We start from the raw sequence: 111,308 nt of genomic DNA, 5'->3' as shown, positions 1-111,308 counted from the left end.
TAAAAAAAAAAAGGTGTACCATGGACTCTTGCTTCTTTACTCTTCTTGAACTTTATGCCATGTGTCCTTCACATTTTATAGTTGTGACAAATAAACTAAAAGTACAAATATAAAAAAAAAACAACAACAGGAACTGGGTACTAGACACATTATAACTGATGATGCAAATCAATAGAATATATTTTTAAATGAAAAGTATGAACAAATATCAATCACTACATACTGTGTGTGCAAATAAAGGCAAAGGAACAACAAAAGATTTACATCTAAAATAACTGGTCTCAGGTGATCTATCTATCTATCTATCTATCCGTCACTACCTTTTCTCTATAACAAAGTAAGGTCTTGACCTTATCCTGTAAAGATAATGTATATTATGATTTGGCGCTATACAAATAAGATTGAATTGAATTGCACTGAATCTAAAATTAGAAGATCCAGAAAACAAAGGCATGTAAAAAGTAACGGAAAAACCTTTGTCCTTGTCACACAGACAATATATAGACAAAGGTTTATTCATGTGCAGGGACAGACACAAATTTAAACATCAAACTCTAAAAGACAACAATTGATAAAACAGCTTCACTTACTTTTATGGTGAATTGTCAGTCCACAGCCTTTGCCAACAGGTTGTAGGTGCTGTACTGCAGAACTCAGATGTGTCATCAAAAACATTTTCAATTAAAATTCACATGCTCCATTACCTTAACTACAGTGGCTCTGACGCACATTGTGTGTGCCTGTAATCCAGCTTCAACTGCTACTAACTGCTACTACCTTCCCTGTAGGTGATGACTGAGCAACAGTGAGAAAAAAGAGCTACTATTAGGAATCAAATTTATATAGTATGTTAAACAATGTGTTCTTAATCTGTAGCAGCGGCACAGAGTCATTTCTCATTTAAATCAGCTGTGCAGTTTGAACAGAGTGATGCCAGATTTATAAACACTGATGCCACTGCTGCAGTCAAACTTTGACTGGGCAGGTTCACAGTGATGACCTGGTAAAATGTCTCTTAATTAATAAAACCTCAGATAATAGTTCAGCTACAACTCTATCTCCTTTTCTGACGGGGTGAAAGAGGAGGGAAAGACAAACAGATAGATTATTAGATAAGTAATTCACCAGTTCCACTGAGAGAACTTGGATTTTGGTTTTTGATGCTTTGCCAAAGGATGTGCTGTAGTTTCTTGGAAGGCCTTTTACTCATTTAACATCATAATGAAGAATAAATCCTGAAATAAATATGTCATAAATATCAAGAAAGGTGCCCAGATAAAACAAATATTGGAGAGGTTTAGACTTGGTCGTGAATCTTCTTGTGATTTCTGTGAAAAAAGTGAAAGCAATAACTATCTAGTTACAAGATAGAGACATTTTTATTTTATGTTTAGAGTACGACAAGTTTTTAATTTTTCATTGTAATGTTATTTTTTAAAACACTATTAATAATAATAATAATAATAATAATAATAATAATAATAATAATAATAATAATAATAATAAAATTGTATTATTATTATTATTATTATTGTTATTGTTGTTGTTGTTGTTGTTGTTATTATTACTTATTAGTAAAATTGATTTTACAGAGTGCAGAATTCTACATTCTTTAGAAGAAATGAGATGACTCCTGAGCTGACATCTTTTTCAGCCTTTGTGAAATTAAGATTGCTGTGAAAACACATAGGCTAGTAGTATTGTTAAATAAGGATAGACATATAGTGTATTGTTTTAATATTTATTTATAGTTCTGTTTTTCTTGACTGACAATCATATGTGTTTGTTTTAACGTTCAGGCTGTAGCCCTGGTATTAGTATTTTTTTGGACATGTACGCATCTTTCTGGTAATAGAAGAACAGCATTACACAAAAATAAACAAAAAACAAAACGGACAAAAAAAATATGGCACGTAAGGTCGAACCATGGATGTATTATAAGAACATCCATGTATCATCATGTAACATCCATTATATACAGTCTACGGTCGAACGCATGGATGTAACGTCCAGCGACGTAACATGTTGTGTAACTTCCTGTGCACGCAAGGTCCCTTCCGCAAATCGTCCGCTGTTCTGGTTCAGAAGGCCAAATAGCGACAACTCGGTGAGTTTAAAACCATTTTAACTCATAAAATCGTATTTCCTAAAAAGTTCCTTTACTTCACATCAGATAGTAAATGTGTTATTATCCATATCATTCATCTTAATATCCTGCAGGTATTAGAATTACCTTTAATTCACCTCAAGCGACCTTTGTGCAAAAAGTCCTTGACAGTACGGTGCTAGCTTAGCTCAGCAATAAACCACGACTTTCTACACAGTAAACCAAAGTCAACGACAAGTTATTGTGCACAGTACACGTGTGGTGTGCAGTGAAGTCGAGTGGTCACAGGGGTGTTTTGTGTGTGTGTGTGTGTGTCTCTTCTAAACTACCGTTGTGCAGTTGAACAATGTCAAGCTACCGAAGTAGCGTTAAGCGGTAGCACTAACTCAGTTCAGGGTTAGCCGAGGTGCAGAAACACCAGCATCTCACAGTGAATGACTGGGAAATGTCCTGTTTACTGATGAATCCCAATGTTAGATGTCTGGCAGCAACAGAGGGCTGTGTGTGTGAGGAGGCAACCAGGAGAGAGAATGATATCACAGTGAACCAAACCCACACTGACACATGGAGGGTTAATATGTAAGTGTGGAGTTGTTTTTACTTTGGAGTTGAACACCTGCACTGAACTGACTCCACTCTGGTCAATGAGAAGTACCACTTCATTCTCCAGACACATACTACACCCTTTGGTTCGCATCATTGTGGAGAAGGATTCGTTTTTCAGCGGGATCATGACCCAAACACACCACAAAGCTTTGCAACAACGACCTACAGACTAGAGAGTCCTCACTGTGGTGGACTCTCCTCCACAGTCACCTGACCTCAGCCCCACTGAACATTTATGGGGGCGCTTGAAGACTGAGGAAGCTGAGCCCTCTGTGCCACCACAAGAACCTCTGTGGACCATTGTCAGATCATTGTGGGAGAATATAGGTCATCAGGTTTTGTCTCTGCAGCTCGAGTTCATGTTGTTATTAAAGCAAGAGGGAACAAACCAGATACTACCAAGATATTATGAAAATCGTGTATATTTTTCCCTCAAATTGTTAAAGCTGATATAGTAATTTTTAAGGAAAAAAGCAGCAGCTGAACTCACTGTTGTTCTTTCAAACATTGTTCAGAAAGTTGATCCAACATTGTTGAAGAAGCTCCCATTAATGTGTGTCTCTGTCAGGTGGCTTTGCTTTCACCTTCAGTCCAGTTCATCACAAACCAGCTCCATGGGGTTCAGGTCTGGAGACCGTGCTGGTCTCATCTGGTTCTGGTCTTCTAATGCTGCGGCTCATTCAGTTGCTGTATGATTAAGCTCTGACCAACCAGTCTGTTACTGGTCTGTCTCATTTTTCCTTTTTTGGGTCTCAGTTTTAAATGTTTACTATTGACAGATTTGAGCTGCACTCTCTCTAAACATGCTAGTAGAAAGGCCTGCCCTCTTATTTCCACCATGGAATTACTTTCTTTTATTCGGCTACCTTTTTGAAGACAGTCATTTAGTGTCACTACCATTGTGCAGCAACTCTGCTGAAGCCGGTTGACAACAGGACATCAACTTAGAAATCAGGAGGAAGACACACAGAGGATGCAGTGGAGGAATGAAGCAATGATGGAAGAGAGCTGAGTCCAGACCACAGAGTCTGATGGAGAAGAAATGAAAGCTGGATCTCCCTGTCTATCATCATGGGTAACATGACATCGCTGGATTATGATGGTGATGGGTTGACGACCCCAGTGAGGAACTGGAGGGAAGATAAGCTGGATCCCATTGCTACCGTTGATGCATTTCCCCAGAAATTGAACTTTCACTGTGGGGCTAAATCCAGACTAAGGCTGTCACTTCTTCCAAATATCAAGTCAACTACCTGGCAGCTGTGGGTGAAGTCATCTGCTCTGTTACAGACTGAGGCCTGAGTGATTTGAGTTGGACAGCTCAAAGTTCAGGTGTAAACGCACCCAGGAGGCATTTGAGAACCAATCTTTCAGACCACATTCAGAGGTGGTCTGGGCCACATGTGGCCACATTCTTTTAGCAGTGTGAACGCAAATGTGTCCTGGCCACATTGAAGGACTGCCTCCTCTACTGACGTCCTCTGCCACAGTCTAATTAGTCCCAACACAGTTTCATAATAAACTGAAAATATTTTACTATTTTTAATGGATAAAACCTTATTTCACGCATTGATTCGTTGAATTAATTATTACTGTTCGCTCTCTCTTTCTCACACACATACACTCACACACATGCAAAGGCTCATTGACAATGGACCCGTGTGTCGGATTGGCTAAAAACAACACTGCATACCTATTTATTTGCATATGAAGCGGGGAAACGAGATCCGATCACAAGTGGTCACTGGAGACACATTTTAAAGCAGGTGTGAACAGACAAATTTAGAGCGGAAGACTTGTGACTGGATTTCTCAGGACGCATGTTAATACCAGGTCTCCACAGACCCTCAGAGTCTGTGGGGACTGAACTGAACAAGACTTTCTCCTCTTCACACAGTCTGTCGACCCAGGACCCTCGACCTGCTGTGTGCTGTATGTTGAAGAGGCCTGGGGGTCTACCTCATACTTCACTTTATGTACATTTGCATCTGTACATTTTCTCTAATTTATATCCTGTGTGTTTATTATTATTATTATTATTATTATTAATAATAATATTAATATTTGATAGTGGTTTTAACTTTTTCACTTATTTACTTCCAAGTTCCTAAGTGTGTGTGGTGCAGCTGTAACAATAAATCAATAAAGTTTTTCTGATTCTACATGTTTTAAAGTTTCTTAATATCTTCCATGACGGGCACAACTGATGAGACAATGGCCTAACTGGGCAAAAGGTTGACTAATCTGGCGCCACTCTAAAACGTGGCAGTGTCAGTGTTTTTGTAGTAGTATTTTTATCAGAATTCGCCCTTCACTGCCAGACATCAGGGGCTAGTGAGGAATTTTTGAATTTAATATGCAGAAACCAGTTTGTAAAAAATACACAATGATCAATTGATGCAGTCGTTATTTTTGAACTGTTCCTCACTGTTATTGTTTTTGTTGTTTCAGCCCCAACATCATGGCTGCAACACTGCGTCTACTGTACTCTGTGTCAAGGCCAGGTAAGATTAAAAAAATAATACACACACATCAAGACAATAATCCAGTGTAGCTTTTGTGGTTAAACATTTTAAACTAGATGTAATTGAGTCGTGGTTAAACTTTGACCACGTAAACAAAGTTTGATTTCTTCTAGTTGCTGTGGCATCAATACAGACTCATCTCCTTAACAGGTTGTGGCAGAAGCACTTGTTAGTATTTGGGTAACGACAGAGTCATGCTGATACAAAGCTCCTCAAAACTCATCAGGTCTTGTCTCAGTGTCTGCTGTGAGACCAGATTGATGAACTGTTTTCTCTCAGTGCGACTTACAGTCCTCGTTAAACAATGAGTGACATATAAATCTAATCAGAGGCTGTAAATGACACATAGAAATAAAATATGTGGCTCTCAGCCACATGTTCTGAAGCTCACATCAGGTACCTGTGTAGTATCTTACAGATTTATAGGGAAGTGTAGCGATGTGATGTGTTACAGTGCTGTCTAATGGACGTTTCCACTACACTGATTCTATAATGATTCTTTACCTTCAGGCACGTTTGTGACCGGCCAGAATCTAGTGAGGTCCTTCAGTGTCTCTGCACAAAGGGAAGGATTCAGTAAGTACCACTGCAAAACACAAACAACTGTTGAACTGTGGTCATTGATGCATCTCCACAAAGTGGGGATCAGTGTGTTACCAGTTCTCTTTTTTGTATCACAAGACTTTTCAATTTAAAAACGTTAAATTTTAAAACTTTTTGAAACAACATTGAATGCAACTTAATCAAAAATTTAAGATTGATATGACCCAGAATTATTTATGATTATATCACGGTTTATTCAGTACTTGCTGATGAATAAATCCTACTGGTATAATAAATCAAATTAAACTAGGCCTGTACTTTCTCTGTCTAGGTATATCAATATATTTTCAAACTTTTATAATCTTTCGTTAAGTGGCAACAAGTGTTTGCATCTCTCCTTTCTCACGCCGGCTTATGCAACCCTGCCACAATGTAAGGGAAACCCTGAAACTGTGTTGATTGAGAGTCCCACCCCAGCTGCACTGTAGTCAAAGCCATCTCCACTGTCCTGCCTGGGCAGAAAGGACGATGATGTCATAATACAGGTCATAGACTTCAGATAGGCCTGACCTATGTGTGCCCTGCCCACTGCTGTTCACAGTGACTCCACCATCAAGTTTGCAATTTCCTGGACAGTGGGAGGACTCCTAATCTCCGTTACCATCAAAAGGTCCAGCTGTATCTATAGCTGTATCCTGCAGAGGCTGCAGACGCCCTCCTCCTCCCAAATACTGCATCTACTGACCAATTATGGCAAAGATCGTAATCATGATTATTTTGATCAAAATTGAGATTGAGATTATTTAACATGATAACTCAGTCACGAACAGACTGTTTCCAAAGACATTTATTGAACTTAAAAAACAAAACAAAACTGTGGACAGTGGACTTTCCTGAACAATTGCAATTTAATGGAAAAACAAAAAAGTAAACAAAAATATTAGATAAATAAATAAAATAGTAAATAATATATATAATCTGAATATATAGCAGTACACCAAATCAAGCCTGGCAGCAGCTTGTTGCTAGTAAAGCTAATATCAAGTTCCACCAAAAAAGAAAAAAACATAAAACAGATTTCAAAACAAAAAGGGCTGTGTCTGTGTGGTTTTTCTGGTTATACATGATATAAGTTAAAGTTATCTTAGTGTTGTATAGCAGCCAAACAGGGAAAACCCAGATCCAAACCCAGAAGAGGATGGGGCAATGGCTCTTGTTGGGAGAATGAAATTTGTTCTAAAACAGAATGCAACACAATAATAGTTTTATCTCGATTGTCTTGTTTTCATGATAGTTGGAAGCCAAAATCGTAATCGAAAATAAAATTAGATAAATTGCTCAGTCCTATGCTGCGATGCTACCATCATTGTTGCAGATTGTTGCAGAGGGTGGCCTCCTGCCATCTGTCAGCAGGTACCAGAGTGTCTGGGCTGCCACCACCACACTCAAGCTCCTTAACACATACCCTGAAAGTTTTAAAAACCACTGAACTAAACATCTCATATGGAGGCTCCCACACTTTAACAGGCTTTTTTTTTTTTTTAAAGCTTATCTTAAGTCTTGAATAAAAGATGTATGAGTGGAAAAGAGGGAAGACTTGGACATTTTCATGAATGGGATTTAATGTTCTGCCATAAATGGTCACATGGTCACAATTAACCTACAGCTCACTAACACCACCACCTTTACCTGATTGTGTCTGTGTGTGCAGAGTATGTGAATGCCCAAGAGATTCCAACAGACATGAAGTCCATCACAGACCGAGCTGCTCAGACGCTGCTGTGGACAGAGCTTTTCAGAGGTCAGCTGCACTTCTCTCACACACATGAAGATACTGACAGATGTTGATGACATGATACGGAATAGAAGTTGAGTGGAGTTGAGTATTGTTACATTTAAAGTAAAATCATAAAATTACTACAGTTGTCATAAAATACTGTAATGAACAGATCAGTCCACAGTGACGTCAGTGTGACGTCTCATCCGGGGCACAAACAGCCCTGCCATTCTGTGTGTGTGTGTGTGTGTGTCTGTGTGTCTGTGTGAGTCATTTTCAACATGAATGACGGTGTTGTGATGTCAGGTCTGGGCATGACGATGAGTTACCTGTTCAGAGAGCCCGCCACCATCAACTACCCGTTCGAGAAGGGGCCGCTGTCGCCTCGCTTCAGAGGAGAGCACGCCCTGCGCAGGTGAGACTGAGCCCTCAGATAACACACAGTGAAGGACTTTTGTGTGTATGCATGTGTTGAATGGGGTGCATTGTGTTGTCAGTCAGATGGATTAGAAATTAACAACCACTCAGACATTAAAAGTCCTGTATTGTAGGAGGTGGGACTTCCATGTTTTTTTTATGTCTCCACACTGGAGACAGACAGAGACATTATCTGGTTTGTTCTTGGTGACAGTGATTTCTCAGTAACACCTTGAGGCAAATTTGGTACAAACATTCACTTTAACTCAAGAATGAACTGATTAGATTCTAGTTGTCAAAGGTCACGGTGACGTCCCAACACATTTTTTGGCTATAACTAATGTACACTAATTATTACACAATTGAACTTGCATCCCTATACATGTTTTCTGAAAATTTAGTGTAGATTGTTCATACAACTATCTCTGTCACTTTTCGTGTGAAAAACTGAAGCCAACTTTGTGAATGTCTCCAGGAGAGGCAGAGAGTTATCTCCATTTTTACCCATGTCACATCTCCCCCCTCCTGGCTTTTCACTCAGCCTTCGAGTGTGACTCTCCAGAACAACTGTAAAAACTTTTGACTCCTGATGTGGTTTCTGATAACATGTCAGATTAACAGTTTTTTTTCTCCTATTCCACTAGAAACAGAGAGACGTCACTGTCATGAGCTTAAACCTCTTCTCATGATGTTTAAGCAAGTGTTCCAACATTGGAAGTAAAAATACTCTCAGAATTTTAAAGGTGCTTTCAGATAGTAAATGGTCTGTTACCATGGCAACCACTGAAACCGCAATAAGCGAGATTATATGGGATCGGATTTTACTTCACCAAAGAGCAAACCAATTTAAGATAGCAGCTGTTTACAGCTCCAGATTACATAGGATGATGGCAACAAGTAATGGGTTCAGAGTGAAGACCTGCTGCTGCCCATTCAAAATACACAACAGTCACATCATCACTAACTTCTTGTCTGAAGCACATCAAATTACATTTGGAGTATATTGTATTGAACTGAATATGAGTTGGTTCATAGAGAGCAGTTTTTGAGTTTGTAACAAAGTTTTTGTGATGATGTTCCACCAGGTATCCTTCAGGAGAGGAGCGCTGCATCGCCTGCAAGCTGTGTGAAGCTATCTGTCCCGCCCAGGTACACACACACACACACACACACACACAGCCAGACTTAAAAAGACTGTCCACTACTTTTTTGGTTCATGTCAGTCTCAGTATGAACAACACAAAACTACTTTGGTCATTCAAGTCAGTTCAGTTTCATTTGTGTTGCACCAAATCATAACAGACGTTTCAGAGTCAGGTCACGACTTTACAACATTACAGAGAGAAACCCAAGAAGAAGAAACAGAAGAACAGGAGAGAGATGGGGGAGAGAGAGAGAGACAAAGACAAAGTTAATGCAGCTTTGTGAGATAAATGCAATAGGTATATGACTCACCTGAACCTGAACTAACTGTACACTTCATCAAATATAGAAATGCAGCTGTATCTATCAAATAGTCAAATACAAATTAGATGTCAGTTGTAAATGAACATGGGCATTGTAATGAACACCAGCTAGTGAGCAGAGAAAAGCTTGTGGTTCAGCACTGTCATCACCATCACTGTGTGTGTCCAGGCCATCACCATCGAAGCTGAAACCCGCGCCGATGGCAGCAGGAGGACGACTCGCTACGACATCGACATGACCAAATGCATCTACTGCGGCTTCTGTCAGGAGGCGTGTCCTGTGGACGCCATCGTAGAGGTGTGTATGATCCTGTGTCACAGACTTCCTCTGGCAAGATGTACAACACACAGACGGCTGACAAACCAACATACAGTTTCTCAGTCAGGTGTTCACCTGGGTTGAGTCTGGTTACTGTGAAGGTCACAGCATATAAAGTACATCATCTTCATCCTCATCACACCATCAGTGACCCCTGTGACCTGTGGATGGAGACGCTATCGTCCTGTGTCTCACTCATGTTTCAGGTTTTTCCTCTAGTTTCTCACCATCTGTACAGAACTGGAAAAGTCAAGGCAGGAAGAGAAAATGTATGGAAAAAATTAATATTATGAAAGTAAAGGTATGGTTTAGTTTGTCAAAGATAGTACAGCTATTACTAAGTATGCCACATGGTCAGTGTTCATTAGAGCATGAAAATCAGTAGAACTGACACTTCTGCTTTTTTTCAGCTCCAGTTAAACCAGTAACATGTCAACACTGCACAGTCCACAGTTTACAAATACATTACCAGGCAGGACAAGGTGTTCAGATCCAGAGTATGGTCTGATTATTGAAACAAAACCTCTGTGCAGTGCTTACGCTATTAACGTCAGCATTTGTTGTGCTGCAGATCAGCTGTTGTTTTCCCGCCCAGTACCTGAAACTTGTGCAGTGCTGACATTTAGCTCTGGGAACAGAAGAGTGGAAAGAAAAGCAGAACCCAAGCTAAAGCTAGGTTAAGTTACAGCTGGTTATGTTCCTGTGGTGGAGAAGGCCTCATGGTAAACCAGCATCCTGAGACCTGAAAACCTGAGTTGAAGACAGACACCTCTGTCCTGTTGGGTCAACCTTTCTCTCTGCTGATTCAGTGTTTCCATTAGAAAGATGACATCTAACTGTGATGGTCCTCATCTTTTCCTCTGTTCTATCCATTGGTTCTTTTGTCCTGCTCAACTCTGATCCCACTCTTTTTTCTTCATCCCTCTTTTCTTTCTTCCTGCAGGGCCCTAACTTTGAGTTTTCCACTGAGACCCACGAAGAGCTGCTCTACAACAAAGAGAAGCTCCTCAACAACGGAGACAAGTGGGAGGCAGAGATAGCTGCCAACATACAAGCTGATTACCTTTACCGATAGTCACCACATACATAAACACACACACAGACAGTGTACAAGTTAGCACATACCAACATAACCTCTGTGACACACACATACGTCCATACTGTACATACTGTAAGAAGACAGACGCAGCTGTGATGGATATTCTTCAGGGTTGGATTTATATTTGACGATGCCTCTTGTTTCAAACCAAACTTCAGCTCCTCCTCTCCTGATATGATGATTATACTTTGACATGTTTCTAATTTTTACCGTGGCATCGTCTAGATGACATATTTATTGAAGAATGGTTAATACTACACTGGCTGTCTGTGTGACAGCATGGACCAGTGTGTGGTCGTCCAATGAGGACTATGTGGTTGTGTCTGCACAGTCCCACTGGACTAACACACAGTGTGAGTCGTGCTGACAGTATCTGTGCTGTACACTGATGACAGGCTTCATCCTGGTTTGATTCTGATGGTCTACATATGTGTACATGGATTATTGTTATTATCTTGGATGTTTTATGGTCTTCATGCTGTTTCCACCCTCACTGAAATAATAAAATTCTGGGAGAAACATTGAATGTGAAGTATTCTTCAGTTCTGCCTGATTTAAAGGTAAAATCAGATCAATCACATATTAGCATAAAAGCTTTAAAGAAGTTTTACATCTCCTCTCTCAGGCTTCTCTTTGGAGCTTTCGTGAGAACAGGTCAGTCAGCCAATCAGAAGCGAGGCTCTGAGCCCCTCTTCTGATTGACTGACAGTTTTCTGAGTGATCAAATAAATAAAGCAGATTTCAGGTTAACACTCAGAGAAACCAAATCCTGCAAGGTTGGATGATGGGTCCAGGTGGGCGGGGCTTGGGGTTGGCTGAGGGCGACGACTGCTTTGTTGTGACATCACAAAGTTACAGAAGTCCCGACAGCTCATTTAAAGGCTCAATTTCTGAATACAGGCTGTGTGCATTTCTCTGTGGACTGAGCACTTTGATACTTTCACAGTATTAATATAGAACCTAGACCTGCTTTATAATCAAAGAATACATGGACATCTACCTTCATACTATATGGGACCTTTAAGTGAAACATTGTGGATATGAGCTTTCTGTTGCTTGGAACAAGTGAATTTTTCTGCCAGTGGTTTTTATTTGAAATTTCTTACACCATTCCGCATGTGCAAATAATAATAATAATAATTATAAACTTTATTTATCAGGCACCTTTTATACAGGAAATGCAGTACAGCACTTTACAACAAATAACAAATGAAATGCTTCACATGAAACATAGAGAATTCATATAAAAACATGTTAATATGAAATTAGATTGAATAAAAATAAAATAAATAAATAGAAATATATAATTTAAGTTTTCCTCCAGCTCCTGCTGGAATCTTTAATAAACCAGCTGCAGATTATCTCAGTGTTGCTGGAGGTCTGTAGTTAATCAGGGAGTGAGTGTTGGAGTTTGGTCCTCACCTATGAGGGGCTTTGTTTATGAGGAGGAGGAGCTGAAAATCAGTTGGAAATCTAACAGGTCTCTCCTCTTGTTTCTTGGTAATAGCTGAGCTGTAGAGTTTTAAATGAGCTGAGGACTCTGTGTTTTTTGTTTGTTTTTTTTATTTCTAGGTCAGTAAAAAGGATGTTTACACGTGGATGTTTATACACTTTAAAAAGTTCAACATTTTCGACTCAAATGTAGCATGAAAATATAATACTTATGTTTTCTAACCACTAATTTGTGTTATTTAGAGTCCTGTGCTGCTTTATCTGTGTCTCTGCAGTAGAAGTCCAAATGCTTGGCATTAGGATCTTTTATGAAGGAATAAACAGGGTTGGATATATCTTTAAACAGAGCTGAGGATGATGACGAGGAAAGTTGAATTTTGTTTTGGCAACAGGCTCGTTTCCTTGTATGAAGGACAAAACATGACAGGTTAACAAAAAATAATTTCATTTTTGTCCTACATATTTATTCATCGAACATTTTCATGTGGAAAAGTGTTGAGGGCCATGAGGAAGGAAAGCGACAGGCGGCGCTAAAACCACGGAGAGATGAAAAATCACTTTGAAAAGCCAAAGAAGAAGAAGAGGCCCGCCCCTGTCTGCAATCACGTCCTCAGACAGGGTTTATGTTGCAGGGGATGCCAGGCAAGTGATCACTGGTTTCGAGAAAAAGTCAATTGAACCTTGAAAATGAGCGGAAGAGGCAAAGGAGGAAAGGGACTCGGAAAAGGAGGCGCCAAGCGTCACCGTAAAGTTCTCCGTGATAACATCCAGGGCATCACCAAGCCCGCCATCCGCCGCCTGGCCCGCCGTGGTGGAGTGAAGCGTATCTCCGGACTGATCTACGAGGAGACCCGCGGTGTGTTGAAGGTTTTCCTGGAGAACGTGATCCGTGATGCCGTCACCTACACCGAGCACGCCAAGAGGAAGACGGTGACCGCCATGGATGTGGTGTACGCTCTGAAGAGGCAGGGCCGCACTCTGTACGGCTTCGGCGGTTAAACTGTGATCATCAACACAACAACACAAAGGCTCTTTTAAGAGCCACACACTGAGTCAGTGAGAGCTCTCTTCCTCAACTACACAAATCTCAACACGTAATGAGTCAATATCAGGCTTAATGAGGATTATGGTTTAACAGTTTTTGATGACTTGTAAATACAACACAGTTCTGAAGTTCTGTCATATCTGATTTCACCTTATTGGTTTCAGTCAATTTGGTGGTTCCAGTCTTTTCTTTAGACAACTTTAACACAAGCATGTCACCATGGAAATGGCGCACGTGTGCTTTGTTGATCAACCTAACAGCAGCACAAGTGAAATGTCCGGATAATGAATCCAGTGATTAAAAGGTGAAGTCACGTGTGGCCCCCTCTAACAGACCATCAGACCACTAACCCTGTTTGCTGGTATAACTGGTACCAGAGCAATTCTACATTTGACCACTTTGTTAATCTGGGAGGAAACTGATCCAGATCACAAAACGCAAACATCTGAGATTGAAAGTAATCATGTTCATTTCTAAGTTCTAACATCATGTGATCACAAGAGAAAGTGGAGGCTACAGGTGAACTAAGTTTTGACAAATAATGAATATCAGCATATCTCAGCTGCACCTGCTGGATGCTTTTGCAGAACTCTTAAATGTGTACTTTCAACTGGGTGCTTGTCCAAAGAGGAGCCCAGAGCAGATCCAGATGATCTGCACAGAGCAGGAGTTTGATGTGAGTGTCATGTTGAGTGAGACCAGGTGCTGCTGATCTCTCTGGGACTGGGGCCAGTTCATTGATCTGGATGTTAGAGTTGGACTCAAACAGCAGCTCTGTCCTACTCCATGTCTCTGACGGAAGAATCTGCTCCTTCTGCTGCCAATGTTTATCCCACAGTTGTGGTTTGTGTTCGTTGATTTAATTATGTCATTTGTATTACCTCCTACACCAGATTCAGTAACTTTATAAAATAGAATCAAATGCCTTTGTGAAATCTACAAAACAGGCAAATATTTAATGATTGTTTATGTGGACATGTTTGTCCACGAATTTATCTCTGTCTGTGAAAATGTTATTATGTGTGATCCAGGTGTCAGGGAAATAACCTTCTCTCATCAATAGGAGTTTGGGGACCATCAGGCCTGCTGCCTGTTTTGGGTTTTGTTTTTTTCTGTATTGCTGGATTTTTGATTATTCTAGTTTTCCTAAAAAATGTTTGTGTTCAATTAATGTCAGTTGTTTGTGTGTGTGTGTGTGTGTTTTTTTTTTTATTCTGAGTGTAAGTTTGAATTGTTTAAGTGTGCCACAGTAAAGAAAGCTCCTCTGACGGGATAATCTCTGAAGCTTTTGTCTAATTTCCTGACATTCTCTATAAAACCACTCGTCATCTTTGGATCTTTTAGTTTTATGTTTGGATTGTTTCTGTTGTGATTTCTGTGCAGTCTGCATGATGATGTGACTGACATGTCTAACTGTGTGTGTCATTTGTGGATTGTAAATAACTTTCTTCTTCTTCTTTGGGTAAAAAAAAGACAATGTCAGAATTAAGTGTGCGTCTTTAAAGCAGGTCCTCTGAAGAACTGGCTCATCTGTTGTTTCATGTAGTATCAGCTGGTCTGACTTCTCCAGTAGGCCTGTGACGTCATGGGCTGGAGACTGGGCGTTGGGCTGAAATCAAACTGAAGGAACTCACGCGGCTCAACCAATCACAGACGGGGGACCACACAGTCAAGTTTGCATGGAGCCTGAATAAGAAGAGTTGCTCCCTTCTTTAACGATCATTCGTTGTTGTGAATACCCAGGAACGATGCCTGAACCCGCCAAGTCCGCGCCCAAGAAGGGCTCCAAGAAAGCCGTGACTAAAACCGCCGGCAAGGGCGGCAAGAAGAGGAGAAAGACCAGGAAGGAGAGCTACGCCATCTACGTGTACAAGGTGCTGAAGCAGGTCCACCCCGACACCGGTATCTCCTCCAAGGCCATGAGCATCATGAACTCGTTTGTGAGCGACATCTTTGAGCGCATCGCCGCCGAGGCGTCTCGTCTGGCTCACTACAACAAGCGCTCCACCATCACCTCCAGGGAGATCCAGACCGCCGTGCGTCTCCTGCTGCCCGGTGAGCTGGCCAAGCACGCCGTGTCCGAGGGCACCAAGGCCGTGACCAAGTACACCAGCTCCAAGTGAACAGCTCTGCTGCTCCCACTCAAACCAACCAACGGCTCTTTTCAGAGCCACACATCTGATCTGAAGCAGCAAATAATTTTCCTGTATGACTCTATTGTAGAAATTTGAGTCTGGTGTTATACATGTTGATATTTTAATTAAAAGGAACAAGTCTCTTCCATGCAAGTCCTGAAACCAGCTCTCTCTGAAGTCACAAGGTGTTAGCGAAAGAATATTCTCACTTACATCACTTACAATATTTCAATGTTTCACTCAGTGTGTTTACTTAAATACCTTTCATAAAATATTAACCAGACAATACATTAAAAATACATTCTAATTTATTTTCACCTGAAACCTACTATATTTTTATTGGATCAATCAGAAAACTGACCACTTGTTGTAGAAATCCAGAGGTGATATAAAACTAGTGAGTGGGTGGTTCCACAAATACATCTTCTTATGGATATCAACACTTACAATAAAGCACAGAAGAAGAGTAAAATATGGACCTTTTAAGAAACATACACAGACACTATTCTATAAAAATGTATATATTTAAAAATTATACTACTTTCACAACTCTCCGATCTTTGTTGTGTTTAGTTTGAGGTTTTCCCAATAAAGAGTAAATTACAACTACCATGTCTCTCTTTCACTAGCCTCATACATGACTTAGTAGCTGAAGTCAACTTCTGAGTCAATTCCTCTTGATCTATATTCAACCATAGACTTGATAAACCAAGCCTTAAAGAATTTCAATAACAGGCCTAACATAAACCAACCCTGGGTAGCCTACTCAGAGTTAAGACTTTCTTAAAACTTTTTAATCTGGCTTCCGAACAAACCATAGCACAGACAGCTGTTTTCTTTGTACTGTTCCTTCATTCTGTCATTTCTGTTGTTCCTTTCATTGACTTTTTATTGCCTTGCCACTCTCATCAGTCACACGTGTCAAATAGTTTTATGAACTACTTGAAAACTTTAGAACGAGAATGAATTTTTGTGCATGTGAATAAAATTCAATCCTCATATGTATTTTTTGTATATTTGTTATATTTTCCAGGTGTGTGAGAGACTGGGAGCTGCTCTTTATGAGAAGTGAGTGTGTGGCTCTTAAAAGAGCCTTTGTGTCGGTGTTTCCCCGCAGCTTTACTTGGACTTGGCGGGCTTCTCGGTCTTCTTGGGCAGCAGCACCGCCTGGATGTTGGGCAGCACGCCGCCCTGAGCGATGGTGACTCCGCCCAGCAGCTTGTTGAGCTCCTCGTCGTTGCGGACGGCCAGCTGCAGGTGGCGGGGGATGATACGGGTCTTCTTGTTGTCGCGGGCGGCGTTCCCAGCCAGCTCCAGGATCTCAGCGGTCAGGTACTCCAGCACGGCCGCCAGGTACACCGGGGCGCCGGCACCCACACGCTGAGCGTAGTTGCCTTTGCGCAGCAGCCTGTGAACACGACCGACCGGGAACTGGAGCCCGGCCCGGGAGGAACGGGTCTTGGCCTTAGCTCTGGCTTTTCCACCGGTTTTGCCTCGTCCGCTCATTTTGATGAAATTTGCTCTCTACAGTCTGAAGTCAGAGAAACTGTGGAGCAAAGTGACGAAATCCTCCTTTATATGTCCGCGGAGAGCGCGGGACGGCCCCCGTCAGACCAACCAGAGAAGAGGCTCCCAGCAGAGCAGCAGAGGGCGGCCTGCCTGGAGCGGAGCGGACAAATTCAAAAGACTTTCCTCCAATAAGCAGCGGAGCTTCAGGCGGCGGGTCGCTCCTCTAGGCGGTGCTGAGCTCAACGAGGAGCCCTCCACCAATCAGGACCCGGGGTGTGGAGCAGCGTCACAGTTTCACAGCCGGTCCCACAGTTTAAGAGCCGAGGGTCGCTTGTTTTGTCGACACTTTTCTCTCCCGCTCAGAGACAGAAGAAGCAGGATGGCTAGAACCAAGCAGACCGCCCGTAAATCCACCGGAGGCAAAGCCCCCAGGAAGCAGCTGGCCACCAAGGCTGCGCGTAAGAGCGCCCCGGCCACCGGCGGCGTGAAGAAGCCTCACCGTTACAGACCCGGTACCGTGGCTCTGAGAGAGATCCGTCGCTACCAGAAATCCACGGAGCTGCTGATCCGGAAGCTGCCCTTCCAGCGCCTGGTCAGAGAAATCGCTCAGGACTTCAAGACCGACCTGCGCTTCCAGAGCTCCGCCGTCATGGCTCTGCAGGAGGCCAGCGAGGCTTACCTGGTCGGTCTGTTCGAGGACACCAACCTGTGCGCCATCCACGCCAAGAGGGTCACCATCATGCCCAAAGACATCCAGCTGGCCCGCCGCATCCGCGGAGAGAGAGCTTAAGCTCTCTGCTACTGCAGCTTCACACAGCAACAAAGGCTCTTTTAAGAGCCACCTCACTCTCCACCAAGAGCCAAGTCCTCTACTGCAGTTAGCATTTCATGATATCTTGGTTAATCAATTGTATTTAATGAAGCTTGTGTTTAAGGTTATATTCAGGTCCGACTGGTTACCACAATGTTTCCCACACAGTTACTGACACATGATGAATCATTTTCTCCATCAGTGAGAAATCTGTGAGTTGTATACAGTGGTCAACAAAGTAGCAGAACAACACTGTAAGTCCCACAGAGCCACTACAGTAAAAGTGTTCATTATTCAGTGCTTCAGATCAAATGACTACTCTGTAGTGATGTGCGCAAAAGATGCGGCTCTGAGAGCCGATGCTCAGCCTGAGATCTGCGCAAGGCAGAACTTTGTTTTGATTGGTCAGCATCACGGCCAATCAGATGTGAGGATATAGGATCATACCGCGCTCCACTGTGTCTAACTTGCAGTGGAGCGCCCCCCTCTCTGTCTGTCTGTCTGAGGCATCTGACTTTTTGAATGCCAACCTTCACTGAGGACATTAATACTGTTTGCTTGAGTTTGGTTCTGTTCTGTGGATTTGTTTGCAGTTTTTCGTTCATTTGTGCAATAAAAATGTTTGATTAAAATATTAAACAAAAGAATGGTTTTGTAACAGAATAAATGCACAAAATTTGGCAATTATAAGGCTTCTCATAAAAACACGCAACATGAAAGGGTTTTCAACACACAAACCATTAATTTTTGCAAAGTTATGGTAAAATAAAGGCCTACAAAAAAATCCTAAATTAAGAGCCGTTCAGGAGTCTTCTTTGGGAGCTGAGCCAAAAGAGCCGGCTCTCTGAAAGAAGCCGAACTTTCCATCACTACTACTCTGTGATAATGGACTGACCCCTGGTCCCAGAACACTGGACCCGTCTCCTGCCTCGCAGAACAGTTTTATTTATTTTACACAATTTAAAATGCACAGAAAATGACAAATGACAATGACAAGAAAACATACAGAGAGGCACAAAGCCCAATGGGCTTATTTAAAGCCTCCACTTAATAATATTGAAAAATCACAAATTTATAAAGATAGGAAATTAATGTACAAGAAAATAACGTGACTGCATCAAAATGATGAGAAACTGATAAATGCAAAATTTATCGTAAAATTAACAACTAATATATAATATAAAAATAAGACACTGATGTGTATGAGTTCAACTCAATGAGAAATAGTATTAATACATGTCAGTATGAACAAAACAAATAAACCAGTAATACATGGGAAAAAACAATTATAAAACAGCAGTAAGATGCTCTCTGAAGCATCTTTTGTAACATTTTACAGAGGAACAGTTCTTTCTCAAATGGAGAAAGCCTTTACATTATTTGGTACCCCTGAATCTTAATGAAAATTGATCTCAAGTGAGAAATTTAGGAGGATGCAGATCAGAAGATTGATGAGTTGAGTAAAAATGAACCCGTGAGTTTAGTAAAGGTAAGTCTTGAAATGCTTGAGAATATTCCTTTTGATTTAATACATCCTATAAATAAAAACACATATTTTAAAAATATTTATCATCAATAGTAAGGATCTGTAGTTTCTGAAATTGAGGAGCAGAACGTTTTTGGAGGATTAAAATTCTGTGAAGAGTAGTAGAAAAAGCATTTGCACAAATTATATTCCAGTATGGAAGATAGGGATAAAGTAGACCATAATAAAGAGTAAGGAGACAGTTTGTGCTCACAAGATGTATTGTAATAGTAGTAATAGTAATGGTCCACGAATAGACCGCTGAGAAACCCCACAGAATAGTCTAGCTTTGTTAGTATAGCAGTCCGTAACGCAAACAAACTGTTTTCTGTTGGAGACATAATTCTTCTGTTGTAACATGAAAACCATATTCACACAGCTTTCCCAATAAAATATGAAGATTAATTGTATCAAAAGCCTTTGAAAAGAGTGTGAAAATACTCCAAGTAAATTCTTCATTTTCAAGTGCAGCGGTAACTTTGTCAATCAGGTGAATCAGAGCCATAGATTGAATTATTTTTTCCGGAAACCATACTGATGTAACTATGTAGGTGATGTAACATAACTCATTTGAAAGCTTTATTCTTAGCCTTTCACAACCAAGCTGGAAAAAACAAAGACCTGTACTTCTAGTTACTGTATATCATCCCCCTGCCCCTTACTCTGAGTTCTTATCTCAGTTCTCAGACTTTTTATCGGAGTTAGTTCTCAGCACAAATCAAGTCATTATAGTGTGTTTTGATATTTATGTAGATGCTGAGTCAAGTGAGTCATGCATTTAATTCACTATTGGACTTCACTGGCTTTTCTCAACATGTAAATGAACCCACTCACAGTTTTTTTTTTTTTATCACACCCTCGATCTTGTTCTGACATATGGCACAGAAATGTAATATTTAACAATATTTCCCCAAAACCCTCTTTTATCTGACCATTTTCTATTAACATTTGAATTCTCAGTTATGGATTATACAGCATTTGGGGAAAAAGAAAAAATTGAATAAGAGGCGAAAAAGTAATTAGAATTAAGAATATTAAGAAAATCACCAGTAAGAGTTTTTTTTAATTTGTTTTTAAAGAGGTTTATATTAAAATCTCCTCAAATAAAACAGAGTTTATTCTCATTGTTTATCAGGTCAAGAGAACTGGACAAACTTACATTAAAATATTGGATGTAGAATCAGGTGGGTGATAGATAACACCAACAATAACATTCTTTCTACCAGAGACCTCAGAAAGCTCTAGAAAAACAGATTCCATCTCAGCCCCGTCTGAAATCAGATGGGGCTGAGATGGAATCTGCTATTGCTATTGGTCCAGCTCCAAACGTCCAGAAGTAGCAGCTAAAAAGTCACACATGCATAACTGAAATAGAAAACTGGTCAAACATGTAGAGAATCAATCTGAACCCTGCCAAGACACAATATGTCCTTTTCACTAGAAACTCACAGCTGTAGACCAACAACATTAAATTAATACTATAAAACCAGAAAATCAATATGAGCAACAAAGTAACATTTCTTGAGGGATGTAACACTTAAGAATAAAATGACCTGGACTAAACACATCGCTAACCTGCAACAAAAGGCAAACAATAGACTTAACCATCTGAAAGCTCTTTGTGGAAAACATGGAGCATCATCCTCTACAGTCATCAAAGTCTACCTGTCACATGTCCGACCTCTCTTTAAAAACTCTGTCCCCGCCTGGATCACCATCTCTCACAACCAGCTAAAACCCCTGCAAACAATCCAGAACAAAGCTCTGAAACTGGCACACAGACTCCCATCCTACATCAGCAACCACTACATACACACCATAACAGGCATCCAAACTGTGAGATGAAGACATCAAGCAATAGAACTGAAATACCTGAGGACAGCATCAAACAACCCGGCCCTGCAGAAAATCATACAGCTGACACCCCCTGTCGTTCATGCCACAGCTGGCCAAAGCCCCCCAAAACCCCCGACCCTCCACAGCTGAATAACTGAACAGCAACATACGATGGTTAAACTCAGCGGCCATCAACACAACAACACAACGGCTCTTTTAAGAGCCGCACGCCGAGTCAGTGAGAGCTCATTTCCTCTTTACAGAACACCACAGGCTCCTGAGCTGGTTGTTTAATGTTCAGTAGTGTCACACAGTCACTCACTGGAAGGAGCGGACTCCCTTAATTGTGAGAGCACTGCAGCCTCCTTGATGTGTTCAGGTCACTGCTGGTCTTAGATCAGCGTCAGTATATAATGTCACAGGGAGGGAGATGACTTGTCCTGCAGAGGTCAGAATGTGCTTCATGACCCTGTCACTGTCTATCAGTCAGATAACCACGGTGCGTCTAGTTTTCCACAATGTAACACAACACAGATCAGCCACCAAATATATCTAATGCCATTATTTGGCTTTTTAATATTTAATTCCTGATATTTAAAAAACTGCTAGTTAATCCCTGTTGTGTGATAAAATCAAGAAGGACTGTGTTTCACCAAACCAAAGAGCATTTCAACACATGGTGACAAACGTTTTGAACAAAGGCTACTTTGAACCTGCTGCTGGGTGATGAGGACTTTGATGCATTATTATTGTTGCTGGGTGTTCAGAGAATATTCGATGGGAAGAGAAGTTGAGATAGAGTCAAGTTTTACTGCTTGTTTTATTATTAGTATCTTTCTTTTCCCCATCTTGTTTTTACCTTTTCTTAAATGACATTCTGACAGTTTCTCTCTGCAGCCTTTGATGCAAATGCAATATTTGGTTTGTAGCTCTTCCCTCTAATCCAACCTCGTTTTATTGTGATTTCAGTTTGCTCCTGAATCCTTTGAGCGATCACTCAAAGTCTCAGTTCATGACGTGGATTTTAATAATCACGGTTTCATTGTTGTGCCAGTGATGTGCCGGTAACGCAACTGTCTGTGGTGATGATGATTTTTCTGATTTCTCTGCACAAATTGACTCCAGGCAACTACAACAAAGACAGGTTACCCTGGAAACACCCCCCCCCCCCCCCCCGAGACCAGTGAGCAGCTCAACCAATCACAGACGGGGGACCACACAGTCTAGTTTGCATGGATCCTGAATAAGAAGAGTTGCTCCCTTCTTTAACGATCAGTCGTTGTTGTGAATACCCAGGAACGATGCCTGAACCCGCCAAGTCCGCGCCCAAGAAGGGCTCCAAGAAAGCCGTGACTAAAACCGCCGGCAAGGGCGGTAAGAAGAGGAGAAAGACCAGGAAGGAGAGCTACGCCATCTACGTGTACAAGGTGCTGAAGCAGGTCCACCCCGACACCGGTATCTCCTCCAAGGCCATGAGCATCATGAACTCGTTTGTGAGCGACATCTTTGAGCGCATCGCCGCCGAGGCGTCTCGTCTGGCTCACTACAACAAGCGCTCCACCATCACCTCCAGGGAGATCCAGACCGCCGTGCGTCTCCTGCTGCCCGGTGAGCTGGCCAAGCACGCCGTGTCCGAGGGCACCAAGGCCGTGACCAAGTACACCAGCTCCAAGTGAACAGCTCTGCTGCTCCCACTCAAACCAACCAACGGCTCTTTTCAGAGCCACACACTTGATCTGAAAGGGCAAACCTCTTTATCACTCTCATCTCAGTGGTCTGAAGCTTTAAAGAAGTGTATAAGTGTGTGATTTAACTTTCTGTACAAAACAAACTGCAATAGTGAACACATTTCTCTACAACAGCATATCAAATGTCTGGTGTATCATTTGGTTAATTCTCATATTACAGCATTCTTATGTTACAGTCAAACCCGTCCCCAGTGTGTGACATACAGCTACCCCCACCCCTCACAGAGCAGGGAGATTGAGAATCTAACACAAAGTTTAAAGTATGGACCATTTTGTGAAATACCGTGGTGAGACACTCCTAATGAAGTTATTCACTCTCCATGAAACAAGATGAGTTGTTCCATGTTTTTAACTTTACTTTGTTCCAGAGTCACTTTTCAGCTCTGACTGAAGGTTGGATGTTTTTTCCTCAAAGACCAAAGAGTTTTTCACTTGTGAAATAAAAATGACAGTTTACACACACAATGCACAATACAAAACACATACATATATGTTGTCTGTATGTGCATCCTTGAGTGCAAATCCAAAGACCAGTACTTTATCTCTTTACACAGCTGTATCAGTGCAACATCTGGATACAATGTCTGTTGAACTGCGTTTCCCCCAATTATTCTCAGTGCTCACAGTGAAGACAGTAGTGATCTTCAACACACATGATCAAATACTATAAGTCAAAGTGTAAAATACTTGTTCTTTGTATTTGTTTTCATTCAACTATTGTCAGCGTTCATTTGAAGTCATAGAAAATCTGGACTCTCACTCCTTTGTTCTGGCACATCAGACTAACGTGTATTTCTTAATGTGTTCAGTAATATCCATCATCATCATCATCATCATCATCATCATCATCCTCAGCATGAGGTGTTCACAGCCCTGACAGGGAGCCTGGCTAAACTTCACCATGAGCCTCAGCTATCAGCAGTGTGTTTGCTGCTGGGAAAATAATCCACTTTGTTACAAACTGCTCATCACCAGGTGGTTGTTTTTACATGGGATCTCTGAATGAACATGTGGAGCAGCTGGAAAAGTAGTTTTGGTGCAGCTTTGGTGCATTTGAAATCATTATAGGAGAGAAATAAGTGGGGAAAGCCGCTGAGCAGCGCTGGGCCCCACGGTGAACGGGTGATGTTCAGAGGTTTCACGAACAAAACGCAGAGAGCATCAGAGCTCCTCATGACTTCAATGTGAAAAGACCAACGTCCGCTCTCAGCTCCCTTCACTTTCAGTCACCAGCTCCTCTCCCACAAGGATTTTTGAGGCTTTCATCAGGGACGAGGAAACACAAATGTCCCCGTGCTCAGACTGCACCGAGGAGCCAGGGCTGGACTGAGTCTCCACGGTTCTCATGGTGTGTTTAAGTACCGCCTCCTGCTGCAGGCTCCTCATCAGTCCACTCAGTCAGTGCGATCATCCTGGTCGATACTCAGCGAAGAGGAAACAATGGCAGAAGTCGCCCCAGCTCCAGCCGCCGCCGCGCCGGCCAAAGCCGCCAAAAAGAAGGCCCCCAAGCCGAAGAAGGTTGGCCCCAGTCTCGGGGAGCTCATCGTTAAAGCTGTGGCTGCGTCCAAGGAGCGGAGCGGCGTGTCGACGGCCGCCCTCAAGAAGGCTCTGGCTGCCGGAGGCTACGATGTAGAGAAGAACAATACCCGCGTTAAGACCGCCATCAAGAGCCTGGTGACCAAGGGGACTCTGGTCCAGACCAAGGGGACCGGGGCCTCCGGATCCTTCAAGATGAACAAGAAGGTTGAACCCAAAGCCAAGAAGCCCGCTAAGAAAGCCGCTCCTAAAGCCAAGAAAGCCCCCGCCAAGAAACCCGCAGCGGCTAAAAAGCCCAAGACGGCGGCAGCTAAGAAGCCAGCAGCTGCTAAGAAGTCTCCGAAGAAGGCTAAGAAACCCGCAGCGGTCAAGAAAGCAGCCAAGAGCCCCAAGAAGGCCACCAAGAGCCCCAAGAAGGTGGTCAAGAAGGCGGTCAAGAAGGCCCCCGCAGCCAAGAAAGCCCCCGCGAAGAAGACCGCCAAGCCCAAAGTGAAGAAGGCAGCAGCGAAGAAGAAGTAAGCTGTTTTCAGTCCGAACCACCTGAACCGAAACAAAGGCTCTTTTCAGAGCCACACAACTGTTCTCAAAGAGCCGTTTCCTTTGACTGAGAACCGGCCCGTCGGAATTATCGATACTACTCATTTGGGACAAAACAGTCAAAAGAAAAAATTGTCAGACTAATAATATACACATTGCAATGACTGTCCTTTTGTGACAAAACGATTCACAGAAACAAATGGTGGTGCAGATATATTTATGTAAAATGAACTGAAATGAATTTTCACATTTTTAAGGGCGATATTAACGTTCTATTGTTTCAGTCACAGAAAGCGACAGTTGCCAAATGTTAACAAGGTGACATTAGCCACATTATAGTCCTTCAGTATGATTGTGCGGTTAATGTATTTTCCAGGAGTGTGAGACACCTGGAGCTGCTCTTTGTGAGAGGCGAGTATGTGGCTTTTAAAAGAGCCTTTGTGTCGGTGTTTCCCAGCAGCTTTACTTGGCCTTATAAGAAACATCCTGGTATTAACATGCGTTTCGGGTGGTGCGATCACAAGTGCACAACTCTTAAGTTCATGTTAAATCGCACCAAAGACACTGAGAATGCAGTTGAGATCCGATCACTCAGATGTGGCCACATTCATTTAGCAGTGTGAAGCAAGCCTGGTCATATTAAAGGACCGCCTCGTCCAGCGATGTCCTCTGCCACAGTCCGATCAGTCCTCTCACAGACATTTTACTATTTCAATTAGAGCAGTTGGAGCCTCCTGCAAGTCTGGTGAGGCGACTGCTGTCCATGGTGCTGAGCTGATACCAACAGACTTGTTACCTTTTGTCTCTGTCCGAGGTGCAAAACTGATGCCAGAAGACCTGTTAACCAGAGGAGACCATGATCCTCTCACTGCATCAGCTGCTTTCAAACTTCTAGATGTCAGAAGTCTGGCAGAGATGTGTTTCAATTCTGAGATTTTAGTTTTCAACACGTACTGACTTACTGCATCTCAGTGTGGTTTGCCAGCTGTACTGCAGAAGAAAAGACAGCACTCCAGAGGGTCATTAACTCGGCCCAGAAAATCATCACTTATGCTTTCCTCTCCTTAGAGGAGCTCCACAGGTCCCGCTGCCACAGAAAAGCCTGCAGCATCCTGAAGGACACATCACACCCAGCACACCAACTGTTTGAACTGCTGCCCTCAAGCAGGCGGTGCAGGATAATAAAAGCTCACACAAACAGACTGAAAACCAGTACATATCCCAGGGCCATCAATGTCATAAATAATGAACCGAAATGATCGACCGATCTCTCAATGTGAAATTCTGTTGTTCTGTGCAATATTTCAACTCCATGTGCAATGTGGACCACGGTGCAATTTTTCTTGCAAATTGCATAGCTGCAGTATAATATACACATCTTTATATTTCATATTCTCACACATATATTTTTTTTTACTTATCTATTTTATTTTAGCTTAGCTTAGTTAGCTTTTATTCTATTTTTTTACTTCCACTTTTACTTTAATGATCATTTGAACTTAAAGGGACTGCAACCAATTTTGTTGTACTTGTACAATGACAATAAAGATTCTGAAATCTGAAATAAGACTTTTAATTATCTTCTACTCATAATCCTCATAATTGTCACATGTTATTGTCATCGTTTCAGGTTCGGAAGATCTGATATGTGACAGGGTGATGTGCTGGTTAGTGAATTCCTGACTATAACATCTTGACCCACGGATTGTGTGTACATGTGTCGTAATGCTCATCTTTGTTTGTGCATCTGTATGGAGGTAAAAAGAGCACCTGTTGCTGTTTCCTCTTTAATGTCTGCAAAGGTTGAGAAACATGTGATTTGTAGAGAGGCATCTGTGTCAAACCAAACAGATCAGCCAGATCTGAGGCGTCTGCATTTGTTAACGCTGGAGAAACGTCACTCAGCTTTAATTAAGTGTAACGCTGTCTCTGTCTGCAGTGCTTCTCATCACTGTTTTGTCTTTGCTCCCTTCATCCTCTCATTCATCTTTCTGCCTCCTCTTTGTTTTTCAGTCTTGTAAAATGGAACAGTAGCTCTGAATTGCATAACTGAAACTGGTGCAAGTTGCCAAAGCACAGAGTAGTTAGGTCAAATTGGATTGCATTACAATCACGGGCCCATATTTCACATATGATTTGAAACACTTTAGAACTGGTCTTTATTTAATATTCTAATATTTACAGTTTCAATAGGCTATATATGCATAACTTTTTTCTATTTTATTTAAATCTGTTCTCCCATGCAGTAAAAAAAAAACCAAAACAAAACAAAACAAACAAACAAACAAAAAAACACTTTTGTCAGGGCAGGATTAAAGTAGGCCTAGTAGGCTGTGGCCCAATAAATCCAGTGCAGTCAAATTTAACTATATGTCCTTGTTATTACTGGTGAAGAAAGCACTGTTATTCATTCTGAAAATTTTAGTCATGATGACACATATTTTCGACCTTGGACCAGATAAGTTTCACAAGGGCTGTTTTTGTATTTCTTCTAGTGGGATTTTATGCAGCAGTGCCCAGCTTATAACAGCCATGGTGACAGGAAAATCACCTTTTCAAACACCAATTTCTTTTCCTTCAATTAAATTCAACTCAGTTTTATTGGTATAGCACCAAATCATAATATACATTATCACAGCTGAATAGGTAATGGTGTTATCAATAATAATGACAGATAACAGTGGTTAATAGCAATGATGAGTTGTGGTGGATCTGGATCCTGCTGCTCCAGAGGCAGAGATACCTGCAGAATGAGGACAGAGAGAGGGAGAGAGAGGAGAAGCACAAACTACTGGGGGGAGAAAAAAAATACAAAGTTAATGGCATAAAGTAATTGAGAGAGAGAGAGAGAGAGAGAGAGAGAGAGAGAGAGCGCCCAGTGAATCATGGGAATCACCCAGCAGTCCAGCTCTATAGCAGCATAACTAAGGGATGGGTCAGGACATACCCGAGCCAGCCCTAACTATAAGCTTTACTAAACAAGACAGTTTTAAGCCTGATCTTAAAGGTAGAGAGGGTGTCTGCCTCCCAAACCCACAGTGGGAACTGGTTCCACAGGAGAGGAGCCTGATAGCTGAAGGCTCTGCCCCCCATTCTACTCTTACAAACTCTGGGAACCACAAGTAGACCTGCATTTAGAGAGCGAAGTGTCCTATTGGGAAAATAGGGAACTATAAGCTCTCCAAGGTACGATGGTGCCTGACCATTAATGGCTTTGTAGGTGAGGAGGAGGATTTTAAATTCTATCCTGGAGTTTACAGGGAGCCAATGCAGAGAAGCTAACACAGGAGAGATGAGATCTCGTTTCCTAGTTCCTGTCAGTACTCGTGCTACCGCATTCTGGATCAATTGGAGGCTTTTTACTGAATTTTTGGGACATCCTGACAATAAAGAATTACAGTAGTCCAGTCTTGAGGTAACATTTAACATTTAACTCATATGCAAAAATTTTCATTTCATAACAAGAAACCTCATCATTCTGAAAGGGCTTGATACTTTAACTTGGAATCAGGATAACAAAGTATCAATAATCTGTATGATTATTTCAACGAATCAATTAACTTTTTTTTTCTAAATATGTTAAAAAAAAAAGTTGAAAATGTCCATTTCAGAGCTCAAGGTGTCGTCTTCAGACTTCAGATTTTGAGAGTCCAAAACCTAAAGAAGTTAATAAAATGCAATTAATAATTATATTATGATCATATATAATGATATATAAAGGTGATACAAGGGATTGACGGTGTTTGATAAATTGCATAAGATTAGTCAATTATCAAAATTACTGGTACATCTGCTGGGGATCAATCAATCTATGAATCAATCAGTCCTATCTATACTAGTTTTGTGTATTGGCTTTGTTCAACATGCAAGTATTTACATTCTGTCGATACAGGTGTAGGGACTAAGCCACCAGATCAAGATGTGCTCAGTTTCTCTTAAGAGGTTTACAAATGAATGACTTTTTAACTTCCCTTTTATTGATTACCTCTCAGCCTATCTTTTCTTTCTTTCTTTTTTTAAAAAAAAAACAAAAAAACTTGCCAGTGATGTAATTCTGGGCGACACTGACATGTGTATTGTTTGTTTGGCACTTGGGTCCTAAGTGCCTGTTCAAAAGTCATTATGAGACTCTTTGCTGGTTGGTGTCAGACAGGCCCAGTGTCACTTTACTTTAAAAGTAAATATCACAAAGAAACTTCTAACTGATAAAGGATTCTTCCCTTTCTTCTGCAAATGTGCCACCCTATATTTTGTTTTTTAATTTCTCTATTTCCCCATGTGCCTTCCACATGTTTCTGACTTGTTAATATTTAGTGCTGAAATACTCGGTCAATTGACAGAAAATAATTTGGATCATTAGATGTGACAAACTGGTTCCAGCTTCTCATATGTTAAGAATTTCTGCTTTTCAGTGTTTATCACTGTAAATGAAAAGAAAGGTGGAAAGGTTCATGGGTCTAAAACTGTTGGTTAGACAAAGCAAAACTGAGCCATGTGAACTTGTGACAGGCATTTTTATTTTCTGACATCTATGAAGCCATTAAGCAGTTAATCTGAAAAATAATCCACAGATTCATTTACTGCATAATGGAAATAATAGCAGTGTTTTTCTTTAAAATCTTTTTAGTAAGCTTACCTAAAAACTTTCCGGTGTACAATATAACAGGATCCTCCCTCATATTTCTATGGTACAATCCATGTTCCCTACACATGTTTTTTTTAATTTCTATTTATTGCTGAAAACTCCAAGCAGGCCTTCCAGGAGAGCAACATCATCATCTCTGAGCTGGACCTGACGGACCCTTACACCATCCCAGCCCTGACCAGCTGTCAGCTGCTTCCTCAGGGTGAAAACCTGCAGGACGTCCTACAATGAGACATCTATCAGAGACTTAAAAGACACCTTGAGTATGTAAAACTTAACTTCTGCTGGTTCAGAGAGGGAAGGGACTCTATGCAGACTACCTCTTAAATGCAATAGCTGGTAACTGAGGAAGCAGCTAGTTTGGGGGATGCTGATGGTGAACTCATTAACTGAGGCAGATATTAAGACACAGTGGTGCCAGTGCTGGACCTGTACCTGGCCCAGGAGGCGGAGAGGATGAGAAAGAGGACAGTGGCCATCGAGAAGGTGGAGGAACAGAACCATCCACTGTATTGATTGGTGCGCAAGCCAAAGATTTGCCTGTTTTTCTGTTGCACACTCTAAGCAATGTTTGCAACTATCTGCATGTTTCAATGTGGCCTTTCATTAAGATATCATTGTAGTAATCACATAAAAAGCAAAAACGCAATGTCAGGAAGTCATGACTCTGTCAGTATTTTCTAGCACTTGTAAAGTTATGGCTGTTTTTGAAATTTGCTGTGGATGTTTATGGCTTACCTTTATTTTTCTGAAAAACTGTTGATTTTCATATTTTTATCAAAATACATCAGTCAAAATATATGCTGAATTCATTCAAGAAATGATACTGACTTTGTGATCAAAATCAGATATCAGCCAGATGTGAACAATTGACATTACTGTAAGAACTGATTTTTGTTCTGCTGTGGAGAACAAATGACCCGTAAAGCTACTGCAGAAACTACTGGTCACATATCATACTGTTGACTCTGAGCTGGTGTCGTGCAAAAAAGTGATTGTCTGCCAGAAGGTGATTGCTATCCACCTCTTAAAGCTGTATCGCACAGTATACATACATATTCAGCTGCTTTTACCTTGATCAAACAGTTTCAGAATGTTTAAGTAGCCCACACATAACTTTATGTCTGTGGTGATAGCAAGGTATGTCTTTGTGAACCTGACCTGACCTGACCTGTTTGTCATCATAGATCACTCTTTTTGAGCAGATACTTTCATATAAAAAAGATGGAACTTTTCCACCTGGGGTTTCAACAACCCAAAAAGCAAATTTCCGTCAACAGGTGAAGAGCTTTGATGTGTAAGGCAGGTGTATTGACGCTGGGTATTATCATCAATTTTGCATCATCAGTGCGCTAATTTGTATTTTGCCCAAAAACTTCAGAACTTAACTTCAGAAGGGGTGGCCAACCTTTGCAATTAGGGAAAAGTGTTATCAGGGAAAAGTATTATTTAGGGGTTATTTAAACTAAATTAGATAATTTGCACAATGTATTAGCGGAGTGTGTTACCACCATCTTGAGAAGATATTGTTGTTAATAGAAATACATATTTTGCAGCTAAAATGGAGTAAGAGGAACAGAAAAGTCACTTTTATGCTGTCTATTCAGGTCCTACAAAGACAACAGTCTCGAAAAAGCTATTATGACCTATCCCACATAACTGAATTGTGTGCTTAAATTTCCCCCTTTATTTGCTATTGTAGACCCAAGATCATTGAGCAGTGGCCAGTGAGGATAATGTATCGTGTGCTAAACAATGTTATTAGGCCTATCTAAATTTAAATGTTGTGTTATCCTTTTTATTTCAATAAGACTCAATAAGACCATGTTACAGAGCAATTAATTCAAGTATGACTATGTTAATGATAAATAAAAGTAAGATTTTATATGTATTGTTTTGTGTTATCTTTTACTTGTATACAAAAATGCTTAATAAGCATTTAATAAGCAATCTAATTACTACTGCTTTTTTTTTTATGAAAGGTCACCCAACCATTTGAGCAGGTTGGCATGGATTTGATGGGAAAATTGAAAACCACTTCCAGTGGAAACCAGTACATATGTGTACTCATAGACCATTTGACAAAGTGGCCACAGGCGTATGCACCTAAGACCAAAGAGCTGAGAAGGTTACCCAGTGCAGTTTGAAGTGCCAAAGCAAATTCTCAATGATCAAGGGAAGGAGTTTGTGAACGAAGTAAGTACAAAGAACTATTGAAATGCAAAATATATCCATTTACAAATTCTGTTTACCAGGATTTATGCCACTGTAATAAAACTAGCTAACACGGTTACTTCTGTGACAGGTCTTAACATTTTTTTCCTCGTTTTTTTTGTTATAACAGATCAATAAAATGGTCTACAAAGTGCTTGACATGAAAAGAAGTCTTTGTGCCCCATACCACTCGCATACAAAGGGGTGAGTGGAGAGGATGAATTGGACCACACAGAGGTATAATCCATTTCTGCTATTTATATGTGTAACTTTAACTACATTACAAATACTTATTAACAAGTTTGTTGTTATGTTTATGTGATTCGGCAGCTAGTAGGCCGGGAACTAAGTCATAATCGGTAATGCTAACTCTCATTAAAACAAGTCTGGGCAGGTTACTAAAAGGCCATTTAAGGTTATCATAGGTCTGTAGTTACATGTAAAATTTTCGATTTTTAACTGCATCTGTCGATTCCTACTGCTAATGTTAGCTGTTTGGTGGAAAAGTTTTAATGAGCTAATATTAAGCTACGGGGGACTCACAGTCTGTAAGTCGGCATTATTATTGTTAATCCGTGATGTTTAACTGTGTCATCGGTGTCCTCATTACATCAGTAAGAAACAGCGTAGCAAAGATACAATTGCTTAAACATTTGTCAGTTTTGACATGTTATACATCCATATCTCTAATAAATAATTCATGAGCCTGTGGTCAAGGTATGTTACCACTGTTTTCTGTGTATGATCTGTTACTGTTAGCTTGTGAGTACTATGCAACATAATGAGTGTTTTTTTTAGTGGGAGCAGGTGTACTTTATGGTTTTGATGGACAGGTAACTGAGGCAGGTGTGTGTGAGTGAGTTATCTGAGTAACACAGTGACCATTCAAGAGCAGCCAATCTGAAAGTTATGCTTATGTATAACAAACAGTTGCATTGTTTAGTTATGATATAGTTTTAAAATTTACCCTGAAATATGCTGTTATGTCAATAAACTGTTTGCTTTAGGTGAATTGAGTCATTAAAACATATTTTGTTAAAAGAAGAAAATAACGTTGTGTTACACCTTGATTGGAGATTGTTTGATTGATTTACCTGAGGTAAACCTGTCTATAAAAGATACCACAGGTGACAGTGCAGACCAGAGTAAAAACCAAGCCACAAGGAGGAAATGCCTGCAGAGGTCAGAGACAGGAGTGTAGAAGGTTATACCATCTCCAAGCTCAGCCAGAATGACCATTCTTACATTTCATGCAAGAATGATTGAGGCCACTGTGCTGTGGAGCCTTCAATGCAGCAGAAATGTTTTTGTATCCTCCAGACTGCTGCAGACAAAATCCTGTCTCTGAGCACTGCAGCAATTTCTTCCTCCTCATGGGTTCTGCTCTGATCTGCATTGTCAGCTGTAAGACCTTATATAGACAGGTGTGTGTCTTTCCACATCATGTCCCATCAGCTGAGTTTACCACAGATGGACTCCAATTAAGGTATAGAGAGATGATCAGAGATGATCTACAGAAATGGGAGGAACCTCAACATTTTTTTTTTTTTTTTTAATTTGAGCATGACGCTGCAACATAACAAAATGTGAAATGATTGACGGGGTCGAACACTGAATAAAAGTCCCTCAAACTTGAAATAAGTTTTCAGTAAGAGCTGAAATTCATATAATCATCATACCTTGTACGTAAACACAAACAAAAATGTGACCACATCTTTTGTGCACATCACAAATACATGAATGGATTAATGAATAAATTAACTGATGAATAAACCTGTTCCACTGCACACTCCAAGTAACTGACAAACAATAAATATAACTTTTTGTATTTTGTATTTGGACAATTCCCCTTTTGTAAACAAGTAAAACTCACAAATTGAGGAAGTAAAAAGAAAGGAAAAGATGCAGCAGGGATCACAGGTTGGACTTGAACCCAGGTCACTGCCATAAGGATCAATTTTCAGTGTTGGGCCCTCTATCAGTTGAACCACCTGAATACATTGCTTTGAGAAAATGAACATATATTTGGTTGTCGTGTGTCTGTACGACTAATGAGGTACTGTGGGTCAAATAGTAAAAGCCTATGGAGGGTATGTGCAGAACAATGTAAGAAGTGTTCTATAGAGTTACTGGTGCTTGGAGAGAGGGTCTGGTGCTTAAGTGTTTAAAACTGGGGGCAATGCAGTGCTTAGAGACATTGGAGTATATGTATAATTGACACTTTCAGTGCTTTAACAAACACACACAGGAAATATTTTATTATGGACAATGTTTTAAGTATAAGGTGTATTATACTGTCAACCTTATTCAGCGAAATCTACTTTGGGTAAGACAATGTAAGAATTAAGTGTTTGGTCTGAGTTTGGTGAGAATTTATCTCTGTCTGTGAAAATCAGTGTGATCCAGCTGTCAGGGAAGTAACCTCTCATCAATAGGAGTTTGGGGACTTGTGTATTTCATTCATGATGCCATCCTGCTGCCTGTTTTGGGTTTTGTTTTTTTCTGTATTGCTGGATTTTCGATTATTCTAGTTTTCCTAAAAATTGTTTGTGTTCAAGTAATGTCAGTTGTTTGTGTGTGTATTGTGTTTTTTTATTCTGAGTGTAAGTTTGAATTGTTTAAGTGTGCCACAGTAAAGAAAGCTCCTCTGACTGGATAATCTCTGAAGCTTTTGTCTAATTTCCTGACATTCTCTATAAAACCACTTGTCATCTTTGGATCTTTTAGTTTTATGTTTGGATTGTTTGTGTTGTGATTTCTGTGCAGTCTGCATGATGATGTGACTGACATGTCTAACTGTGTGTGTCATTTGTGGATTGTAAATAACTTTCTTCTTCTTCTTTGGGTAAAAAAAGACAATGTCAGAATTAAGTGTGTGTCTTTAAAGCAGGTCCTCTGAAGAACTGGTTCATCTGTTGTTTCATGTAGTATCAGCTGGTCTGACTTCTTCAGTAGGCCTGTGACGTCATGGGCTGGAGGCTGGGCGTCGGGCTGAAATCAAACTGAAGGAACTCACGCGGCTCAACCAATCACAGACGGGGGACTACACAGTCTAATTTGCATGGATCCTGAATAAGAAGAGTCGCTCCTTTATCCACCGATCATTCGTTGTTGTGAATACCCGGTAACGATGCCTGAACCCGCCAAGTCCGCGCCCAAGAAGGGCTCCAAGAAAGCCGTGACTAAAACCGCCGGCAAGGGCGGCAAGAAGAGGAGAAAGACCAGGAAGGAGAGCTACGCCATCTACGTGTACAAGGTGCTGAAGCAGGTCCACCCCGACACCGGTATCTCCTCCAAGGCCATGAGCATCATGAACTCGTTTGTGAGCGACATCTTTGAGCGCATCGCCGCCGAGGCGTCTCGTCTGGCTCACTACAACAAGCGCTCCACCATCACCTCCAGGGAGATCCAGACCGCCGTGCGTCTCCTGCTGCCCGGTGAGCTGGCCAAGCACGCCGTGTCCGAGGGCACCAAGGCCGTGACCAAGTACACCAGCTCCAAGTGAACAGCTCTGCTGCTCCCACTCAAACCAACCAACGGCTCTTTTCAGAGCCACACATCTGATCTGAAGCAGCAAATAATTTTCCTGCATTTGTTATGAAATCTGCAGTTTTATTTCTATGTATTGTTAACGTTGCTACTGTGACACTTAAAATTCTCTTAGTGTGGGAAATTATTTTTATTTTTATTTTTTTTTTCTGTGGTTTATTATTGTACAGAGGTCTGTGGTTTGGAAGTTGGAGAAATTACTGAAAAGACAATCACTGAGTCTGGTGTTTAGTTCTACATGTTGATGTTTTAATGAGGAGCAAGTCTCTTTAATGCAAGTCCTGAAATCAGTTCTCTCTAGTGAGACAAGGCGTTGGTGGTGGAAGATTTCACTGGAGGCCAAAGTTCAGTTTGTAGTGCATACTCTTCCCTGTACAGTTTATCTTGCAGTAAAGTCACAACTGCTGATCCAGGACCAGTTCTTGGCTCCACCCTGGGATTCTCTGCTCTAACATCGAGACACAAGATGCACTTTTTTTTTGTCTTTGTACTTTCCTGATGTGCACTGGCCTGTACTGCTGGTGTGTTGTTACTCATAGTTTGTAGATGTCAACACTCAGACTGTGAACTCTGGTATTTCACAAATAACTTTTAAACAAGGACTTTACATACCTTTAGGCTATGGTCCATTATGTATTATATGTTTGGTGGCGCCTCCAGTAAAAGATTAGGACGCATTACAAGCTGTGCTGAAAATAGAACACTTCCTGCCTCTTAAATGACAGCAACCCTTGGTCCAGTGCCATCATGACAACGCTGCTTTTAAAGGTCACATATAGTATAAAGGTAGATGTCCATATGTTTTTTGATTATAAAGCAGGTCTAGGTTCTATATTAATACTGTGAAAGTATTAAAGTTTAGTCAACAGAGAAATGCACACAGACTGTATTCAGAAACTGAGTCTTAAAATGAGCTGTCAGGATTTGGGTAACTTTGATGTCACAACAAAACAGTCACTGCTGTCAGTCATGTCCCAAGCCCAGCCCACCTGGACCCACTGTCCAACTTTGCAGGATTTGGTTCTGAGTTTTCACCTGAAATCTGCTTTATTTATATGAGATATTGGATCTCTCAGAAGACAGTCAGTGACCTCTTGTTAGTAGCAATCCAGAGAGAAGCCTGAGAGAGGAGACCTGGAACTATAGTGAGTAGTTTTTTGGTTCTTAAAACCACAAATATATCTTCTTATAGATATCAACACTTAAAATAAAGCACAGAAGAATAGTAACCTCACCCACAAAACACAGGCCAGAAGTGTTGCTCAGCACATCAAATCAAACGTTAACAATTTCACATTACATAGAATCACAAGGCTGAAATACTCACACTTGGTTAGTGGAAGAAATTACATTCCCCTTTAACACCAACTTCTTAACATCAAGCTTGGCAGCTGTCAGGCTTATGCGCAGTCTTCAAAAGACTGATTTGACAGTAGGTTCCTCCAGTGTGTTTTGATAGAGTTCATCTTCATAAACGCAGATTTGCATGTATAGGTTGAGCCGAACATGGTGAGCACATATATAGCCAACGTCTTCAATGTGCCAGTCTTGCGGAGAAGACACCTTTTTATATACAGTCTATGCAAGACACCCAAAAAGTGCTCAAGCTTTCAGCACCATAGAGAGCAGCCTTCATGTCACTGGTGGCCTGGATTTCAACTAGATCACTTTCAATAGCCCCCCCCCACCGTCCAACAGCATCACCTTCCTCTCTGTGACGTTGCTGTCCCCCACCTTCTTCAGTGAAGTGCAGCAGCCTCCCTGACAACAAATCTGCGTAGAACAGATCAAGTTTGTTCCCAAAGGCATCAAGTTTTCCACCATATCCACCACAGATTTTTTCTTTACCTTGCAGCATCTTTCCCCTTGACACTTTTTAATCTGGCTTCCGAACATACCATAGCACAGAGACAGTTTTCTTTCTGTTGTTCCTTTAATTGACTTTTTAATTGTCTTGTCACTCTCTGATCCTAATGGTTAGTCAGTCACACGTGTCAAATGGTTCTATGAACTACCTGAAAACTTAATAACTAGAATTATTTTTTGTGCATGTGAGTAAAATTCAATCCTCATATGTATTTTTTGTATATTTGTTATATTTTCCAGGTGTGTGAGACTGGGAGCTGCTCTTTATGAGAAGTGAGTGTGTGGCTCTTAAAAGAGCCTTTGTGTCGGTGTTTCCCCGCAGCTTTACTTGGACTTGGCGGGCTTCTCGGTCTTCTTGGGCAGCAGCACCGCCTGGATGTTGGGCAGCACGCCGCCCTGAGCGATGGTGACTCCGCCCAGCAGCTTGTTGAGCTCCTCGTCGTTGCGGACGGCCAGCTGCAGGTGGCGGGGGATGATACGGGTCTTCTTGTTGTCGCGGGCGGCGTTCCCAGCCAGCTCCAGGATCTCAGCGGTCAGGTACTCCAGCACGGCCGCCAGGTACACCGGGGCGCCGGCACCCACACGCTGAGCGTAGTTGCCTTTGCGCAGCAACCTGTGAACACGACCGACCGGGAACTGGAGCCCGGCCCGGGAGGAACGGGTCTTGGCCTTAGCTCTGGCTTTTCCACCGGTTTTGCCTCGTCCGCTCATTTTGATGAAATTTGCTCTCTACAGTCTGAAGTCAGAGAAACTGTGGAGCAAAGTGACGAAATCCTCCTTTATATGTCCGCGGAGAGCGCGGGACGGCCCCCGTCAGACCAACCAGAGAAGAGGCTCCCAGCAGAGCAGCAGAGGGCGGCCTGCCTGGAGCGGAGCGGACAAATTCAAAAGACTTTCCTCCAATAAGCAGCGGAGCTTCAAGCGGCGGGTCGCTCCTCTAGGCGGTGCTGAGCTCAACGAGGAGCCCTCCACCAATCAGGGCCCGGGGTGTGGAGCAGCGTCACAGTTTCACAGCCGGTCCCACAGTTTAAGAGCCGAGGGTCGCTTGTTTTGTCGACACTTTTCTCTCCCGCTCAGAGACAGAAGAAGCAGGATGGCTAGAACCAAGCAGACCGCCCGTAAATCCACCGGAGGCAAAGCCCCCAGGAAGCAGCTGGCCACCAAGGCTGCGCGTAAGAGCGCCCCGGCCACCGGCGGCGTGAAGAAGCCTCACCGTTACAGACCCGGTACCGTGGCTCTGAGAGAGATCCGTCGCTACCAGAAATCCACGGAGCTGCTGATCCGGAAGCTGCCCTTCCAGCGCCTGGTCAGAGAAATCGCTCAGGACTTCAAGACCGACCTGCGCTTCCAGAGCTCCGCTGTCATGGCTCTGCAGGAGGCCAGCGAGGCTTACCTGGTCGGTCTGTTCGAGGACACCAACCTGTGCGCCATCCACGCCAAGAGGGTCACCATCATGCCCAAGGACATCCAGCTGGCCCGCCGCATCCGCGGAGAGAGAGCTTAAGCTCTCTGCTGCTGCATCTTCACACAACAACAAAGGCTCTTTTAAGAGCCACTTCACTTTGCACCAAGAGCCAAGTCCTCTACTGCTGTTGGCATTTCACGATATCTTGGTTAATCAATTGTATTTAATGAAGCTTGTGTTAAGTTAGCTGATCACTTCAGGTTATTTTCAGATCACAGACTCTGGTTGGCACAATATTTCCTACACAGCTACTGACAGATGATGAATCATCTTCTCCATCAGTCAGAAATCTGATGGAGATGAATGTCTGTTGTTGGATGAGCTCCACATGAGTTTTAACCAGTGGTCAACAAAGTGTTTCTTTTCAATTTAAGCAACAACACCGAGTGAAATAATCAAATGACTGCACCAGCACCACATCACACCACCGACATGTGAGGCCCCTGGCCCTGCAGCACTTGACCCCTCTCTTGCAGCACAGAGCGGGCAATCTTGATCTTTTATACAGAAAGCCCCATGAAACTCAACAGAATCAGACTCAGATTCTGGACTTCATCGTTTGGAGTTTTTTAGTTTTATTTTGCACAATTTAAAATTCACAGAAATTGACAAAGTAAAAATGGAAGCTGTGAGTTTACTTGAAGGAAAGTTGTGATGTGGTGGCCACACTGCAAATAGAGGAAATACCAATTAAGGCTGTACCAAGTGCCTGCCATATTATAGGGGATTGTGGTTTAGTTTGATTATTTATTCTTTAGACTTTAGTTTTAATAGTAGAATATTTCTTTTTTTGTTCCAGGATTATTAGGATATTGATTTTCAAGCTCCAGACCAACTGTCCTGTTTTGTTAATTTGTTAGTTAAATTGTTAGTGTTTGTGTGTGTAAGCTGGTCTGATCAGCCAGTACATGTGTCCCCTTGTGTTATTTGTCTGTTAGGCCAGTATAGTTCTGTTACAGCACTTGCTTTATGTTACATTGCCTCTGTTAGGTTTGTTACATTGACCTCTTTTATGGGCCCAGAATTCTTTTTTTTGGAATTTGATTTTTTCTTATTAGGGTAAATAAAAACCTTCTTTTTTTAGGACTCACAGGCATGATTTTAGCCTGTGAGTCCTCCTTGCCTTCCAGCTTGGTCCCTCACATTTGAGAATATTCTCTTCGATTGAATAGCTCTATTCAATAAAAACATATTTGAAAAATATTTATCTTCAATAGTAAGGATCTGTAGTTTCTGAAATAGAGGAGCAGAATGTTTTTGGAGGACCAAAATTCTGTGAAGAGTAGTACAAAGAGTATTTGCACAAACTATATTCCAGTATGAAAGATAGGGATAAAGTAGACCATAAGCATAAGGAGACAGTTTATTGCTCACAATGTACACGATGTATTGTAATAGTAGTAATAGACCACTGAGGAACCTCACAGAGTAGTCTGGCTTTGTTAGACTAGCAGCCCTTTACACAAACAAACTGTTTTCTGTTGGAGACATAATTCTTCTGTTGTAACATGAAAACCATATTTACACAGCTTTCCCAATAAAATATGAGGGTTAACTGTATCAAAAGCCTTTGAAAAAAGTGCGAAAATACTCCAAGTAAATTAATCATTTTCAAGTGCAACGGTAACGTTGTCAATCAGGTAAATCAGAGTCATAAGTTGAGTTATTTTTCTTGAAACCATACTGATGTAACTATGTATGTAATGTAACATAACTCATTTGAAAGCTTTATTCTTAGCCTTTCACAACCAAGCTGGAAAAAACAAAAACCTGTACTTCTAGTTACTGTATATCATCCCCCTGCCCCTTACTCTGAGTTCTTATCTCAGTTCTCAGACTTTTTGTCATATAGCATAGAAATTGAATATTTAACAATATTTCCCCAAAACCCTTTTTAAAAATGTAATTCTCAGTTATGGATTACAAAGCATTCGGGGAAAGGAAATCCATTATAGCAAGTGTGTATCAGACAATACTGTTGGGTTTTTGTAAAAAAGAAAGAATCCTATTGGTGTTCAGTGCAGTGCTGGGTCAATACAGTAGATGAGCTACCTCAACTTCACACCCACATAAGCTGATAATGTTGATAGTCCTGCAACCTCACTGCATATAACACTCGACACTGTGGCCCCTCTGAGAAAGAAAGTAATGAGTCAGAGGTGGCTAGCTCCCTTGTGCAACTCAGAAATACATGCTTTAAAGCAAAATTCAAGAATGCTAGAAAGGAAGTGGAGTTCTACTTATCTGGAAGAATTTCAAAAGGCGTGGAAAGGCTCCATAAAGCCAGAACCTGCTATTATGCATCGTTAATAGAAGAAAACAACAATCCCAGGTTTCTGCTGACAGACAGCCATAACTCTGTTGAACCATCTATTCCTTTAACCCTCAGTAGTAATGACTTTATGAGCTTCTTTACAAATAAAATTGTACCCATTAGAGAAAAAAATTTAAATAGTATTTACATCTAGAGACTACAACTTAAGACTTAACACCTTTTGTATCAGACTGCCCCATTTTTAGGTAAGCAAAAGTAAAGGTACAGATAGTCTTAAAGTAAATAACATTTGATATTTGGTTGCATAACCCTTGCTTGCAATAACTGCATCAAGTCTGTGGCCCATTGACAACTGTTGCATCCTTCATATGTGATGCCTTTCCAGCCTTTTACTGCAGCCTATTTAAGTTCTTGTTTCTTTCTGGGGGTTTCTTCCTTCAGTCTCCTCTTCAGGAGGTGAAATGCATGCTCTATTGGACTAAGGTCCAGTGATTGACTTGGCCAGTCTAAAGCCTTCCACTTTTTTCCCCTGATGAAGTCCTTTGTTGTGTTGGCAGTGTGTTTTGGGTCATTGTCTTGCTGCATGATGAACTTCCTCCCATATAGTTTGGATGCATTTGTAAATCTCTAAATTGGCAGACACAATGTTTCTGTCGACTTCTGAATTCATTGTGCTGCTATCATCATGAGTTACATCACTAATAAATATAAGTGAGCCTGTTCCAGAAGCAGCCATGGAAGTCCAGGCCATGACATCACCTCCACCGTGCTTCACAGATGAGCTTGTATGCTTTGGATCATAAGCAGATCCTTTCTTTCTGCACAGTTTGGCCTTTCCATCACTTTGGTAGAGATTAATCTTGGTGTCATCAGTCCATAAGACTTTGTTCCAGAACATTTGTGGCTCACCTCTGTACTTTTTTGCAAATTCCAATCTGGCCTTCTGAATCTTACTGTTGATGAGTGGTTTGCATCCTGTGGTATGGCCTCTATATTTCTGCTCTCGAAGTCTTCTTCAAACGGTGGACTGTGACACCTTCACCCCTGCTGTGTGGAGGTTGTTGGTGATGTCACTGACTGTTGTTTTGGGGGTTTTCTTCATTGATCACAATGTACTATTACAGAGACCATGTCATTGGCAATAAAGCAACCACACTAGGATGGTTTAAGTCAGACAGACTTAAACCAGACTTAATCGGACAGATTCCAGTTTGTTCATGTTAATAATGACTCTTCTTTGCACAGAAAAAGTCAGTCATGGAGTTCCACAAGGTTCTGTGCCGGGGCCAATACTTTTCACCCTATACATGCTTCCTTTAGGCAATATTATCAGGAAGCACCAGGCAAATTTCCATTGTTATGCAGATGACACCCAGCTGTACTTATCCATGAAGCCAGATGAGACTAACAAGGTGATCAAACTTGAGGCATGTCTTGATGATGATCAGTCATTTTGTACTCTCAAATTCAGACAAAACTTAAGTTATTGTACTTGGCCCTAAACACCTTACTTACTCTAGATGGCATTACCTTGGCCTCCAGTGTTACAGTCAGAAACACTGGTGTCATTTTTGACCATGACTTGTCCTTTACTTCACATATAAAGCAAGTCTCTAGGACAACCTTCTTCCACCTGCGCAACATTGCAAAATTCAGACCCATCCTGTGTCTAAAGGATGCTGGAAAACTAGTCCATACATTTTTACCTCTATACTGGACTACTGTAATTCTTTATTGTCAGGATGTCCCAGTAACTCAGTGAAAACCTTCTAGCTGATGCAAAACACTGCAGCGTGAGTAGTAACAGGAACTAGGAAATGAGATCACATCTCTCGTGTGTTAGCTTATTTGCATCGGCTCCCTGTAAATCCAGAATAGAATTTAAATTCCTCCTTCTCACCTACAAAGCCATTAATGGCCAGGCACCATCATATCTTAAAGAGCTTATAGTTCCCTACGATCCTAATTGGACATTTCACTCTCTAAACCCAGGTCTGCTGTGGTTTTAGAGTTTCTAAGAATAAAATGGGGGCAGAGCCTTCAGCTATCAGGCTCCTGTCTTGTGGAACCAGCTCCCACTGTGGGTTTGGGAGACAGACACCCTCTCTACCTTTAAGATCAGGCTTAAAACTGTGGGAGCCTGGCCTGGCTTGGGTATGTCCTGAACCATCCCTTAGTTATGCTGCTATAGAGATGGAGTGTTGGGGGATTCCCATGATGCATTGAGCTCTCTCTCTCTCTCTCTCTCTCTCTCTCTCTCTCTCTCTCTACACACACATTTATGTCATACTATTTTGTGTTATTAACTTTTCTCTCCTGTAGTTTGTGCTTCTCCTCTCTCTCTCTCTCTCTCTCTCTCTCTCTCTCTCTCTGTCCTCATTCTGCAGGTATCTGGAGCAGCAGCATGCAGATATACCACTCCTCATTATTATTATTATTACCACTTTTTTCCCCTCTCTCCTCTCCCCACCCCTTCTTCCTCCTCTTAAACCCAACTGGTCGAGGCAGACGGCCGCCCACCCTGAGCCCGGTTCTGTTGGAGGTTTCTTCCTGTTAAAAGGTAGTTTTTCCTCTTCCCGTCACCAAGCGCTTGCTCTTCGTGGGAACTGTTGGGTTTTTCTCTATAATAAAGTACGGTCTTTATCTTATCCTGTAAAGTGCCTTGAGATAATGTGTATTATGATTTGGCACAATACAAATAAAATTGAATTGAATAGGAGCGTGGACTTTCAGTTTTCCCCAGCAGTGGAGATTTTATGACTTCAGGGCGTATTCTGTTGGGAAATTTGTGCCTCAGTGCACCCCACATCATTGTTCTGTGTCTATTAAATTGGCAGCTGTCATTTGCCTGGGTGCCTGTGAATGCTTTCATCCCTGCAGCCTCCAAAATATCTTCCATAGTATTCTACTAAGTGAAGCTTTCAGGTCTCCTCCTGCCAGGACCAGTGCCACAGTTTCATCTTCAAATGCAGCTATCCATCTGTTGGCCCCTTCATTAAGGTCAGGCACTCTTGTTATCAGCCTCTCTAAGTCCATTGTTCTTCATGGGATGTAGGTTTCCTCCCTTCGCCAGCAGGGGGGCACATGCTTGTTTCAGTCAGGTCACCTTGCTCAGCTCAGCGTGTCAGGGTCAGTGAGCCTGATATGTTTCCTCTTTCTATGACCTCCTCCTCTAGTTCTCTCACTGGTGAGCGAGAGAGTGAGCAGGCCCCCACTCTGCTGGACAAATCTATCAGGTCTTTGTCATCTCTCTGTGTTTGTCTTTCTTGCCTTTGCTTGGCTTTAGCTATTGTTGCTTCAGCCCGTCTCTGGAGGGAGTCTATGTTTTCTGGGCACTGTTGTTCTGAGCTAGTAGACACCTCACCATCTGTCCCATAGGCTGCATCAATAGTTTCCAGCTAAACTGTTTCACTTCCTCCCTCATTCCACCAACAACTTGATTGTTCATCATCTTGCTCACCCTGTTGGATTTTCTTTCTGATATCTGCACTGTATCCTGCTCCTCTCTTTCTCTTTCTCGCTCATGCCCTGGAAAGTCTTGGATATGGTGTCCCACTTCTAAGTGCTATGCCTCATTGTAAGTCTCTTTTTCCTTCTCCCTTTTCTTGGGATATTTCATAGTCTCCCTCGATGTTTACTTTCCTCATGGGCATTTGGGTATGATAGGGAGGCGGCAGCGCTGTTGTCAGGGGAGCCATCACTTTTGTTTTTTTCTTTCACTAATTTTCAGCTGCTGTCCCTTGTCTAAATCACTGAGGTATTTGAAGCTCTCTTTCTCTCTTTCCCTGCCTTTTCTTTAATTATTCTCTGGGTATATGGTTTATTATCAACACTTCCATTTCCCCACATTTCTCTATGTCAAAAGTTCCCTTCTCTGGCCATGGTTCAGGGCTGTCTTTAGTTCTTTTATGCCACAGATTAGAACACTCTTCTATATCTTGTTCTAAAAGATGATGTTTTTTTTATTCAGCATATGCACTGCTCCCATTGCTCCACCAATATTGTTTTAGTTTTACAAAGAATTTCTCACTGCTCAATCCCAGATATCACCAGTTATCGTACTGCCATTTTTTGTGTTAAATTTGTTGTTTGTTTGTTTTGCTCTTCTATAATGGTGGTTGGTGCCTCCCTAGTTAGTGTACTGCTCTCCAACCAGAAGTGTGTATTGTTCCCCAGTACCCCCACAATTATGTTCTGTTTGGATTGCTGTATGGTGCTTTTGAACAGTATGGTCACTCACTCTAACAAACCCACTTTATTTTATCCTTGTTTCTTACTGCAGCTTATTTTCCAGTTATTGTCCTGATCAGTTTTAACACAAGTTATTTGCAGTAAGATCCCAGGCTTATATTGCAGTGGCTCATTTGTTTTTAACTCTCTGACTGTCCCCTGTGCAGGCAGAAAAGAGTCTGCTCCTACCGGCTGTGTGTATCACACAGCGTTCCACGGAAGGTGCACGATTCCTCCCTCAGCAGACAACAGCCCATTCAACTTATTTCCTTTTTTTCTTTCCATTTTTCCAGTTTTTTAAGCTTTTTGTTATTTTTTCTTTTGTCTCTTCGGACTTTTTCGGTAACTCTTAGGGCAATGTGTAGTAGTTTAGTTATTATTTACATTAGGTCAGAAGCCTCTGACTATGATAATGTCCATTTTAGGGAGGGAACAGAGTTTGTTTCAGGGCTTTCACCAGTTCTAATGCTGCTCATATAGGTATTGTCATAGTCTGCAACTACGCCCTCTCTCACAATGAGCCACGACCTTTTAGTCAACAAAAGTTATCAACCACAGTATATCTATACTGCACAGTACTCATGGGCTATCCTGTCTGCTAAGTTCCTCTCTAACCTTTTATCCCATTTAACAGGCTCACCCTGGCCTGAGGACTTATCAACACCCTAATTATATCTTTAAAGGTCTTTAAAGACCTTAGTTTGTCTCTGCAGAGTACAAGACTGATTAATGAAGGAAATACACACAGGTGCATAGTAACAAATCTCCACCCTATGTCTCCTCTCAGAGACACTCTTAAGCCTTGTTTCTACATGTCTAAAATACACAAAATGTTTTGCATCGCTAGACAGATCTCTCCTCTGGTCCTGTTGCTGGATGCAAGGACACTCAGGGCCTGTGTCTTCACGAGGAAGATAGCATGGGACAAACATTTCTTTCATGAAGAGAATGAAGTCTTTAAAATTAACTAATGACATAGTGACATAAACATAATGACAACACATGGAAATGGTACAGTTAATAATGGATATAAAACAGCAAGCATAAAGTTATTATCTGGAATAAAATCAACAAACAGGTTTCCACCACGGTAGTATTTTCTCTTTGCAACTGCAAATGATTTACTACCTTCTATGTAGTTTTAATATCTTTTGAACACCTCTCAGATTTTTCACTGAAATGCTTATTTTTAACAGATCCAATGGAGTTGATATATTTATTTCTATAAGATTTATAAACACTGTGGATAAGAGGAGCTTGGGCAAATCCACCGCAAACCAATGCTTATTGAAGTCTTGACTATATTTCTTGGTAGTACTGCCAATTGGAAAACAACTATTAAAACTAAAACTAATAACTTTAAAAAAAAAAAAAGATATGCAGAAGCATTATTTTCCTCATATACAATGAGTCGTTTCACTTTCAGACCTCCCCATCTCTACATTTACTTCAGTCACTATGTGATTACAGGACTATGACTACAGTGTTGTTCTGATACTTTGACTGAGGTTAAATATCAAATCCTTCTCTCCACACCTGGAGAAACCTCGTAGAGTCGCGTAAGAATCCGACTGAGGCTGATTCATGCCCCGATTCAGGTGGTGGCGCTAATGCACCGAAGAGATCAATGTCCATGAAAGGTAGTACACAGAAGAAGAAGAAGAAGAGGCCCGCCCCTGTCTGCTATCACGTCCTCAGACAGGGTTTATGTAGCAGTGACTCCTGCAGTCGAGTTCATTGAGTAGATAACTACTAAGTGAAAAAGATGAGCGGAAGAGGCAAAGGAGGAAAGGGACTCGGAAAAGGAGGCGCTAAGCGTCACCGTAAAGTTCTCCGTGATAACATCCAGGGCATCACCAAGCCCGCCATCCGCCGCCTGGCCCGCCGTGGTGGAGTGAAGCGTATCTCCGGTCTGATCTACGAGGAGACCCGCGGTGTGTTGAAGGTTTTCCTGGAGAACGTGATCCGTGATGCCGTCACCTACACCGAGCACGCCAAGAGGAAGACGGTGACCGCCATGGATGTGGTGTACGCTCTGAAGAGGCAGGGCCGCACTCTGTACGGCTTCGGCGGTTAAACTGTGATCATCAACACAACAACACAAAGGCTCTTTTAAGAGCCACACACCGAGTCAGTGAGAGCTCTCTTCCTCAACTACACAAATCTCAACACGTAATGAGTCAATATCAGGCTTAATGAGAATTATGGTTTAACAGTTTTTGATGACTTGTAAATACACCTCAATTCTGAAGTTCTGTCATATCTGATTTCACCTTATTGGTTTCAGTCAATTTGGTGGTTCCAGTCTTTTCTTTAGACAACTTTAACACAAGCATGTCACCATGGAAATGGAGCATGTGTGCTTTGTTGATCAACCTAACAGCAGCACAAGTGAAATGTCCTGATAATGAATCCAGTGATTAAAAGGTGAAGTCACGTGTGGCCCCCTCTAACAGACCATCAGACCACTAACCCTGTTTGCTGGTATAACTGGTACCAGAGCAATTCTACATTTGACCACTTTGTTAATCTGGGAGGAAACTGATCCAGATCACAAAACGCAAACATCTGAGATTGAAAGTAATCATGTTCATTTCTAAGTTCTAACATCATGTGATCACAAGAGAAAGTGGAGGCTACAGGTGAACTAAGTTCAAATAAATAATATCAGAACATACAGCATATCTCAGCTGCACCTGCTGGATGCTTTTGCAGAACTCTTAAATGTGTACTTTCAGCTGGGTGCTTGTCCAGAGAGGAGCCCAGAGCAGATCCAGATGATCTGCACAGAGCAGGAGTTTGATGTGAGTGTCATGTTGAGTGAGACCAGGTGCTGCTGATCTCTCTGGGACTGGGGCCAGTTCATTGATCTGGATGTTAGAGTTGGACTCAAACAGCAGCTCTGTCCTACTCCATGTCTCTGATGGAAGAATCTTCTCCTTCTGCTGCCAATGTTTATCCCACAGTTGTGGTTTGTGTTCGTTGATTTAATTATGTCATTTGTATTACCTCCTACACCAGATTCAGTAACTTTATAAAATAGAATCAAATGCCTTTGTGAAATCTACAAAACAGGCAAATATTTAATGGTATTTAATGGTATTAATGTAGTAAGGTTGTGTGATTTTATCCAGTGTGATTGTCCTAGACATTGTGATTAGCGAGGAAGTGTTAAATTTCTGATGCTACAGAGAACAGATGACTGTTCACACACACACCTGGGAAATTATTTGGGTTGAATTTATCTCTGTCTGTGAAAATCAGTGTGATCCAGCTGTCAGGGAAGTAACCTTCTTTCATCAATAGGAGTTTGGGGACTTGTGTATTTCATTCATGATGCCATCCTGCTGCCTGTTTTGGGTTTTGTTTTTTTCTGTATTGCTGGATTTTTGATTATTCTAGTTTTCCTAAAAATTGTTTGTGTTCAAGTAATGTCAGTTGTTTGTGTGTGTATTGTGTTTTTTTATTCTGAGTGTAAGTTTGAATTGTTTAAGTGTGCCACAGTAAAGAAAGCTCCTCTGACGGGATAATCTCTGAAGCTTTTGTCTAATTTCTTGACATTCTCTATAAAACCACTCGTCATCTTTGGACCTTTTAGTTTTATGTTTGGATTGTTTCTGTTGTGATTTCTGTGCAGTCTGCATGATGATGTGACTGACATGTCTGACTGTGTGTGTCATTTGTGGATTGTAAATAACTTTCTTCTTCTTCTTTGGGTAAAAAAAAGACAATGTCAGAATTAAGTGTGTGTCTTTAAAGCAGGTCCTCTGAAGAACTGGTTCATCTGTTGTTTCATGTAGTATCAGCTGGTCTGACTTCTTCAGTAGGCCTGTGACGTCATGGGCTGGAGGCTGGGCGTTGGGCTGAAATCAAACTGAAGGAACTCACGCGGCTCAACCAATCACAGACGGGGGACCACACAGTCTAATTTGCATGGATCCTGAATAAGAAGAGTCGCTCCCTTATCCACCGATCATTCGTTGTTGTGAATACCCGGTAACGATGCCTGAACCCGCCAAGTCCGCGCCCAAGAAGGGCTCCAAGAAAGCCGTGACTAAAACCGCCGGCAAGGGCGGCAAGAAGAGGAGAAAGACCAGGAAGGAGAGCTACGCCATCTACGTGTACAAGGTGCTGAAGCAGGTCCACCCCGACACCGGTATCTCCTCCAAGGCCATGAGCATCATGAACTCGTTTGTGAGCGACATCTTTGAGCGCATCGCCGCCGAGGCGTCTCGTCTGGCTCACTACAACAAGCGCTCCACCATCACCTCCAGGGAGATCCAGACCGCCGTGCGTCTCCTGCTGCCCGGTGAGCTGGCCAAGCACGCCGTGTCCGAGGGCACCAAGGCCGTGACCAAGTACACCAGCTCCAAGTGAACAGCTCTGCTGCTCCCACTCAAACCAACCAACGGCTCTTTTCAGAGCCACACATCTGATCTGAAGCAGCAAATAATTTCCCCACCTATCTGCATGTTATTGATATCTGATAATTTTTATGGCTCTCGTTTCAAGTACAATGTGGAGCTTTATTACAGGCCACATCAACTGAGATGAGTTTAACTTTTTCTCTCTGGAGTCACAATCACAACATGTAAACCAGTTTTATACAACTAGCTGAGGGGCTTCTCTTCCTGACAGCTAAGGGCTTTACTGTACTCTGAGTAACTTCAACACCCTTTCACGGCCAATGACTGCTTCTGTCTCGAGGGGGCTCAGACAGATCACCAACTACAAGCCTAAAGCCCCCCACTCCATTAACGACTTGTGCCTTACCAACGAACTGAACGAGTTCTACTGCCGCTTTGGTAGACAATGGGACAGTCCTGACTGTGCAAACTTCCCTGCTCTGCCGTGTTCGTGACGCCACTGAACGTCACCGGAAAGTCCCGAGAGAACCCGAGGGCAGATAGTTACCTGTAGCGTGCTGCGCACATGCTCTATAGTTGTGACCGTGTTAAGCGGAGTTGGGTCGTTGTCGTTCTGTGTCGGTTGTGCGTGAGTACAAAGTAAGTCTGCATGTGTGTGCTAAACATATGATTCTGTTCTGATTGTTACATACCATGGATGGGTTTTGTATCTGACGATATTTACGTTTATTGCAGTTGCTCTATGCTAAATTGTCATGGTGCGGTTTGAAGCGCCCCCGTGTGGCCTTTAGAGAGTATTATTTGACCTCAGTTGTTATCTTACTGCATTCTTTGTGTAGTACGATATGTGTGCTTAGCTCACAGCCATATTTCAAGTCTGTAACATATTAATACATTTATTGTTTATTTATTTCTATACTTCAGGAAACCACATCTCAACACATTCTGTATCTTGTTCATGTGTGGAACATTAAAGAAGGATAACAAACCCTCTGGAGTAGCTGCAGTTTCTCTAACAGAAAACTAAGGCCAGACTGTGTACGCCAGCATCCAAAATATAATCTACACTGACAGTGAGTCCAGCCACCATCTCCAGACCACCAGCTTCTTCTCCCCCACCTCTGCAGGCCTCTACGGGCCATTTCAGTCTCTCCACCCTGGAGAGAGATGTCAACGGGCTTTTCAAGAAGCAGAACCCCCACAAAGCAGCCAGACCTGACTTTTGTCTCTCTATCAAGTCTGAAGCACTGTGCTGATCATCTGTCTCTGGTGTTCCTGAACATCTTCAACACCTCACTGGAGACATGCCCTGTGCCAGCCTGCTTCAAATCCTCCACCATCATCCCTGTCCCAAAAAACCAATGCTCACAGGTGACTACAGACCTGTTGGCCTGACCTCTGTGGTAATGAAGTCATTTGAGCGCCTTGTGCTGTCCCACCTCAAATCCATCACTGACCTAATCCTGGACCCCCTGCAGTTCGCCTACAGAGCCAACAGGTCTGTCTGAGACTTCCCTTTTCACAGTGAAGTGAACTATCCTCAGTCTGAACCACCTGAATTGGTTTCAACGGCTCTTTTCAGAGCCACACACCGAGTCAGTGAGAGCTCATTTCCTCAACTACATGTCTGTCCTCAAAAAGCCGCTTCCTCTTAACGGATAACCAGCCCATTGGTTATATCAATACTGCTCATTTGGGACAAAACAGTCAACAGAAAATAACTCAAAGGTTTTTGGAAACTACGGGATCAAAAATAAGTTGGAATTCATGAGAAATAAGAGTAATGAGCCTGTTACAAGAAATAAAATCAATAATTCTTAACTTATATTTGTGCTCTATAAACACTGAGACTCTGGATGGACGATCAGCAGCAGACTACTTTAACACATCTTTATACAGTTTAAAATGGCAGATTAATTTAGTTTTGTGCTGATCTTTTTATTTATTTTTTGTAATTATTTGGAAATGGCTTCTTGACGTTATTGCAGGGAATGATTTTGCCCTTGTATCTTTCAGTCTTCAAGGAAAACAATAGATTTTGAATAGATCTTTTAAATGAAACACTGCCAACACTAATTTTTATTGATGATTTTGCAGTTTAGATCTTGATATCACCAACATTTGACATTTTATTTGAAACATTAAAGTATATACTGATGTTATATCCAATATGTCTATATATCTATATGAAATCACTTTTGTCAATTAAATTTGATGCAGATACGAAAAAGTGTCTGGTCCTTGACTTTTATTCTTTTTCTGCTGTTGATCACTCTGGAACTCAGCTTATTGAAATTTAATAAAAACACTACAATAATGGGGACAATGACATTATCTATTCCTTTGTGGCAAAACATCATTTAAACAAACCATGGTACAACATATATTTATGTAAAAATTTAAAAAAATAGTCTACCTACACACTGTACACTGAGCTGTACCCATTTCTAGGGAGCTACATCTGAGCTAATTTATACTATTAATTGTTTTTAGACTGTTGATCAAGAGAAATAAATGTCAATGTAGTATTCTCCCGTCATTTCTATTGTTCAAGTCAAAGAATTATACATTAATAATATTAGGTCCTCCACTATGATTGTGTTCTAGGCCATGGTGTGTGGTTAGTGTATTGTTCAAGTGTGTGAGAGACTGGGAGCTGCTCTTTATGAGAAGCGAGTGTGTGGCTCTTAAAAGAGCCTTTGTGTCGGTGTTTCCCCGCAGCTTTACTTGGACTTGGCGGGCTTCTCGGTCTTCTTGGGCAGCAGCACCGCCTGGATGTTGGGCAGCACGCCGCCCTGAGCGATGGTGACTCCGCCCAGCAGCTTGTTGAGCTCCTCGTCGTTGCGGACGGCCAGCTGCAGGTGGCGGGGGATGATACGGGTCTTCTTGTTGTCGCGGGCGGCGTTCCCAGCCAGCTCCAGGATCTCAGCGGTCAGGTACTCCAGCACGGCCGCCAGGTACACCGGGGCGCCGGCACCCACACGCTCGGCATAGTTGCCTTTGCGCAACAGCCTGTGAACACGACCGACCGGGAACTGGAGCCCGGCCCGGGAGGAACGGGTCTTGGCCTTAGCTCTGGCTTTTCCACCGGTTTTGCCTCGTCCGCTCATTTTGATGAAATTTGCTCTCTACAGTCTGAAGTCAGAGAAACTGTGGAGCAAAGTGACGAAATCCTCCTTTATATGTCCGCGGAGAGCGCGGGACGGCCCCCGTCAGACCAACCAGAGAAGAGGCTCCCAGCAGAGCAGCAGAGGGCGGCCTGCCTGGAGCGGAGCGGACAAATTCAAAAGACTTTCCTCCAATAAGCAGCGGAGCTTCAAGCGGCGGGTCGCTCCTCTAGGCGGTGCTGAGCTCAACGAGGAGCCCTCCACCAATCAGGACCCGGGGTGTGGAGCAACGTCACAGTTTCACAGCCGGTCCCACAGTTTAAGAGCCGAGGGTCGCTTGTTTTGTCGACACTTTTCTCTCCCGCTCAGAGACAGAAGAAGCAGGATGGCTAGAACCAAGCAGACCGCCCGTAAATCCACCGGAGGCAAAGCCCCCAGGAAGCAGCTGGCCACCAAGGCTGCGCGTAAGAGCGCCCCGGCCACCGGCGGCGTGAAGAAGCCTCACCGTTACAGACCCGGTACCGTGGCTCTGAGAGAGATCCGTCGCTACCAGAAATCCACGGAGCTGCTGATCCGGAAGCTGCCCTTCCAGCGCCTGGTCAGAGAAATCGCTCAGGACTTCAAGACCGACCTGCGCTTCCAGAGCTCCGCTGTCATGGCTCTGCAGGAGGCCAGCGAGGCTTACCTGGTCGGTCTGTTCGAGGACACCAACCTGTGCGCCATCCACGCCAAGAGGGTCACCATCATGCCCAAAGACATCCAGCTGGCCCGCCGCATCCGCGGAGAGAGAGCTTAAGCTCTCTGCTGCTGCAGCTTCACTCAACAACAAAGGCTCTTTTAAGAGCCACCTTACTCTCCACCAAGAGCCAAGTCCTCTGCTGCTGTTGAACTTTAACTTGACTGGTTTATAGCTTAAGTTTAGGTTTATCACTGATGCCAATTAGTGTAATCTGAATCTCATGAAATTCAAGGGGTGACTTTAATCAGTATAGATCAGTTTTCTTTTTTTCTGAAATTGTGATGTTTGTGTGGATGCCTTTGATCACCAGTAGTTTTGTAGATGTTTCAGCTGGGGCATGGGACTATATATAGTCAGCAGGGGAACTGAGCCCCATTAAATGCTCCTTCAGGCTATGGTGAGAGCAAATTATTCAGGGAGGGAATATCCTTAGGGGAAGATGAGGATGCTGCCCTTTCTCGTGCTGACCAGTTTTTGAAGTTGAGCTTGTGTGTAGCTGCTGAGTGAAACACTTTACTCACTCACCAATCTTTAATCATATATATATATATATATATATATATATATAGCCTACACACATAATTACTTTTTTTTTTTTATACTTATGTCCTTATTTCCTACCCTTTTTAACTTAAGGTTCATGACATAAAAATTAAAAACATCATTTATAAACAATCAGAAGTACTAGAAAAGACATTAAAATGCAAATTTCCCCATAAAAATCAGAATCAGTGAGATCAATAAAATGTAGAATTGTTATCCTTTAAAATATGTTTTGTGTGGTGCTGGGTCAGTATCTCCGTAAGGTGGACAGAGGGGTGCTGCAGAGGTGTCTGGGTGGGTTCATTTCTTTCTTCCTCTATGGCCGGTTGCAGTGATGGGTTGTTTTCAGCTCTGTGGATTGTACTTTTTTCCTAGAGTAGTAAATCTTTCTTGTAGCATCATTAGACTAGAGAGCTGGTGGGTGTATGCATTATCTGTGTATTTGGGTAATCTGTAACACATCTTTATGGCAAGGTTTTAGATAACCTATAGTTTTTTGAGGTGTTTTCTCTCTACATCTCACCAGGCAGGCACTGCATATTCAAACAGTGATCTGATGTAAGACTGGTACATTCTCACAGCAGTTTCAGGAGTTGCTCCTCCTTGTCTTCTGCACAGAACTTTCAAGTGGTTGAGTGTCCGTCTTGCTTCTGTCTCAGTTAGTTACGTCTGTTGTCCATTTCATGTTCTCTTGAAAAGTCACACCTAGAAATTTTGCTGTGGGTGTGGACTGAAGAGTTTCTTCATATAGGTTCATATAAGGTCTTTAAGGAACAATGGTGCCTGACCATTAATGGCTTTTTAGGTGAGGAGGAGGATTTTAAATTCTATTCTGGATTTTACAGGGAGCCAATGCAGAGACACTAACACAGGAGAGATGAGATCTCGTTTCCTATTTCCTGTCACTATTCATGCATTTTGGATCAATTGGAGGATTTTTCATTGAATTTTTGGGACATCCTGACAATAAAGAATTACAGTAGTCCAGTATAGAGGTAACAAATGCATGAACTTGCTTTTCAGCATCCTTTAGACACAGGATGGGTCTGATTTTTGCAATGTTGCGCAGGTGGAAGAATGCTGTCCTGGAGACTTGCTTTATATGTGAATTAAAAGACAAGTCCTAGTCAAAAATTACATCAATGTTTCTGACTGTAACACTGGAGGCCAAGGGAATGTCATCCAAAGTAAGTATATTATCACATAGTGTATCTCTGAGGTCTTTGGGGCCAAGTACAATAACTTCAGTTTTATCTGAATTTAAGAGTAAAAAATTACTGGTCATCCAGGTTTCTATGTCCTTAAGACACGTCTGAAGCTTGGCCAGGTGGTTGGTCTCACCTGGCTTCATGGATCATCTGCATAACAATGAAATGCTTCCTAATAATATTTCCTAGAGGAAGCATATATAGAGTGAAAAGTATTGGTCCTAGCACAGAACCATGTGGAACTCCATGACTGACTTTATTGTGCATAGAAAAGTCATGAACAAACAAACTGGAATCTATCTGACAAATATGACTTAAACCAGCTTAGTGCGGTTCCTTTAATGCCGACCATATGCTCTAGTCTCTGTAATAAAATCTTAAGACTTATGGTGTCAAATGCAGCACTAAGATCTAGTAGGACAAGTATAAAGACAAGTCCATTGTCTGAGGCTATGAGGAGATCATTGGTAACCTTAACCAGAGCTGTTTCTGTGCTATGGTGGATTCTAAAACCTGGGGAAGTGAGATCTGATCACAAGTGGTTACTGGAGACACATGTGGAGATGTATTTTAAAGCCAGGCATGAACAGACGAACTTAGAGCTGATCACTTGTGATCGAATCACTGAAGATGCATGTTAATGCCAGGTCTGAACAGGGCCTCAGTGATGCTGCTATACTGTAAGCCTAGACTGCTGGGGGGGACTCCAATGATGCACTGAGCTCTCTCTGTCACCAGGTGCTGCTCGTGGTGGAACTGTTGGTTTCTCTCTGTAATGTTATCAGGTCTTGACCTGACTCTGTAAGGAGCCTTGAGATAATGAATGTTATGATTTGATGCTAAAATTGAATAAAAGACAGCAAAGACAAAAAGATTTAAACTGCATGAAACAACTTGATAGCTGTTAACAATGGCTGAATAAAACTATTTACGCATAATCAAGAATGCCTCAGTTTTGCAGATGTATCAGGTGAATCAAGTCAATCAGGTGACTTGTGTGTGACAAACGGTCCAATTAGCTCTCCTCCCAGCTCTCCTTCAGCTACAGAGAGCCAGTGACTCCAAAATGTCCTGCGGATGATCCAAACTCTGATCCAGGTTTATTCTCTTCAGCTCTGAAAACACTGAGGTTATAATGATTCAGCTCCATGGTCTCCTGTGGGACCGGCTTCTGCTCCCTGGTGGCCTAGAGAGACATGGCAGCACACAGATGTGAGTAGTGCGTCACCCTTTTTTCAGTTCAATATGCACAAGCAGTTTCACGTCAGGCAGTCCTCTAATCAACAGAGATGTGTTCAGTACCTTAAGGCTGAAATAGATGCCAGTGATCATCAGCAGCAGACTCAGTGGCAGGACAACCAGTCTGATGATAGAACCCGTTGCATCTGATGAAACACATTCAGTCATCACATTTGATCACATGACAGCATGATTACAACAGCTGCCACTAAACAGAAGCTTTAACATGAAGCTGTTTGATTCAGTTCTCAGAGAATAAGGTGGTCTGATCCGCTCTCTACACAACATGGACAGACACAACATGAAGTTGGTTTGAAAGAATGAACTGAATCCTGCTTATTTTCTCCTTCATGTCTCTGCCTAGTTGAAATATCACTAGTGAATGTTTCTCACCTTCTTCAAAGGCAGTTAACCAAAAGTGATCCTGGTTCCTATACTTCGCACGGCCTCAGCCCCTTTTCACATATGATGACATCATGATGGGGTCTAATCCCCAAACACTCTCACAGCTCTCAGCTTCTCTCTGGTTTCTGCACTTTGCAGTAAAGGTTTATTCATTACTCAGATTGAAACAGTGTACACCTTTAAACTGGACACATCTGATTCCCATAAGTCCTTGTGCAGGACCTGGTGTCTGAGCTTGACTCTGTGCTTCAAATCACCTGAGACAATGAGGGACAGCTGACGGCTCTCAGAGGAGAAGTTATGAGAAAAAACGTAGATGTGATAAACACAGCGGTAGCTTCCTTGGTGGGCAGGCTCTGCTGCAGGAAACGGGAAGTGGGTGGAGTGATTGACAGCTGGCTGGGTGTAGTTGTGCGCTGTGTCGGGGGAGGTGAAGGTGAGCTGGAAGAAGCCTCCCGGGTACTGTGGCTGGATGGAGCAGCTGATGCTGAAGTTGGAGCCCCTGAACACACCTGAGTACCCCTGCTGTTGGGCCTTGGAGACGGTCAAAGAGATGATTGGCTGAACCAGCAGGTCTGTAAAAAGAGAGATGTTTGGCTGAATGTTTATAATCAGTTTCTAAATGGAGTTTAGTCCAGATGTCCTGCACCTTTTTTCCAGAAGATCAGTGGTCAAACAGTCCAATGGAGATAAAAAGAAAAACTGCTCTTCCTAATGTTTTATAACTGATTTATAATATAAATGATTTATTAACCCTTAATAAAGCTATTGACTACAGCTTATACATTCTTTATAAATGGAGCCTCATCAGAAAGTGGCCCTGATTCTTCTTTGGGTCCCAGTACCAACAAAAGGGAAATATAAGGAAGTCAGCTCAGTCAAATGTTGGTTCACCAAAACACAACAGTCAACCTTGTGCCATGAACCAGCTATATTTTTCCTCCTCTTGTACTGCAGTTACCTCCTGTTGTGGAAAACTGTGTGACAGGTTCACCATGAGTGGAATGCAGACATGGATGTTTCCACTTGTGCAGAGCAGGTGAACTACAAACACAAAACTGTCTGCTACAGTTCAAGGGGCAGATGAGCTCCTGCTTAGGCTAAAGTCTGACAGCTCCTTCCTATGGGGAGTCTTGAGTGGGAACAAACAAGTTTTAATTTCCACGGTAGTTATTGTTTGTGAGGACTGCTGGGTTTGTGGGTGAACCACAACAGGTTGCTTGAAGGTGCAGATTGTTACATTTGCTGCTCCTTTGTGTCAGAAAGATCCAGCTGAGGTGGTTCAGGAATCTCATTTAATCTCCTCCTGGACAAATCATTTTAGACCACCTACCTTGCAGTCTCCCACTGCAAGGTAGAACCAGAACATGCTGGAGGGTTTATACATCTCATCTGGCCTGGGACTGTCTCTAGATCTCCCAGGTGATTGAAAGAGCTGAGGAGAAAGTTGTCTGGTTACCTTACTCAGGCTATTGCCGATGTGACCTGGATCTGGATGAAAGCCCTTTTGAAGCCTCCAGTTTGTAGTTTGTCTGTCGCCATCTTGGTGTTTTGGATGCAGAGGAAACCATATTTGGACTAGTAGGTGGAGCTGAGGAGGAGTGGGGGGTGGATCTGACCTGCTCTGTACTCTATCTTGATTGTTAGGCAGCTTGCTGTGTGTGGTACAATCTGTACTCAGGTGGTTCAGGCATCTGGTAAGGATGCCTCCCATGTGCCCTCCTTTGGAGGTTTTCCTGGCATGTCCAATTGGGAGAAGGCCCAAGGGCAGACCCAGAACTCATGGGGATCCCCAGGAGGAGCTGGAAAGTGTTGCTGGGTAGAGGGATGTCTGGGACTCCCTGCTTAGCCTGCTGCCACCCAACCTCAGATAAGCGGAAAAAAATCGATGGATTGTATAAATTGCCAATTTTATTATCTCAGTGCACTTGGCAGTTATTTGTGGGCTAGGCAGTGTAACACTGTGACTCTCTCCAAATCCTGTGCTGTCCTGTCAGTTGGAAATGAATAGGTCTATAAGGTATTGTGCAATATATACTAAACAGCAAACTTGTTGCAGGGCTAAGAATTTTTAATATTGGATTCTTCATTGACATTGTCATTTAAATCTAATTTTGAAAAATCTCTTGTCTCTAGTGTTCTCGAACCTGTGACCTTTTTTTATTGTGTGATTGATTAAATCCCCTAGTAACTTACTTGGGTGAGATTCCCCAAGGTGGCATTGTTAACATCCCTTCACCCACCACCACACTGCCACAGTCTTCAAGGTCTCATAGTCAACAACAGTGATTACTTTATGCCATTAACTTTGTATTTTTTTCTCTCCCGTAGTTTGTGTTTCTCCTCTCTCTCCTTCTCTCTGTCCTCATTCTGCAGGTATCTCTGCCTCTGGAGCAGCAGGATCCAGATCCACCACAACTCATCATTACTATTAACCACTGTTAACTGTCATCATTATTGATAACACCATTACCTACACAGCTGTTCCTGGTCTTTCTCTCTCTCTTTTCTCCTCTCTCCTCCCCCCACTAACCCTTTTTTATATCCTCCTAAACCCAACCGGTCGAGGCAGACGGCCGCCCACCCTGAGCCCAGTTCTGTTGGAGGTTTCTTCCTGTTAAAAGGGAGTTTTTCCTCCTCCTGTCGCCAAGCGCTTGCTCTTTGTGGGAACTGTTGGGTTTTTCTCTGTAACAAAGTAAGGTCTTGACCTTACCCTGTAAAGTCCCTTGAGATAATGTATATTATGATTTGGCGCTATATAAATAAAATTGAATTGAATTGAATTGAGTTTGATACAGAGACATCCACATATGTTTCTGAGCAGAGTGCTGTGTCTCAACATCTTCTACCAAATAAGATCAACTTATGAACTGAGAATATGTCACTGTACATTTCTGCTACAGTCACTGTGACAGAGAAAGAACGGCACTGTAAACATTACTGTCATAGATGAGGTCACTGATGGGCTCACCTGAACAGGTGATTTCCACAGTGGAGGAAGAGGAACCTGATGATGAACATTCCCTCAGGGTGAATCCAGCCTCAACACACTCAGTTCTGATCCTCCATACAGTTATGTATGAGGACTGCTTTCTGCTTCCTGTTGAAACACCAGAGCCACAGTCCAGCTCTCTACAGGCTACAGCTGCTTCCTGCAGGGTCCAGAGATAGTCATCCACTACTCTCCACTCTCCTTGTTTCACCTCCAGTGTACCTGCACAGCGACTGGCTCCTCCCACCAACCTGACAGGCTCTGAACACAAAGAAGAGAGTCATCAGTGAAACAAGTCAAGTGAGTTTGATTAGAATAGAAATGAACTAAATCAAAGCTGCAGCTCTACTTCTACCTGAGCAGGTGAGTCCAACAGCTTTACCAGTTGAGCAAGTGGTTCTAGCTGAGCCTGAGCTTCTGCAGTCCATGAGAGCAGACTCATGGCCTCCACACTGGAAAACTTTAGTCCACATTGGAACCTCCACTTGTCCATAGGGCACCCCTTGGAGGACTGAAGGAGCCCCACAGCCAAGCTCCCTACAGACCACCTCTGCATCCTGCTGGTCAAAGTCAGCTTCACACACTGAGGACCACCAGTGGTTAGACTGGTTAGACTTCAGCTCCAGTCTGCCTGAACACAGACTGGTCCCATTCACCAGCCTGACAGAGTCTGCAGAGAGAGAGAGAGAGAGCACATTCACACTGTGACACAAGCCTTTATGGACAAGAGATATTCCACCTCTGTAGATTTCCTACTTTGCCTCCACCTTGTGGTAGCATGAAGAATTACACTCCAGTATAATTCCATGATAAAGAATAAAACCAAGATCTGTAACTTCAAAAGGTGGTGTTAGGGAAACCCTTAGATCTTCTGGAGATGTAAAGAGACTAAATGGAGCTTCACTAGTGCTTGTGTCACAGGTGACAAAGACAATGGGATGATCTCCATAAGGCTGCTATGGTTATGTTTTTATGGTGATTTTAATTTTGATGATGATTCTATTTAAAATGTGTGTGTTATTGTGTGTTGTTAACCCCTTTTAATAATAATGTTTGTGTTATAGGAAGTGTTATATTTGGTTGTGGTGGACTATATAACAACAGGCAGAGACACCCACACTTCTGTGATTAAAATAGGGCCCATCCACTTCACAGTTGTCACCTGGGCTGTTTGTTAAGTGTTGTTGCATCAAGTGAAAATTTGTTTTGCTTGTTTTTTAGCATCATTTGAAGCATGTAACCTGATGAGTACTGAACACACTGGTCACTTGGCGCAGCCTGAAGAAACAGTCACGGGACAGTGGCTGGGATGTGGCAGTCCATGGTCTGTGACACTGTGATAAAATTGCTTATTTCCTACTGTGTTATGATGCCACCAGTGTGTGAACTTACACAGAAAACAGTGGAATGCAGATCTTGACACGATGTGTCTGCCCTGTATAATTAATGGGTTTGAAAACATTTCCATTGAATTAATTTTTTAATTTCATGGAAGTTTATGCAGTTGTTGTTTACTATTTGTCAATATTTATTTTGCATAGTTTATTTAGTATGGTCCCTGATAGATTAGAGGGACGGCAGTAAAAGACTCCAAGTCTTGAGCTTCTTTATTGCCCTGATAGATTAGAGGGATGGCAGTCTTGTGCTGCTATATTTTGGAAAAACAATGGCAAAAAGACCAAAAACAAAAATGTAAGGATTCCCCCACAAAAAAAGTGCCAACAAGAATATTGTCAGACAAACCATTTTATGGTTTAGGATAGCATGTGGGTTTTCATAGGAAGGTTTAAGTAGTTTTAAGTTTCAGTATAAGATGGTTATAAGAATGTTAGAAATGCCATATCATCTTTTTCATTTATACATTACTCATTTATATTTTACTCATATACTGTAATGTTGTTTCACTTTGATCATTTGACCATATAATGATTGAATTTGGTCATCATTATCTTTGTTAATCATTATTATCATTTTACCAATGTTATTCATTTATTCATAAACAATGTGTAAGTTTCCTTTTTGTGTTGAGACATGCATGAGATGGCTTAACAAGTGTGACTCTGAGGTAGCTCAAAATGGCCGGCAGGAACAACTCATACATGACCGAAGAGGAGAACGCAAACTGAAATATAGATTAACCTATCAAAGTGAGAGTTGGTATATGTCCCATATATGACCCAACTGTAGATGTTCCTGTGTACATGCAGGAGCCTGTACTGAGAGCTTTCTAAGGTCAGATCGAGGTGAACAAGTGCAGAGAGTTTACAAAGGTCAGATTAAGGTCTCTGCAAGAAGTGTGAAAAAAAGTTGGCTTTCAAGTGCTGACTATGTGTGTGTATGATACATGTACACATATAAAATGCTCAGCAAAGAAGAGTATATAATCAGCCTCTTCCTGCCGCTCGGCGTGATGGGTCCTATTTTAATCACAGAAGTGTGGGCGGTTGCATCTTTGCAAAAGATCAAAACTGGTGAGTTGATTGTTTACAAAAAAGGGTGAATGCATCAGGTAGGTATATACCTGCTAGTATCCAGTGGCAACCTGACCAGAAATGAAATAAATGCATTCCCTTTTGTGAATGACTGATGTCAGCCACTTAAAATACAATTGGACCACAAAATTAAAATTTAATTTAATTAAGATCAACAGTGCAAGCGTATGCAAAAAACAAAGCCTGCCAAAAAACAAACTCTTTATTTTTCCTTTTAATTTTAAATTTTTGTGGCATTGTGAAATAAAAATTACTTCAAACTTTTTAAGCCCATGTCAATCAGTTTTTCACTCTGTGAAAGAACACAAGAGCCTAAAACAGAAGGTTTTCCTCTTCAGAGGACATTGCTCAGCCCTAAAGAGGTAAGGCTGGACATACACTGTGCGATTTTAGCAATCATTTTGTTAAATTCCAACTCAAACTGTATGAGTAGATCGCATGCGATAAAAAGCCAAAGCTCATGATTTATGTGCTCACACTGTACGGGCCACTGTTCGGCTCCGACTTAACTGATCAGACTATACAACACAGGGTTGGTTGGTTGAACTATACATGTGAAAACGTTGGACCCCCAAACCAGGAACACAAGAACTGGTGATTTCAGAGATGCTCACCAAGGAGAAATGCACTTCCTTGGCCATTTGTGCCATTCTCTGTGCAGAAAGGTCCAAAGAAAAGAGGCGCCGGCATACGGTCTTTCCATTTTACAACGACATTGCATTTTACATTGCAGATAGCTACAGAACAGTTTAACATTAGATCTCCCTGTTTTCTCGCTGCAAAGTTCAGACCAGTTATGCTGTCTATGTTTTATTACTTACATTACTTTTATTACTTCAAGTTCAATGTTATCTATGATGCACAGTCCAAAATCTCAGTCGTGTGTCACCATGCTACTACTTCTGTTGCTGTTTAATGTTTTCGCGCAGGCACAGTGAGGGAAAAACCACTGAGAGTAGGGGAATCGGCTAGTGGCTCTGCCTCTACTGTGTGATATCCTCACAAGGGGTGACCAAAATTTCGGACATTTTTGAAATCCATCCGACCGTCTGAATGCCAGTCGGTAGCAGCTCATAGGCTGTTTATATTCAACTGTTGAGATCCTAAATTTGTTGAACAGCTTTGAAAACATTTATATTTTGAGTCTGATTCTAACACCAGTGGGTCAGTGTAGTGCTAACATGTATGACTGTCGGTATGTTTGCCTACCTAAGCTATAAGTGATGTTACAGAGGTTGATGGTTAGGTTGTTGGCAATGTCCGGGAGAAATGAGAAGTCCTCAACATAGTACAAATGAGATTCTTTGGGATCAGAGGCGGTGGATCTCAGCTGATTCATGTCAACTGTCACACCTGAAAGAAGAGAGAACCAAACAAATAAAAACTATTTGGTTGGAAAAGTAATAAAACTGTGTTTTCCTGACGCCTAAAATAAACCTTGACAAACTATACTGCTGTTTCTAAAATTTTATCCCACGAAATTAGAAATCATGTACTTTACTGCTGACTCTGTGCTAAAGCATAGGTTCCTTCAGGGTAGTAGCCTGGTTTTATTTCAGTAAGTCCACTGTTAAAATCAACCTCCAAAGACTTTGGAATGGGGCTAGCTAACTCTGTATACCTCACTGGGGCTAGCTAGCTAAAGTTTTCATCGAGACAAACAGTAAGTAGCATGTTCAATTCATATTAATGTCACTTAATTGTTTTGTGTAAAGTGTATATTCAGAGCTTGTCCTCACTTCAACTTTTCTCAGGCTGTGCTACTTTCTCACTGTTCAAACTGACAGTCACTCACCAATAATGTAGATCTCAATGCCGTTGTCTTTCAGGTTCTGCGGGGGGGAGCTGCTATGCTGTAAGTATTCAGCAATGATCACGATGGCAATTTTTTTGGAGTCTGCCCGCATTCCCACATGAGGTTTAAAGTTCTCATGGTTCATGTAGTCCAGATCCAAACCTGTATGACAGTAAAAAAGAGATATCAAAAGACAGAGTTGATAAGTTGGGGGAGTTGATGCAGTTTCTAACAACTATTTTAGAAAATATCTAAACCTATCTATGTCTGTGTCAGAAAATATTCGATTCTTTGATAAAAAGTCAAAGAAGTCTGTGGACAAACTGAAGGGGATAAAACAACTACAACTCCAGAGATGCAAACACAGTAAGAAAAATCTAATTACAGAGCTTCAACTTTTATGACGAGCTGCTTCCATCATTACAAATATTAATATCAGGCAACTCTTTAGAATCCACATAAATGTAGAGTTTTAATGTTATTTACACACTAAAGTTATTTTAAGTTTATTTATGCTGCTGTGGAAAATCTATAATGTTAAATCTGGGAGGACAGGTGTATCTTTACAGCTATAAATTATGTCTTTAGATCATGTTTTTAAAATGCTGCTGAAATTCAGGGGACCACTGATGTGTATTGGGGTCTGATGTACGATCCATCTGATGAGTGAAAAAACTACGCAGACTGGCTCCTAGTCTTGACCTAGTTGTTATGAAAGGTACGCATTGGCTCAGCCTCTTGGTCCCTGCATGTCCCCTGTAATAACTCCATATGTGATGATCATTTAAACAGTACTTGCAGTCTAATTTATTTCTAGGTCTCCCTAAATACAAATTAGTTTCCCTTTATTCACTCTAGCTTTTTCATTCTATCTATATGTACCCACTAAGTATTGCATTGGTGCCCTGTATGTACAAAATATTTACACATTTAAAAGCTGTGATCTGAAATGTTACTCAACATTGTTATTATGCTGTTAGTTATACTGATTGTAATTACTATAAAAATATAAATTCTGTCATTTATCACCATCTCATTTTATTGGAGCCCTGCTGTTGCTGCTCTCAGTTTTTTGATGATGATGGCAGACAGATTAAGGTAAAAACCTTTTAACAACCTGATCTGAAATTTTCAGGTTGTTCAGTCTGTCCCATTCTTGTGGACACAATATCTCAGTAACGCCTTGACAGAACTTCTTCAAATTTGGCAAAAATGTTCACTTGGACTGAAGGACGAACTTATTAGACTTTGGTTGTCAAAGGTCAAGGTCAGTGTGACCTCACAAAACACTTTTATGACTCTGGATAAACAGAGATGTAATCTGAAACCAGTCTGAGTCGAGGAGGCATACAACTGCGAGGCAGTAATTCAAGTTTCTGAAGATGCTTTATCAATGATATTTAAAATGCACAGTTTTCTTGAGTCTGTGAGGATTCCATTCACAGTTTGTTCAGTATATACAATATGTACTTATTAGAAATACCTGAAGTTAATTTTTTGTATGAGACAGTGATCACTACCAGCTTTAGTTCATCCACTACTGGCTAATTCAACTAATTCAACTGGAGCCTCAAGCTCTGATTCCACAGTCCCTCCCCAGTGTGAACCTGGTGTGGACTGGAGAACATGATGGTAAATCACCTGGCCTGAGGTTTACTCCTTCTCTGTAGGTCAGGTTGGCTATGGCGCTCAGCAGAGAATTTTTGGTTTGGTGGGTGTTCAGGTGCCACACAGTCTCTGGGGTGTAATGGTACCAAATCAGACCTGCAGACACACAGCAGTGTGTAAATCAAAGAGGACACATTGACCCATTATTATTATTATTATTATTATTATTATCTTGTCGCCATATTTGACTCAGGGACATATCTCATGCTCTGTAAATGTCAAAATGTCCATTAGGGTCGGGCAACATGTTAAGCTTTTCCAACCGGCTGCTGTCAGTCCAGCAACAGGCAATTGCCGATACAGTATATTCGTGCAATCAGCGAATGCAATCATGGAAGAGCCAGTTGCAAAAAAATACAAAATCACCTGTGTGGGATTATTTTGGTTTTTCAAACCTGATGCAACTGGCAAGCCAGGAGACTTAAAGAAAGCAATTTGCCATCTTTGCAAACATATAGTGCCAGCAAAAGATCCTAACACTGCCAATTTGCATGAGCATTTGCGAATACACCATCCTGCTGATCATGCTGCTGTAAGCTGTAAAGACAGGCTGTTCAACACTACTTGGAAAAAAAAAAAAGTCAGATGGCATCATAAGAAGCCTCCACTTGCAGTCTCCAAATGAGCAAACAGGTGAGGATAATATGATATTAGATGATCAGTGTGCACAACTGCACATACGGTTTTTGGTGTAGTACTCAAATGGGATTTATGAATTGATGTTGCTTTTGCATCCAACTGTAGGTTGCTGTTAGCACATGCTTTGAATTGTGTCTTAAAGATGAATTATTCACCAAGTAGAATTCTGAAGGAGGCAGATCCTAAAATCAGCAAAATAAAATCACCCAAAAAATGTCCACCCAAGAAACCAACTAGCGATGGACTCAGCCAATCACCCAACCCTAATTTCCATCTGTATTATCCAATCTTCTACTCTGGTTATGATCTGGTGTCGTCCATGGAAAGTGAGTAAGTAGAGGTTTATCCATACAGCGCATTTCAAAATAAAAGTTAGAAAGTGTTTAACAAAAGAAGCATTAGCAGGACAATAAAATAAAAAGAATGGGATTCATAAAACAGACATAGAGGAGCAGTAGATTAAACAGCAAGCATTTAGATATAAAGCAGTATAGAGCAGATGCAGACAAACTAACCCACTGTCTTAACCTTAGATATAAAGCGAAATACATGGAACATTTTTGTATGTATTTCCTTTTTCAGTGTATATCCTTTGGACTGCTGCTAACAATGGAATTTGTTAAAAAAAAAAAAAGAACTGGATCAATTTGTCTCAGACACTGCTTTTAAGGGCATACTTAAGGATATTTTAATGATACTTGTAAATGTTTTTGTTGAGATGTGTGAAACATCAATTGTGAAAAAGGGATCTTTACTTTGTTTTGGCACATTTGAGAAGTTAATGCAGGTGCTGTTTGATGGACAATGGTAACAATCAATGAGATGTGCTGATATTGACATGTGATGGTTATCAATAAAGTTCACTCAATGAGTGAGTTCCAGTTAGGGCAGGACTGATGCCCCACTGTGTACTTATTCCTCTGTAATTATTTTCAGTCTAGCACTGGGTATACACGTCAGAGTCGCTGAGCAATTCACCTCTGCCAACATTTTGTTCCCTCCCCTCCTCCCCTACAAGTGCCTTCGCTTGAGAGATTGATTGTGAATGAGAAATCGTTCTTAATGTCTTGGCTGGTAAAATAAAGGTTATATTAAAAATATATATTGTCTCATTCCTGGGTGTTGGTGTTTCTCTGTGACTGGTAACGTTTTTTGCTGCTTTATCTCAGTTAATGTCACTATTTTCTCCATTACAGCGGCTAAAGATCCCTGAACCTTGGCTAGTTCTACCCCCAAGATGACAGCTGTGTGTTGTTGGAAGAGGGTGTTGGTGGGTAAAGTCTAAACCTCTACTCCAACACTTATCTTCCAACACAAATGCACAACTACTATAGTCCCAGTATGTTCAAAAACCCACTGGAGATGGACAGAGTGCAGTGCAATACAGTTCTTAGAACAAGAGATGACCCCAAGCTGGCTCTGGAGCTGAACTAAAGACACAGTGCCCAAGCCACATCTTTTATACCAGTTTCTTGGGGGGGGGGGATCCACCCCTTTTTCTAAAAACAACCAATCATTGCTTTGGAAATATAGGTGTCACAAAATGCCCCCTAGTGACTGCCAAATACTAGCAGGTCTTGAGTATTGTTGCCAAACAATAATGGCATCAAAAAGTCCTAGACTTTCCCTTATCTCTCAGGGCCCTCTGACTTTATTTTTAAAAAGCTATGTAATCAGATTCCATATTATACATATTATAAAAACTTCAAATCACATAACTCCATGTTAAAATATCATTATAGATGATGTATTAAGTGCATAGATTTAGCATTTGATATATTCTACATTACATAGTCTACTTAATCAGGTTAGATCACATAACACATTGCAGGTTGTATTTTGATGTTGCTTGGACATTTTTATGATGCTTTCTTCATTTTTAGTGTGTATTCCAACTTCCAGCAAGTTACAGGCTATTTTCATCTAAACAAGCCTTCCTCTGAGCTGGAGGAATAAAACTGGTCTCTATTTGCAGTCAGCTGTGGGTCGAGTACCTGGGGACCAGCTACAAAGTGCAATATGTTGCTATTAACTGAAACACCCCCATCCATTTCTCTCCTCTCAACTCCAGTTGAGGCACACTGTAAACGGCCATGAGATAATGCATGTTATGACTATCTATTGAACTGAATTAAATATATTCAATATATTTAAATACTTATGAAGCAGTAGTAGTAATAGTACAGAGATAGTAGTATAAATAGTAGTAGTACTAAAAATATTACCTATCTGGACTCTGTCTGGGCCGATGTCAAAGACTTTCACTATGTCAGCGAGAAAGGAACAAACAATTTCAAAGTTCTTCATGCTCCAGGTGTTCTGCACAAACAGAACAATGTCAGCTTTGGCTGTTTCACACTGAGCACCTGGAAGAAAAACAGAGATGGGATATAATAAACAAATATAAGAACTACACAGATTCTACATGTACACATATGTCTCTATGATGTTCATTATTGAAAAATGATTTCATACAGGTGTAAGAGGCTTCCAATTTCCTTCAAGATGCTTTTAGAAAAATACAGAAGAAGCCGATTTACATTCAACTTTTAGACTTTACTGTATTTCTGAACATTGTCGATATGGTTTCCATGATAGATACTGGACTGAGACAGCTCCCCTGAAAGTGGTGAATTATGTCAGATTCTGGTTTCCTCTGACCTCAGTGTAGCATTCAGTAAAACAATCTCTTTGCTCTAATGGCTTGAAACAGAGGCTGGCTTCTTTGGATACTTTTTTTCCATCAAAGTTCTGTTCAGACACAGTAAATATTTCTGGTGGTGTGTCTCACGGTTCAGTCCTGGGCCCCCTTCTTTTCTTTCAGAAATGCTGCCATCAGGTCATTTGCAAATATGGCATCTGTTTCCATCACTCTGCAGGTGACACACAGCTCTACTGTATATCTCTTCTTCACTTGATATCACATTCTTGGTGGGGTGGGAGCTCTTTTTATGGTTTTTATGGGATTTTTTTTTTTTAAGTTATGAGTTTTTGCATCTGCCTCCAAACTGAATGATGAAATATTTCACCTAAAAACTATTAATATTAGCATGTTCTGATGTGATGCCTCCATCATCATAGTCACCATACAAACTCATTCTTATGACATATCATGCCACTTGTATGGTTGAGATTTGGTTTATTTAAATGGGCTATATGTCTGTCTACTGAAGTTGGCTTGCTACCATGTAGACCCAGGTACCTACCACAATCAAGAGGATACTGAGTCAGTGCACACTTCTGAATGGAAATGGAAATGCAATGATAGCTGAAACTTTTGGCAAGTGACTATTATCACAACCACCACTTGCTCCCAGCAAGAAACTATATTTGGCAGTAAAGAAGAGAATTGATAGAAGAAGGTATGATGATGGTAGCTAATTGTATAATGCTATTGACAATATTAATATGTTTCCTTAGTTAGCTGTTTGTTGATTTGTTGAAGATTATAAGACAGCAGTCTTGTGTTGACAGCTCTCAGGGTTTCAGCAATTTGGTTGAACTTTTTTATAACTGATGATTGTAAAGTTAGACTGTATGGACCCAGTAGTGGATCAACTAAAACAAAAAGGCATGTGTTCACCATATTGCAAGCACTTGGCATTACTGTTAGGACATGAGGTAAGATTAAGGTCAGTGTTAATAATTCTTACACTTGCTCTTTTAAAGCTAAGGATGGAGATGGATGGGTTCAAACAAATTCTCAGAATCCGAATCCGATTCTGAATCAGTTTTATGGCCAAGTATGTTTCCACATACAAGGAAGATGTGCTGGTGTTTGGTGCAAAACAGTAACATAAATAAACTTAGAGTAAAATTAAAGGTAAAATTAAAAGTTAAAAATTAAAATAAAATTAAAATTAAAAGCTTGTTGTCAAGGTTGAAAGAAACCAAAACTGACTGCTGGTAGGAAACAGGGTGTGAACAATAGTGTCTGGAATAAAAGTTAGACAGTTTGTTGGCTCATCCATCCACCACCACATTCATTTGTCTTCATGTTCTCTATTTACCTGTGGAGTTGTGGTTTCCTTCAGTATGGAGTCCTGAGGAGAAAATCAGAAAAAAACATCAAACCAAGTGAATGTTTGAGATCTGTGAACACACTGAAGTCACTAAGAAGAAGAAACAGGAACAGACAATCACACAGGTCAGAAAAAAACATTGGGAAGAGAAAAATAAAATCAAAATGAATACCCATCACTTAGCTCCATGTATCTGGTCTGTATTTTATCTTTACCGTTTATGTACAGGATGGTGGTAGTGTTTCTGTTTTTGGCTTCAGCTGCTTTGGCTAGACCACAACAGTGTGACCAGTTCTATAATATCAAATGTCCCTGACTGACTGACTGACTGACTGACTGAGTAACTCACCATATTTCCACCATTGGTCAGCTGAATGCTATGTGACTAAGTTGGAGTCTTCCCATTGGCCGTTGCTCTTTCATGATGAATTGGTGCAAGTAGTTTCTATTAGGGGGCGTTTAGAGGCTGCAGTGTCACCAAATTGGCACATTCATTGCTAGATTTAGAGACTGAGTATAAACCTGGTATATGGCAGGAACATATATGGGTCCATTTGTTGTTACAGGCAGTCACCCAGCCACCACAGTATTCCAACCACTCAGGAACTACAGGGAAGCAGAGGAGTGCTTCTGGTTCACTGCACCCTGAACCTTGCCTGCGTTACAGCATATAAATTGCATTTATTACGTGTACCATTATTACAAAAGGAGGCAGAGGAATAACACGACACACTGAGAGAGCAGGAGAGTAGGATAATCCAAAGTAGTAAAGGTCTGAGAGCTCCAGAGGAACTATGATGTGAACAGAAAGAGGACTGAGGCTCAGAGCTGAAGTGGTCCATAAAGAGAACTGAGTCTCTTTTCTGTTGGTCCACTTTAGCAGGACGTTTGATTTGTTTACAAATGAATATATGTCAAAACACCTTACTTAATAGACTGTCTCTTCCAACTTCCTCTCTTAGTGATCATTTCACAGTTGATACAGCTTTAGTACATTTTGTCAGATGATATCGTGGTTATAAAATCAGGATTTTAGCAGCAGCTTGAAGTGACTTCTGGTTAACATGTCATCTTAATGGACCATGTTTCAGTCACTGTTTCAAACTTGTTCTGTTGATATGACAACGGACACTGTAAATCATGTCAACAAGAACACCCTTATGTGAATCCAGCTGTATTAAAATACTGTATATGTGAGCACACAGAGGAGAGAAGCAAATAGATAAAAAGCTGAAACCAACTGGTACCAACACTTGACTGAAACCAGCTGATACCAGACCCGAAGCAGCTGACACTAGACTGGATGATAATCAGTACCAGATTTGTTGTTTTTTTTTTTTTTGTTCAGTAAGATTGGACATTTTATTTAAATATTTTGGTCAAACAAAATTTGAAGAACATTTCTTGAAGATGTACTTGAAATTCATGGGTACCAATAATTGGACTGTAATTAATAGTAAAGGTGTAGTTGAAGTTGACTTAGCCAATGGCTGATGATCAAAATTCAACTTATTTGAAAAAGGTGAAAATCATAAAACCCACAGTTTCAAAATTTAAACATCTATTTGAAACTGTCTAGTAGTATCTATTTCAATTTTATTCTCTTTTTTGGAACAACTTTATCAATTTTCCAAGTGTTTGAGCTGTAGTATTTCTTTCCGTCTGCTTTTACATCCATAACATCAATGCTTGAGTTTCAGAGGGTTAAAGAAAACAACACAGTGTGGTAGATAAGAGGTTTTTCTCTGACAGTAAAGTTAAATAAATAATGTTAAATAAACTGATCACAACTTCAACTGAAGACTCTTCACTGTTTTACTGGTCATGTTTCCTTTCACTGAAGTTTTGTGGCTTTAATTCAGTGTTTTTTCTATGTGGTTCTGAACCTTTCTTACATCATTAAAGCATCTCACCTGAGCTCCACAGTAGCAGCAGCACCATCAGCAGGTGATCCATGTCCAGGTAGATGTCTGTCTCCGTCTCTGTCTCTTCTCTGACTGCTGCACTCGTCCTCTCCTCCTCTGTCATCAACATGTCGTGTTTCCATCTTTTATCTCCTAATCAGCTTGTCAGAGCAGAAGCTGATAATAAACCACAGATTAAAGGGTGAGTTCACAGAATTTCTTTAACCAGAGTTTGAGATATCAACCACATATGCAGTTCACATGTAACTCTTCATTATCTTTAGTGGGGATGGATCATATAACGCTCAGAGACAAACTCACAGCAGGCTTTGTTTTTTCTTCTCTTACAGTCCATATAAAGACAGTGCTGTGCTGCCAAACATTGTTCAAACCTTCAGATCATTATTTTTTTTCTTATAAAAGCATCTTTCACAGATTTATCATGTTGTTTCTACAACACAGTTGGACTCATGATGGACAGTCCAAAAATAAGGATTCAAATTAATGCAGCAGAATCAGAGGTACTTTGGGCTAAAGCTAAAATCAAAGTAAAAATGCTACAATGATTATTGTAAGGTCTATTCCAGAAAGCAGGTTTAAGAAACTCTGACACTGCACTCTGAGCTGATGAACCTGAGATGGAAACTCTAAGTTTTCTGTTCCAGAACAGCTGGATGTGAGCCAGTTCAATCAACTCTGAGTTTGTTCACTCTGAGTTAACTGTGAGCATGATGAATTTAAAAGCCATCATCAATGGAGCTCCCTGGCTTCCCTGTGCTGTTTCACGCAGTTCTATTTTGTCTACAAAATAAGATTTTATGTTTTTAACTGAATCTTGGTTGCAAACTAATGAACGTACTCACTTTGTTGAGCTGTGCCCTCCACAATATGATTGCTTCAACCAACCCAGGGTCAGAGGTCATGGTGGGGGCCTTACAGAAAGAAAGATCTTTAAATGTCATCAGGTAACCTGTGAGGGATTTTCTTCCTTTGAAGTTCTCACTTTTAAACTTGGGGGTCCTCAGTGTGATCTATCACCCCCCAAAACCACCTGGTAGCTTTTTAGCAGAGTTCCCTGAATTTTTATCCACTCTTGCTTTAAGTCATAACAGAGTTGTTCTCTGTGGTGATTTTAATATACATGTTAACGACCCCACTAATGTTCAAGCCTGACAAACTAATGTCTAATAGGGATCTTAATCTAATTTCCTCCAGTGAAGAAACCACTTTTTCATCTAAAAAGGCCTCCGACAAAAAGAGATGAGACAGAGCACAGGAGGACTGTACCTAAGGACTACTGGGTCAAACCCAAGGCTGAATTCAGGCTTTCCCAGTCAGATCAGTCAGATCCCGTTCAGTGGGTGGACCATCAAAACCAGAGAGTTTTTTGAGTTTTTGCCAGCTCCAGATAGAGTGTCATTTGTGCGATAGCAGATAAAGTCCAAGAATTAATTTCTTTCCAAGTCCAACCGTGGAGCTGATACCGGTCTGTCTTTACTGAGATGGAGAACCATACGAGCTGCTAAAGGCTCCAGCTCGACTCAGAACTGATTTTCTTCCCCTGCATGTATCTGTAGCTTTATGCTTCATAATGTAACATGTCTGTTTTCATTAGTGACAGCTACAATAGCATGATAACAATATCTGACTTGCTGTTAAAAATATTATGAATTTCTTCGGTAAATGTTGCCATTGCTACCTGACTAACTGTCAGCATTGCTGTGGAGCCTATCATGGCAATTCTAGTGTGGACTAATGGTTAATGGTGGTTAGAATTTTTTTGGTGTGAGATTCTGGTGGTCTAGTGTGACATCTAGTGGCAGTGGCAATCATTTACGAAACCTTCAAGGTGGCACAGGCAAAGATACTAAATACAGAAGATAACGCATTATAGGCAGTGCCAGTAGTGCTTGCAAAGAGATACAGTATGAATTTTTGCCAGATTTTGCTGCTCATTTTTATCTGCTAGCTTAATATGTGATAAACCCAGTATAAGATCAATTCAGTCTTATAATGCTCTGTTTTCCCTCATAAAACAGTCAAATGATAATAACAGTCATAGTATTAATGAGGAAAGGATACAAGTTTTATTGAAGTTTTAACTTTTAATTCATGGTTTCACGTATAAGTTGTCTTAACTTCTGCCATTGGAAAGTGACATCTGCAGCAGTGAAACCAGACCAGAACCGACAAAGAGAAGAGATCTGTGTTGTGAGATATCGCAAAAACGTATTGCTGAAACAATACATGACATGGAAGTCATGATCCACCTTACACCTTATTCAGATTCTGATTGGCTACTTGCTTGCTACTTTGTTTTCGTGGGTTGGGTTGGTTAGATCTAGTCACTTGGAGAGAGCCTGGTTGGAGTAGGGTAAGAATATCAGGGTAAGCCAATTAGAGGCACAGTGAGGCAGATTCAGCTCAACAGTAAGTCTAACACTAGCTCATTTAAAATGGGCAAATGCAGAAACTTATACTGTAGGAAAAATTAGACAAAAGCAGGTGGGATGGAGGAGTATATGTGTCCTGTGTAGTCATCAAAGTCAATGCTACGTGTGTGTGTGTGTGTTTGGGGGGGGGGGGGGGGGGTTGCCATGGTGACAGAAGTATAATCTGTACTTTCCTATCAGCTGGGGGGGGGGGGGGGGGGGGGGGTTGCCATGGTGACAGAAGTATAATCTGTACTTTCCTATCAGCTATTCATCAGTTAGCGTGTCCTCAGTCTGTCCTATCACAGAAAGCATCACTTCATTCACATGAGATCAAACTTAGACACGTTAAGTTTCTCACGTCTGTCGCTGTTCAGGATGTTTGTCCATCTGATTTTAAGTAGCTTCAGAGGGTTAAAATGATAACAAGTGAGGCTTTGTGATGAGTCCAGAGAAAGTGATCTGAGGAGATACTGTGCAGCTCAGTTTGATGTATGGTCCTCTTCAGCTTTCAGCAGCCTCCTATCACGACCTCTGCTGAGCAACAGAAGAGTTTCCGTTGAAAAGGTGTAGTGCTAACTGACATTTCAAAAAGTACTTACATAAATTTGTACTTTGTCAACCTTCAGAATGTTGTACTTTTTATTGTAGAAATGAATGGAATAAGATTATGGTGCTGAAACCTCTGAAGGTGTCAAATTCATGCGGACAGATGTTTTGGAGTGAGACACAGCTGCAGGTTTGGCCCCTCGATGGTTGTCAGATGCTCTTCTGTCCTTCAGTTATTACAGACAGTGAATTAACAACAAGATGGTCCACTGTGCTTTAGTTATTACAAACAACAAACTAACCACAGACATTCCAAATTCTTACACTTACTATAGACAGTGACCTAACCACAGGCACACCACAGTCCTGCAGTTATGACAGAAAGAGAACAAACAACAGATGCTCCTGTTTCCTTCAGTTATTACAGACAGTGATCAATTACAGTTGTTCTACAGAATAAAAGGTTAATACAGACAGTGAAGAGACTCTCCCACATTTTTACAAACATAGAACTAACCACAGATCTTCCACTGTCCCTCAGTTATCACAGATAGTGAAATTACCACAGATACTAACTAACAACAGGAGCTCCACAGTCTTTGAATTATTACAGGCAATTAACTTATCACAAATGCTCTACTTTGTCACAGTTGTTGCAAACAGTGACCTAACTGTGGCTGCTCCACTTTCCCACAGTTAATGCAGACATTGAGCTAACCACAGATCTCTTACAGTGTTACAGTTTTACAGACAGTGAACTAACCACTGGTGCTCCTCTTTCCAACAGCTATAGCAAACAGTGTACTACCACAGACACTCCACTGTCCTTCAGTTATTACACATAGTGAACTAACCACAGACAACATGTTCTTGAAGTAAAAAAAAAAAAAAATACTGTATAAAGTGTGGGATTTTTAACAAATGAACAACATGGCAGGTGTAGGGTTGATCAATGATGACTGATTGTCTGATTGTCTGTTTCTTCACTGATAGATTGTGATCAGTTGAGCGTTGGCTGTGAGCAGGAGGAAGTCATTGAGAAATGAGTCCTGTTGCTCAAAGTCAGACAACGCTCTGACGTTGGTGCTTTACACACTTTCTGATGTGACCAGCTGAGGAAATTCAGCATCCAGATGCTGGCAGAGCTCTCACTTTTACTGACTTGTTACACTACACACAGCTGTGCAATTTGGAGAGCGACATGGATCCTCCTTTTGCCCACAACCAGCACAAAAAAACAACTGGCACCCCCCAGAATATGAGGGCTCCAACAGCACTACAACAAGGGCTGCAATTGGTGTACACATAATGTACAGTAGCAAATAATCACCTTTACACAGGTCTCCTAAAAGAGCAAAAGAATATTTATATTTTACTCAGACTAACTTTACCAACCCCTACACAAACAGATCAGACATAACCAACTCCTCTCCAGCCCCCCCTCTCCTCAGTCCACTTAGTTTATGTCAACAACACCCCACATAAAGACCCCGCCTGCCAAGAGCAACTAAAACACCATGTGAAAACTGACACTGAGCTTCAGCTGTGGAAAAACTCATCCAGAATTATATCAACATCCAAGTTACTCAGTGACACTAAAACCTCACTGTGTTCTGCTGCCACTGAGCTGTCACCTCTCAGGCTGTTTACATGTTAGTTTCAATTTGTCTAAACTTGACCTTTTAAAAGTGACACAAACTGACTCAGTCACCAACTGACATATATAACGACAGACTTTCATTTCAAAGTGAAATGACTGGCTGTAGGTTTTCACACTTTTCTTTCTGGTTCCTTGTTTTCAACATTCAATTGACTTGGCTAAATTGCTTGTATCATTTTGTCCATGTTTTGTAACCCTGCCTTAATGTCTTGAAGATACCTGGACTTTATAGTTCTTCTGAATGTTGTGGTCATTTGCACTGTTGTGTACTTCAGACCATCTCAGTGGTTTTCCCGACCATCACCAAAGGAGGAAAAATATTTTATAATTGTTTGTTTGAAATGAAAAAAGGCTGGGATCAAGTTGAAACACTGTTGTGGTCGTTGAGGCTTTTTGGACTTTGTAGTTCTTTTCTGAATGAACTTTGTAACATAAACCTTTGTCCCTGAAACATTATACCAACATTCTTTTTCTGCCCTTTACACTTTGCTCTTTCTCTTTCTTCATATCTGACTTTCTTTATGTCAACACAAAGACTCTGAAAAGCTTTGTAACAACTTCCTGTATGAAGGTGTAAGTAGCACTGCTGCACTGCTTCTCAGAGCCGTAACAGAAACATCAGATCGTCAGCAGCCAGGTGTCCATCCAAATAAAGCACGCACTTCATCACAGCTGATGCAATTATCTTGTTTCCCTCCTCTGCTGCTGTGTGGAGATAAAGAGCTGGTGTAGCTGATTCTCCAGTCGCTGCCATTAAAGCAGTGCAGAAGAAGATGAGCTTATTAAAAGATCCAGTCAAGGCTCAGCTCTTCTTTCTACACAACACAACACAGACTTAGGCCCACTACATCAAAAAGAAGACGGAGGAGGTGAAGAGGGCAAACAGGATGTTGTCTGTCAAACATGAGTTCAGATGTTAATTTATTCTTGTTCTTGGATGACACCATTATCTATGGTATAAACAGCTGTTCCTCAACTCTCTGTTTCTTTCTCCTCCCCCACCCTCTTTTTCTCCTCTTAATGCCAACCGTTTGAGGTGAAGGCCATCCACCCTGAGCCTGGTTATCATGAAGGTTTCTTCCTGTTAAAAGGGAGTTTTTCCCTCCCCCCTGTCGCCAAGTGTTTGCTCTTTGTGGGAACTGTTGAGCTATTCTCTATATTACAGTAAGGTCTGAACTTTACCCTGTAAAGTACCTTGAGATAATGTATGTTATGATTTGGTGCTATACAAATAAAACTGAATTGAACTGAATTGTTAATAATAAATTGAAGATGGTCAAGGCTTTGTATTCTAACATTAAGAAGATGGGAAGATGGACATACCTTTGTTTTCATGAAACTTTGTCACTGATGCCACAACAGGGAACAAACTCAAATATTTACATTAGCACTCACTGTAACAATGTGGTACTTAAAGGGAACAAGGGGCAATTATCAGTGCTTCAGATTACAGAGTGTGAACCCTTTAGTTCCCCTGTAACTACCAAGGGGGGCAACACCACTACACATGTTTGTTTACGAGTCTCAAAATCTAAATTAACTGCAGAGTGTGCTGTCAGATAATATTAACCACGTGTGCTGTCAGTCACACTTTGTGTATTTTTTCTTGCTATAGTTGTGTTTATTTCCTGGGATTAAAGGAGGTTGTATAAAGGTGAGCTTGCACCTTGAGGAGCTATGATGTTGGCTGAACACAACTGCCAGTGAGAAGACTTTAAACATTACAACAACTTATAACATATATCTGTCAACATGTGGTTACATCTAAATACAACACAGTGAAGTCCATGAAGGGTGAGCCATGAGGCCATAAACCAGCATCCAGTAATGAAGCTTGCTGGTGAGGTGAATGATAGCTCCAGAGGCCCGACAGTATCCATGAAGATACACTGTCTCCTATCTGTGATCTGTAGATATTTTTAAATCCCCCAGAAATTATATGAATCACAAACTGGATGAATTTAGAGACACACTGTGATTTTCTGCTCTGGGAAGAGACTCATTTTTTAGATTTGCATTCCAGAGACAATCAGCTGGTGTCACTTCAGCACCATGGACAGAGACAGACGGTAACAGGTCTGCTGGTGTCAGTTCAGCACCATGGACAGCGACAGTCACACTGGACTCCCTAGCGAAGGGGACAGGAGGCTCCAACTGCTCTCAGCTGGGAGACACAGTAATAATAATAATAATAACGCAGGTAAACCCGCTATTAAAAGCCGATACACTCCTTTTCCACCGCCAGTCGAGTCAGTTCTGTTCGGACTCAGGACCATGGATGTATTATAAGACCGGATCAGGACAAACACAACCGCGGGGAGCGATGTCACCTCTGCGCTTAGAGCACACACACACTAACACACAGAAGCAGTGGAAGGAGAGTGAGCTGCTAGCCGCCCTGCAAACTGGTGAAAGTCTGTCAAAGTGTCACGGCCTCTGTATGAGATGTTTCGATCTGTGATTGTGCGTTTTTAAAACTTTTGGAGCTGCAGCTCACTCTTTCATCCCCACCATCAGTGCAGCCGCGGAGTTTCTGGTGTAACGGCACCATGCTGGACAGGTGACAGGTGTGTGTCTGTGTCCTCTGAGAGACGTTACAGCAGGAAAAGAGGCGAAAATTAGCGGGTTCACCCGGGTTTTGTGTTTACATCAATGCCGATCGGAACCGATCGGAGCAGGAGCCAATAAATAACCGTGTCTCCTGCAAATTCATTTCACCCGGCTATGAATGCTGATTAAACCCTTCATCGTTGCTGTCAAAAGCCCGGTGTTAGCGGCTCTTAGCAGGTTTTTTGACCGGTGGAAAATGGGCTAAGTTAGCTCCGTGTATAGCTTATAAGTTAGTTTTCTTACCGATGCCGGCATCTAAATAGATATGGTCCAGGGCATCAGACAATTTAGAGCAATTTGTAATATGAAAATATATACAACCCGTGTGTGCGTGTGTGTGTGTGTACAATCAATGTAGCTGTTGGACGCAGTCATGTTTCCTTTCAGCATAAATTTGTTAGACCGTTAAGCAATGCGGAAGCTCTCCTGGCGGTGGGCGTGCCTCAGTGCCTCAGCGGACACGCCCCCAGAGTTCCAGAGTTGATAATACTGGTTATTTTTTCACAAGTTTGAAAGCTAATTTTATATATTATTTTTATTCATTCAAATTTGGCAGGGGGTTTAATATGCAATTTTTCTGTGGTGTGGAAAACTCAGAACTCATATGTTTTTCTGCTTTACAGAATCTTTAAGATATTGTCGGTTGTGCCTTCCTAAATCCGGCCTGGTGGATCCTCAGAACTCCTATTTCTGGGTCTGGAAGTGGGTCTGGAGTCTTGCAGCCAGCACCCTTTCTGTCACTTGCCCGAGATTGCTCAGGAGGCTAATAGGTCTATAGATTGCAGGCAAATGAGGGTTTTTGTGTGGTTTGGGGATCATAGACATCAAAGCTGATTTCCAGGGTTTTGGAAAATAACCAGTATGGAGGCAGAAGTTATTAGGTCTGCTAATTGGGCTAAAAACTCAACTGATGCCTCTTTGATTAACCAGTTGTCCACTGTGTCCTCACTAGGAGCTTTTATTGTCAGTTCGATTACTATAACCTCTTTGATTAGAGGATGGTTGATTGTGAAGTTTACTATGGGTAGATGAGTGGGCAAACTAACCTGGCGCTCTACTATTTCCTTCCACTCTGGGGTCATCAAAGGGTCATCTGGGCATGAGTGTACATTTTGTAAGTACTCTTTGAGGACATGTGCCTTTTCTTTTTCTTCTTCAATTATTTGGCTGTTATGTGTTAAAACTGTAATTCTTGAATTATTTTTATGTCTGTTGAGCTGATTGATCAAATGTTTTAGGGTTTTGGTCATTATTTAAATTTGTATAAAACCTGTTCCATGCCTTCTCTCATTCTTATTTGAGTGCTTTCCGTATTTGTGTTTGTAATTGGTTGACTTTATGTTTAGTCTCTGGAGAGCTTGTTTTCATAAATTATCTTCTTAATCTTCTTTTCATTTTGATGAGTTGTATCAGAGATGTATCAGAGTTGTATTTCGACTGATTGGACTTCAAAATTAAGAGAGACGAATAAGCGTAGGTGGTCACTGCCGATGTAACCACAAATGGCAGATGTGTTCACTCTTCCAGCTGTTTCTGGGGTGCAGAGGCAGAGATCTAGGATGTCCACTGAATTGTATGGGTAGAATATGCGTTGGCTCATCATTGTTGAGAAGGACTAGCTCAGTCTGTCAATTATAGTGTTCAATACCGTGCCTGACCGGTTTGTATTTTTATTGTTGAAGTGAGTGTTTTGCATTAAAATCTCCCATTATTATTACTTTCTTTTCTTTGAGAACAATCTCTTGAAAATATGGGAAGAGGGAATTACACCAGGAGGACAGTAAACTGACATCACTAGAATGTTGGAATTTGGGGAGAGTTTGATTCTTGCAGTTGTATATTTATTATTTTGAACTTGTTCTGGACTTAGTGAGACAACAATTTCATTGTATACAATGGATCTTTTCATGAGCAGGGCAACTCCTCCACCTTTACCTTGGGGTACCTTGGGTTGCAGGGGCCTGAGCCAATCCCAGCTGACATTGGCCAGAGTACGTGGAGGGAACCCACACAGATGCGGGGAGAACATACAAACACAGAAAGGCCTCAGGGTTTGAACCCAGAACTTTCTTGCTGTGAGACAACAGTGCTAAACACTGCACCACTGTGCAATTTTATAATTTTAAGTCTTTATACTAACCAATGTCAGTCTAAATAGCGGGTTTTGTCCATTTGTGTGTGTGCTTATTTAATTTAATTTCATTTGATAGGTACAATGCAATTTAACATAGTTCCAGAACAGAGCATGAAACTAATGTGCTGCACAAAGGGTTAAAAACTATTGCTGATTCTCAACTCTTGACCCTTGTTTGGATTTTACATGTACAATTCAACAGTCCATTTTAACTATCATAAATCTACAAAACACTAGAAATATAGAAGTAGAATAACATAATGAACTAAAATATATTTCTTGCGATCTATAGTCTAAAAAGATACAACAATTGATATTATACAATTAGTTAAAATATAAAGATATACCATCTAAAAAAAAGACAACAATAGCATCACAAGCACAAAAATAATCAAACGCTAAATATATCTGTTGTGCCATGATTTGCTTCTCTGTATGACGGTTTGTCACAAAGGATATTGTCATTGTCTCCATTATTGTAGTGTTTCTATTATAACTCTGGATCAGGGGATTAATCTTAATAAGTTGTGTTCCTGAGTGAACAACAGCAGAAACACATGTTGACAAGAATAAAAGGTCAAGAAACAGGGACATTTTTTTGTCTGCTAATTTGTAAATTGAATTAGCAAAAGTGATTTCATATAGATAAGAAACATACTGGCTATATTATCAGAATATACTTCAATGTTTCTGAACACTGCAAAATCAGTGTAATGGATCCTACTTTATCATGAGTTCTTCCCATTAACGTTTTTTATTTTACTAGTTTTTGTCCCAAATGAGTAGTATCGATAATACCGACGGGCCGGTTCTCAGTCAAAGGAAACGGCTCTTTGAGAACAGTTGTGTGGCTCTGAAAAGAGCCTTTGTTTCGGTTCAGGTGGTTCGGACTGAAAACAGCTTACTTCTTCTTCGCTGCTGCCTTCTTCACTTTGGGCTTGGCGGTCTTCTTCGCGGGGGCTTTCTTGGCTGCGGGGGCCTTCTTGACCGCCTTCTTGACCACCTTCTTGGGGCTCTTGGTGACCTTCTTGGGGCTCTTGGCTGCTTTCTTGACCGCTGCGGGTTTCTTAGCCTTCTTCGGAGACTTCTTAGCAGCTGCTGGCTTCTTAGCTGCCGCCGTCTTGGGCTTTTTAGCCGCTGCGGGTTTCTTGGCGGGGGCTTTCTTGGCTTTAGGAGCGGCTTTCTTAGCGGGCTTCTTGGCTTTGGGTTCAACCTTCTTGTTCATCTTGAAGGATCCGGAGGCCCCGGTCCCCTTGGTCTGGACCAGAGTCCCCTTGGTCACCAGGCTCTTGATGGCGGTCTTAACGCGGGTATTGTTCTTCTCTACATCGTAGCCTCCGGCAGCCAGAGCCTTCTTGAGGGCGGCCGTCGACACGCCGCTCCGCTCCTTGGACGCAGCCACAGCTTTAACGATGAGCTCCCCGAGACTGGGGCCAACCTTCTTCGGCTTGGGGGCCTTCTTTTTGGCGGCTTTGGCCGGCGCGGCGGCGGCTGGAGCTGGGGCGACTTCTACCATTGTTTCCTCTTCGCTGAGTATCGACCAGGATGATCGCACTGACTGAGTGGACTGATGAGGAGCCTGCAGCAGGAGGCGGTACTTAAACACACCATGAGAACCGTGGAGACTCAGTCCAGCCCTGGCTCCTCGGTGCAGTCTGAGCACCGGGACATTTGTGTTTTCTCGTCCCTGATTAAAGACTAAAAAGCCCCTGTGGGAGAGGAGCTGGTGGCTGAAAGTGAAGGGAGCTGAGAGCGGACGTTGGTCTTTTCACATTGAAGTCATGAGGAGCTCTGATGCTCTCTGCGTTTTGTTCGTGAAACCTCTGAACATCACCCGTTCACCGTGGGGCCCAGCGCTGCTCAGCGGCTTTCCCCACTTATTTCTCTCCTATAATGATTTCAAATGCACCAAAGCTGCACCAAAACTACTTTTCCAGCTGCTCCACATGTTCATTCAGAGATCCCATGTAAAAACAACCACCTGGTGATGAGCAGTTTGTAATAAAGTGGAGTTATTTTCCCAGCAGCAAACACACTACTGATAGCTGAGGCTCATGGTGAAGTTCAGCCAGGCTCCCTGTCAGGGCTGTGAACACCTCATGCTGAGGATGATGATGAGGATGATGATGGATATTACTGAACACATTAAGAAATACAAGTTAGTCTGATGTGCCAGAACAAAGGAGTGAGAGTCCAGATTTTCTATGACTTCAAATGAACGCTGACAATAGTTGAAATTAAAACAAAGACAAGAAGTAGAGTTTCACATTGTTGGTACTTTACACTGCTCTGAAAAAAACTCCAGACAAAAGTAAAGAGTCTTTGCTGAGTGTCATAAATATTTCACCACAATAATTCAATGTATGGTCTTCGCCATAAGAACAGGAAACACACCCAGAGCAGATCTACCATCGTCAACAGTGACTGACAGTGACAGGGCTGTGTCCGAAATCACTCACTACTCCCTATATAATAATATTTGCAGTGCTGTCCAAATGTATAGTGAGAATCATTATACCCTATATTGTGGACTCATAAGTAGTGCATAACCCATGGTGACAAAGCAAGTAATATATACCATCATGCATTGCACTCAGGTTGAAAATATTACCGGAGTTATGTCCAAAAGTGTTTTTTATTTTACAGATGAGCATGATAAATCATCCTCTACATAGAACTCCCTGAATAGCGAGTAGGGAGTGAGTGGTTGACTTCAGACACAACCATGGTCAACAATTTGTTTGTTTCTGACATGGACGAGAATGGTAGATAAAGTACTGGGCCCTGGTGCACAAAACTCCTTATGTCTCTACTTAAACATGACTCTTAAGATCGAAATTCTCTTTAGCTGGGGGAGTTACCTAAGGTTCTTGCAAAGAATCTCATAAAAGGTTTCCTTAGTTAAAGAAAGAAATTAAAGCATTTACAGCAATGAAACAGATTTTATAGCAATTCTACAGTTTCCATGGAGACCATTTGTTTGCTGGCATCATCTAACAAAGTTGGTCTGTAGGTGAATATAACAAAAGTAAATCTTAACTTAAGGTGTTTTGACTTAAGGCCCCGGGTCTTCTCTTCTGTGTAAGAGATCAACCTGAGCTGTACAGGTGAAGAGGGGAAACACACCTACACTTTCAAGTTTCAAGTCAGATGTTTAATTACAAATAAATCAAATTTAAAGCCTACAGAAATTAAAACATATAATTGTAATTTGTGCTGTGTGTTCCCAACGTGCTCTCTCAGGGCCTGTGTGAGGGGCCGGTGCACAGTGCAGGACGGACACACACAGACTGCTCTCAGTGACAATGGATAGAATTAGACATTACCATAAATGTGGTTAAGTGTTTTACATTTAAAGGAGACCTACTTATTTTCTTTTTTTAGTGTTCAGGATACGTTTACAACATAAAACAAAAAATAGCGAGGCAGATTGTGGCAAATGTACATAGATAGCTCAAGGAAATATCCCAAGACCCTTAAGTTTCATGAACTAGTTGTACAGACCTCTTTCACATCCCGACACGTCACTGATACATGTGCATCATTGTGTGAAATTAAACAAGGGAATCTCGGTTGCTATAATTTCTGTAACACAGCTTATAATAAATGTGCTCCATTTCTGTTTGTTGTTTTTCTTCAATATTTCAGTAAATAATCAACTCAGGAGTCTGGTGTTCTGTACAAAGGATATCAGCTCTTTCCGACTCAGTGAGCGGCTCTTAAAAGAGCCTTTGTGTTGTTGCGTTGATGATCACAGTTTAACCGCCGAAGCCGTACAGAGTGCGGCCCTGCCTCTTCAGAGCGTACACCACATCCATGGCGGTCACCGTCTTCCTCTTGGCGTGCTCGGTGTAGGTGACGGCATCACGGATCACGTTCTCCAGGAAAACCTTCAACACACCGCGGGTCTCCTCGTAGATCAGACCGGAGATACGCTTCACTCCACCACGGCGGGCCAGGCGGCGGATGGCGGGCTTGGTGATGCCCTGGATGTTATCACGGAGAACTTTACGGTGACGCTTAGCGCCTCCTTTTCCGAGTCCCTTTCCTCCTTTGCCTCTTCCGCTCATTTTCACAGTTCAATGATTCTCTAAAGAACACTGATTATTATTTGCTCTGAATGCCCTGCTACATAAACCCTGTCTGAGGACGTAATAGGAGACAGAGGCGGGCCTCTTCTTCTTCTTCTTCTTCTTCTTCTTCTTCTTCTATGGAATTTCATAATGAGTTTTCATCTCTCCCAGTTTTCAGTGCTCACTGCTTTCCTCACCATGGCCGTCATGGAAATGTTAGAGGAATAAATATGAAGGACAAAAATGAACGTATTTATTTGAACCTATGTCCGGCTATTTTTGTCCTTCATACAAGGAAGCAAACTTGTTGCCAAAATAAAAATTCTACCTTCCTTTATATTCATAAACATACTTTTTAATGACCTTGAAAGAAAAACAACTAATCAACTAATCAAACTCTACCAATGGCTCTTCTCAGAGCACTTTCCACAGTAACAGTGTTACCTTGTTCACCTCCTGCTGATCAATGGCAGTTGTCAACATGCTGATCATTTTCACCTGAGTCACATTAAACAGATAATGTAGATGTTTGTGAGAGAAAAAATGAAGTCCTTTAAACTATGACTTTACATGTGGTCCACTGTTAGCTTATAGTCCAGTATTGATTATGTCCCTGAATAACAGAGTCCACATATTACCCATTCCCTCTTTATACTATAACTGTTTGGTGGTGCCTTCGGTAAAAGTGATAACACATTTCTCTGAGTTTTCACCTGAAATCTGCTATGTTTTTATTGGATATTGACTCTCTCAGAAAAAAGTAAGGGACCTCTGAGAAGAAGAGAGAAGCCTAAGAGAGGAGATGTAAAATTATAGTGAGTTGTTTGTTGCTTCTTAAAACCACAATTATATCTTCTTATGGAAATTAACGCTTAAAATAAAGCACAGAAGGATAGATTTTGGACCTTTAAGAAACCAACACAAACATGGCCAAACCCTCCACTTGATTCTTATAATCTAAGTGCTTATACTGCTATCATGACTTGGCCATCTCTGATCATTGTTGTGTTCCGTTTGAGGTTCCTTTTCCAACTGAAGAGTAAATCACTTAACCAAGAACTACCATGTCTCTCCTCCATTAGCTCCCTGTGTATACATATGGTAGCTCACTTTACAAATCTACTTCTTACTGACACAGCTGCACCGATAAACACGAGAAAAAGCTGCTGATAGAACCCGCACCTTGGAGAAACCAGAGTCATTTATTTACATATGTTATATTTTCCAGGTGTGTGAGAGACTGGGAGCTGCTCTTTATGAGAAGCGAGTGTGTGGCTCTTAAAAGAGCCTTTGTGTCGGTGTTTCCCCGCAGCTTTACTTGGACTTGGCGGGCTTCTCGGTCTTCTTGGGCAGCAGCACCGCCTGGATGTTGGGCAGCACGCCGCCCTGAGCGATGGTGACTCCGCCCAGCAGCTTGTTGAGCTCCTCGTCGTTGCGGACGGCCAGCTGCAGGTGGCGGGGGATGATACGGGTCTTCTTGTTGTCGCGGGCGGCGTTCCCAGCCAGCTCCAGGATCTCAGCGGTCAGGTACTCCAGCACGGCCGCCAGGTACACCGGGGCGCCGGCACCCACACGCTGAGCGTAGTTGCCTTTACGCAACAGCCTGTGAACACGACCGACCGGGAACTGGAGCCCGGCCCGGGAGGAACGGGTCTTGGCCTTAGCTCTGGCTTTTCCACCGGTTTTGCCTCGTCCGCTCATTTTGATGAAATTTGCTCTCTACAGTCTGAAGTCAGAGAAACTGTGGAGCAAAGTGACGAAATCCTCCTTTATATGTCCGCGGAGAGCGCGGGACGGCCCCCGTCAGACCAACCAGAGAAGAGGCTCCCAGCAGAGCAGCAGAGGGCGGCCTGCCTGGAGCGGAGCGGACAAATTCAAAAGACTTTCCTCCAATAAGCAGCGGAGCTTCAAGCGGCGGGTCGCTCCTCTAGGCGGTGCTGAGCTCAACGAGGAGCCCTCCACCAATCAGGGCCCGGGGTGTGGAGCAGCGTCACAGTTTCACAGCCGGTCCCACAGTTTAAGAGCCGAGGGTCGCTTGTTTTGTCGACACTTTTCTCTCCCGCTCAGAGACAGAAGAAGCAGGATGGCTAGAACCAAGCAGACCGCCCGTAAATCCACCGGAGGCAAAGCCCCCAGGAAGCAGCTGGCCACCAAGGCTGCGCGTAAGAGCGCCCCGGCCACCGGCGGCGTGAAGAAGCCTCACCGTTACAGACCCGGTACCGTGGCTCTGAGAGAGATCCGTCGCTACCAGAAATCCACGGAGCTGCTGATCCGGAAGCTGCCCTTCCAGCGCCTGGTCAGAGAAATCGCTCAGGACTTCAAGACCGACCTGCGCTTCCAGAGCTCCGCCGTCATGGCTCTGCAGGAGGCCAGCGAGGCTTACCTGGTCGGTCTGTTCGAGGACACCAACCTGTGCGCCATCCACGCCAAGAGGGTCACCATCATGCCCAAAGACATCCAGCTGGCCCGCCGCATCCGCGGAGAGAGAGCTTAAGCTCTCTGCTGCTGCAGCTTCACTCAACAACAAAGGCTCTTTTAAGAGCCACTTCACTTTGCACTAAGAGCCAAGTCCTCTGCTGCTGTTGGCACTTTATGACATCTTAGTTCATTAATTATATCTTATTATTATTATTATTATTATTATTATTATTATTATTATTATTATTATTATTATTATTATTGAACATTACTTCGTGTGTTTTTGGAGACGTTACAGGCTTGTCTTTGATTCTGTTGTCCATAAAACAGGCTGCTGCACTAGCTTCCTCAACCAGGACTCCAACAGCTCCATACTCCACATATGGGCTGTAAATGTAGTTTTGTGTCTGAACTACTTTCTGTTTCCTGACACTCACTGCGTTCATTCATCTGCGTTTGTCTTGTAATTAATCATGAAGTGTTGGAATCCTGTCAAACACTCTAGGTTCATTTCTGCTGTTTGTGAATTCAAATAAAAACTGAATCAAGAGCACTGTCATCGGCAGAAACTGACTCATATTATCATTGTTATGATTATTATTACTGTGTCTCAGCTCTCCAAACAAACCCTGAGTTTCTGTCTGTCTTCAACTCCTGTTGCACGCTGTCATTTCCTCACACGGTCTACATCAAAGTGAAGATCGGAGACATTCATTCAAAGGACTGAGGAAGGGAGAAGATAATTTCCCAATTAAACATTATTTTGTTTCCCAAGACCTGTCTTTGCAAACATCACCTCTGTTATGATGGATCAGTCAGTGTGGGGACAGAGACAGATCTCTGACATTCAGATGTTACACATGGAGGCTTCATCCTCAGAAAAGATTAAAATCTGCACTGTCTGTATTTGTAACACTTATATCAAGAAATGGGAATTTTAGTTTAAGATCAGGGAATTAGCAATGAGACAGCAAAGAAATATATATATATATATATATATATATATATATATGTGCTAAAGAAATTTGTATCAATTAGTATTATAGATGAATTAAAAGCATCAATGCTTCAAGATAATCTTTTAGAAGAAGTATAAGAGTCTTTATATGATCAAGAGCAAATTGGTTAATTCTTTGCCTTAGAAAAACAGAAATACAAAAGAAATAATATTACAGCCCTTGAAATTAATGTTGATATTATTTCCAACCCTTTGGACATTTCAAAATATGTTTAAGATGCAGAGTGAACGATTCATTACAAAATTTGAAATCCCTGCGGCAGTTCACTCTATAAAAAAGGGAAATCATCAGGCACAGGTGGACTCTCTGTTGAGTTTTATTTACATTTTGGGGATATTACTGAAAGGTCCTCATTAGAATTATTTAAAGAATGTATTATGTATTATGTATAAATGTCCACAACAATGAAACAGGGTATAATAACTACTGCGGACCTATTACACTCCTGAACATAGATTACAAGATTATTTCTTTAGTTTCATTAAAAAAAAAAAATTTAAAAAATGGTCTTGGTGAAGTTGTAAGTGAAGTGCAAATGGGCTTTGTGATCAACTGTCATATAAGTTCTAATATAAAACTTGTTCTTGGATTGCTCAGATAACATTGATACTGACATTCTTACATTATTATTTCTATAAGGCCTTTGATCTATTTGATCTTGTAGAACATTCTTTCTTATTTAAAGCACCCCAAACTTTTGGTTTTGGGGAAAACTTTGTATCAATAGTTGAAATGTTCTATAAAAATATCGACAGTTGTATTATGTTGTTTCCAAACACTGCTAATAGGTTTCCTGTTCACCTCCTTTGTTTTTGGTAGTGGTTGAATTACTTCAATTGCATATTTTACATAATCCAGTTATTAAAGGTTTGTCTATTCTTGGTAAGCAAATCAGTCGGACCGAGTTAGCTGATGATACAGCTCTTTTTTTGAGAGATAAATACCAGATTGAACAGGCTATATGCTTAATAGACCAGTTTTCTGCTGTATTAGGCCTCACACTTAATAAATCCAAATGTGAAATTTTATATTTTTTATCAGACTGAGGAAGCATCTGTATGCAATATAAGTGTTAAGAAATGTGTTAAATACCTTGATGTTCATGTTTATAAGAATCCTACGGCGCGTCAACAACTGAACTGAAAAAGACCAAAAGACTTTTGAACTTACAGCTTCAAGGAGATCTATCATATCTTAGGAAGCTGAAGTGGTTTTTTGTACCCTGCTCTTTCCCATAGTGTTCATGACTGAACATGTAAAGACATTAATAACATATTTACAAACTTTGTTCGGAAAAATAAGCACCATAATCTAAAGAAAGCAGTGCCCTCTGGATCCAAAGATGAGGGTGGCTTCAAATTACTGGACTTAATGGACTTGAATAATACCTTTAAGGTAAAATGGGTGAAAGAATATCTAAAAGCACCAAACAAATACCATAATCAGTATTTCATCCCACACAACATATTTAAAGAAGTTGGAGGCCTTTATTTTTTTTTTTATTGAGACGTAATTACAATACTGCAAAGTTACTGGTAAAACTATCCACATTCTATCAATGTGGAAACTGTCATTCACATTTCCTTTTCTCTGCACAAATCTATTATTTTGAATACTGAATGTATCACTAAAAGGAACGGGTCATTATATTTTCAAAACTGGGTTGACCAAAACATAATAATTTTAAAAGACTTATTTGACAGTAATGGTCAACTACTCAACTATAAAATATTTATTAATGAGAGAGCTTTTCCCATCAAGTTCAAAGAATGCAGGTCTGTGATTAAATTCACTTCCAATGGGATATTAGAATTAATGAAAAGCAACATGAGCTTCCTAGACTCACAGGCTTGCTTTATATTAATGGTAGTGATATCATGAGCAAAAAATGCACCAATAAACATGTTAGAAAAGGTTTCTACAATACTAGGGAAATAACTCCACATGGAAATATTTCTGTTACTCACATTTTACAGATATTAACTGGGAAAAGCATTGTTTGTTCCCTTTACATTCTGCATCACAAAGTTAGAGAAATACATCTGAAAATATTACATAAAAATTATCCAACACACGTGTACATTTCAGGATTTATGAATACTGATAACAGATGTACAGACAGACAGAACTGGTTCACGTAGGAACAGCTCAGGACTGGCAGTCCCCTTCAGTCCCCGAAGAAGAAAGAAGTGGGAAAAGGAGTTCATCAAGCCACCACCGCTCACTCCACCCACCAATCCCCAGCTACATACATATACATATACATGCACACACACACACACACACACACACACACACACACACACACCCTTTCCTCCTTTTTTTTTCTTCCCTTTTCCTCCTTACCTTCCTTTTCCTTTCCCTTCCTCCTTCTTTCCTTCTATCTTTACTCCTACCCTATATCCTATCCTATAAGGTTAAAAACATTGTAAATAACAATTTAAGAATACTACTAATATTAAAAAATAAATAAATTAATTAAAATTTAAAAAATGAATGTTACATATGGTGCTGTGTCAGTATCTCAGTAAGGTGGACAGAGGGGTGCTGCAGAGATATCTAGGTAGGTCCATTCTTTCCTCCTCTATGGATTGTTTTCAGCTCTGCAGATGTACTTTTTCCCTAGAGCAGCAAATCTGTCTTGTAGTGTCATCAAACCTGAGATTTGGTGGACGTATTCAGTGCTTGTGTGTACTTGGGTAGTCTGTAACACATCTTTATGACAAGGAACCCCAGAACTCCTAGAGCGTTTCCCGAGATTGCTCAGGAGGCTAATAGGTCTGTAGCTGGCAGGCAAATTAGGGTTTTTGTGTGGTTTGGGGATCATAGACACCAGAGCTGACTTCCAGGGTTTTGGGAAGTAACCAGTACGGAGGCAGAGGGTATATAAGTCTGCTCATAATAAAAACTCAACTGATGCCTCTTTGAATAACCGGTTGTCCACTGTGTCCTCACCAGGAGATTTTATTTTCGGCTTCCGAAAATGCTCCTGGAGTTCGATTATTGTAACCTCTTTGATTAGAGGATGATTGATTGCAAAGTTTACTATGGGTAGATGAGTGGGCAAACAAACTAGGTGCTCTACTATTTCCTTCCACTCTGGATCAATCAAAGGGTCATCTGGGAATGAGTGCGCATTTTGCAAGTGCTCTTTAAAAACTTTTTTCTTTTTTTTCTTCAATTATTTGGACAGTTCGGATTCCCTGCTATTTCTTCTTCTTCATCTTCTTCTTCTTCTTCTGTGGATTTTCACAGTGGCTACATTAACTCTATAGCAGCACCGACTCTACGCTGACAGAACTGATACCACTGATATAAGTTCCATGTGGGCTGTTGGTTTCATGGGAACAAGACAACATTTTTAAAATACTGTCAAGGCCTATATGATCATGAAGTCGGCCTCAAAATATTCTACTCAGCCTACTTAATAAGTTGACATGGTTAAATGTTGTAAAATAATAATTAACATTGTTCCCAATATCAGACTTCAGTGGAGATACAGCACAGTCTGACACTGTGGTGGAGAACAGTGATGAACCACAACTATTACAAGAGGAGGAACAGGCGCAGGAGAACAGGTTCACCTCTGGTCCTCAGGTCTCCCTACTGGAGTGGGGGATCCATCTAATAGTGCACAACTAATGTAATTAGTAGGCTAAAGTCAATCACACCGTGAATTGCTTCCAAATAAAGCACATTTTATTCCTAATATTGTGAATACAGGCCTATAGTCTCACATCCATGTTATTTTTCAGATCTGATCTAAGTGCAATATTGTAATAATTAGATTCTCTTAAGTGTGTTATTCTATCTGTGTGATGAAGGATTTGTGCAATTTAGAAAATTAATTCTCTATTTTATTTATATTTTGTTTTATTATACTAGTTTATTTCTATTCTTGTTTTTGTATTTATGTTTATAATAAATAATAATGTTAATAATATTTTTTCGTATTATAACTGTACTTGTTCTTATGTCTGTGTGGCTCTCTAAGCTCTGATGTTTAATAAAAACGTTAGTTTGTGCAGAATGTGTGTGTGTGTGTGTGTGTGTGTGTGTGTGTGTGTGTGTGTGTGTGTGTGTGTGTGTGTTTGCGGAGGCGGTGGGGTTGGCGCTGAAGGGGCGGTTTGCCCAGGGCATCGTACAAGTTAGAACCTCCACTGCTATATAAATACACTTAAAACAGGCACAGTAGTATACACACAGTAGTGTAGAGTACATGATACTGTCATAAAGACTGCATCTTATTCAAGACCTCAGAGCACTAAAAGTACAGTTTAGTCTGTTCTACAAAACAAGAGTCAGACTGCCATATGCCGTACGTATCATGTCTGTGCTCTATGATGACTTGACTGAGTTTTGATGCAGATATTTGACTCAAATTACTGCAGTCAACCCAAGAAATGAGTGTTATCAGTCGTGTTTCATTATGTCAGACTAATCCGATTATGAGGATCGTAATACTACACATTCCGATCCACACTCCATACCAGCTGATGGCGGTAATGCACCAGTTCGTTGTTTGTCAAACGTAAATAGACTACAGAAGAAGAAGAAGAAGAAGAAGAAGAAGAAGAAGAAGAAGAAGAAGCAGCTGACGATGATGACGATGATGATGCTGAACCATCGACAGTATATAAAAAGGGGGCGGCATGCAGCGTTGACGTTGGTTTGTAGCCCACCATTCAAATCAAAGAGGAAGATGTCGATGTATGCTAACATTAGCTGGAGCGAGCCTGAGAGGAAAGGGTATCTGTTTTACTTTGACTTCCTGGTTTGCATTGATAGCAGTCTCTCGGTTTAAAGCCAGAAGTAGTCTAATCGTAAATGTAACAGCTTTCTTCCGGCTTTCGCTGCTAAGCTTAGTTAGCTTGGATGTGTAGGCTAATGCTTAGGCTGGTATGAACCAGCCCTGAGGCCTGTGACACGAAGCAAGTTAAACATCCCCAGGTTATGTTTCCGTTATCTGACTGAGCCGACCCTCAGTTACCGGGTTTAGTGAAAAGTTGAGTTTCTTAACCCTAAGAGAAGAAACTCCGGTTTTTCAGTTCCACAAACTGAGATCATTTTAACGCTGAGTCAGTTACCATGGTAACTTAAGCTGTGAAGCTAGCCTGCCCCGCCCATCAGAGACATTCATTTTAGCAAATTTATGTTAGGAGAATATGAAAACCCTAAATGGGCATTAGTTTGTTACCTGCGACTTGTCTACACCAACGTTACCTGTTAATGGTGAGTCAGTGATCAGTGTGAGGCAGAGCCAGCTCTCTGACATTCAGATATTACACATGGAGGCTTCATCCACAGAGTTTGTTAAACCTGCTTCTTCCTGGAATAGACCCCTGGATAACCTGTGCTACGAAGCTGGTTATCTGCTGGCTCAGTTAACACTGGGTTTACCTGTCCAGGTGAAAAAGGTGGAGTTTTAAATCATAAGCAACATCATTAGAACCATGAATAAAGTATTAATATGATATTTGAAGAAACACTGACACATGCAGGTAAATTTGGTTACAGCAGCATCTTAAAGTGATATTCAACAAGGTAAAATGTAAACAACGATCACATGACTAGAATGGAAAAGAAACGCCAGATATATTTTTTAAACCTTAAGGTCAGATTGAAGATAAACTGTAAATAAATGCATGCATTATTATGAAGTTTCTCATTGAGTTTTTTTTTTTTTTTTTTTTGGTCTGATGGTGAACAAACTTTTCTGAACACGTGATGCTGATAAAAAAGTTAAAGTTATGTAAAACTGTTTCTGGAAGTTTCTGCTGTTTGTTCTGTTTCTAGAGAAGTAGCTGATGTGTGATGAGGTCAGTGTGACTGAAATATTTAACAGTGTGGATCATTGTTCTAAGACATCAGAGGTTGAGTTTTTGTCTCCGGTTTTGCTCACAAAGTCTCCTCATGTTATTTTGAGCCGCAGTGATGAAGAAGAGAGTAAAATGTGTGATGTTTTGTGGTAATAGTTTGGGTTTAACCTGTTTATTTCTGCTCTGATCAGTCAGTCTTTATTTGATGATTTCACAGGTGAAACATGCTGACGAGAAGAGAAGCATTTGAAAGACATCCACTTTGACCAGTAAGGCAGTGAAATGAGTTCTTCAGAACAGGTGAGATGATTATGCATGAACATTATGCAGCATTTTGTCATGGCCCTAACTGCCACATGCAGCCGTTTCAGATGACTCATCTGCCCCCACCTCTCAGCTGCTGCCACATGATAAATGTGGCCTAATGGACATTGTCCAGCATCAATCTCAACAATGCAGTACAGTAATGTCCCACCCTCCATTGTGCCAGGCCTCAGTCTGTGGTGGTCACCTCATGGACGCTGTCATTGGCTGATTATCACTCTGCAGGTTCTTTATATGAGATGAAGCTATAAGCAGCAAACTACCTTTTTTTAAATCGCCTGCATTTTTGCACATGATGTGTGTGTGTGTGTGTGTGTGTGTGTATCACACTGTGTGTGAGTCACAGCTGAACCGGAACAGGCAGTGTGTTGAAAAAGTAAGAAAAGCAGCAGGTGATGAGAGGTTTGTTTCTCTCACAGTGAGGGGAGCGGAAAACTTACTGTACCAAACCCATTCTGTTAGATTAAAAAATGGAATTATATAACACCCAGCCAGTGTTAGAGCAAGAAAAATAAAAACAGCAATAACTTGCATATAAATGAGTCAATTAAATTTTTTTTCTGATGCCCTAATCTCCTCAGTCAAGTCACTCCAGATTGTAGGAGCCTAAACTGCAGTGGCTCTGTCACCTCTGGGTTTATAAAGTGAGGAGAAACATCTTCCTCCTAGTTTTTAAAAAGTAATCAGCAGGTTTGTTGTCACTTTGATAAACAGCAGTTGGTCAGTGCAATGACACAACAGTTGGTGAAATATGGTCTTGTTTCTTTGTTCGAGTTAAAGCCTCAACAGAGAAGCTTTGACATGTTAGAGATTGTTTGCAGATGCCAGAGAACAGGGACCACAGTCCAGTCGACAGGTGATGAAGGTATGAATAACAGTTTCTGGGTGTTTAGTTGACAGGAAAAGTCTTATTTTTATTCTGAGATCACAGAAACAACAATCACATAAGTCAGTTAAAGCTGATTGTTGATCATGCCCTTGTTATGTCATGCACATCAGGGGGGTTATGTTAGGATGTTAGGTGAAACATACTGCAAGGGCTACATTGTTGAAATTTTGTCGGGGATGCTATCAAGCCAATATGCCACACCCAACACGACAACTTCCTATTTCATGGAGAAACACTGAAATTTCCTGCTTAATGAAAACTCTTCACAATAAAGCATCATCAAGGTCTTGAGGTTTTTCTGACCACAGTTGAGCTGGATCTGGTAAATCTGCTTGGAGGAGTATATCCAAGTATAAAACATGTCATTTCCTGTTGCCAGCAGGTGGTGCTATGACTGTAACTGAATATTGGCATGTAGATGTCTTCAGGTCTGGAAGCTGGGGCAGATTTGACCATGTACAGTCAAGTCAAAAACCATTTCCTGTCTCCTGGTGAAACATGGTCATTGGACACCTTGTAAGGTCTGACAGTCACAGACCCAGTGGTGCCTCTGCAGGAAGTGATGAGGTTGCTGCTGGGGCTGTCCCATGTAGGGTCAGTGGTTTTGAAGCAGTCCTGCAGGGCTGAGACCTCGATCCATCTCTGGAGTGGTGAGGAAAGTTTCAGTGGTGTATATGCTGGGGTTAGCAGTCAGAGATGTGCTCTGAGTGGCCAGTGTGGAGACGGGGAAATGTTTTTTTTTATTATTTTATTTTTTTGTAAACAAGGTCCAGTGTCCAGTGCAGGATTGAAGACACCAGTGATGATGGGAAAACTGTCGTCTTGTGGTGTTTGTTGATCACTGATCCCACAGTACAACCCTGACAGTGCCTTCATCTCATTAGTGTTCAGGGGCAGCTAGACTGCTGCATTAACAACAGTGGTGAACTCCCTGTGCCTATACGATAGTCAGCACTTCAGGTACTGATAAACACACAGTCCACTGCCACAGGTCTTACCAGGCAGCAATCATTCCCTGTCAGCTTGGTAGCAAGGTAGGGTATTGCTGTGTAGCCACAATTTAATGAAAACACAGATGCAGCAGTTATTCATTTCACACTGGGTAGTCCATGAAAGCCACATCAGGTCCAGCTTATAAAGTTTCTGCACTTCCCCATCCAGATCTGCACCACAGGCCTCAGCTCCCAAACTCATCTAAAAGCACCATGGTTTGGTAGTTTAATCTCCAGCAGATCCCAGCAGCGGTAGCAGAGTTTCACTGTGCAAAAGTTTGAGTACACGCAAGGTGACAAAGACACTACATATTTGGTCTGTGAGATGCTGCTGCATCTGCACACATTGCCATGGCAACTAAAGAAAATTAAGCAAATTAAGTTTAGGTTAGGTACTTTAGGTATGTGGGTGGATTAACGTTGACTATAGTAAGGTACAAGATTAATTCAATATAATGTCTATTTCTATTACAACAGTATTTACCCCTTTTCATCCATTAAACAGTGATTGACAAAAAATGACAAAAAAATGTAACTACTAATTCAATGAAACAAAAATAGAAAACAGAAGCCTGGTTCTCTCTGCACTGAGATAAAAACTAGTATTTATCTGAGAATTTGCAGTATGTTTTTGTGAAATACCAGTGTAACTCTGTACCCATATTATCCTCATAGTCTTTACTCCTTTATTTATTCTTGTGTGCTGCAATTGTAAAGCAATTTGAGTCGATGCCTGCTGGCTGGGTGTGGAGAGCTAAAGGCTAGCATCATTTAATGAAGTCCTCTACCTTTATTTCTCTGTTTTTTTCTCAGGTGAAGCACACAGACACAGATGGGAGCAGACGTCATGAGTGTCAGGAGTGTGGGAAATCCTTCAGTCGGATTTGTAGTCTGAGAAGACATGAACTCACTCATACTGCTGAGAAACTGCACCACTGTGAACAGTGCGGTAGCAGCTTCAGAGAGCTAAATGCGTATAAGGTACATCTGGATTCCCACCCTGAAGAGACGCCATACTGCTGCAACCAGAGCTCATACAGAAAACAACTGCATCACCAAACCGGACCATACCAGTGTGACCAGTGTGAAAAGAGTTTCAGTCAGTGGGGTAATTTCACAATCCACCTGCGCATCCACACTGGAGAAAAACCACACCACTGCGACCACTGTGGAAAAAGTTTCCGTTGTTTAAGCACATACAGGAATCATCTGCGCACCCACACAGGAGAGAAACCTTATGGCTGTGACTATTGTGGGAAGAGATTCACTCAGTTTAGTACTTATAAGCAGCACATGCGCATCCACACTGGAGAGAAGCCGTATCAGTGCGAACAGTGTGGGAAGAGTTTCAGTCGCTCAAGCAATTACAAGCAGCACCTGCGTGATCACACCGGAGAGAAATCAAACTGGTGTGATCAGTGTGGGAAAAGATTCACTCGGCTTGGCAGCTACATCCGACACCTTCGTGTCCACACGGGGGAGAAACCATACCGGTGTGACCAGTGTGGTAAAGGCTTCAGTCAGTCAGGGAGTTATAACCAACACCTGCGCATCCACACAGGAGAAAAACCATACTGGTGTGAACAGTGTAAGAAACTGTTTGCATGGTCACTGTCATTGAGGAGACATCGTTGTGTTGAAATGGATGGAGAGAGCTCAGACTGTGTGTAACAAAGAAAAGCCTTCCTTTCTGTCTCAGAGTGGGGTTTTGGGTACAACAGTGTGTTTGGTTTTTAAAAGCTGATGAGGAATAAAGTCACGATATCTGGGAACAAAGACAACTGACAGGCCTCATCAGGCTTTGGCACTATAGCATATTATGGATTGATTTATTGTTGTTTTGGGTTTTTCATTGGATTTATAAGAAGAATGCAGATATGCAGCGTTTCTGAAAGTCTCTGTTTAGGGATGAAGACTCTGGAGGACACGTGGATGGAGGAGGAAACATAGAAGAAGAGATGAGTTTAAAACTAAAACAGTCTCTCCCCAAAGTTTTGTTTTGGCAACTTGTAAACTAACTTTGTGTCTGACTGGGAAGCGTGTAATCTACCCTGCTTGTCAAGGAAGTTCGTAAAATACACCCAGGTGCATTCCTTCCTGCTGACTGATACAGCCACTGGATACAGCGTAAAAGTCCACATGTTGTCATGGTGATGGATCATATCATAAAGACATCTTCCACTTTTTGCTCTTTTGAAGTATAACAAAGATTCCTCATTTTTTGCCATGGCTGTTGCACGACTTTCTCCAGACAAGGTTAATAAATTGAATATATTATATATGTATATATTTAATATGAATCATAATGTTACGGCAATGTGGAAGATTCGATCCATACACACAGCTCTTCCATCATGATCGGCACTGTCTTACCATGGCTGGGTCTTTGGTCCACTCGGGTATTACAACTTGACTAGTATAAATTTAACAGGTCAGATCTGTGTTCACAGCTTGTTTTGCTGCCCCCTGGTGGCAAAAAAGATCTGTTCTTGCGGGTTTAAACTTATCCAAAGGTGTTTTGCCTCCCCTGTCTCTTAGCTCTGTCAATCCTGATGTTCTAGTGTTTGTACAAAATGTTAACATGTACTTCTCATATAATAATTACAAACCTCCTTTATGAGTATTATTGTATAGCACATGTACAGATGTAATTAAATATAAAATGCATTTAAATATGAATAAATATTGTTCTGTAAATAGATATGAACATTTGTATTTGAGAAGTTGACCTGGATGAATCTGTCAGGGACCGAGCTCATGGACCAGAAAGACAGTTTTTGGTTTTATTTACAAAAAAAAAAAGGTACCAAAAAAACAATCATCTATTATTACTATTTTCTAACATAAATCTGGGAACTAAACCCAAGGATCACCAGAGGAAAACTTTGATTAGAAGAGAACTTGGTTAATAATTCCAAATCTGCCATAATGCTACTAAATTCTAAAGAGAGAACTAACCCATCTGCAAGTCTCCCAGTTTAAAGTTGCAAATAATTTTACATACTTGGGTGTAAAAATATCACCAAATATAAAAGAGATTATGAATTCAAACTATGATCCTATTATGAAATCAATTACTAGCTTAATTGAGAGATGGGCAGCTTCACCTATCTCCTTAATTGGATGAATTTTTTGAAAATGAATATACTTCCCAAATTACTTGATCTATTCAACATCCCACTGCCTCCTCCAAATCTATTCTCAAAGTTTAAAAAGGTATTTATACATTTTCTGTGGAAGAACAAATGACCCGACTACGCTTATCTCTCCTTTCTAGTACTATTGGGCAGCCCAGTTGAGAACCATTATGTTTTATTTTACAAAGGACAACCTTCCTGCCTGGGGAGAGATGGACTCTTTAATGTTACCTCTTCCCATATATCTGTACTCAGCTAGTCCTAAGGTACTCCAAAGAAAACCCACTAATCCCATTACTCGGAATATGATTAAGATTTGGTATGAGGCAAGCAAGTACTTGCGTGAATCACGTCCTATTTCACGTTTTAGCCCATTTTGGGGAAGATTTCACTCCAGGTGGAGTTGACATTGGGTTTAGGATTTGGTCAGATAAGAGAGGGCAGAAAATTCAGGATTTATATAGGTCGAATGATGATAAATTGATGTCTTTCGAGGAGCTTGCAATTACGCATAACGTTCCACAAAAACACTTTTTCAAATTTTTACAAATTAGAAGCTTCATTGGAGCAAAACAAAAACATCCACTAGCTAGACCTACCTATTCACTGTTAGAGGAATATTTTTAAAGGACTGTTTAGGAAAAAGCATAATATCTGGATTTTATAATTTACTTACATCTGGGTCCTCTGAATCCTCCGAAGCTAAACTAGAAGTTTGGAGAGTGGATTTACAGGAAGATATGTCATTGGAAGAGTGGGAAGCAGCTTGTGAAGAAGCTCAAACAAAAACAGCAAATACTGTTTCTTAAGTAGTAAACCACTAGCACACTTGAACCACTAGCATGTGCAATCCATCCTAGTGATGACATACAGTAATAGGTTCCCCTTTTATCTGGAAAACAAATGGTATGAAATATTTGGGAATCCATATTACATCCCCTATTTCTAAAACCTTTAGTCTTAATGGTCCTGGCATTTTCCAGTCCATCAAGGATGATGTCAACAGATGGACTACCTTACCATTGTTTCTTTGGGCTAGAATAGAAATTTTGAAAAAGAATGGTTTTACCAAGACTCTCTCATATCATAGCATCTGTCCCTCTCAAATTCCCTCTAAACTGGTTCAAAGACATCAAATCCCTTTTTATTTGATTGCTATGGAATAACAGGAAGCCCAGAATAACTTACAAGAAATTAATCATACCCAAATCCAGGGGGTCTAGGAGTTCCAGATGTGTTTCAGTACTATTTTTCATATAATGCAAAGTACCCATTGTCATGGGCCTATAAACCGGATTCTCCACTAAGCAGCCTGGAATAGCTAGAAAAGACCATCATGTCAAGAAAGGAGAATATATCCTTGGCATCATTGTGGTGCTGTCCAAAACTAGGGCCTCTGCTGAATAATGTTATTATCGAGTTTTCATGCTTTATTGTTAAACAGCTGCGTAGGGGATTCATTATCAAGGGGCTCTCTCTCCCATCCTGTCCTATCTGGAACAACTTGGCAGAGGCTTGGCATTACAACAGTCGGACAGATTTTTAGCGATAAGATCTTACCCTTTAAACAACTTAAAAATCTCTTTGGTCTTGTGGCTTCTTCTTTTTTAACAAATGCTCAAATATCAATTATTAAAAAATAAATGTAAAGTGGGAGCTGTGCCTGCCTCATGTCCAGAATGGGAGCCGCTTTTTAAGAAGGCAACTCTGGCAAGAGGTGTGGTCTTAAACATTATAGTTTAATGTTTAGAGTTGCCCATAATGCATACTCTTCTGTCCAGCTGGATTGGGAACACGACCTAAATATGTCCCTCGCTGCTTCTTAGTGGAACACAATCTGGAGGTCGGCTTTAAGCTCCTCTAAACGTACAAGGTTAAGGATTATACAATTTAAAATTCTAAACCGAGTTTACGTATATTATACCTGTTAGATTATCCGAGATGGATGACAGACACCAAGAGTTATGCTGGCACAATTGGAGCAATCAAGGTTCTTTACTCCACCTACTTTGGGACTGTCCAGCTGTCAAAACACTCCATGTAGAAGTAATATCCCTGATGTCAAAGTTTTTTTATGTTTAATTTCCTGTGTGTCCTATAGCATGCTTGCTGGGCCAAAAGTTAGGCAACAGTGTTGGAGTAACTGTTGACTGTCTCTGGACACTGGGCTCTTTATCTACTAAAAGACTAATTCTTTTAAACTGGAAGGAGTGTAAACTGGGCTGCTTCTCTAGGGATGTGTGGCCGGAGGAATAAAAAAAAAATGGCCTGTTAAAAGTGCGATGAGGGACAATGGAACACTGTCTGCAAAGTCTTTGTTCAATCATGTAGAAAATGTAACTTAAGGTGCTCCGTTTAACTGGCCCATGAATCTCATAACAAAATTAAATATATAGCAAAGTTAAAATGTGTGAACTCCAAATAGATACAGTTGCAATTAGAAACATTCAACCCCCTCACCTCAAAAGACATTATAGTGATGTGGATGAAAGATAATGAAAATAAATTACGAAAAAACCTCATTAAACAAAAAATATTTATTGATACATGAGTTATTTTAATAACTTATATATAATATATAATTATATATAAGTTATTAATATATAATATTAACAGAAGTTGACTTAACTTTGAAGTTCAAATGAAAAATGTAACAAATTAACATGTGCATGTGCAGTATTATTCAACCCCCAGCTTCAGTACTTTGTGGAGCATCCTTTAGCTTTTATAACTTCGAACAAACATTTTGGGTAAGTGCTGACAAGCTTCTTACACCTGTTGATCGGAATTTTTGCCTGTTCTTCACGTGCAAAAGCCTTGAGCTCAGTGATGTTTGATGGCTTCCATGCTGCAACTGCCTTCTTGAAATCCCACCAAAGATTTTCAATCAACCACTCCAGGACGTTCCAGGATCTTTTTCTCAACCAAGCTGTGGTTGACTTAGAGGTGTGCTTGGGATCATTGTCTTGCTGGATAGTCCAATGATCACCAAGGTTTAATTTGTCAACAGAAGGCATCACGTTCCTCTTTAAAATGGCCTGGTATTTCTGGTAATCCATGATGCCAGGTACACGATCAAGATTGACAGTTCCTGCCACAGAAAAACGGCCCCACATCATCAATGACCCACCTCCATGCTTGACCGTGGGTATGGTATTCTTCTGGTCATAAGCCTGGCCTTTCGCACACCAGACATACTGCTGGTCCATATGTCCAAACAGTTCCAGTTTGGTTTCATCAGTCCATAGAACTGTCTCCCAAAACTCTGTAGTCTTATTCAAATTCCTCTTGGCATATTCTAGTCGACTTTTGATGTTCCTTGTGGTAAAGAGCAGAGTGCATCTTGGAGTCTGGCCATGAAGTCCTTGTTTATTCAGTGCATGTCTTATAGTTGCCACTGAAGTACTTGTACCAGCCTTCATCAGGTCATCCTGTGGGTGTCTTGCAGTCACACAGGGGTTTCTCTTAGTTGTCCTAGCTAAGTTGCTAAGGGCCCTTGATGAAATTTTGGGCTTTCTTCCACAGCCAGGCAGGTTTGCAGCTGTTCCATACGTTTTAAACTTCCTTATAATGCTCCCAATGGTGTCTCAAGGCCCCTCAGGTGTGATGAAATAACCTCCTCTCTCAGCTTATGTGGAAACTCCTTTGTCTTTCCCATGATTGCAACTCACCTTGAATATCTTCATGGATGGGGTTTATATATGCACAGCTGAAGCAAATGAAGGATCATCATAGAGTTCCCAAAGGCCCAGTTATGTTTCAACTCCACTTTAGGCCATACAAACTACCAGAAAGCTTTGAAAACAACAATATTATATAGGGGTTGAATAATTGTGACATGGCTATCTTAACAAAATATACTGTTACACACAAATACTACATCGTGCATTTTCTGTGTTGATTTTATGTATCACTCAACTCATAAAGGAGTCATCCAAAGCAGAATCTTGCTCTTTGAAAAAACTCAAATTGATATATATATGAAAGATGCTTATAAATAAAATTATTATTTTTTGTTTTATTGGTGGAGGCATTCATTTTACACCTTAATTTTTGGAGGCTCTGCTCTTCATTTACTTGTTGTCATGGCAAATTCTAATGTTGAAGCTACACCAATGATGTGTTTTCTTCCATTCACCTAACTCAGAGAACCAATCAAGACTCAGTCTCAACCTCAAACTGGCCCCAAGTTAGTGTTTCTTCTTGGTAGTTTTGTGCTTTGCTGTGTGGGTGTGGCCTTAAAAAATGGTGCACTTGAACATGATTGGTTGCTGGCCATCTGATTCAGAGTCACAAGAGGAGGCAGACACCCAGAATCTGTAACTACCACCTGGTCTGCGTTGGTGTGTCATGAAGGCGGTCGTAGTGCTTCTGCTGGGTTGTTGTGTCAGGCGAACACCTCACCTGGTTACAATCATTTCCTGTACAACTGAAGATGCTTCTCACTGGTTCAGTCTCAATACTGTCATACACATCCAACTGATCACTCCTCATTAAAAGACTAATACTATACTACACAATATATAATTATTAACTGTACAATGTTTAGTGAGTATATGACATTCAAGTGATAAAAACATTATATAATGCGACAGGAGCTCTGAGGGACATCAATCCAACTGTGCCTCTGGACAGCAGTCAATTTTCAATTTCTAACTACTTGTTTTAAAAGAGGATCAGCATCCATGACAAATGTTTCCAGCTGTGAGTTGAACTTGCATTTATTAACAATATTTATTATACAACTACTTGCATACAGAGTACTATCCCAGAACATACAAATCACACATGTAGTGGCTTACACAAAATAACATATCCACAGACCTCATTGTTATGAGGGCTATTTTCTATCCACAGCCCACAGAATGGACACTCTGCTGTTGACTTTTTCAAATCTATTTGTTTTAATGCTGTGAACAACTGAAACTTATTTCTCAACAGTGAATTATGGTGGCATATGAACATGACCTTTTACTAAAGTAATTGTATCACATCGGATAATGTCTTATCAGTGTCATGGCCAAAATAAATGACATGGGAATAATTAGTCACAGCGACATTCTTCTTCCACTAGATGGAGACAAAGGGACTGTACGTTCAGGCTGAGAGTAGCGAGCACACTCATTTATTTTCTCTGTGAGACATGTTCAACTTGACAGCAGAAATAAGCATGTTTACAGCCTGGTACAAAAAACTGTTTTAGTCTCTATAGCTAATTTCTTCCTTCATGACACTGTGTGGGGGATGAATTTATATATAACTTGCCTGTTTACATTTTATTAAGGACTAAAGTTATGTATAATTGAGAGCGTGGCCTTTTTGAGTGACAGGTGGGTGCCGTCACAGTTGTTTGCGTGTGACGTCACCTCAGCTAATTGGATTCAGTGAACGTGACCTCTGTGTTTGTGGTGTTAGTTCTTCCTGACAATTTTTCATGTAAACATCAGACAGATAATTTCACTTGTCAGTTAAATAATGAACAGAACATGAGGAAGTGTGTGCTGCTGTTTTCAGGTGAGAATTTAAAGTATTATTTTATACATGTTAACAGTAATTAGCAGGTATTGATATCTGCACTCCCTACACCATGGGCCTCATGCACAAAGCCCTAAGTAGAATTAATCATGAAACATGGCATACGCACCAAAACATTCAGATGTATGAAACCGTGCACACGCAGGATAAATTATTTATCCAGAAGTCTCCTATCCCTGACCCTGACAATGCTAACAGTTATTAAATCGGTATGATTGAGGTCTCAGCTCGACTCCAACCCTTTGCCCATTTTTGGATTAGCCACTGCCAAGTTGGTGACGGTGGAGCGGCTCACTCTGAGCTTCAAAAACGCTCTTTAGGAGCATGTGGGTGACATCACAGAGGCTACATCCATCTTTATTTACAGTCTGTGGTCTGACAGTGTAGGTTCTCCAGGTGAGTTGGTGAAGTGTAGTCTATAATATGTTTTGTGAAAATAGGAGAGAAAAACATGCTAACTAGCACCATAGCATATAAAACAGCATTCCGAACAATCTTCCTTGATGTCCACATCAGAATGGAAACAAACTTCAAGTGTCCTGGGCAGGACAGGAGAATGAATTTTTTCACCCTCACTGCTTTCGGTCTAAACGCACAGTCAGACATTTCCCATCTATACATAATGGCTTCAATTTGTTGCTTGGATCACATCAATAATCATCCATTCTGTGCTACATTATATTTTGAATGCAGAAGAGCAAAAAGAGAATTAAATAACAACTTAATAGTGTTCAACTTACCCATTAACACGTTTTCTCTTTAAGTTTTTATCTAGAACAAAGTCACACTCCTCCAACCTAAATCTCATCACTGCAGATATGTCTGAGATCTGGGCCTGAAGAGGTCTGGGTCCAGGACTGGGGGTCTACTCACGTTCTAACAGAGTCATTCACCCAGTCTTTGATAAAGTTGAAAATTAGGATGCATCTTAAAGAACAACTTAACACTCCGGTTTAGCATGAATTCATAAATTTAAAATAAAAAAAAAATTAAAAAATTAAAAATCAACCCTAACAACTGTTTTTGGAGCAAAGTGTTCTGGGATACATCCGTTTTCACTTTTGTGGATCAACTGGACAGAATTGCTGGATTTTGACTTTTAAATAGGACCAGGAATCAGTAGATGGTGAATTAAAATCACTATACATGATATTTACAAACTCAAAAGTGAGTTTAGTTTAGTTTATCTTGGTCAGGGAGCAGAGAAAAAACATGGTTAATATAAGTCCGGTGATATATTCTGTATCTGTCTTAGTGTCTAAAGGTCCTACGGAAAGATGAAAACCAACAACTGACTGATCCTTAGTCAGACTCTGATGTGTCCTCTGTACCATAGTGCCAGTGTTGTCCAAAGAACATTGAAAATACCTCAATGAGCCACTCTGTTGTACTGTGTGAGTCCCTGCACACACAGTAGTTTAGTTTGTTGGTTGTTACTGATTGTCGTTTGTCGGTTCTGTTGATGAGCAGCTCACTGGTTCTTCTTTGATACACACGGTTGAAATCTCTTCTTCTACTTCAACACAGCGGTGTTTCTTCAGAGACTGCGAACGCGTGAACAGCCTCTTACATTGTGAACACCAGTATGGTTTCTCTCCAGTGTGGACGCGCAGGTGGCGGCTGTAACTGTATGAGCTGTTGAAACATTTCCCACACTGGTCGCAGCTGAACGGCTGCTCTCCTGTGTGGATACGAAGGTGACGCATGTAGTTGCTTAGGCGGCCAAAACCTTTCCCACATTCTTTGCAATGATACGGTTTTTCTCCAGTGTGAGTGCGCACATGTTGTTTGTATGTTTTAGAAATAGAGAAACTTTTCTCACACAGTTCACAGCGGAATGGTTTTTCTCCAGTGTGGATACGTAGATGTGACTTGTAGTTACCTAACTGAGAGAAACTCCTCCCACACTGGGCACAGCAGTATGGTTTCTCGCCTGTGTGGACGCGTAGGTGTATCTTATAACTACTCAAGTCACTGAAGGTCTTGTCACATTGGTCACACTCATATGGTTTCTCTCCAGTGTGGTTGCGCAGGTGTAGACTGAAATGCCCTGACTGAGTGAAACTCTTCCCACAGAAGTCACACTGGTAGGGTTTCTCTCCGCTGTGACTGAGCAGGTGTCGCTTGTATGAACTCAAAAAACTAAAACTCTTTGGACACTGGTCGCAGCAGTATGGCTTTTCTTTAGTGTGCACACGCATGTGTATCTTGTAAATACTAAAGTAACTGAAACTCTTCTCACACTGGTCACACTGGTACGGTCCAGTGTGGTCACGCAGATGTTTTCTGTATGAGCTCTGGTCGCTGAAATCCCTCCCACACTGGTCGCAGCAGTATGGCGTCTCTTCAGGGTGGGTATACAGGTGTAAATTATACGCATTTAATTCGCTGAAGCTGCTGCCGCACTGTTCACAGTGGTGCAGTTTCTCAGCAGTATGAGTGAGTTCATGTCTTCTCAGACTACAAATCCGACTGAAGGATTTCCCACACTCCTGACACTCATGAGGTCTGCTCCCATCTGTGTCTGTGTGCTTCACCTGAGAAAAAACAGAGACATGAAGGTCAGAGTGGAGGGCTTCCTAAAATGCTGCTAGCCCTTAGCTAGCCATCTCACAGTAGTTCACATAATGATCAACATTCTGTAAATTCTCAGATAAATATTTCAATAACTACAGACCTTAATTTAACATAAGTTACATATAATATAATGCTATTATCCCAGTTAAAATTCACACTCTAAGTGATTCTTCTTTTTCTACCACTTCTTTTGTGGATTACTTCCACAGACTTTTGTCCCAATCAATCATTTACAGAAACATGGGACAATAAGGCCCAGAAGTTAACCTGAGAGGGTTTCATTTCAATAGTGGTAATAACTCAAGCCAAGGGACCAGGCACTTACCAAACATGTAAATATGAACTGCTTATGTTACAATCCACATAATCTTCACCCATGGTGGAAAATACAGTCAGTCTAATGGCAGTATGTAACTTTGACTCAGGGCTCTCATAGTAAAAGCCCCGTCACCCTTTGTCACAAACTGTGATCAAGCAGGGCTCCGTCAACAGATCTCAGCGGTTGAGGGGGCACACACCAGGTCAGGAAGCGAGGCTGTTCAAGGCCTTAAAAATGAATCTGAATCTAACAGGGAGCAAGTGTGGGGAGGCAAGCAGAGGGGGCATGCCACTGTGCCTCCTGGTGACAACTCAAGCAACAGCTTTTTGTACCAACTGGAGACAGTGGAGGGAGCCCAGGCTGAGCAATGTGCATTGCAATAGTCACACTGAGATTAAATAAAAGCCTGAACAACTGTCAGTTGTTTTGAAATCATCAGATTTCAGAATTTACAGATTATCTGAAGTTCGTAGAAACAAGACTGAACAACATTTTTGACATTATCATCAAAGTTGGAATAAAATATTATCCCTAAATTCCTTGGAGCTTGCTTAATGTTATTTGACAGAGTCACGATTAGCACCAGGACAGGTCATGGAATTAAAGGGACCAAACAGAATGCCCTCAGACTCATCACCAACAACAACTTGCCAAGACCCTCTAACATCAGGCTTTTATCAGCAGTGGAAAAGGGAACAATCAGGATTCACTCCCAGGTCAAATGACTCTGCAGTGGATGTAGGTATTTATCGGCTCTGGCTCCGATCAGCAGTGATGTAAACACCCTTTTTCTTTGCTGTGATGTCTTTCAGAGCACAGACACTGTAAACACACCTGTCACCTGCCAAGCACAGTGCTGTAAAATCAGAAACAACTCGGGGACTCAGGGATGAAAGTGTGAGCTGCAGCCCTGAAATAAGTCTTAAAAACACAAAATGACCAACTGCCCCTCACATGGAACACTGACACCAGTCTGCACAGCAGCTAACACCTCACCCTTTCTTTTGTGTGTGTGTGTGTGTGTGTGTGTGTTCTGCCAGTGCATGTGATGACATTGCTCCCGCAGCTGTGTGTGTCCTCCCTAAACAGAAAGGCAAACTCTGCTGGCAGTGTAAAAGGAGTGAATTGCCTTTTTAAAAAAAAAAAAAAAACAGGAGAGAGGCAAGGTTTGAGTTTGTCCAGACTACTGAGATCTGGGGTTTTTAAAAGCATGTATGACTGAGTGTCATCTGCATAAAAATGCTAAGAAGAACCATTGTGACTTTGAATAACCTGGCCAAGAGTCAGCATGAATATAGAAAATAGATGTCGGGCAAAAACTGAGCCGTTGGGAATGCCGAATGTACCCTTTTCCATTGACTGGCAGTGTAGAGACCATTCTACACAAAACACCTCCTGGGGCTCAGAGGGCAGGAGTCTCCCTTTTTACATTGGCCTTTTAATGTGGAACACCTGCAGGAAGTAGGTCACTTCAAAAATCTGCACAAGTAAAATATAAAATGTGTGACTCAACAGGCAATGTTGTGTGTGATGGTCAATATGGCAGCTGGGCTTTAGTCACAGTCACGACAGTTTAGTAGGTAATGTTAATTTTTAGACCTCACCTCTTCTGAAGAACTCATTTCCATCCTGATTGGTCGCAGTTAACGTCCTCCAAATGCTTTTTTCCTCGTCGGTAGGTTTTAGCTTGGAAATCATCAAACAAACAGAGACAGATTTCTCAGACCAGGAGTCCCAACTAACACAACAACAACACTGCAGCTTCAAAGCTACAAGTGACTGTTTTTTTTATGATGTTAGCTGAGGTGGTCAGCGTTTCAGGAGAGGCGGCCTGCTACTGTAAAACACTGTACTCACACTAAATGTACCAATGTTACGTTTTGCCAGCAGTACAGGATTCTTTTCAATAGTTCGGGTCATTTGAAGAGGGAGTGTGTGAGGCAGTAATGCATAGTAGCAGGGAACATAGCACACTAGCAGAGCGATGTGCTGCTGTGGATACGGCCAGGAGAAAAAAAAAACTGTTTTAGACAGTTTTAAAAGATGCCAAACAATCCAATATCCTTTTAAATGTACGCTTTGTTTAGAATATGTTCAGTGCTTTAACCATCTATCCATCCATTTTCTTCTGCTTATCCAAGGTGGGATTGCGGTGGCAGCAGGCTAAGCAGGGAATTCCAGAAATTCCTCTCTCCAGCCACACTTTCCAGCTCTTCCTGGGGGATCCCAAGTTGCTCCCTGGCCAGATGGGATATATAATCCTTCCAGGAAGTTCTGGCTCTGCCCCGGAACATCCACCCAGTTGGAGTTGGAGTGCTTTATCTTCCTGTCAAAACAGTACTTTCCTGTGGACTTTTTCTCAAATGCTTAACTACCATATTACTACGAACGAGCACACCTATGGCCCTCATTGTATTACACCACAACTGCAGGTCAGCTGAGTAAATCAGAAAGCACTAAACTT

At 41.3% G+C, this 111,308-nt stretch overlaps 22 protein-coding genes and 1 long non-coding RNA gene across 26 annotated transcripts in view; 13 read left to right on the top strand and 10 right to left on the bottom strand.

Moving 5' to 3' along the window:
• The first annotated feature begins 1,981 nt into the window (after window positions 1-1,981).
• On the top strand, window positions 1,982-11,385 carry ndufs8a (NADH:ubiquinone oxidoreductase core subunit S8a). 2 transcript variants are annotated; one of them, XM_071505469.1, is made up of 9 exons: window positions 1,982-2,107; window positions 4,611-4,645; window positions 5,165-5,217; window positions 5,749-5,814; window positions 7,493-7,582; window positions 7,865-7,973; window positions 9,061-9,124; window positions 9,611-9,739; window positions 10,704-11,385. In XM_071505469.1, the coding sequence occupies exons 1-9, from the start codon at window positions 1,997-1,999 to the stop codon at window positions 10,833-10,835; spliced, it is 789 nt and encodes a 262-aa protein (XP_071361570.1). In that variant the 5' UTR covers window positions 1,982-1,996; the 3' UTR covers window positions 10,836-11,385. The 2 variants fall into 2 exon arrangements, with proteins under 2 accessions (XP_071361570.1, XP_071361571.1); XM_071505470.1 differs by lacking the exon at window positions 4,611-4,645 and having other exon boundaries at window positions 2,005-2,107.
• A 1,560-nt stretch (window positions 11,386-12,945) lies between these two features.
• Window positions 12,946-13,357, top strand: LOC139637037 (histone H4). Its single transcript, XM_071505507.1, has one exon. The coding sequence runs from the start codon at window positions 12,999-13,001 to the stop codon at window positions 13,308-13,310; it is 312 nt and encodes a 103-aa protein (XP_071361608.1). The 5' UTR covers window positions 12,946-12,998; the 3' UTR covers window positions 13,311-13,357.
• Window positions 13,358-15,070: 1,713 nt separating this feature from the next.
• LOC139637032 (histone H2B 1/2) lies at window positions 15,071-15,531 on the top strand. The gene has a single exon (XM_071505501.1). It carries the CDS (start codon window positions 15,105-15,107, stop codon window positions 15,477-15,479), a length of 375 nt encoding a protein of 124 aa, XP_071361602.1. The 5' UTR covers window positions 15,071-15,104; the 3' UTR covers window positions 15,480-15,531.
• Window positions 15,532-16,566: 1,035 nt separating this feature from the next.
• LOC139637025 (histone H2A-like) lies at window positions 16,567-16,997 on the bottom strand. Its single transcript, XM_071505495.1, has one exon. The coding sequence runs from the start codon at window positions 16,995-16,997 to the stop codon at window positions 16,611-16,613; it is 387 nt and encodes a 128-aa protein (XP_071361596.1). The 3' UTR covers window positions 16,567-16,610.
• Window positions 16,998-17,001: 4 nt separating this feature from the next.
• LOC139637009 (histone H3-like) lies at window positions 17,002-17,815 on the top strand. Its single transcript, XM_071505477.1, has one exon. It carries the CDS (start codon window positions 17,002-17,004, stop codon window positions 17,788-17,790), a length of 789 nt encoding a protein of 262 aa, XP_071361578.1. The 3' UTR covers window positions 17,791-17,815.
• A 4,643-nt stretch (window positions 17,816-22,458) lies between these two features.
• Window positions 22,459-22,900, top strand: LOC139637033 (histone H2B 1/2). Its single transcript, XM_071505502.1, has one exon. It carries the CDS (start codon window positions 22,474-22,476, stop codon window positions 22,846-22,848), a length of 375 nt encoding a protein of 124 aa, XP_071361603.1. The 5' UTR covers window positions 22,459-22,473; the 3' UTR covers window positions 22,849-22,900.
• Window positions 22,901-24,301: 1,401 nt separating this feature from the next.
• On the top strand, window positions 24,302-25,035 carry LOC139637018 (histone H1-like). The gene has a single exon (XM_071505487.1). The coding sequence runs from the start codon at window positions 24,361-24,363 to the stop codon at window positions 24,973-24,975; it is 615 nt and encodes a 204-aa protein (XP_071361588.1). The 5' UTR covers window positions 24,302-24,360; the 3' UTR covers window positions 24,976-25,035.
• A 9,912-nt stretch (window positions 25,036-34,947) lies between these two features.
• LOC139637031 (histone H2B 1/2) lies at window positions 34,948-35,409 on the top strand. Its single transcript, XM_071505500.1, has one exon. The coding sequence runs from the start codon at window positions 34,983-34,985 to the stop codon at window positions 35,355-35,357; it is 375 nt and encodes a 124-aa protein (XP_071361601.1). The 5' UTR covers window positions 34,948-34,982; the 3' UTR covers window positions 35,358-35,409.
• Window positions 35,410-37,547: 2,138 nt separating this feature from the next.
• On the bottom strand, window positions 37,548-37,986 carry LOC139637027 (histone H2A-like). Its single transcript, XM_071505497.1, has one exon. It carries the CDS (start codon window positions 37,976-37,978, stop codon window positions 37,592-37,594), a length of 387 nt encoding a protein of 128 aa, XP_071361598.1. The 5' UTR covers window positions 37,979-37,986; the 3' UTR covers window positions 37,548-37,591.
• Window positions 37,968-38,824, top strand: LOC139637011 (histone H3-like). The gene has a single exon (XM_071505479.1). It carries the CDS (start codon window positions 37,983-37,985, stop codon window positions 38,769-38,771), a length of 789 nt encoding a protein of 262 aa, XP_071361580.1. The 5' UTR covers window positions 37,968-37,982; the 3' UTR covers window positions 38,772-38,824.
• Window positions 38,825-46,965: 8,141 nt separating this feature from the next.
• LOC139637036 (histone H4) lies at window positions 46,966-47,361 on the top strand. The gene has a single exon (XM_071505506.1). The coding sequence runs from the start codon at window positions 47,003-47,005 to the stop codon at window positions 47,312-47,314; it is 312 nt and encodes a 103-aa protein (XP_071361607.1). The 5' UTR covers window positions 46,966-47,002; the 3' UTR covers window positions 47,315-47,361.
• A 1,846-nt stretch (window positions 47,362-49,207) lies between these two features.
• On the top strand, window positions 49,208-49,666 carry LOC139637029 (histone H2B 1/2). The gene has a single exon (XM_071505499.1). It carries the CDS (start codon window positions 49,240-49,242, stop codon window positions 49,612-49,614), a length of 375 nt encoding a protein of 124 aa, XP_071361600.1. The 5' UTR covers window positions 49,208-49,239; the 3' UTR covers window positions 49,615-49,666.
• A 2,615-nt stretch (window positions 49,667-52,281) lies between these two features.
• Window positions 52,282-52,714, bottom strand: LOC139637026 (histone H2A-like). The gene has a single exon (XM_071505496.1). It carries the CDS (start codon window positions 52,712-52,714, stop codon window positions 52,328-52,330), a length of 387 nt encoding a protein of 128 aa, XP_071361597.1. The 3' UTR covers window positions 52,282-52,327.
• Window positions 52,715-52,718: 4 nt separating this feature from the next.
• On the top strand, window positions 52,719-53,560 carry LOC139637012 (histone H3-like). The gene has a single exon (XM_071505480.1). The coding sequence runs from the start codon at window positions 52,719-52,721 to the stop codon at window positions 53,505-53,507; it is 789 nt and encodes a 262-aa protein (XP_071361581.1). The 3' UTR covers window positions 53,508-53,560.
• A 1,734-nt stretch (window positions 53,561-55,294) lies between these two features.
• LOC139637040 (uncharacterized) lies at window positions 55,295-57,648 on the bottom strand. Its single transcript, XR_011694514.1, has 3 exons — window positions 57,103-57,648; window positions 56,504-56,586; window positions 55,295-56,387 (listed from the first exon to the last, which is right to left on the bottom strand). It is a non-coding gene; the product is annotated as an uncharacterized lncRNA (long non-coding RNA).
• A 2,100-nt stretch (window positions 57,649-59,748) lies between these two features.
• LOC139635961 (scavenger receptor cysteine-rich type 1 protein M130-like) lies at window positions 59,749-61,160 on the bottom strand. The gene is made up of 3 exons (XM_071503572.1): window positions 61,132-61,160; window positions 60,193-60,539; window positions 59,749-60,098 (listed from the first exon to the last, which is right to left on the bottom strand). The coding sequence occupies exons 1-3, from the start codon at window positions 61,158-61,160 to the stop codon at window positions 59,749-59,751; spliced, it is 726 nt and encodes a 241-aa protein (XP_071359673.1).
• A 4,534-nt stretch (window positions 61,161-65,694) lies between these two features.
• On the bottom strand, window positions 65,695-72,487 carry LOC139635960 (collagen alpha-1(XII) chain-like). The gene is made up of 4 exons (XM_071503571.1): window positions 72,367-72,487; window positions 70,442-70,474; window positions 68,657-68,797; window positions 65,695-65,888 (listed from the first exon to the last, which is right to left on the bottom strand). The coding sequence occupies exons 1-4, from the start codon at window positions 72,485-72,487 to the stop codon at window positions 65,695-65,697; spliced, it is 489 nt and encodes a 162-aa protein (XP_071359672.1).
• Window positions 72,488-82,592: 10,105 nt separating this feature from the next.
• LOC139637019 (histone H1-like) lies at window positions 82,593-83,323 on the bottom strand. Its single transcript, XM_071505488.1, has one exon. It carries the CDS (start codon window positions 83,256-83,258, stop codon window positions 82,644-82,646), a length of 615 nt encoding a protein of 204 aa, XP_071361589.1. The 5' UTR covers window positions 83,259-83,323; the 3' UTR covers window positions 82,593-82,643.
• Window positions 83,324-85,453: 2,130 nt separating this feature from the next.
• On the bottom strand, window positions 85,454-85,856 carry LOC139637035 (histone H4). Its single transcript, XM_071505505.1, has one exon. It carries the CDS (start codon window positions 85,810-85,812, stop codon window positions 85,501-85,503), a length of 312 nt encoding a protein of 103 aa, XP_071361606.1. The 5' UTR covers window positions 85,813-85,856; the 3' UTR covers window positions 85,454-85,500.
• A 1,229-nt stretch (window positions 85,857-87,085) lies between these two features.
• Window positions 87,086-87,516, bottom strand: LOC139637028 (histone H2A-like). The gene has a single exon (XM_071505498.1). The coding sequence runs from the start codon at window positions 87,514-87,516 to the stop codon at window positions 87,130-87,132; it is 387 nt and encodes a 128-aa protein (XP_071361599.1). The 3' UTR covers window positions 87,086-87,129.
• A 4-nt stretch (window positions 87,517-87,520) lies between these two features.
• Window positions 87,521-88,354, top strand: LOC139637010 (histone H3-like). The gene has a single exon (XM_071505478.1). The coding sequence runs from the start codon at window positions 87,521-87,523 to the stop codon at window positions 88,307-88,309; it is 789 nt and encodes a 262-aa protein (XP_071361579.1). The 3' UTR covers window positions 88,310-88,354.
• Window positions 88,355-93,632: 5,278 nt separating this feature from the next.
• Window positions 93,633-101,021, top strand: LOC139637005 (zinc finger protein 709-like). Of its 2 annotated transcripts, none has more exons than XM_071505472.1 (3): window positions 93,633-93,921; window positions 95,289-95,371; window positions 98,090-101,021. In XM_071505472.1, the coding sequence occupies exons 2-3, from the start codon at window positions 95,354-95,356 to the stop codon at window positions 98,945-98,947; spliced, it is 876 nt and encodes a 291-aa protein (XP_071361573.1). In that variant the 5' UTR covers window positions 93,633-93,921; window positions 95,289-95,353; the 3' UTR covers window positions 98,948-101,021. The 2 variants fall into 2 exon arrangements, with proteins under 2 accessions (XP_071361573.1, XP_071361572.1); XM_071505471.1 differs by having other exon boundaries at window positions 93,636-94,001.
• Window positions 101,022-105,116: 4,095 nt separating this feature from the next.
• The window catches only part of LOC139636999 (zinc finger protein 709-like), a 9,840-nt gene continuing 3,648 nt past the window's right edge, over window positions 105,117-111,308 (bottom strand). For both annotated transcript variants that reach the window (XM_071505459.1, XM_071505460.1), the window contains 2 exons: window positions 110,449-110,530; window positions 105,117-108,485 (listed from right to left, as the gene is read on the bottom strand). In XM_071505459.1, the coding sequence (XP_071361560.1) occupies window positions 107,382-108,485; window positions 110,449-110,472 (1,128 nt within the window). In that variant the 5' untranslated portion in view covers window positions 110,473-110,530 and the 3' untranslated portion in view covers window positions 105,117-107,381. The remainder of the gene's footprint in view (window positions 108,486-110,448; window positions 110,531-111,308) is intronic.

This window comes from Trachinotus anak, unplaced genomic scaffold (genome assembly GCF_046630095.1).
Source record: "Trachinotus anak isolate AG129_WGS33_773 ecotype Australia unplaced genomic scaffold, CSIRO_AGI_Tana_v1 ptg000019l, whole genome shotgun sequence".
In the NCBI taxonomy this organism is placed as follows: domain Eukaryota; kingdom Metazoa; phylum Chordata; class Actinopteri; order Carangiformes; family Carangidae; genus Trachinotus; species Trachinotus anak.
Note: the sequence above shows the minus strand (reverse complement) of the source record. Positions and strands in the feature narration are given on the sequence as shown.

Bases quoted from the DNA above. Each gene is read 5' to 3' on its own strand.
- LOC139637033 (XM_071505502.1), top strand. From the start codon at position 22,474: ATGCCTGAACCCGCCAAGTCCGCGCCCAAGAAGGGCTCCAAGAAAGCC.
- LOC139637029 (XM_071505499.1), top strand. From the start codon at position 49,240: ATGCCTGAACCCGCCAAGTCCGCGCCCAAGAAGGGCTCCAAGAAAGCC.
- LOC139637027 (XM_071505497.1), bottom strand. From the start codon at position 37,978: ATGAGCGGACGAGGCAAAACCGGTGGAAAAGCCAGAGCTAAGGCCAAG.
- LOC139637032 (XM_071505501.1), top strand. From the start codon at position 15,105: ATGCCTGAACCCGCCAAGTCCGCGCCCAAGAAGGGCTCCAAGAAAGCC.
- LOC139635960 (XM_071503571.1), bottom strand. From the start codon at position 72,487: ATGTTGATGACAGAGGAGGAGAGGACGAGTGCAGCAGTCAGAGAAGAG. The intron at 70,475-72,366 runs GTGAGATGCTTT...TTTTCTCCTCAG, and splicing joins GCTGCTACTGTGGAGCTCAG to GACTCCATACTGAAGGAAAC. The intron at 65,889-68,656 runs GTAATATTTTTA...GTGTGTCTGCAG, and splicing joins CCCAGACAGAGTCCAGATAG to GTCTGATTTGGTACCATTAC.
- LOC139637009 (XM_071505477.1), top strand. From the start codon at position 17,002: ATGAAATTTGCTCTCTACAGTCTGAAGTCAGAGAAACTGTGGAGCAAA.
- LOC139637019 (XM_071505488.1), bottom strand. From the start codon at position 83,258: ATGGTAGAAGTCGCCCCAGCTCCAGCCGCCGCCGCGCCGGCCAAAGCC.
- LOC139637037 (XM_071505507.1), top strand. From the start codon at position 12,999: ATGAGCGGAAGAGGCAAAGGAGGAAAGGGACTCGGAAAAGGAGGCGCC.
- LOC139637028 (XM_071505498.1), bottom strand. From the start codon at position 87,516: ATGAGCGGACGAGGCAAAACCGGTGGAAAAGCCAGAGCTAAGGCCAAG.
- ndufs8a (XM_071505469.1), top strand. From the start codon at position 1,997: ATGGATGTAACGTCCAGCGACGTAACATGTTGTGTAACTTCCTGTGCA. The intron at 4,646-5,164 runs GTATGTTGAAGA...TTGTTGTTTCAG, and splicing joins CCCTCGACCTGCTGTGTGCT to CCCCAACATCATGGCTGCAA. The intron at 5,218-5,748 runs GTAAGATTAAAA...CTTTACCTTCAG, and splicing joins GTACTCTGTGTCAAGGCCAG to GCACGTTTGTGACCGGCCAG.
- LOC139637025 (XM_071505495.1), bottom strand. From the start codon at position 16,997: ATGAGCGGACGAGGCAAAACCGGTGGAAAAGCCAGAGCTAAGGCCAAG.
- LOC139635961 (XM_071503572.1), bottom strand. From the start codon at position 61,160: ATGGACTGCCACATCCCAGCCACTGTCCC. The intron at 60,540-61,131 runs GTGACTGTTTCT...CTTGTGTCACAG, and splicing joins CACATCCCAGCCACTGTCCC to TGTGAATGTGCTCTCTCTCT. The intron at 60,099-60,192 runs GTAGAAGTAGAG...CTTTGTGTTCAG, and splicing joins TGTTGGACTCACCTGCTCAG to AGCCTGTCAGGTTGGTGGGA.
- LOC139637018 (XM_071505487.1), top strand. From the start codon at position 24,361: ATGGCAGAAGTCGCCCCAGCTCCAGCCGCCGCCGCGCCGGCCAAAGCC.
- LOC139637026 (XM_071505496.1), bottom strand. From the start codon at position 52,714: ATGAGCGGACGAGGCAAAACCGGTGGAAAAGCCAGAGCTAAGGCCAAG.
- LOC139637012 (XM_071505480.1), top strand. From the start codon at position 52,719: ATGAAATTTGCTCTCTACAGTCTGAAGTCAGAGAAACTGTGGAGCAAA.
- LOC139637035 (XM_071505505.1), bottom strand. From the start codon at position 85,812: ATGAGCGGAAGAGGCAAAGGAGGAAAGGGACTCGGAAAAGGAGGCGCT.
- LOC139637011 (XM_071505479.1), top strand. From the start codon at position 37,983: ATGAAATTTGCTCTCTACAGTCTGAAGTCAGAGAAACTGTGGAGCAAA.
- LOC139637036 (XM_071505506.1), top strand. From the start codon at position 47,003: ATGAGCGGAAGAGGCAAAGGAGGAAAGGGACTCGGAAAAGGAGGCGCT.
- LOC139637031 (XM_071505500.1), top strand. From the start codon at position 34,983: ATGCCTGAACCCGCCAAGTCCGCGCCCAAGAAGGGCTCCAAGAAAGCC.
- LOC139637010 (XM_071505478.1), top strand. From the start codon at position 87,521: ATGAAATTTGCTCTCTACAGTCTGAAGTCAGAGAAACTGTGGAGCAAA.